This window comes from Pelecanus crispus, chromosome 6 (genome assembly GCF_030463565.1).
Source record: "Pelecanus crispus isolate bPelCri1 chromosome 6, bPelCri1.pri, whole genome shotgun sequence".
NCBI lineage: Eukaryota > Metazoa > Chordata > Aves > Pelecaniformes > Pelecanidae > Pelecanus > Pelecanus crispus.
Window position 1 is genome coordinate 2225102 of NC_134648.1, and position 116801 is coordinate 2341902.

At 62.8% G+C, this 116801-nt stretch overlaps 17 protein-coding genes across 17 annotated transcripts; 4 read left to right on the forward strand and 13 right to left on the reverse strand.

Annotated features, from left to right (window-relative positions):
• Positions 1-10016: 10016 nt before the first annotated feature.
• Positions 10017-10877, reverse strand: LRRC10B (leucine rich repeat containing 10B). The gene has a single exon (XM_075712300.1). It carries the CDS (start codon positions 10875-10877, stop codon positions 10017-10019), a length of 861 nt encoding a protein of 286 aa, XP_075568415.1.
• Positions 10878-13338: 2461 nt separating this feature from the next.
• Positions 13339-16542, reverse strand: SAXO4 (stabilizer of axonemal microtubules 4). The gene is given in 9 exon segments (XM_075712252.1): positions 13339-13493; positions 13578-13803; positions 13875-13961; positions 14071-14121; positions 14229-14320; positions 15387-15631; positions 15718-15907; positions 15910-16104; positions 16485-16542. Coding segments are annotated over 9 exon segments (1299 nt in total).
• Positions 16534-19935, reverse strand: SDHAF2 (succinate dehydrogenase complex assembly factor 2). The gene is made up of 4 exons (XM_075712315.1): positions 19915-19935; positions 18392-18615; positions 16969-17078; positions 16534-16810 (listed from the first exon to the last, which is right to left on the reverse strand). The coding sequence occupies exons 1-4, from the start codon at positions 19927-19929 to the stop codon at positions 16680-16682; spliced, it is 480 nt and encodes a 159-aa protein (XP_075568430.1). The 5' UTR covers positions 19930-19935; the 3' UTR covers positions 16534-16679.
• An 886-nt stretch (positions 19936-20821) lies between these two features.
• Positions 20822-30673, forward strand: CPSF7 (cleavage and polyadenylation specific factor 7). The gene is made up of 9 exons (XM_075712271.1): positions 20822-20909; positions 25621-25839; positions 26402-26505; positions 27532-27677; positions 29252-29660; positions 29762-29880; positions 29988-30156; positions 30317-30490; positions 30595-30673. The coding sequence occupies exons 1-8, from the start codon at positions 20856-20858 to the stop codon at positions 30483-30485; spliced, it is 1389 nt and encodes a 462-aa protein (XP_075568386.1). The 5' UTR covers positions 20822-20855; the 3' UTR covers positions 30486-30490; positions 30595-30673.
• A 2571-nt stretch (positions 30674-33244) lies between these two features.
• TMEM216 (transmembrane protein 216) lies at positions 33245-34180 on the reverse strand. Its single transcript, XM_075712257.1, has 4 exons — positions 34163-34180; positions 33925-34072; positions 33715-33807; positions 33245-33501 (listed from the first exon to the last, which is right to left on the reverse strand). Exons 1-4 carry the CDS (start codon positions 34178-34180, stop codon positions 33245-33247), a joined length of 516 nt encoding a protein of 171 aa, XP_075568372.1.
• Positions 34181-34791: 611 nt separating this feature from the next.
• Positions 34792-38397, reverse strand: TMEM138 (transmembrane protein 138). The gene is made up of 5 exons (XM_075712314.1): positions 38359-38397; positions 37028-37263; positions 36777-36948; positions 35053-35128; positions 34792-34937 (listed from the first exon to the last, which is right to left on the reverse strand). Exons 2-5 carry the CDS (start codon positions 37153-37155, stop codon positions 34825-34827), a joined length of 489 nt encoding a protein of 162 aa, XP_075568429.1. The 5' UTR covers positions 37156-37263; positions 38359-38397; the 3' UTR covers positions 34792-34824.
• A 1722-nt stretch (positions 38398-40119) lies between these two features.
• Positions 40120-41375, forward strand: CYB561A3 (cytochrome b561 family member A3). Its single transcript, XM_075712303.1, has 5 exons — positions 40120-40304; positions 40370-40578; positions 40655-40809; positions 41061-41217; positions 41352-41375. Exons 1-5 carry the CDS (start codon positions 40121-40123, stop codon positions 41373-41375), a joined length of 729 nt encoding a protein of 242 aa, XP_075568418.1. The 5' UTR covers position 40120.
• Positions 41376-42651: 1276 nt separating this feature from the next.
• On the reverse strand, positions 42652-46434 carry TKFC (triokinase and FMN cyclase). Its single transcript, XM_075712301.1, has 16 exons — positions 46248-46434; positions 46069-46179; positions 45799-45980; positions 45613-45691; positions 45362-45451; positions 45195-45229; positions 45023-45107; positions 44859-44948; positions 44629-44745; positions 44292-44411; positions 44045-44182; positions 43494-43600; positions 43287-43390; positions 43162-43195; positions 42956-43045; positions 42652-42804 (listed from the first exon to the last, which is right to left on the reverse strand). Exons 2-16 carry the CDS (start codon positions 46160-46162, stop codon positions 42652-42654), a joined length of 1518 nt encoding a protein of 505 aa, XP_075568416.1. The 5' UTR covers positions 46163-46179; positions 46248-46434.
• Positions 46435-47656: 1222 nt separating this feature from the next.
• On the forward strand, positions 47657-66432 carry DDB1 (damage specific DNA binding protein 1). The gene is made up of 27 exons (XM_075712264.1): positions 47657-47724; positions 49747-49895; positions 50016-50132; positions 51381-51602; positions 55620-55734; positions 55846-55943; positions 57323-57481; positions 57886-57969; positions 58147-58263; positions 58627-58729; positions 58895-58970; positions 59051-59159; positions 59347-59525; positions 59631-59794; positions 59890-59997; positions 60340-60547; positions 60720-60815; positions 61064-61175; positions 61767-61890; positions 62255-62419; positions 62850-62944; positions 63099-63269; positions 63977-64086; positions 64300-64469; positions 64814-64916; positions 65910-66033; positions 66201-66432. Exons 1-27 carry the CDS (start codon positions 47664-47666, stop codon positions 66282-66284), a joined length of 3423 nt encoding a protein of 1140 aa, XP_075568379.1. The 5' UTR covers positions 47657-47663; the 3' UTR covers positions 66285-66432.
• A 3556-nt stretch (positions 66433-69988) lies between these two features.
• Positions 69989-76209, forward strand: VWCE (von Willebrand factor C and EGF domains). Its single transcript, XM_075712259.1, has 20 exons — positions 69989-70098; positions 70665-70759; positions 70850-70939; positions 71196-71324; positions 71421-71537; positions 71620-71736; positions 72272-72400; positions 72497-72822; positions 72899-72992; positions 73057-73139; positions 73338-73425; positions 73578-73663; positions 73826-73943; positions 74384-74469; positions 74662-74758; positions 74926-75008; positions 75188-75278; positions 75366-75448; positions 75554-75644; positions 75815-76209. The coding sequence occupies exons 1-20, from the start codon at positions 69989-69991 to the stop codon at positions 76207-76209; spliced, it is 2508 nt and encodes an 835-aa protein (XP_075568374.1).
• Positions 76210-77371: 1162 nt separating this feature from the next.
• LOC142593739 (pepsin A-like) lies at positions 77372-80261 on the reverse strand. Its single transcript, XM_075712282.1, has 9 exons — positions 80182-80261; positions 79739-79886; positions 79039-79156; positions 78775-78893; positions 78478-78677; positions 78105-78221; positions 77862-78006; positions 77607-77699; positions 77372-77521 (listed from the first exon to the last, which is right to left on the reverse strand). The coding sequence occupies exons 1-9, from the start codon at positions 80235-80237 to the stop codon at positions 77372-77374; spliced, it is 1146 nt and encodes a 381-aa protein (XP_075568397.1). The 5' UTR covers positions 80238-80261.
• Positions 80262-83161: 2900 nt separating this feature from the next.
• LOC142593747 (pepsin A-like) lies at positions 83162-86022 on the reverse strand. The gene is given in 10 exon segments (XM_075712291.1): positions 83162-83311; positions 83397-83489; positions 83652-83796; positions 83895-84011; positions 84262-84461; positions 84559-84677; positions 84823-84901; positions 84903-84941; positions 85524-85671; positions 85967-86022. Coding segments are annotated over 10 exon segments (1146 nt in total).
• A 2923-nt stretch (positions 86023-88945) lies between these two features.
• On the reverse strand, positions 88946-91805 carry LOC142593742 (pepsin A-like). Its single transcript, XM_075712285.1, has 9 exons — positions 91750-91805; positions 91307-91454; positions 90607-90724; positions 90343-90461; positions 90046-90245; positions 89679-89795; positions 89436-89580; positions 89181-89273; positions 88946-89095 (listed from the first exon to the last, which is right to left on the reverse strand). Exons 1-9 carry the CDS (start codon positions 91803-91805, stop codon positions 88946-88948), a joined length of 1146 nt encoding a protein of 381 aa, XP_075568400.1.
• A 2922-nt stretch (positions 91806-94727) lies between these two features.
• LOC142593746 (pepsin A-like) lies at positions 94728-97608 on the reverse strand. Its single transcript, XM_075712290.1, is given in 10 exon segments — positions 94728-94877; positions 94965-95057; positions 95219-95363; positions 95462-95578; positions 95826-95962; positions 95964-96026; positions 96123-96241; positions 96388-96505; positions 97086-97233; positions 97529-97608. Coding segments are annotated over 10 exon segments (1146 nt in total). The 5' UTR covers positions 97585-97608.
• Positions 97609-100530: 2922 nt separating this feature from the next.
• Positions 100531-103414, reverse strand: LOC142593744 (pepsin A-like). The gene is made up of 9 exons (XM_075712287.1): positions 103335-103414; positions 102892-103039; positions 102192-102309; positions 101928-102046; positions 101631-101830; positions 101264-101380; positions 101021-101165; positions 100766-100858; positions 100531-100680 (listed from the first exon to the last, which is right to left on the reverse strand). Exons 1-9 carry the CDS (start codon positions 103388-103390, stop codon positions 100531-100533), a joined length of 1146 nt encoding a protein of 381 aa, XP_075568402.1. The 5' UTR covers positions 103391-103414.
• A 2922-nt stretch (positions 103415-106336) lies between these two features.
• Positions 106337-109220, reverse strand: LOC142593745 (pepsin A-like). The gene is made up of 9 exons (XM_075712289.1): positions 109141-109220; positions 108698-108845; positions 107998-108115; positions 107734-107852; positions 107437-107636; positions 107070-107186; positions 106827-106971; positions 106572-106664; positions 106337-106486 (listed from the first exon to the last, which is right to left on the reverse strand). Exons 1-9 carry the CDS (start codon positions 109194-109196, stop codon positions 106337-106339), a joined length of 1146 nt encoding a protein of 381 aa, XP_075568404.1. The 5' UTR covers positions 109197-109220.
• A 2922-nt stretch (positions 109221-112142) lies between these two features.
• LOC142593741 (pepsin A-like) lies at positions 112143-114993 on the reverse strand. The gene is made up of 9 exons (XM_075712284.1): positions 114938-114993; positions 114494-114641; positions 113794-113911; positions 113530-113648; positions 113233-113432; positions 112876-112992; positions 112633-112777; positions 112378-112470; positions 112143-112292 (listed from the first exon to the last, which is right to left on the reverse strand). Exons 1-9 carry the CDS (start codon positions 114991-114993, stop codon positions 112143-112145), a joined length of 1146 nt encoding a protein of 381 aa, XP_075568399.1.
• Between the last annotated feature and the right edge of the window lie 1808 nt (positions 114994-116801).

Below are 116801 nucleotides of genomic sequence, written 5' to 3' on the forward strand. Positions count from 1 at the left end.
CCCTGGCTGATGGCGACCGGTGCCATCTCAAGCTGGAGAAGAAGGTGGAAGCGCCGCGGGGGCCCCTCGGGCTGGCTTTCCCCAGCCAGCTCCGGTCCTGGCCGCGGTGCGCGGTGGCAAGGACTCACCCGGCACAAGCGGGGAGACAATGCCGTGTCCCCCATCCAGCGTGGCGATGTCCCTGCGCCGGGGTGAGCGTCGACCTGCCAAAAGTCTATTTATAGCAAGGCAAAAGTCGAAGTCCCTGATGGCTCCCATGTGCCGCGGCGTCAGGTAGAGCCAGAGCCCGCCCCGCGGCAGCACCGTCCCCGGCTGTGGGACTGGACGGGCCCCGGCTCCCATCCCCGCGCCGGGATTACCCACCACCTCCCGATGACAGGACCAGAGGAATTCACCCACTCTCGCTTTGATTCACGTTAAATCCATCCAGCTCTCCGCTCATTAGGGTAACGATGACAAACGAGCGCAGTAATCGCCGTTATTGCCGCTCACCGCCAAGTCGATGATCCCCAAACGCTGCGCTATAATCGAGCAAACACGTAGAATGGGATAAACCCGGCCGGGGACGGCCGCAGCGACTCGGCACCGCGGGCTGCCGGAGAGGGGCAGAGGTGCCGGCGTCCCCGGCGTTGGCACCGCCCAGAGGGTCCATCGCCGGTGCCATGGGCGCCGCTGCACCCAGAGCCCAACGCCGGCTGGCCGGCCGGACAGACAGACGGTGCCCATGATGTCTCCGCTTTGCGTTAAAGCTGCCGGGAGCGTTGCGGCGCGAGAGCGAAGCGGTGCTGCCGGCGGCAGAGCCGGAGGAGAGGAGCGTGCCCTTCACGCCCCGGCGTAGCCAGCAGCCTGCTAATCACTTTTGATTAGTCTAGTCTACCCTTGATTGGCTTAGAGTAGACTTGGCAGTGTAGGTCAATGGTTGGACTGGATGATCTTAAAGGTCTTTTCCAACCTAAACGATTCTAGGATTCTATAATTGCATAATTAGCAACGAGCCCCGCGTCAGCACGGCGATCCGCTTAGCCGGAGCGGCGGCACGGGCTCCCCGAGCTATCAGCTGCGGGCAGGGCTGGCGCACGCGGTTTTCCGCGTCGCCGTATGGAAAATCGATGGATAAAAACAGTCCGGCCCTGCGGAGAAGCCCGGGACCCGTGTCTGCAGCCGGCGGCGCGCACGGGGGGAGCGGGGAGGGAGGAGGTTGGGGGGGCGAAGGCGGCAGCGCCGGGGAGCGGGATGGGGCTGGAGGGGCCGGGAGCGGAGCCGTGGGTCCAAGGGCTGCTTGTTCCCGCAGATTTACCTGTCCTGGAAGAGCGGCCCCGGGGAGGTGAAGCACTGGAAGGACATGATCGCCCGGCCCCGGCAGGCAGTGGCACAGTGGCACCAGCTGAAGGCCTGAGCACCCCAGGACGGCGGGGCCGGGGGTCCCCCTTCCCAGCCGCCATCGCCCCTCCGAGGGGCTCCCGGCGAGGAGCCCAGGGACCGGTGGGACCCGGCGGCCCGGCTCGCGGGGACCCTGCGGTAGGATGGGGATGGAGCCTCCCCCAGCCCCCCGCCCCCCCCCCCCCCCGCCGCCGCTTTCGCCTCTCCCCGGCGCTGGGGCGTGGGGGGCAACGCAGCCGCCCAGGACCCCCGGCCGAGAAGGGTGGCAGAAGCGATGCCCCCCCCGCCCCATCCCCACCACCGGGCAGGACTTCTGCGAGTGCTTCCAGCCCCGGTCCTTGCGAGCCCCTCTGCCCGTCCCCGGTCTCACCCCGCCATTTCAGGGGGCCAGGCTGCAGGTGCAATAGGGGACCCCCCCCCCCCCCCCCTTCCCCTTTCAGCTCAATAAAACCTCGCCGAGCCGTCAGCGTCGCCCAAGCGGGGCCGCGGAGCCCCCCCATGCCCTGCCTCGTCCCCACCACCCTCCCCGAGCCCCCCGGCTGCGCTGGCGGGGGGCATCGGGGGGCATGGGGGGGGGGGGGCAGCCCCTTTCCCCGGGCCAGGCGCGGGCTCCTGGGATCGGAAGCCATGACACAGTTCGTTAGCCAAAGCGGGCTCGTTTGTGCACTGCCTTCAGCCGGGTTTGATGCTTTACCTCCATTTTGGGGCTCAGCAGGAGCGGGAGGTTGATAGACCCCATCCTGGGGCTCACACACCCCCCCTCCCCAACATGGGGACCCCCCCCATCCTGCACCCACCTCAGCTCTTCCCCCACCCCCCACCCCATTACCCCCACCCTGGGCACGTCCCCGCGGGGCTGGGCAGGGGACTGGCCTCGAGCCGCCCCGGGGGGACGCTGACCCCCAGAACATCCCCTTCCAGCCGGGCAGCCCCAGGCAACCAGGGCTGGTCCGGGACCCCCATAAGCCCTGTGGCCAGCGCTGGGGTCCCTGGGGGAAAAGGGATGGAGCAGGCACCGTTGTCCCCATCCTGGGTTGGTGGCATTGCCTGGGCCAGCCAGCCTGGCAGGAGCGGTGCCAGCAGCATCCCCACATCTCCCTGCCAGCTCCCACCGGGATGCCCGTGCCAGACCCCTGCCCGCTCCCCGGGGCCGAGGCTACGGGGACAGGGGCTCCCCAAAACGGGGACAGACCCAGCTGGGAGCCCTGTGGGGGGGGTGACGGATGGTGTCACCCAGCAGGGTGGCACCCTGTGGGTCCTCCCCGCCACCCGGCGCTGGCGGGGTCGGCGGTGGCTCACCGCGGCGGACGCGGGTCCTGGCGGGACTTTCCTCTTGCCGGCAGTGCCGGGCGGTGGAGCGGGTCCAGCGGGACCACAGGAGCACTGGGTGCCACGTCAGCCAGCCCGTCCCGGTCCTCAGCAGGTGCCACCGGTGCCTCTTGGCGTCCCGCTGCTCTGCCAGGACTGGCACCAGGCGAGGACACGGTGGCCAAGTGTCCGTGTGTCTTCGGGGGGGGGGGCTCCCGGGGTGCCCCGCCGGCCCCCATGCCGGGCAAGCGGAGCCCTTCCATGCTAGCCGGGCTGCGGGCAGTCAGCCCCCCGGCCTCACAGCTCCCTCTGGACGGAGGGACATCGGCTGAGCCCTCCCAGAGGAGGGGAGAGGTGGGTGCTGCCGCCTCCGCAGCCATCTCAGGTAGGGCACGGCCACCCACGGGCGCGGGGGGCACCCGGAGCGAGCCCAAAAGGCAACCGGGTGCCCACCAGCATGGAGCCACCCCGCCTGGCTGGGAGCGGGGGGTCCCCCATCCTCAGTCTTCCTGCTGCCGCCGTGGCACCCACCGCCCTTCCTGCACCCACGGGGACGGCGCTGACCCCCACCCCGGGCGCCAGCGGGGCCAGAGGTTGTCCCCGTTGCAGTGAGCGAGAGCGTTTCACCCCGTGGCCGTCATCCCTGCGTGTCCCAACCCGCGTACGGGCACCCGGCTCGTCTCCGCGAGCATTCATGCCGCCCCGGTGCGCGGGGACACGGGGTGCTGGAGCGGGGCGGGGGGCACCCGCTGAGCCCCCCCGAGCTGCTCCATGGGGTTTCTCCGCTGCACAGGGGGGAGCCTGCACCAGAACCCCCCAAAAAAACTCCCTGGGGTGCCCGGTTCCTTCTCCTGCCAAGCGGGACGTCCCCGCCGGGGCCGAGCTACCTGGGGACACGGTGGCAGCGGGATCGTCCCGTGGCTGCAGGCGGGAAGGGTTCGGCAGCCCCCGCAGTCCCTCTTTAAACGATTTTTTTGGACAATCTGGAGAGAAGTCATAATACTGCTACTACAGTAATAATAATGCTTTTAGGGACATTTGTATTTTTATCATATTCTCTCTTTTTTTAACATAAAAGAAGAGATTTACATGCCTGGGGAAGGGGCCGGAGCCGAAGGGCGGCAGGGCCAGGGCACCCCAAGGCCGGGCTGTGCCAAACTGGGTGCCCACCCATCGCCCCTTCGGGCACCCCGCTCCTCCGGGAGGGATTTCTTGTCTGCGGTCGGCTCCCCGGGGGCTTGTGTGTTCATTTTTAACTCTAGAGCTCTTAGCCGTTATCTTGTTCAGGTATCTCTCTTCTTCATGTGACGGTAACATCCAACTGGTGTGTAAAATACAGAAAAACAGGGGGGAAAAAAAAAAAAAAAAAAAAGACCAAAAAAAAAAAAAAGACAAAAAAATTAAGAACAACAACAAAAAAAGACCAAAAAAAAAAGACACACAAAAAAAAAAAAAAATAAAGACAAATGCCCAGACCAGCTGATGAGCGGCTGGAGCGAAGGGATGCCCGGCGCTGGCGATGCCACCCCGCTGCCGGTGGCTTTGCTGCGTGGGGGTGGCCGTGGCCGGTTGCCCCCTTTTCTAATACCAGCAGCAAAAGCCGGGGCTGGCACGGCGGGGAGGCCGGGGGGGCGAGGGCCGGGGCGCGCGGGTCGGGGCGCCTTCTTTGCAGAATCCTATTTTTGGGGAGCGGGGCCCCTCGTTTTCTGGAGGCCGCCCCTGTTCTCGGTAATAAAGGACAGTCGGTAACTGCCAGCGTGCCTCGTCTCTGGGCTCGGGGCGGGGGGCGGGGGGGACGGCTCCTGCAGCCCCCCGGCAGCCGTGCCCGCAGCGAGCGCTGGTTGGAGTGGGGACGGGGGTCACGGTGTTGCCTGTGCGTAGCTGAGCGTCCCCTCGGCACCGATCATCCCCCCCCCAGCACCGAGCATCCCCCCCCCCAGCACCAATCACCCCCCCAGCACTGAGGATCCCCCCCAGCACTGAGCAAGCTGCAGCACTGAGCACCCCCAGCACCAAACACCCCCCAGCACTGATCACCCCCCCCCAGAACTGAGCACCCCCCAGCACTGAGCATCTCCCTTCCCAGCACCGAGGATCCCCACCAGCACCAAGCATCCCCCCAGCACCTATCACCCCCCCCAGCACCAATCACTCCCCACCACCAAGCACCCCCCAGCACCAAATATCACCCCCCCCAGCACCGAGCATCTCCCCAGCACTGAGCATCTCCCTGGTACTGAGCATCTCCCCCCCCAGCACCGAACATTCCCCCTGCCAGCACCGAGCATCTCCCCAGCACCGAGCATCTCCCCGGTACAGAGCATCCCCCCCCCCCAGCACCGAGCATCTCCCTCCCCAGCTCCGAGCATCCCCCCAGCACCAAGGATCCCCCCCAGCACCGAGCACCCCCCAGCACTGAGCATCCCCCCCCAGCACTGAGCATCACCCCCAGCGCTGAGCACCCCCCAGCGCTGAGCACCCCCCAGCACTGAGCACCCCCCAGCACTGAGCACCTCCCCAGCAGCAATCACCCCCCCAGCACCAAGTGTCCCCCCCAGCAGCAATCACCCCCCCAGCTCCAAATGTCACCCCCAGCACTGAGCATCTCCCCCAGCACCAAGCATCTCCCCCCCCAGCACCAATGGCCCCCCCAGCACCGAGCATCCCCCCAGCACCAAGTGTCACCCCCAGCACCAAGCACCCCCCCAGCACCGATCCCCCCCAGCACTGAGCACCCCCCAGCACCAAATGTCACCCCCAGCACCGAGCATCTCCCCCCCAGCACCAATGACCCCCCCAGCACCGAGCACCCCCCAGCACCAAGTGTCACCCCCAGCACCAAGCACCCCCCAGCACCAAATATCACCCCCACCACCGAGCATCTCGCCCCCCAGCACCAATGACCCCCCCAGCACCTATCCTCCCCAGCACCGATCCCCCCCAGCACCAATGACCCCCCCCAGCACCGATCCCCCCCCAGCACCAAGCATCACCCCCCCAGCACCAATGACCCCCTCAGCACTGATCCCCCCCCAGCACCAATGACCCCCCCAGCACCGATCCCCCCCCAGCACTGAGCATCACCCCCCCAGCACCAATGACCCCCCCCAGCACCGATCCCCCCCCAGCACCAAGCATCACCCCCCCAGCACCAATGACCCCCTCAGCACTGATCCCCCCCCAGCACCAATGACCCCCCCAGCACCTATCCTCCCCAGCACCGATCCCCCCCAGCACCAATGACCCCCCCCAGCACCGAGCACCCCCCAGCACCAAGCATCACCCCCCCAGCACCAATGACCCCCTCAGCACTGATCCCCCCCCAGCACCAATGACCCCCCCAGCACCGATCCCCCCCCAGCACTGAGCATCACCCCCCCAGCACCAATGACCCCCCCCAGCACCGATCCCCCCCAGCACTGAGCATCACCCCCCCAGCACCAATGACCCCCCCCAGCACCAATCCCCCCCCAGCACTGAGCATCACCCCCCCAGCACCAATGACCCCCCCCAGCACCGAGCACCCCCCAGCACCAAGCATCACCCCCCCAGCACCAAGCACCCCCCAGCACTGATCCCCCCCCAGCACCAATGACCCCCCCAGCACCGAGCACCCCCCAGCACTGAGCATCACCCCCCCAGCACCAATGACCCCCCCCAGCACCGATCCCCCCCCAGCACTGAGCATCACCCCCCCAGCACCAATGACCCCCCCCAGCACCGATCCCCCCCCAGCACCAAGCATCACCCCCCCAGCACCAATGACCCCCCCAGCACTGATCCCCCCCCAGCACCAATGACCCCCCCAGCACTGATCCCCCCCCAGCACCAATGACCCCCCCAGCACCGATCCCCCCCCAGCACTGAGCATCACCCCCCCAGCACCAATGACTCCCCCCAGCACCGATCCCCCCCCAGCACTGAGCATCACCCCCCCAGCACCAATGACCCCCCCCAGCACCGATCCCCCCCGCTGCACACCCAAGGAGGGGGGAGGCTGGGACAGACCATGCTCGAGGACCCCCTGGTGAAGGGGGTACCCACCGAGGAGGCCGGGGGGGGGAACGCCCAGAAAGGTCCCTGCGAAGGGGACAAGGACAAAGAAAGGCACCTGGCCCCCACCTGCAAGGGCTGGGCCTGCTAACGAGGGCAATTAATGAGCCTTCATTAAGAGCAGCAGGTGAGGTGGCTCCAAGCCGTGGTTGTGCCCGGACGCAGCTCCGAGGAGCGGAGCGGGAGCCCGCCCAGGCTTGGGGTCCCAAACGGGGTCTTTGGGGTCCCCTCAGCCCCGGGGGGACGACGCTGTGCCAGCCCCAGCCCGCGCTGAGCCGGGCGACGCAGCCAGCGGGTTCCCCAACCCCGCGCAGAGGGGTGAGCGCCCATCCCGGCCGGGCAGGGGTGCGCTGGCGGGTTTGGGCTGGGTCCCTGGGTGGGGTGACGTGCCCGGTAGGGACCGGAAAATGGCCGGGGAGGGGGGGGCAGAGGCCAGGGACCGCGTCCTGGGCAGATGCCTGTTGGTGAAGCGGGGGGGCACGCGGCTGCCTGGGGTGCTGGCTGGCGCGGCGAAGGCTCCGGTGGCCGCGTTAAATAATTCACTGAACGCCGGTCTTGAATAAATAAAAGAAACTCCAGACGCGGCGATGGCCGGAGAGCCGTGTCCCCTGCGCCCAGGGTAGCATCCCTCCGGATTCGCCTTTCACGGGCTGAAACTGGGTGTTGGAGGTGGCCGGTGGCGAACAGAAGGGGACGAGGCTGTCCCCTGCCCGGCTCCTGCGTGCCGGCGGCAGGCAGGTCGCGACTGCTCGCACCCGTTCAGGCTCTGGTTTATGCCCAGCTGAGCCAAACCGGGAGATTTTGGCAGCAACAAACCACCAGCGGCATCGGTGCCGCGGAGCCTGGCTGCTGCTTGGGCTGTGTAACACCAGACCCCCGTTTCTTTTATCACGCTACATCTTTGAACGCCGCAAAAAGAAAATACGCTTGGCTCCGTGCGGCGATCCTGGCGCTCCTGTAGCACGGAGCCGGTCCGAGCCGCAGCGATCCCCGAGCCCCTTCCTTTGTGTCCGCAGCCAGCGGGAGCAGATGGAAATAGCAGCGTGATCCCAGCTGCGGCGAGGCCACAAACCGTTGTACGCGGGGATGGGAGAGTAGGCAGGGATATATATAGAGACAGACGTATGGATGATGCACTGTGCGCACGCCTCGCCGGGTGCTGGGGCTTGACGATGCCAGCGGCCCCGAAATACTTGCGCGTAGCAGAAACGTGTGAGGCTTCCGCTGACGGCGGCAGCTCCTGGCCCCCTCGTCTCACCGCGCCGATTGCCGCTGGTGCCGTGCCGACGTGGTACCCGGACTCCGACCCAGCTCCTTCCCCAGCCGGAGCGTGGAACCCAGGGCTGCGAAAGGCTGGGGCGGTGGGAAAAGGCTGCAGGGAGGCAGGGTCTTCCCCTTCCTCAGGTGTCGGAGCTTCTGGATCCAGCTCCTGCTGCAGGGACGGGCTGGTGGCACCCAGGGCCACCCCTCGCCCTGCGGAGCGCAGACCGGCTGGGAGGGGATCCGCACGGAGCCGGTGGCAGCGGATGGGTTGTGCCAGGCGGAAAAGGATGTCGTGCTTGTAGCTGGGGCTGAGAGTCCCGCCGGGCGATGGATAATTGCCTGCTAATTAGCAGCGCCCCGGATCGATGGCGTGATCCCTGCGGGCTGGGAGCCACCCGCTGCCATACTCAGCACCCCAGGGTGCCAACGCGGGGTGCTGGGGTGCCCCGTGGCGGGATGCTCTACTTGCTATGAGCCGCAACGGTGAAGGCTGCCTGGGTTGCAAGAGGGACCGACAGCCCCTACCTGTCCCCCCGAGGGGGAAGAGCGAGCTGAGCTCCTGCCAAGCCCCAAATTTGCCGCCCGCAAGTGGGAATGGAAACGGGGTTACCGCTGGAAACACGGGGGCTTCGCCAGCCTCCAGCCGGAGGGGCCGGCAGCGACAGGCCCAGCGCATCCCGCAGGCGAGGATGTTCGACTGCGTCTAAAATAGCCGTGCTTCCCGCTGCAGAGCGGGGAGGCGGGGGAAAAAGAAGGAAGAAAGAAAAAAAAAAAAAAAAAAACAAAAACCAGAACCAACTGGGCAGCATCCGCCCCGTGAGCGCCGGAGAGGATGTGGCAGGAGCGCTGGCTGCCCGCCAGCCACCAAACCCAAACCCCTGGCAATTACAAGCGGATGCGCGGTCTGAAACCTCCAGCAAGCCCCAGCCCTCGGAGGGAGCGTTGGGTGCCGGCGCGGCCGAGCTCCCCTGCCGCGCCGGGATGGATCGGTGGAGAGCGGGTGCACGGCTTGGAGGCAGGCGGAGGGAAACAGGACTCCCTTGAATCTTAAAAATAAGAGGAGCTGGTGGTCTTGCACCAGGATTTGTTGCCAGCGGTTCCTGAACAGCCACTTCTCCTGCTGCAGCCAGCCCCCCCCAGAAAAGCCACCCCATCACCTTTCTCTCGTGCCAGGTTTTCTTGGGTTTGTGCTTTTTATTGCTTGAGTTTGGTACAAACGGAGCTCGGGGAGGGGAAGAGGAAGGACAAGGCGGCAGCCCCTGGCTTCGGTGCCTGTTTTGGGGCAGACAGAGCCAGAGCTGGGTCTCCTCTTCCCGTACAGAGGCGAAACCCTTTCCAGGCTTGAAACGGGCAGTGTTTGTGCCCAGGTGGGTTTTCCATCAGCTTCTTCCCTAATCTGACGGCCGGGAAGAGCCTGGCGGAGAACTGTCTCCCCCCCAGCCCAATTCCAGCAGCAGGACGGGGGATCTGAGGGGTGAGAAGGGGTCTACGGGTTTGCTCTCAAACCTCCCTGCTCTTCAGGGTGACGGTGTCCGTGGGGAACGGATGCAAATGGCGTTGCTTTCTCCTGTCCCTCCCCACAAAGCCCGGAGCAAAGGACGTCTGTGGAAGTGGTAGGAAGGTCCCTGCGCTCGTGGGCAGGCATCGCGGGGATGCCTGGCTCTGAACAGCACTGTGCTGCCCGCCGGGGCCTGCCCAGCAGGCAAGGGGAGGTCCGGGGGGTCCCCTGTTACAGCAGAGGGCTGTTTCCCCCATCCAAGGCACCCTGCGGTTAGGTGGGATGCTCTAAGGTGGGCTTGTGGGTCCCGAAGGTGGCCCATGAGCCCTGCAGATCCAGGCAGAAGCTCTTTGCTGTCCCAGCTGGGAGATGCTGGTCCTTGGACCATCTCTTTTCCTTCACGTGGAGGCCATGAACTTCTTTCTTCCCCAGCCCTAGCTGGGAGACCGTGGTCCTCGGGAGCCCCGTCCCTCTGCGGCGCATCCCTGCGGGTGTCTGGCTGCGGCAGGGCGGCTCACGTTTCCCCCGGGGAGCCCGGCAGAGCTGCAAAGCTGCCCTCCCCATTTCCCAGCAGCGGGGAGCCGTCCCCAGGGGTTGCTGGTGGGGCCTCGGTGCCTTCATCGTCCTCCTCCTCCCGGTGCCGGAGGCTCTGCAGGCGCTCCTGCCGCGCCTCCATGAACTCCCGCGCCCCGTCACCCACCAGCCGGACGGCATCCCCAACGCGGGGCGGCTGCCGGACGGGGTTGCGGTCGTAGGAGAGGAGGCGCAGGGCGGAGAGGCCGGCCAGGTCGGGGAAGCGGGCAATGCGGTTGCGGTCCAGGTCGAGGACGCGGAGGTGAGCCATGCGCAGCAGGGCCGGGGGAAACTCCTCGAAGCGGTTGCCGTAGAGCCAGAGCCCGCGCAGGCCGGCCATGCGGGGCAGCCCGGCGGGCAGGCGGGCCAGGCGGTTGTCACCCAGCTGAAGGCTGCGGAGCTCGGGCAGGCGCAGGAGGGCCCGGGGGAAGCGGGCGAGGAAGTTGCCCTCCAGCCAAAGGCAGCGCAGGCTCTGCAGGCGGGCGAAGGCGGGCGGCAGCCCCTGCAGCCCGTTGCGGCCCAGGTAGAGGTGCGCCAGGCGGGGCAGGCGGCACAGGGCCTCGGGCACCTCCAGCAGCTCGTTACCGTCCAGCGCCAAGGTGCGGAGGTGCCGCAGGGCCGCCAGCTCGGCCGGCAGCTCCCGTAGCCCCGCACCGCTCAGGTAAAGCTTCCGCAGCCCCCGCTGAGCCCAGAGGGCGACCGGTAGCCGCCCGCCCCGCACCTCCAGCCGCTGCTCGCCGCCCTCCGGGCCCTGGGCCACCGCCGGCCGCGCCCCGCGCCCCGCCGAGCCGCCGCTCCCCATCCCGCCGCCGGGCCCGCGCCGCCGCCGTCGCCACGGCAACGCGCCGCAGCCAATGGGAGCGCGGGGGCGGGGCCGGGGCGCCGCGCTGCGGAGCACCCGGGTGGCCACGCCCACCGGGTGGCCACGCCCACCGGGTGGCCACGCCCACCGGGTGGCCACGCCCACCGGGTGGCCACGCCCACCTCGGCCACGCCTTCGCCGCTGCCCCTGCCTGCACGCTGCCTGCTGCCCTGCCTGCTGCGGTTTAGGTTGGATATTGGGAGAAATTTCTTCACGGAAAGAGTGGTGGAGCATTGGAAGAGGCTGCCCAGGGAGGTGGGGGAGTCCCCAGCCCTGGAGGGGTTCAAAAAACGGGCAGACGTGGCACTTTGGGCCATGGTTTAGTGGGCATGGGGGTGTTGGGCTGATGGTTGGAGTGATGATCTTGGAGATCCTTTCCAACCTTAATGATTCCTAGTTTGACTTTCATTAAAAATAATGCAGCCAGCAAGCCAGGAAACATGAAATTCTTCCTCTCCCCTTAACTGGTTTAGTGGTGGACTTGGTAGTGTTAGGTTAATGGTTGGACTGGATGATCTTAAAGGTGTTTTCCAACCTCAACGATTATAGGATTCTGCCCCTGCCTGGGGAGATTTAGATTGGATATTAGGAAAAATTTCTTCATGGAAAGGAGGGTAGCAAAGCATTGGAAGAGGCTGCCCAGAGAGGTGGTGGAGTCCCCAGCCCTGGAGGGGTTCAAAAAACGGGCAGAGGTGGCACTTTGGGCCATGGTTTAGTGGCATGGGGGTGTTGGGTTGATGGTTGGCCTGATGATCTTAGAGGTCCTTTCCAACCTTAGTGATTCCCAGTTTGACTTTCATTAAAAATAATGCAGCCAGCAAGCCAGGAAACATGAAATTATTCCTCTCCCCTTAATTGGTTTAGTGTGGACTTGGCAGTGTTCAGTTACTGGTTGGACTGGATGATCTTAAAGGTCTTTTCCAACCTCAACGATTCTAGGATTCTGCCCCTGCCTGGGGAGATTTAGATTGGATATTAGGAAAAACTTCTTCACGGAAAGGAGGGTAGCGAAGCATTGGAAGAGGCTGCCCAGGGAGGTGGGGGAGTCCCCATCGCTGGAGGGGTTCAAAAAACGGGCAGACGTGGCACTTTGGGCCATGGTTTAGTGGCATGGGGGTGTTGGGTTGATGGTTGGGCTGATGATCTTAGAGATCCTTTCCAACCTTAGTGATTCCCAGTTTGACTTTCATTAAAAATAATGCAGCCAGCAAGCCAGGAAACATGAAATTATTCCTCTCCCCTTAATTGGTTTAGTGGTGGACTTGGCAGTGTTCAGTTAATGGTTGGACTGGATGATCTTAAAGGTGTTTTCCAACCTCAATGATTCTAGGATTCTGCCCCTGCCTGGGGAGATTTAGATTGGATATTAGGAAAAATTTCTTCATGGAAAGGAGGGTAGCGAAGCATTGGAAGAGGCTGCCCAGAGAGGTGGGGGAGTCCCCATCGCTGGAGGGGTTCAAAAAACGGGCAGACGTGGCACTTTGGGCCATGGTTTAGTGGGCATGGGGGTGTTGGGTTGATGGTTGGAGTGAGGATCTTAGAGGATCTTTCCAACCTTAGTGATTCCTAGTTTTACTTTAATTAAAAAATAATGCAGCCAGCAAGCCAGGAAACATATGAAATTATGACTCTGCCCTTAACTGGTTTAGTGGTGGACTTGGCAGTGTTAGGTTACTGGTTGGACTGGATGATCTTAAAGGTGTTTTCCAACCTAAACAATTCTAGGATTCTGCCCCTGCCTGTGCTCTGCCTGCTGCCCCTGCCCGGCCAGGCTCTCCGGCAGCCTGGGGTCAGCACCTCCCCAAGCACCGTGGTGGTGAGGGGTGCCTCTGCGATCACCCACATCCCCTGGGACCCCCAGGGAGCTGCTGCCGCATGTCCCCCCAACCCCGGCACAGCCACCCCTCCCCGGTGCCCTTTTCACACCCCACGGCCAAGGAGGGCTTGGATGGAGACCCCCAGTGACCCCCACGCCATGGCTGCCCACCCTGCTGGGGCCCGCAGGATGAGCTGGGGGGCTCCTTCCTCCTCCTCCTCCTCCTCCCGCTGCCCACCCCAGCCCTGCCTGGTTTTTCCCTGCCGCAAAGCAGCTGTGTCATCCCAAAGCCAGCGTTGGAAAGCCGGGCTCGTACAGCCCTCCAGCGGCTGCCGGCCAGGCAGCACCCCCCCACCTCCCCAAAATCCTTCTGCCAGCCTTTGGGGTGCAGGCAGCCCCCAAAATGAGGACTGTGGGCAGCCACAGCCCCTCCATGGTGACTCGGGGGTGGGGGGGTGGCAGGGGTGACAATGTCCAGGAAGCCTGGTTTGGGTCTTTATTTTGCCATGTGCTCCCAGGGACTCTGGGGTGGGGGTCCCCAAAGAAGCCAGAGCTACCCGTTGGGACCCCCGGGGTGCAGCAGCTCTACCTCGGGCCACCCTGGGGGGGCCACACCGGGGGGTGACCGACAGCATCCCCCAGCCCCGTGGGGTGGCTGTTGGTGCCGAAGCCGCTGGGGTGCTGGGGCTGGATGCTCACCATGGATCTCGCCGTCCAGGTTGGACCCTGCGAACACTGGGCTGGAAAACCCAGGAGAGATGGGGTGGTGAGGCTGGAGCCCCCCTGGGCCACAAGCCCCCCACCCAGGGCCACCCCAAACTCACCCGGTGCTGCGGGGGACAGGGCCAGGTGGGGGGGCACGTACTGGCTGTTGTTTTCGGTGAACCCCAACGGCTCCTGGGTGGGTGCGTGGTCCGATGGGGACGGGGCCATGCTTGCACCCCGCTTCCTGCCAGCACCCCGCTGTCCCAGCGGGCTGACCTGGGTCGCTCGGGGTGCCTGCAGCCCTTGGGAGACGAGTGGGACGGGGTGGCCCACGGCGGGCAAGCCCTGTGTGGGGACAGCGGGTGAGGACGGGGAGGGCACATGGGGACGGGCAGTTGGGCTGGGGTCCTGCTCACCACCGTGCCCGGGGAGCCCAGAACCTCCTGGTTGAACCTGCTGCCTCTCTCAGAGCCCGCCGGCAGCACCGGGAGAGTCTCGCTGCGCTGCCGGAGGGTGGAGATGGGGTGGCTGGGACACGCGTGTCCCCTGCCTGCACCCCAGTCCTGCCAGCCGGGGGTCTCGCCTCGCCACCCCTCCCCTCGCCCCGCTTACGTGGCTGCGCACGGAGGGCAGGTTATCCATGGCGGCGATGCCGACGCCGAGCTGCGGGAGAGAAAAAGCGTCCCTTGGGGTGCAGAGGGGTTGGGGGGTGCTGGTTGGGGCCAGGGGACCCGATGTGGGCCAGGGGACCCGGTGGGGCTGGGGCTCACAGGCTGGGCTGGCAGGATGCCGTCGCTCCTCGGCGTGGTCCCGGTGAAGCCCGACTGTTCCTTGGTACTGACGGTCGTCTTCTGCAGGACGTCTGCGGGGAGCACGCGGGGCAGGGAGGGTGCCCCGCTGTCCCCAGCCCAGCCTGCGCTCGGCTCCGCAGCCGGCTGTGGCGTCACTGGGGGCCCCGGCTGTCCCCCTGCGTTTGGGAGTGTGCAGGGATGGGTGATGCAGGGCAGGGGGCCTCCAACACCCCCAAAACATCCTGGGGTCAGAGCTGGCCCCAGGACCACCGACACCCCAAAACCTCCTGGTCCCAGGACAAGTGACACCCCAAAAACCTCCCAGGGATGGGGCTGGCCCCAGGACCACTGACACCCCCAAAACCTCCCAGGGATGGAGCTGGCTCCGGGACCACTGACACCCCAAAACCTCCCGGGGATGGAGCTGGCCTCAGGACCACCAACACCCCAAAACCTCCTGGTCCCGGGACAAGTGACACCCCAAAACCTCCCAGGGATGGGGCTGGCCCTGGGACCACCAACACCCTCAAAACCTCCTGGGGTCAGAGCTGGTGCCAGGACCGCTGACACCCCAAAACCTCCCGGGGATGGAGCTGGCCCCAGGACCACTGACACCCCCCGAAACCTCCTGAGGATGGAGCTGGCCCCGGGACCACAAACACACCAAAACCTCCTGGTCCCAGGACCACTGACACCCCCAAAACCTCCTGGGAATGGAGCTCGCCCCAGGACCACCAACACCCCAAAACCTCCCAGTCCTGGGACAACTGACACCCCAAAACCTCCCAGGAATGGGGCTGGCCCTGGGACCACCAACACCCTCAAAACCTGCTGGGGTCAGAGCTGGCCCCAGGACCACCAACACCCCAAAACCTCCCGGGGATGGAGCTAGCCCCGGGATCACCAACACCCCAAAACCTCCTGGGGACAGAGCTGGCCCTGGGACCACCAACACCCCAAAACCTCCTGGTCCTGGGACCACCAACACCCCAAAACCTCCTGGAGATAGAGCTGGCCCCGGGACCATCAACACCGCAAAACCTCCTGGGGACAGAGCTGGCCCCGGGACCACTGACACCCCAAAACCTCCCAGGGATGGAGCTGGTTCTGGGACCACCAACACCCCAAAACCCATACCTGGCTGGGCAGTGCCGGTGCGGCGGCTCTCGGGGCCGTACTCCCTGGCTGCTTTGAGGGGGCCCTGGAGAAGCAGCGCGTGCTGGGGACCCACCGCCCCGGTGCGGAGGCAGGACAGGGAGTACTGCTGGTGGTACCCGCTCCCCGGCTGGTGGACGTGCCGGGGCAGGAGGCTGCGGCCATCGGGGAGCCAGAAAGGCTTGAAATGTTCAGCGGTGGTGGATGTGGCGGTGTCCTGGCAGTGGCTGCGGTGGGAGGCCAGTGTGGCTGTGACAGAGCAGCCCCAAAATTCACCTCCCTGTGTTCCCCGCCCCGCATCAGGGGTACCTACCCTGCTGCTGCGCCGCGCGGGCGGAGCAGGCAGGAGATGGCTGAGTAGTTGTTGGACACGTAGCCGGTGCCGGCGTGGTGGCCAAGGCGGGGATGGAAATGCAGCTGGCCTGGGTGACAGCGGGGAGAGGGGGCTCAGCCCCAGGAACGAGCCCCCCCCACAACCTTCGGGGAGGCTTTTGGGACCCCCTACCGTGGGCCACTGCGTAGCTCGTGGCGTAGAAGTTCATGAGATCGGCGCTTCCCCCGGCGCGTGCCTTCGCGGAGGGGGAGACAGTGGCCAGCCCCGCGACGGGTGAGCCCTGCGGCAGGGACCGCAGCTTAGCGCGGGGACAGACAAACAGACAGGCAGACGCCATGGTAGGGCTGTCCCAGAGCAGCTCCCTGCCTGCCCTGAGGGCCTGGAGGCAGGAGTGGCTGTGGAATGTCCCCACGGAAACGGACGTTGGGACAGGGATGCTGTCTCCCGGTAACCGGCGCAGTGACGCGTGGGGACCTCGGCCGCGGGGTGCCTGGGGACCACTGGCCCAGCTGGGACACCCCGCAGAGGGCACCGGGGAGCAGGATGCCCCACTCCAACCTCCTGCAGAGGTGGGTCACAGCCCCCCAAGTGTGGGGCCACCTCCCCAGGGTCCCCAGAAAAAGGGTTTCAAAGGGACAGGTAGGAGTCGGAGACAGCGGCGAGCTGGCGCGTGCCAGAGCGAGCTCAGCTTGATGTTGCCTCCCCCTGAGCGCCCGCTCCCAATGCTGCCGAAGAGCAGCACTCACAACGCAGCAGGAGGGAGGCAGCAGGAGCAGTAGGGCTAGCAGCCACGGCTTTACTCATCGTGCCCCAAGAGTCCGAGGGAGCCGCTGCCGGAGGAGGAGGAAAGCCGCGGCGAGGACACTGGCATCGGTGTTTCCACAGGTTGCCGTGCCCCTCCTCTGCTCCAGGCAGCGGGGAGGGAGAAAGCGGCCCTGCCGTCAGCGGGGTGACTCGAAAAGGTATTCCAAGTCCGGCTGCCGCAGCCTCTGCTCCCGTTTCTTGTTCTTGGCAAACTCCCTCAGCATGGCCATCACGTCGTTCTCAAACTCGGATGGCGTGGGCTTCGCTTCTGCGGTAAAAACAGAAAGAGGCAGCGAGAGAATGGCTCCGTCGTGTCCTGAAGCGCCCAGTACCACGCTCGCCCCACCAAGCCCAGCTCCCACGGCCTGGAGCGGTGACGGTGCCCGGGCGTCAGAGTGGGCAGGGTGACCGGCAGCCGCACCGTACCTGTGGCCCAGTAGTAAATGTCCCAGTCGTTGCTGGGCTCATTGATGAGCCGGTCGTAGAGGTTCAGCTGCTGCTCGCTCATGCGGTTCAGGTTCTCCTTCGCAAAGAGGCTGGAGAGAGGATGTATGAGGATGAGCGCGGGTGAGCGGAGGAAGAGCCGGGCTGGCACGCTGCTCCCGACCGCGCCTGGTGCCCAGCTCCGTACACGATGACAGAAGACAAGGAGGAGCTGGGTCCAAAGTGACCTGCCTCCTGCATTAAGCCCCAGCCTGCTCTCTGTTAACCACTACGCCAGTCCCGAAACCTGACGGGCCTTGCCTCGTTCATACACCCCAGAAGTTATATCCATCTTTCCCAAAGGATTTTGGCTCAGCCAGCAGCTAGGAGCTTCCTAGCTAGGAGAAGAGGAGGCTGAGGGGAGACCTGATCGCTCTCTGCAGCTGCCTGACAGGAGGGTGCAGTGAGGGGGGTGTTGGGCTCCTCTCCCAAGTAACCAGCGATCGGAAGAGAGGAAATGGGCTCAAGCTGTGTCAGGGGAGGTTTAGATTGGATATTAGGAAAAATTTCTTGATGGAAGGAGTGATCAAGCATTGGAAGAGGCTGCCCAGAGAGGTGGTGGAGTCCCCATCCCTGGAGGGGTTCAAAAAACAGGCAGATGTGGCACTTTGGGCCATGGTTTAGTGGGCATGGGGGTGTTGGGTTGATGGTTGGCCTGATGATCTTAGAGGAGCTTTCCAACATTAGTGATTCCTAGTTTTACTTTAATTAAAAAATAATGCAGCCAGCAAGCCAGGAAACATGAAATTATGACTCTGCCCTTGATTGGTTTAGTGGTGGACTTGGTAGTGTTAGGTTACTGGTTGGACTGGATGATCTTAAAGGTCTTTTCCAACCTAAATGATTCCATGATTCTATGATTTCTCCAGAGCTCTGACATGCCTCCTGCTGCCTCTGGCTCTGCTCTGTCCTGCCTGGCAGCAGCACTGATCAATGCATCCTACGCGAGCAAAGCTCTTGTGGTGATTTATTCAACAGCTCAGCTTTCCATCCGCCTTCTATCCTCTAAGCAACATCACATCTCCTGTGGTTTTGGATTATGGCTGTGCACTACCCCACCAAACTCTTTCCTGCCATGCTCGGGGCTCTTCCCTGTTTGTTAAAAACCTGTAACATCTTTTGGAAGCTCAACTACACAGCAGCTACGCTCACCTGGGCTGGCCTTTCTCCCTTAGCTCTCCGGGGCTGATGTTATCTCTCCTGTAAAGTACAGGCCATCCCTGCCCACCCCTGGCTAAAGGGGACAAATTGTCAGGGTGCTGTGGGGAAGGAGAGTGCAGCGCGGGTGCCCTGACAGCGGGGAGGTGGGCAAGCGGCAGAGGGTGGCTGAGAAGCCGGGAGGGAGGATAGGCACCCCATGCCTCACCTGAGCAGGATGCAGTTCTCCAGCATCCCTCTTTTCCGGCTCTCGTACAGCAGCCGGGCTCTCTTGGTCTCCAGCGGCTCATCGGGACGCTCCTGCCAGGGGGGTAAGGGGATCTCCAGCACGTCCTTCCCCGAGTCCGTCGGGGAGTCCCCGCGGTAGCCACGCTGCAGGCTCACCAGTGCCAAAATGTGCCGGCGCAGAGCCCGCCCGGGCAGGGAGCAGAGCTGTGAAAGGGACCCAGACAGCGCCGGGGATGTCAGGCCTGGCTGCTCCAGTGGGGATGGGGAGATCCCCAGCGCACACACAGCCCCCCCCAGAACCCCGCTGGCTGTGAACCCCCAGTCCCACACCACCCCCAGACCCTGCTGCCCCCCAGACCCCCATCCCAGAACCTCCCCCATGCCACCCCCATCCCACACCCCGCTATTTCCTGCTGCCCCCAATCCCCCTGTCCCACAACCCCCATGTCCTGCTGGACCCCAATGCCCTCATCCCACACCCCCTAGACCCTGCTGCCCCCCAATCCCCCCATCCCACACCCCTCCATGTCCTGTTCCCCCCCGATCCCCCCATCCTACACCCCCCCGTGTCCTGCTGCCCCCGATCCCCTCATCCCACACCCCCTCAGACCCTGCTGCCTCAATCCCCCCACCCCACACCCCCCAGACCCAGCTGCCCCCCAATCCCCCCACCCCACACCCCCCAGACCCCGCTGCTCCCCAATCCCCCCATCCCACACCCCTCCATGTCCTGCTGCCCCCCAATCTCCCCATCCCACACCCCTCCATGTCCTGCTGCCCCCCAATCTCCCCATCCCACACCCCTCCATGTCCTGCTGCCCCCCAATCTCCCCATCCCACACCCCTCCATGTCCTGCTGCCCCCCAATCTCCCCATCCCACACCCCTCCATGTCCTGCTGCCCCCCAATCCCCCCATCCCACACCCCTCCATGTCCTGCTGGCCCCCAATCCCACCATCCCACACCCCCCAGACCCCGCTGCCCCCCAATCCCCCCATCCCACACCCCTCCATGTCCTGCTGCCCCCCAATCCCCCCATCCCACACCCCGCCATGTCCTGCTGGCCCCCAATCCCACCATCCCACACCCCCTAGACCCTGCTGCCCCCCAATCTCCCCATCCCACACCCCTCCATGTCCTGCTGCCCCCCAATCCCCCCATCCCACACCCCGCCATGTCCTGCTGGCCCCCAATCCCACCATCCCACACCCCCTAGACCCTGCTGCCCCCCAATCCCTCCATCCCACACCCCCCCATGTCCTGCTGACCCCCGATCCCCCCCATCCCACACCCCCCAGACCCCGCTGCCCCCATCCCACATCCCCCAGACCCCGCTCCCCTCGCTCCCCCCCACCCCACACCCCCCTCCCAGGCCTTACTACCCCGACCCTGCAGCCCCCAGGGCCTCCCTCGGTCCCCCGCCTCTCCCAGACCCCCGGATCCCCACGGGTTCCCCTCACCCCCGGCCCCACCACCCCCAGTTATCCCCCCCCGTCCCCTCACCCTGGCCGCCGCCATCGCCCCGCGCAGCCGCTCTAGCCTCCGCCCGGGCCGCTCTGTGACAGCGGGCAGCCCGCCTCTATGGTACTGGGAGGGGAGGGCAAGCGGGGCGGGGCGGAAGGGGCGTGGCCTGAACCGGAAGGGGCGTGGCAACGGCGGCGCTGGCGGTGGCGGTGAGCGCGGTTGGCGCGCGCGCTCGGGGCCTGCTGGCGGTAACGGGCGGGGCCGGGGGGGGCCGGGCCGGGTCGGGCCGGGCCTGGGGGCGGGGGGGGGGAAACTGCGACCCCCGCCGCCCCCCTCCCCTCGACCTCTCCCCTCCCCGGGGCCCCGCCGCTCGGCAGGGGCGGGCCGAGCCGGGCCGACATGGCGGTCTCGCCTCCGGTGGAAGCGGGGGGGGGGGGGGAGTCTGGGCCGGGGGGCGGCGGCGCTGCCCCGGGGAGGAGGGGGTGTAGGGTGCCCCCCGGGGACCTCGGCGCTGAGGAGGGGCTGCCCAGAGCGGGGTCGGTGCCCGTGGGTTTGGGCTGAGGGGGGTCGGGGGGGGCTGCGGCCCCCGGGGAGGAACGGGACCGGGGCGGGGCGGGGCGGGGGGGTGAGGTTGTGGTTGCCCCCTGAGGGGGGGTTGTTGCCTCCAGGGGTGGGTCAGTTCAGGGGGAAACGGGCCCACGTTGCCCCTGGGGGTGGCCCTCAGCGAGGGGGGGGTCGAGGTGGGGCTGCGGCCCCCGGCTGGGGCTGGGCTGGGGGCCCCTCGGGGGTTGGGGGGCTGCAGGGAAGGGGGGGGGGCACAGGCACGTAGAGAGAGGTGGGGGGCACAGGGGATTTGGGGGGGACATACCCAGTGAGTCCCCAGGGCCTCGCTGACCCCCTTTCCCCCCGCTGCAGTGCACCTTTCGTCTTCCTGCTTCGCCCCGGTCCCAGCCCGGGTTCCTGCTCCCGTTTCTGGAAATATGTCCGAGGGGGTGGATCTGATCGATATCTACGCCGACGAGGAGTTCAACCAGGTGAGCGCCGCAGCTGGCTGCGGGGCTGGGGCTACAGATCGCCCTTTTTTTGGGGAGAACACCGGAACCGGCATCGGCCGACTCGTTAGTGAGGCAATGGAGCGATTAGCGTGGATGTACCCGCCAGCCGGTGCGTACGCATCGAGCGGAGGCAGAAAACGTGACCGGTGTGCCCGGGAAAGGGTGGTGCAGCGCTGGAGTGTCCCTGTGGGGATCAGAGGGCTGGGACTGTCCCTAAATCTTGGTGGCAGCCATCTCGAGCTGTGAATAAATGGTCTTTCTGTGGGCTTCACTGGAGGTTCGACACGTGGATGGCCACAAAATGTTTGGGAAGGGGGTGGCTGGGTTTGGACAGGAATATTTCCCAGGGCAGCGATGAGCGGGGATCGAAGGGGGTGGAGAAATGAGAAATCCAAACTGGAAGAGGCACTGCCAGGGAACTGCACGCTGAGGGGACGCAGAGCACTGAACCCGTGGGACCACCGAGGCTGGGAAGCTGCGGCAGGGACTCGCTGCGGTCGGGGAGGTGCCCGAGTGCCACCTCTCCCGCCCCGGGGCTGTCTGGGACTCGCAGGCAGAAATGCGAGAAATGGAAGGGTGCGTGTAGCTGTTAGAGCAGCAGATTTTAGAGAGTTCAGGGATCCGGGCGAGAGCGGCTGTGAACGCAGATGTTTAAAGATTAAAAACGACCACGGAAAGCCTGCGGAGGAGAGCTGGTCTGCGCTAGAGGGCAAGCTGCGTGAACTGGAAATAAAAGACACGGAGGAAGGAACAGCCATGAGCTGCCCGAGGGCTGAAGAGGAGCGGAGGGCGATAAACCCTTTGTTCTGAGGAGGTGGGAGGTTATCAGGTGAGAATGCGCCGTGGGTTAGACCTTCAGGGAAGAGCGGAAACGCTGCTAACTGCCTCGGAGCTGACAGACTGCGAGGTGCTTTCCAGCTGCCTGGGAAGGAGCAGGAGTTCTCCGCTGAGAGAAGCTGGAGAAGGGCAGGGTCCAAACTGGCTCTAACGTTGCCAAAATAACGGGAACCTCGCTAGAAAGGTGAGTTGGAAAGCAAACGTCTGTGCTGCCTGTAGCAGCCGGGCAGGCCTGCCCGGACACCCTCCGACTCTGAAATACCGCTTCCTGCATCCTTCCTGAAAAACTCCCAGAATAAACCCAATTCCCCGTGTATTAAACAATCTAGTACTGTGCTGGGGCCAAACGGAACTGCTCTGGCTTAGGAACGGCCTCAATTTTTATGTTTTTATGCAATTCGCTTTTAACAGAGTCGGGAAATAGGTTTACCCAGACTTGGGAGTGGAAGGGAGAGCTGGATGGCTGTGGGAATAAGGATGGAAGGCGCAGATTAAGAAAATGCGCGGAGGTCGCTGGGCCTGGAGTTCAGAAGCGCACAGAATAACCAGGAAACTTCATTTACGGCAATTACTCGGAATGCCGAAGGGAAGCAGTGAAAGTGGACGTGGTATCTACTGTCTGGAGAAGAACTGTGACATTTGCAGGTGTGAGTTGGAAAGTCTGCAACGTCTTGGAGGACACCTGATGAACAACAAACAGGTGGGAGGACTTTACAGAAGAACTCTGCTGCCACTTCACGGGCGCTATGCGGAGACGGTCCAGTGCTCCTTGTCCAGCCTGCGCCTGCAGGTAGGCTTTTCCGCAAAGGCTCAGCTCCTGTGAGGCCTGGAGCGGGAAGGGTGACAAAAGCAGTGGTTTGAGTTGACGGGGGAAAGTCTACTAAGGAGCTGAGAAGGTTTTTGGTGAGTTTGGTCTGGTCTCAGTCAAGTCTCGGGGATCTTTGGGAGTAAAGAAGTTAAGCAGCGTTTGGAGGAGGACGGAGCAAGCCTGGCTGCGCAGCGGGAAACGGCGTGGAACCATTTAACTGGCGGGTTTGGGGGACAGGACACAAAAGATCTTTCACACGGCCGAGTAGATGGAGGCTTCTTAGAGCTGGAAGTGATTATCAAGGCCACTGACTCCAGCATCTCGCTCACCTCGGGCTGCGCGGCGGTAGGAAGAAACCCAGAGTTAATCCGCGCACGATGCCGTGCGTGGGATCAAAGCGCGGTGGGAAGGTGCCGTTGCTGCCTCGTGATCCCTGTGGCACACCAGAGGTGCCAGCGTGGTCCCAAATCTAAATTACCCAACGTGGTAATTACCGCCAACGGTGCCCGGCTTTGTCCCCGTGCACCTCACGAGGCATTGCGCGCGGGTTCGGAGCGCGTTTGCCGTGTCGGGGTTTGAGTGGCAGCGAAGGTCTTGGCTGGCGGGGCGGCGGGGTGACGCAAAAAGCTTTGCTGTCGTGCGTTTCGAGCAGCAGTCCGCGAATTCAGCGCGATGGCGAGGGCAGAGAGCTGCGGAGCGGACTGTGAGCGCTTGGGCTGTGAGTACTTCTACACCGTCTTCCCGTCAGGCTGTTAGTTTTTAAAAGAGAGCGTCAAAAATGGAACGGACCCAGAGGATCCCTAAAAACTCCCAAGCTGAGGCATCCCCTAAGTAGCGTAACTGAGGGCTTCCGAGCGATTTCTCCTCTAGCCCCCTATTTTTATTCTCGACTTTCCGAAACTTTCAGGCAGAAATCTTCCAGCCTTGGGCCCTGTCCAAAGGCACTTGGTTGGGGGTAGGAGCGTAGGAGGCGGATTAAACAAACAGTTGAGCTGTTTTGAGAATGAGTACGAAAATACTGCTCCCTGTTGAAATTCTTGTAACCTTTTTATCAGCTCTGCAGCTGAAATAGCTGGATGCAAAAGTTACGACTCACTTTAGAAATGGACATTGCTGTCAAGAAGAGTGTCTGGGGGGGAAAACTGTTTGATTTTTGTATTTCCGTGACCCTTTGAAAGCCACGTGCTGAACACCCTTCCCCGTCTCTCCCCTGAGCTCACAACAGGCTGTGTTGGTCAGGGAACTGCACGCGTACATCACAGCGTAGGGGCTTTAACCACCTCGCGCCATCTCTAGCAGAAGATGTTGTCCGAACTGCCTTTGAAATCCTGGAATTAAAAATTTGGGAGCAGAACCTCTGGTTTTTGTGCTGCGCGGGACCTGTGCGTTGCTCCCGTGGGACAGATACTAACGTAGTAATTTGTAGCGTGAAACGATGCTCGGCGCACGCTGAATCCGGGTGAGCAATTAGTCTGAAGATCCGTAGTAAACACAGCGCTCGCTGTACATTCCAAATTAAATATAGCCCGGAACAGAGTGGGAATTGGAAGGCAGATCTAGGACACTTGAGTTTGCAGCTCGGAAGCTTCCTCGGCGGTTGGTTCGTGCCGTGAAAGGCTGCGCTGCCGAGGGAAGGGGAGACGGCGTGCGTGCATCTGTGCGTGCAGACGGTAGCTCCTACCCTGACGAGGGTTCCGCTGGCCCAAAAGACGAGCGAGTTTGCGGTGGCGTATCCAAGGCGAGCAGGGCTTGAGGGTGGGTGTGCAACCCCCCAGGCTGGACTTGTCCTGAAATGCGTGACCGCCAAGAAGCTCATCCGTCGAGGGCGTTTGGTTTTCTACCGCTGAACTCTTGCCCTCGCAGGCTTACAAAAGGCGAGCTTCTTCCTGGTAGCCTCCCGGAGCGGCAAGTCGCATCTTGCCCCGTTGCTCAGGGCAGCTGGCATCCTAGCAAGCCGGTCCTTTGCTCTGCAGGGGCGTGCGCTGGAGCTCAGCGGGGGAGCGGATGGAAAAGCGAAAGGCTTGTAGTTGGAAGTTGCGGGGGGAGGAAATCAAGCTGGCGCAGGTTGCCGGTGGGGTAAAGCCTCGAGGTTCTGCTTCCTGGAGTATTCCTCCCTTCAGCGCCTCCTTACGTGTTAAAAAAAAATGCCCCAGGGTTATGTCAAGTATCGCAAAGCAGAGCCTGTCGCCCCATCTTCGGGGCACCAGTAATCATTGCCGGGGAAAGGAGGGGTTGATCCCGTTGCTGTGGGGCTTTTGTTAATATTTGGCCGGTCGGAGAGCTGAGCAGCTGGTCTGGAGACGTGCAAGAGAGATTTCCACGTTGCTCAAAGAAAAGGAGCAGACACTGTGGTGGATTGCACAAGCGAGGGGTTGTCGTAAGCCTGGGGCGCGGTGTGTTTTTTGTAGGGCAGCGGAGTAGCAGGGAAGAGCAGTACGGTGCTGAGAGGGGGCTGCTGGACCAGCGGGGAAGCGCGGGGATTTATCTTTGCAAAAATGAAGCACTGAAAGAGGATGCATGCCACCGAGGGGAGGGGACAGGGCTCCGGGCAAGAGGAGCTGGCTCGTGAGAGAGAAAGGCACCGGATCCGTTTGCCCTGCCTTCATTCATGGGCAGTGATTCACCACCTTCTAACTGCGAACAGGCCCAAGACAAGCGGTTTGGGTGCTAAACCTTCGGACTCGGCTTGCGCTGCCTCAAAATTGCTCGCGCGCGCCGGCTCCCGGTGAATTGGGACGACCGGTTTGCCAAGTGTAAAGGAAGCTTCCTAACCTCCAGCGTTGTTCGTTCGCGGCGCCCGGCACGGCAGGGCACCTGCGGCGGAGTGGCACCTTGAGATAACTTTTAAGCATCTCCTGGGGTGGTTGGTGGTTGGTTTCTGCTGGCTGGTCAGTGCTGGGGGGGTCTCGGAGGACTCCAGCAGAACGGGGCAGTCCTCCAGAACCCCCTTTAGGCTCTTTACAGTCCACAGGTCCCTTTCCGAGCTGCGGTTTCACCCCCGGGGTCTCCCCTTTGCAGAGGTGCTCATGGTGTCTCCCCTTGCAGGATTCTGAGTTCAGTAATGCTGATCAGATGGACCTGTACGACGACGTGTTAGCAGCCAGCTCACAGCCCCCCGAAAGCCGCACCAGCAGCTCAGAGCCACCCCCGGAGATCCGTCAGGAGCCATCCCCTAAGCCCAACAGCAAATCTCCTGCCATCCTGTACACGTACAGCGGGCTGCGCAACAAGAGAGCCGCTGTCTACGTGGGCAGCTTCTCCTGGGTGAGTGGGATCGCTGCCTGCCTGTGCTTGCCTGCCGAGGGTGTCTCCAGACCCACCTGCGTGGGGCAGTTTTGGTCTCCTGTGGTGCGTACGCAGTTGGGGGTCCTCCAGAGAAACCCCCGAGGGGTTGCGGGGCTCTTTGCGAGGGCTGTTCCTCCTCGATCCACGCTGACCCAGTGTCCCAAGCTGGGTCGTGAGCCGGGCTTGACCTTGTGATCCTCAGAGAAAAGGGATTCGTAGCCTTGAAGGGCTTCGGATCCAGTCTGGGGCGAGTGACGAGCGGCTGTGGTGCCTCTGTCGCACTGGCTGCCGCCCCTGCCTGGCTCTGCCTTCTTGGGGACTGCGCGGACAGTTCTGGGAAGGCTCTGTCGTGTCCAGAGAGCAAAGAGACCTCTGGTAGCCATACCCGGGGCCTGTTTCAGACTCGAGGTTGATTTTTAAACTCCCCATAGGGGCTCTGAGGGTGTCCGTACTCAAGCGCGCTGCCCCTGAGCCTGGGTTAGCTGGGGGCACCGGGGCCTGCGAAAGGCTGCGTGAGCTGACACCGACCTCTTCCCCTCAGTGGACGACTGACCAGCAGCTGATCCAGACCATCCGCTCGGTTGGCGTCTACGACGTAGTGGAGCTCAAATTCGCAGAGAACCGAGCCAATGGCCAGTCAAAAGGGTGAGAGCTGACGAGGGGGACGTGGGGGAATCATAGAATCCTAGAATCGTTGAGGTTGGAAAAGACCTTTAAGATCATCCAGTCCAACCAGTAACCTAACACTACCAAGTCCACCACTAAAGCAATCAAGAGCAGAGTCATAATTTCATGTTTCCTGGCTTGCTGGCTGCATTATTTATAATGCAAGTCAAACTAGGAATCACTAAGGTTGGAAAGGCCCTCTAAGATCATCAGGCCAACCATCAACCCAACACCCCCATGCCCACTAAACCATGGCCCAAAGTGCCACCTCTGCCCATTTTTTGAACCCCTCCAGCGATGGGGACTCCCCCACCTCTCTGGGCAGCCTCTTCCAATGCTTGGCCACTCTTTCCATCAAGAAATTTCTCCTAATATCCAATCTAAACCTCCCCTGGCGCAGCTTGAGCCCATTTCCTCTCGTCCTATCACTGGTTCCTTGGGAGAAGAGCCCAACACCCCCCTCCCTGCACCCTCCTGTCAGGAGCTGCAGAGAGCGATAAGGTCTCCCCTCAGCCTCCTCTTCTCCAGGCTGAACACCCCCAGCTCCCTCAGCCACTCCCCACCAGCCCTGTGCTCCAGACCCTGCCCCAGCTCCGTTGCCCTTCTCTGGACACGCTCCAGCACCCCAATGTCCTTCTTGTACCGAGGGGCCCAAAACTGAATGGGGGAGCCAGGCCCTCACAGCCACGTCCACTGTGTCAGGGGCGGCGAGGGGGCAGCTGGTGCTTTTCCTGGCTGGCACAGGGTGACGCACAGCCTGCCTGGAGCTGGGATGGGAAAGCAGAGACTCCCAAACAGCGTGGGAAAGGGATGGGGGGGGGGGTCATATAACACCAGGCTGGGTTCAGCTGCCAGGGAAGGCAGCGGGAGGTGGTGCTGGGTGGTCTCTGCCAGCGAGGATGGATGGAACCCCGTGGGGTTTGGCAGGGGGGATTCCCGTCCCCTACCAGGGGGTGAACCGCGTGGGGCTGGCTCTTGCTGGCTGACTGCCGGGCTTTTCCGCAGGTACGCAGAGGTGGTGGTCGCCTCTGAGAACTCGGTCCACAAACTCCTGGAGCTCCTGCCCGGCAAAATCCTTAACGGCGACAAGGTGGAGGTGAGGCTGGCAACCCGGCAGAACCTGTCACAGTTCGAGGCGCAGGCTCGCAAACGTGAGTGAGGCGAAGGCACGCCGAGGGTGGGGGGGCCTCCGTGTCGTGCGGCAGCTCCGGCGGGCCCCGCAGATCCCCAGCAGAGCTGTCAGGCCGAACCCACCGAGACCCTCGGGGTGGGGGGGACGCTGCCAGGAGTCTCTGGGGTTTTTTTCCTGTTGCTGCTGAGTCTGAGTAGATCCTGACCCGAGTCTTTATGATCCCCTTTTAGGTGCTCACACACTGCGAAGATCCCTCGTAGCCTCCTCCTCCTCCTCTCCAAACTGAATGGGCTTAAGCTCTTCAGCCTATCAACATAGCTAAGACCCTCCATATCTATTAGTAGCTCTTCTCTGGATCTCCTCCAGAATTTGTCCATCCCTGCGGAGGTAAGGTGCCCAACACTGGACACAGTATTCCAGCTGGGGCCTGGCCGTGGGCTTTTTTCTACAATGGCAATAGGTGGTCCTTGCCTCACTCCGCAGCGATGTGACGCCCCAGCCCCGTGCCGGGGGGCTCTGCGGAGCCGCAGGGACTGTCTTGGCAGGAGCGTGTACGAGGAGGTCTTGGCCAGCTGCGGTCATTGTAGATCCCGTGGCTTGTTTTCACGCAAGGAAAGCCCTTCTTTCTAAGCGCCCTGGCCAAGTTGCAGCGGGGTAGCTGTGACCTTTGCACCCTCCCTTCAGCTCCAGTGCCCGCAGTGATCCGCTGCTTGGCAGCACCGTGCGCTCTTAGGCCGCGTCCCGACCTACCCTCGCGTTTCGGTGGAGCAGGACGTGTTCCCTTCTCCCACCCCTCGCCTCGCCGGGCACGGGGAGGCTGAATTTCAGCCTGTCCCCAGGGGCCTTGCCACCGGCACGGCTGAGCTTGCGTTAAACCCTTGCCGCCAGCTCGGCAGCGCCAGCGCCCGAACGGTGCTCTGCTCAGAGCGGCAATGCCCGGCGGGGAGCCGTAGTTCCCCCGAGGGGCTGGGGCAGAGGCAGCGTCCTCCGTCGTACCTCTCCTGTCTCATCCGCGAAGCCTCTTTGGACAGAGCAGGGGTTCCTGGCCATCTCTTTAGGGCAGACGGGCACCGAATTTTCCTTCCTCCAGCAGCTCCGTTGCCGTCGGCACTTGGGTTCTGTCCCCTCGTGTTCCTCCACGCTCAGGCCTTTCTCAGCCCGCGTGTGGATCGCGGGCTCTCTGGGTCGATTAACGTCTTTGCGGACTCGGCACCCGGTGACCTCTCTGCTGGGGACTTCTCACCCATTTCTTGTGGCTTTTCGCTTCTGTCCCTGTAACCTGCTTGCTCGGCGGCTTCCGCAGAGCCACGCTGGCCAAAAGCAAGCGTCCCCGGGGCGCTGCGCGGGCCACCGGGGTCTCGCTGGAGAGCTGGTTCCCTCTCGGAGGCACGTGGAAACGGAGGCTACGTTTGGCTGGCTGGATCTTTCTCTGGGCACCTTGAGCTCTTGTGAGGTCGGACCTCACGGGGCTGCGGGAGAGGATGGTCCTCGTGCTTGTCGCTGTGGGTGGGGAGGAAGAGGAGGAGGAGGAGGTCTCCGAGACCTGCAGGCCCTCCGGCCGCGACTCACGGCTCTTTCCTGTCCCGCTTGCAGGTGTGCCGCCGAGGGCCCACTCCCGGGACTCCGTAGACTCGGTGGACGGCCGTGCCACGCCGACGGAGAACGCCTTGCCGCCCGCCCGCGTGGAGAAACCCCCTTCCGTCCTGCCTTTTTTCAACCGCCCCCCCGCTGCCCTGCCCCTCATGGGGCTGCCCCCGCCGCCAATGCCGCCCCCACCGCCCCTCTCCTCCGGTTTCGGTGTCCCCCCGCCCCCGCCCGGCATCCACTATCAGCATCTCATGCCCCCGCCGCCTCGACTGCCGCCCCACCTGGCTGTGCCACCCCCGGGGGCTGTCCCCCCGGCCTTGCACCTCAACCCCGCCTTCTTCCCCCCACCCAACGCGGCCCTGGGTCCTCCACCGGACACCTACGGCAAGGCCATGGCTCCCTACAACCACAGCAGGTGAGACGGCGGGGGGGCTGCGCAGTACCAAATTGGGGTGGCGGGGTTGAGGGGGGGTGTACGCTGACCCCCCCCCCGCTCCGCGTGTGTCTCCCGTGCAGCCGGGAGCTCGGCCCGCCGCCTCCCCCTGTGAGCGAAGTGGAGTTTGAGGAGATCATGAACAGGAACCGGGCGATCTCCAGCAGCGCCATTTCCAAGGCGGTGTCCGGCGCCAGCGCAGGTAATGGTGACCCTGTCCCCGTGCGCGCGTCCCCGTCCCCCCCCCCCCGCCTCAAAGCCCCATCCTGCGGCAGATCCGCACCCCTCAGCCCCGCTCCGCTCCCCCAGGCGATTACAGCGACGCCATCGAGACCCTCCTCACGGCCATCGCCGTCATCAAGCAGTCCCGCGTCGCAAATGACGAGCGGTGCCGCGTCCTCCTCTCATCCCTCAAAGACTGTCTGCACGGCATCGAAGCCAAGTCCTACAGCACGGGCGGCAGCAGCAGCTCCTCCAGGTACCGGCGGCTCTGCGGCTCGGAGCCGCGCCGGGGGGGCTTCGTTGCACCCCATCTTGGGGCTTCGCTCGCCGACTCTGTCCCCAGCCCGGCGAGATTGTCCCCAGAGGTGACCAAAAGCGGTTTGTTTGTTTGTTTTTTTTTTTTTAAATTTCCCCAGGAAAAGACACCGATCTCGGGAGCGTTCTCCCAGCCGGTCCCGCGAAAGCAGCCGGCGACACCGGGACCTGCTCCACAGCGAGGATCGGCACGAGGACTATTTCCAGGAGCGGAACCGGGAGCACGAGCGACATCGGGACAGGGACAGAGAGAGGGACCGGCACCACTGAGACAGGTGAGCCGATGCCAGGGCGCTGCCGTGTGTGCCGCGGCGTGGGGTCTGGGCTGGAAGGGCACGCGCGGTGCTGCTCTGACCGCTCCTCTCGTCTCTCCCCGCAGGAGTTTGGCAGTTCAAGTGGTTTTTAATGGACTCGTATCTCCTCACCTCGACCAGGACTACGTGACCGAGGCTGCTCCACCCCTCCTGCCCTTTCCCCGCCACCTCCAGCTCTCTCCGGGCGCCCGAGGAAAGCCGTGCCAGCCGGCGGGACTCCCACCGACACCTCGTGGCCTTTGGGGCCTGAGCCCTTGCCTGCGCTCACCGCTACTGCTGCATCCCAGGGAGAGGCGGGGAGCCAGGGAACGCCTGGGCCACCCTGCTCCGCTCCGTGGACACTCTGACCCAAAGAGAAATGGTGCTTTTTTTTTTTTTTCTTTTTTCTTTTTTTTTGGCTCCACGGAGGGAGGTTTGTGAGCCCTTTCCGGGGGTGGCTGGAGGGGATGGACCCCTCCGCGTGCCACGCAGCGCCGGGGGCTTGGAGGCGCGCGGCTCCCGACCCCGCGCCTGGGTTCGCTGGAAGCGCTACGGGGTCTTTGGCCACGTACCATCCTCTCGCCTCCTCTGGGGACACTGCTGTCCCCAGCGCCCCGGCAGTCCCAGTGCGAGCACCCCTGTCCCATGGGACGCTGCGCTGCGCTCCTCCTTTCGCCCCTCCAACGGAGGGGAAGCGTGTCCGATCCCCTCTGCGGGCCTGGGTCCTCGCCCTCTCCGCTCCGCCTGGGAGCAGCATGCTGGGACGGGGGGCTGGAGCTGTGTGGCGGGTCCCCACCCTCTGCCCCGACGTTCCCCACCGGCTCGCCGCAGCGGCATTGCCACCGCCGTGCTCGTCTCCCAAACGGCAGCTCCGGCTGCCGAGCGCCGGCAGGACCCTGCACGGAGCCGGCCTCTCCCGCGGCGCCTTCCTTGTTTTAGAGGAAGCTGAGGAGGCAGAGAGCGGCAGGGCAGGCTGCGACCACCCCTTTGGCTGCCCTCCGTGATCGCCCGTCCCCCTCCGGGCTGCGGGTCCCGGCGCAGGTCCCTTCCGCAGGAGTGGGAGAGCCCGGGAAGGGTCGGGGGGAGCTGAGGAGACCTGGGGGTGACTTCCAGGGCGGGTGCCAGCTCCCAGGGCTGCCAGCTGGGCAATGTCGCCCTCTGAACTGTTGCTGGACAGGAGAAACCCGGCTCTGGAGGTCTTTTTAGGTTGAAATGACACACAAACAAAAAAAACCACAAAAAAAACCCCAACCCCATCTTGTAAAGTACCATGAGGTGCCAGCTTAGCGGGTGAGTGCTGGGGGGGGAGCGCTCGGTGGGAGAGTTCTGTTTTTTACTTAACGACACAAATTTTTAGTTTCTTTCCAAATAGTGGGGAAAAGTGCAGAGCAAACCCCTATTAACCACCCAGCGAGGCGCTGCCCCTCCTGCTCGCAGTGACTAGATTTGTTTGTCTTTCTGATAGGTTGGAAATTGTGTAATAAACTTGATGACGTTGTCAATCTTTTATACGGTGCTGTAGGGCTCTTCTGTCACGTTTCCTCCCTCTGACGGTCTTTTAGGTAAGGGGTGGGAGCGTTTTAGGGCCGCTGTGTGGGAGCAAAGAGCAGAGTTTGGGGATTCTTAGTGTCCCTGTGCCCGCTGTCCCTGACCCTCACCATCCAGCATGTCCAGAGAAGGGCAACGGAGCTGGTCGCTCTCTACAGCTGCCTGACAGGAGGGTGCAGGGAGCAGGGTGTTGGGCTCTTCTCCCAAGTAGTTAGAGATAGGATGAGAGGAAATGGCCTCAAGCTGCATGAGGGGAGGTTTAGATTGGATATTAGGAGAAATTTCTTCACGGAAAGAGTGGTGAAGCATTGGAAGAGGCTGCCCAGAGAGGTGGTGGAGTCCCTATCCCTGGAAGTGTTCAAAAAACGGGCAGACGTGGCGCTTCAGGCCATGGTTTAGTGGGCATGGGGGTGTTGGGTTGATGGTTGGCCTGATGATCTTAGAGGTCCTTTCCGACCTTAGTGATTCCTAGTTTTACTTTCATTAAAAAACAATCCAGCCACCAGGCCAGGAAACATGAAATTATGACTCTGCCCTTGATTGCTTTAGTGGTGGACTTGGTAGTGTTATGTCAGTGGTTGGACTGGATGATCTTAAAGGTCTTTTCCAACCTCAACAATTCTAGGATTCTAGTCTATGATCCTCGGAGATTTCCAAGGGGCTCCTGTGTCCCCCCAGGGCAGCGCTGTCGGGCAGCGGTGCGGTGCTGGAAACTCCTGAGCACTTCCCGCCCAACCCGCTGCCCCAGGGGAAGCTACGTGCCCAGGCACCAGGTAAAAATAAATATTTATTGGAAAATAGTGAATTATTCTGAGAAGGTAGTAGAAAAAAAAAAAAAATTCTCCGTACCTCGAACTGACCTGCACGTCACAAGCCCTGGGGGCCGCGTCCCGGCTGGCAGCGGGTTGGTGCTGCGCGGCAGGTTGCTCATGAGTGCTGCGGGCGAAGCGGAGAGCAGGCAGGGTGGAGACCACCCCTGCCTGCAGCTGCCTGCGGGCAGGGGCTGCCTGCGACCACCAGCGTGCGGGCTGGGCAGTGGAGCCGGCACCGTGGCCGCTGGCTCCCTGCCGCCTCGCGTACCTGCGCCGCTCCGTGCCTGGTCCTTCGGCGGGGCATGGGGTCTCAGTATGAATCCGCGCTGCAAAAAGGAAAGAGGGGGACGTGTTGGCGCCAAATCGCCCTGGCAGCTCACTGCGCCGGTTCCTGCGGCGTTACCCCGCATGGCGCAGACAGGCGCTGGTACCTGGAGAAGGAGACCAGCGCGAGGATGCCCAGCAGCAGCTCCACGGCGTAGAAGAGCAGGAGGATGGCGTTAAGGATGGCTTCCAGGCGCAGGGCGTAGGTCTGCAGCAACAGGTAATAGGTTGCCATCACGGCTGCTGGGACGGTCAGAGCCAGGCTGATGGAGAGCGGCACCTTCCGCTGGCACAGGTTGCCCTTGGACCCTGCGGGGCAGGCGGTTAGCAGGGGTGTCCCCCACCAGGGTCTGTGGGCCCCCCAAGAACTCTGCTTGGGGGGGACACATGGTAAACGGCATCGCCGTGGTCGCAGCTCTGCGCTGGCGGTTTCTGGGGGGGCTCTGGAGCCGGGTGTCACCTGGATCTCGCCCCGGGGGATCTCGCCCTGAGGGTTGCCTCCCCGCTGTCCCCAGGACTTACCGAAGAAGATACGGGTGGCCTCAGTGCCGAGGTAGAGGAAGAGCAGCACCACATCCAGCACCAGGTTGGTGAAGGGGTACGGCAGCAGCAGCACTGCGGGCACAGCCAGCGCTGCCCTCAGGGCCTGCACCCACAGCCTCCCCCCGGGACCCTCAGGGCAGGGGGCGGCTGCCCGGAGCGGGGGGGGAGGAACCGGGCTGGGGGGCTCACCCTTGTAGACGAAGACGAAGGCTTCCAGGAGGAAGTAGGTAGCGCTGTACCAGCCGTTGAGGAAAAGCAGGACCTGCAGCGGCGCCGAGGAGCGTTGGCGACCTGCGGGAGCAAGGAGGCCATGGGCGGGGGCGGCACGGACCGGCCCCTGCCCCGCTCAGCCCCGCTCCCGGCCTGGTTCAGGCCCCGCTGTCCCCCGGCCCCGCTGCCCGTGGCAGCCCCACACTCACTCCTGGGCGCCATCTTCCATCTCCATGGCAACCGCCGCCCTCGCTCCCGGGAGCGCGGGGCGGGAAGGCGCCGGGCCGCTCTCTCCGCCCCTCTCTATGGTTCGGGAGACCGGGACCTCCGGGCCGCGGGTTCGAGTCCCGGGCGCAACCCAAGGGAGCTGCGGGGACGGACGCGCGAGGACCCCCGGTTGCCCTCCAGTTCTGCCTCCGTTTTCCTACGTTGAGCCCCGAGTTCCGCGCTGCGAGGTGGAAACAGCCCCGTTCTGTGGCTGCCAGCGCAGCGCTGAGCTGGGGCAAGGCGTGGGAAAGGCTGCCGGGATGGCAGCCGCTGTCACCGGGAAGGAAGGGAAGAGCCAGGGAGAATCCAGCGGGGCACAGACACCAGGAAGCCCATGGAAAACGCAGCCAATTTATTTCTTTACTGTTTACAAAAACACTCGAGTCCCAACAGGGGATGCGGCGGCGGGATGGACCTTCCTGGGACGCACCGCCAGCCTCCCACCAACTCCCAGCATCCACCCGAGCCGTGCCGGCGGCAGGGCCAGTCTCCGGGAGGAAGAGGAAGCAGGTGGCTGAGCCGGAGCCGTCCCCAATGGGGTCTGTGAGGTGCAAAGAGACGACGGGGGCTGTCGGGGAGACGGTGGGATCACCCGGAGCGCGAGGGAAGCCATCAGCCGCGGAATTGGGCAAACTCCTTGCGCAGCCAGAGCGAGTCCTGGTAGAAGAGCGGGTCGCCCAGGTGCACGGCCGTCCTCTTGTAGAAGTAACAGTAGAGCACAGCCGCTGCGGGAGGGAGGGAGGGAGGGAGGGAGGTGAGGGTGGGCCCCCACTCTCGCCCCCACAGGCTCCCCAAAAGGGGCAGGACCCCACCAGGGACCCTGCGACCACGAGCCCTTACCCAGCCGCTGGAAAACAAAAAGTGTCTGCAGGCCTTCGGTCCACACGAAGCGGCTGGAGTCCCGCCACCGCAGATTCTGAGGCAGACAGACAGGCAGACAGGAATAACCCGTGCATTAGTTTGGGGGCAGCACCCCACGCCTCTGGCTCCCTCAGCCCAGCGTGCCGCTGGCCCAGAGGCTGCGCACGGGCCAGGGGTGACGCTGCTGGCTCGGGGAGCGGCCCCCCACCCCAAAAGTTAAGCAGCTCAGGGGATTTCGCCAGCGAGCCGGGACCTATTCTAGCTTCAGACTTCAGATCCTTGCAAATCCCCGTCAATCCCCTGCCCGGATGGCGTGGGCAGCACCGGCGTGGCTCCCTGCTCCAACACCCTGGTGCTGGGTGGCCCCCGGCCCAGCTCAAAGCATCACCCCGGCAGCAGGGTGGGGACACGGACCCTTGCCCAGAGGCTGGAGCAGGGGACAAGAGGCCGGTGGAGGAGGGTGCCCAGGAGCTGGGCAGGGCGTGCGGGCTGCTCCTTCTGGGGAAGGGGACAGGAGGGATTTTAGTCGCGGGGGGAGAAGGGGAAGACGCTGCCTGGACGGAGCCCGGACTCCCGACAGCCCTCAGTGCTGCTTGATGCCAGCGGGGAGGGGGCTGCCCCCAGGCTCTGAGCACTGGTGTTTGCTGGGGATTAATCCCAGGTAAATCGGGAGCTGCTGTCACGGACTTCAGCGGGGATTACCCCAGCATGGGCTTCTGTGCCAGCACAGAGCTGGAGCTCTGTGGGCTTCGCCTGGGAAAAGAGGATTTTCCAGCAGGTCATGGCCCTTAGGGTAGGGGCTGGGATGGGGCAGCTCCCTTCCAGCCTGATGTCTAGAGGGGGGACGTGCAGGGAATCACGGGGGGACACCAAACTGCCCATGCGACAGTAGACAGAATCCTAGAATCGTTGAGGTTGGAAAAGACCTTTAAGATCATCCAGTCCAATCAGTAACCTAACACTACCAAGTCCACCACTAAACCAGTTAAAGGGAGAGTAGCAATTTCATGTTTCCTGGCTTGCTGGCTGCATTATTTTTCAATGAAAGTAAAACTAGGAATCACTGAGGTTGGAAAGGACCTCTAAGATCATCAGGCCAACCATCAGCCCAACACCCCCATGCCCACTAAACCATGGCCCAAAGTGCCACCTCTGCCCGTTTTTTGAACCCCTCCAGGGCTGGGGACTCCCCCACCTCTCTGGGCAGCCTCTTCCAATGCTTGGCCACTCTTTCCATCAAGAAATTTTTCCCAATATCCAATCTAAACCTCCCCTGGCGCAGCTTGAGCCCATTTCCTATCGTCCTATCACTGGTTCCTTGGGAGAAGAGCCCAACACCCCCCTCCCTGCACCCTCCTGTCAGGAGCTGCAGAGAGCGATAAGGTCTCCCCTCAGCCTCCTCTTCTCCAGGCTGAACACCCCCAGCTCCCTCAGCCGCTCCCCACCAGCCCTGTGCTCCAGACCCTTCCCCAGCTCCGTTGCCCTTCTCTGGACACGCTCCAGCACCTCAATGTCCTTCTTGTACTGAGGGGCCCAAAACTGGACACAGAATTCGAGGTGCGGCCTCATGGCTTTCCTCTCGTGGGAGAGGGACTGAAGGGAGCAGGGGGCTGTGGTCAGCAAAGCAAGCAGACTGCTGCCCATGCTGCCTGCACTGCCTGCCCTCGGGAGATGCCGGCAGCCCCGAGCCCACCCCAACCTACCATAACCCAGACGTGGAAGGAGATGCTGAGCGCCAGGTAGGCTGCCGACAGCAGGATGGTCCCCTTGAACTTGTGGAAGAGGAGGTTGACCAGCCCAGCCTGGAAGACGAAGGTGTTGAAGAACATGAGGAAGATGATGATGACGTTGAAGAGAATAGCGATGTCCTGGATGCTGCGGGAGGAGAGAGACGTAGTGAGACCCTGGCCCGCCCGCCGCACCGCGCTACCCGCTATGCCCACCCGGCGCTCACATGAAGAGGACGAGCTGGACGGCGGGGGCCGTGCGGAGCAGCTCTGAGAAGGAGTTGACGAAGAGGTCATAGAAAAGGAGGAGGAACTGCAGGAACAGCACCAGGCTGTAGTTACTGGTCTGGAGCATCTTCCTTCTCCGGGGGTTGGAGCCCTCAGCCCCGGCATCCCCAGCAGCAGAGCCAGCTCATGGTGCGGAGCTGAGGGGCTCAGCGTCGCCTCTCCCTACAGCCAGGACCTGGAAGGGGAGCGGAGGATTCGTTTGGCAGGGTGAGACGCATCCCCCTGCACCTCGCAAACCTCCTCTGCTGGGAAACCCAAAGGAAGGTCAAATCAACGGCAGCTCCTGCCAGTTTCTAGCACGCCGATGCAGAGCCGTGCTCTGCCCCTGGTCTGTTGGCTGGGCTCTCACAAATAAGCCATCTCCCCTCTCTTCTCACCCCACAGCGGGCTCAGGTTCGGTCTCTCCCTCCCACCCTCCAGCCTCACAGCCACCCTGATCTGAGGAAACAGATGGGAAGAGATTCAGGGACGAGGGAGACGTGCAAGTCCCGGGGAGCGGTGTCCAGGCAGGTTATTCACACCTCTCATGCCGGACAAGCCCTAAAGCCGCCAACGGCTCCTTGGGCAGTGCTGAGCAGGCCACGCTACGGGGGCAGGTCTGGGCACGCCGTGTCCCGGCATTGCTCTCCTTCGCCCCACCCCGGGACCGTGCTTGGGGCAGGGAGAGGGACGAGGGGAGTCAGAGAGAGGACGAGGACACAGCGAGGGAGTGGGGCTGTTTGGGGACAAGCGAGGAGGCACAGCCCTTCTGCCCTTCTCCCACCGCTGACAGCCAGCCCTGGGGACAGCGGCACGGCAGCGCTGGGGAAGGAGAGACGCGACGCAGAGGGAGGTAAGGTAGTGCTCGGAGGGACTGGGGGGTGCAGAAGAACGGGGGATCCCCCGTGTCCTGGCAGGAGAGCGCTGCGCTGAGGCCTTCCTTCTCCGAAAAGGACCCACAGGGCTGGCGGGGAGGGAAGGGGGCAGCTCCCCGCACCCCCAGGTCCCATGCCACCCCCCCCCCGACCTTCTCGCAGATGTCCTCTCCGTGCCTGGCCCCCGGCTCCCCTCTTGTGTCCCCATGCGGCTTCCCCCGAGCCAAATCCCCGAGCAGGCCGCAGTGCCACCGGGGCTCCCCCCCCGCCCCCGGAGCCCGCCGTGCCCCCCTCCACCCCCGGGGCCACCTCCCCGGCTCTCGCCCCCATCCCACCCCCCGGCGCACCGGCAACCCGCGGTGCCCGGGGCTGTGGGTGCCGGTGGTCCCCGCCGCGGCCCACCCCGGGACGCTGACCTGCCGCCGCCATCTTCCGTCTCCAGGGCAACGGCGGAGCCACCGAGGCGGCGGGGAGACCGGAAGCGGAAGTGGGCGGCTGGAAGGGGCCGCGCGGGGGCCGCTCTGGCCGCCGCTCTCGCTGGTCGCCGGCCCCGGGGTGGGGTTGGGCGGGAGCCAGCACCGAGGCGAGCGGCCAGAGCGGCGCCGTCCAACATGGAGGCGCCCGGCGAGGCCGAGGGGGCGGCGGGGCTCGGCGGGCGGCGGGCGGGGCTGAGGTACGGCCCCGGGATCAGCCCCGGGCCCCGCGTCCCTGGGGCTGGGGGAGCTGTGGGGCCGGCTCCGTCTTCCCGGGGCCGGGAGGAGCCGCGGGGCCCTGTGATCGGGGTTCGGGAGAGCCGTGGGGCCGGGCCCTGTGTCCCCAGGGAAGCCGTGGGGCCGGGCACTGTGTTCCCGGTGTTGCGGGAGTCGTAGTGGCAGGCCCTGTGTCACCAGGTCTGGGGGAACCGTGGGGCCAGGCCCCACGTCTCCAGGCTTTGGGGGAGCCGTGGGGCCCAGGCTGTGGGGAAGCCGTGGGGCCAGGCCCCATGTCGCCAGGCCCAGGGGAGCCATGGGGCCAGGCCAGGGGAGCTGTGGGGCTCGGGCTTTGGGGGAGCTGTGGGGCCAGGCCCCATGTCGCCAGGCCCAGGAGAGCCATGGGGCCAGGCCCAGGGGAGCTGTGGGGCTCAGGCTTTGGGGGAGCCATGGGGCCAGGCCCGGGGGAGCCGTGGTGCCCACTCAGCGCCGTGGCGAGCGTTGCGAGGTCTCAGCACGAGTGTGTGACCAAGCTCGTGATCCCCGTGCTGTGCCAGGACCATGTCCCACCCACCTCCTCCCTCACAGTCCCGTGGGGCAGCTGATCTGGGGGACACAGGGCTGTCCCCCACCCCGGGAGGAGAAATAAATATCTATTTCTGGCGGCAGATGCAAATCGCCAGGCAAATAAGCGCAGCCCCGCTCCTGCTAGTCACCTGCTCGAGTCCCATGGGCTGAGGTAGGGCCCTGCCCAGCCCAGGCAGGGTTGTGGGGGTCTCCTGCGGGTCCCCCCTCCAACCCCGGTGGGGCGAGGGCTGGCCCAGAGCAGGCAGGAGGGAGCAGAGGTACTGAGGCTGCCATGGTCTGGGTTAGGGGGGTACAGGGTTGCCTCTTTGCACCCAGCTGGGGTGAGCCCAGTGCTGTGGGTGCAGCTGGAGGGGTACAGGGTGCTGGGTGGGGGTGGGGGGTGTGAGAGGGAGCGTAGGTGCCAGCGGGGAGGTGGAAGGGGGCTGGGGTACAGCTTTGAGGGTGCTGGGGGGACGGAGAGAGCGGGGTGTGAGAGGGAGGGATGAGATCAGTGGGTTCTTGGGGACAATATAGGGGGACTGGGGGGGGGCAGGGTTACAGGAGACACCTGGACCCCCTTTGGGGCCCTTGCTACTGGTCCCCAGGTACGGGACTGTGCTGTTCTGCCTGGGTGCAGCGTGCCGGGGCGGCGCGGTGGGGTGCTGCTTGGGGACCTGGCTCTACAGGGGCTGGTTTCACCCTACACATCCCCAGTTGGCCGGTTCCAGCCCTGGCATCCTTCCCTGGCTGGGCAGCAGCTGGTCCAGGGCTGCCCTTCCTCAGGGTGCCTGGTTCCCTTTTCGGTCTGGCTCCTCCCTGGGGGTGTCTGCACGCAGGCAAGAGCCGGCGCAAGCGGGAAACCCCGGCAGAGGCTGAGCAGGCGTCTCGCTCTCCCCCCAGGCACCGTCATCCCGTCGCGGAGATGCTGGATTTACCCTTCCTGCCCTTCTGCGTCCTCCTGGGCGGCCTGGGCTTCGTGTGCGTGGCTTTCGTGAGCGCCTGGTGCCAGCACTGGCGCGGCGGCTTCGCTTTGGACGGCAGCGCCCGGACGTTCAACTGGCACCCGGTGCTGATGGTGACGGGCATGGTGGTGCTGTACGGCGCAGGTGAGCGGGGCGTGCGGCGCGGCGCGGCCACGGCACAGCTCCTGCCTGACCTTTTCGCCCAACAGCGGCCCTGGTTTACCGCCTGCCCACTGCCTGGCGTGGCCCCAAGCTCCCCTGGAAGGTGCTGCACACTGCCCTGGCCCTGGCAGCCTTCAGCCTGGCCGTGTTGGGGCTGGCGGCCGTCTTTCGCTTCCACAACGACCACGGGACGCCCAACATGTATTCGTTGCACAGCTGGCTGGGGCTGGCCACCGTGCTGCTTTTCTCCTGCCAGGTGGGTGCTGTGCCCCGGCCCCCTGCGTCCCGACTCCCCATACCCCTCGCCCTCACCTCACCTCCCATCCCTGCAGTGGCTGGCCGGCTTCTGCGCCTTCCTGCTGCCCTGGGCTCCTGCCTGGCTCCGTGCCCTCTACAAGCCTGTCCACGTCTTCTTTGGCTCCACCATCCTCATGCTGTCCGTGGCTTCGTGCGTGTCAGGCATCAACGAGAAGCTCTTCTTCAGCCTGTGAGCATTGCGGCCGGCGTGGGGAGAGCCCGTGCAGGGAGGGAGGCTCAGGGGGGTGGTTTTGGGCTGGTTGTTGTCTCTCGGTGCTAGAAGTGGCATCGAGTGAAACTGAGCATGGGGCGACGAAGGGAAGTGAGTGGTTTCCCCCCTCAGGTGCGTGGTTAACCTGCTGCAGGGCGGGTACAGGGTTGTGTGGGCTTAGGGGAAGGCTGGGCACATCCAGGAAAGTTCTCGGCCCCTTTTCTCCCAAGGAAGAACGGGACGACGGAGTACAAGCTCCTGCCCGCCGAGGCTGTCTTTGCCAATACACTGGGGCTCCTGATCCTCCTCTTCGGGGTGCTGGTGCTGGGTGCCCTGGCCAGGCCGAGCTGGAAGCGCCCCGACGCCGACTCCCCGGACTCTTGCCAGGTACCAGCTCCTCTGCAGGGGCCCACTGGGTCGCAGGGTGACTTTGGGGAGCTGAGCTGGGGGAACCTGCCTCCCACCGCAGCCCCGGGGGGCCGGGCAGGGGGGGTTGAGGCACTGGGCTTCTCTCCCCACAGCCCCTGCTCACCGCCGAGCGCTGACGCCTGCACAGCAGCCCCATCACTCCCCTGCCTGCCCTGCCCTCGGCCTTGCCCTCACCGGCATTCCCGCTGCCTGCGCCCGACGCTCACCTGCTTGCGGGAGGAAGGGGCTCAGCTCCCTTACAGCAGAGATGGTGCTGCGGTGAGGACGTCTCTTTGCCTCTTTTGTGGCCTGGCATTGGCGTGATGCTGCCGCCTGCATCCTCGGGCCTCTGCTTGCCGGTTCCTGCTGGGTCCAGCTGGCCCCTTGCGCCTGGAACTTGGTCCGTGCCAAACTGGCTGCCCTCGAGCCCTCCCCGGACCCCGCAGTGCCATCCCTCAATGCAATGGCCGGAGCTGTCGGAGCCTCGTCGGGTCAGAAGCCGCTGGAGGAGCACCCCTGTGCCTGGCAGCGCTGCCATCCCCCGTCCCGGGACCGTGTCCGGTGCAGGGGACGCAGCTTGGGGCGGCGGGGACGCAAGAGACCCTCGCGCCGTGCCTTGCCCTTCGTCGGGCTGCCTGTACGTTCTCCCCGTACCCCGTGGGTGCGGGTGGGGGGACCAGCCGAGCAGCCTCTTGGGGCCCTTGCGGAGACGTAATAAACCGCTGGCTTCCGCAGCGTTCCTGCACCCGCATCCTTGGGGACACGAGCGGGGCCAGGAGCTTGGGTGGGAGAGCTGGGTGCCTGGGGAGCAGATCCTGGTGCTGGCCAAGCCCAGCCGTGCTGCCCGAGGGCTGTGTCCCCTCCAAGGGCTTGGTTTGTCCTTGCTGTCTCCTTCCTTCCCCTCCGCCACGGGAGCTGGAGCTCCCCTGGCAGCCTGGGCTCCCGCTGCCCGGTCCCCCTGCTCTCCCCAGGCCCTTGCCCCAGCTTGGGGCAGGCTCTTCCCCTTTCCCTGCTTCTTCTTTGTGCTTTTGCCAGAGCCACTTCCAGGCCCCGTGCCTGGGGCCATGTGAGCCCTGCAATTTCCCCTCTCAGCACCCGGTGGGGAGAGCTCGTGGCCATCCCAGAAGTTTCCTTCCTCCCCCAGCAGTCATGCTCACGCTGGAGCACAGGACTGGCTGGATCTCTGCTCCTGTCCCCCTTCGCGTGGGGACACGGCCTGGATGAACTGGGTGCATCCCCTGCCAGCCCCAATCCCCACCATCCCATCCCTCTCATGGGGATGGACGCTCTGGGCCAGTTTAGGGGGTCCACAAAGGTTTATTGGGGGGTACGTGGGGCGTGCTGCCACATCCCCTGTCACCGCCGGAGCCCTTGGGGGGCTGGCAGGGGGAGCGGCCGAGGGGTGGCTGTGCCTCAGCTCCGCAGCCCCTCCAGCAAGGCCCGCAGCACCGCTGCCACCGCCACCGCCCCCGGGTCAGGCTGCAGCAGCTGAGCCGAGCTGATGTAGCTGGCTCTGCCCGCCCCGGCTTCCATGTGCCTGGTGGCCTCTGCTGCAGCCTCCGCGCTCTGCCGGGGAAAAACAGGATGCGCTCAGGATGCGGCCGGGAAAGCCGGCACGACGCCAGGACAGCCAGCACGACCCTGGGACAGTAATTTCCACCCCAGCCCCTGCCAGCCTGGCTCTGGGTCTGCCTGCCGGGTTCCCCCAGCCCCGTACCTGCACGGCAGCGGCCAGCACCAGCAGCAGGTCGGCACCGGGGCCGCGCAGGGCGTGCAGAGCCTGTGCCGCAGCGCACAGCGAGTCCAACTGGGAGAGACGGGGAAAGGGGCTAAGAGCCAGCGCCGCGGCCAGTTCGGCAGCCCCTGTGGCTCGCGGACAGCGGGGTGGCTCTGCCCCACGTCCCCCGGGCTGCCTGCACTCACCATCGTCCTGTCCCCCGGCGCGGCTCCTCCGTACCTGCGTGGGGTGCAGGGGGTTGTTAGGGTCCTGCAGAGGGATAGGGGGGTCCCGTGGAGGGGCCAGGGGTCCCGCAGCCCGCAGCACTCACCGCTGCATGGCTTCAATGCCAGCATCCATGGCGTCAGCCCACGCTGGGAGGTCGTCGCGGTTGAGCAGAGGCCGAGCGGCTGCCGTTAGAAACAGCCCGTAAAGCTGCCGGGACACCATCCCCGTCACCGCCCGCGGTGGTGGCACAGCCAGGGTGCCACGGGGTGACAAACTGGACCCACACCCCCTCCTCTCGCCCTGCACCCACCACGCCAGAGGAGCCACCCATCTTCTCCAGCAGCAGGTCAGCCAAGGCGGAGAGGAGCTGGGCCGGGGCTGCCGGCGGGGGCTGAGCACGCACCCACTCCTGGATGGCTGCAGGGACGGAGGCGAGAACGGGCTGGGATGCTTCCCTCGGCTGACCCACGGGGCCCGGGGGACCCCCATCTCCCCTGGGGACAGGCGGGGACACCTAAGTGCCCCAGGGGCACCGGGGGATCTCTGTCCCTTGGGGACAAGCAGGGACTCCCTGCTGTGCCTTGTGGCAGCAGAGACATTTTGGGGTCACGACTCCCAGGGTGCGGGGACCCTGTCCCTCCAGGAAGGGATGGCTGGGGGGGACTTTGCATCCCAGAGAGGGGCAGCTCGGGGGCAGATCCTGCTCCCCAGCTGGAGAGAACAGCTCAAGATTCCCCCACTCCCTGACAAGGAATGTCCCAGGGAAGACCCCGCTCCTGGGAGGGGATGGCTGGCGTACCCTCTCCCCACAAGTCCCCTGCCGATGGCCCCCCCGGCGCTTCCCAGGGTGCCAGCACCCACCTCGGGCAGCCCGGGCGTGCGTGTGGCCGCAGTCCCCGTCGCCCGCCGCACGGTCCAGCTCGTTGAGCTTGTCCTGCATATCGAGCAATGTGCTGCTCACCCGCTCCAGGATCAGCTGTACCCGCGCTGCGTCAAGCCCTGCGGGGAGGAGACGTCACTCCTGCCCGTCCCTGGGGCAGACAGGGAAACTGAGGCACAGGGAGGTGACAGCTCCTGGGGGACTCGAGCTCCCCGGGGCTGCCCGTACCCGTGCTGGTCTCATGCTGCGCAGTCCGTGGTCCGTCCTTCGGTGCCGGCACCTCCTGTCTCTGGCTCGTCGCAGGTGCCGTGGCCAGGTTGGGCCAAGCCACGGCTGTAGTCTCGGCATCTGGAGCAGCAGGAGGTGAGAGAGAAGCGAGTGCCAGCTCAGCAGATCCCTGCCAGATCCTTGCCAAAATGTCCGGCAGCGCTGTCTGTGCAGGCAGCCAGACACCCAGCTCCGGGGCACCTCGGGACACCTCGCTGACCCAGTGTCCTGGCCATCCCGTCACCTGGGGACCCCCGTACCCCCATCCCTCACTGCATCCCCGCTGGTGGGCACTCACCAATCAGCCCCACGAGCTCCTCGTCCACCAGCATGAGGGTGAGGGAGACCCCAGCCATCTCCAGCGCCGTCATGAAGGAGCCCACCAAAGCCCGGGCGATACGGATGCCTCGGCTCTCTGCAGGCACGGGGCAGCGGGGAGTGTGAGTTAGGGGGGGTTTGCAGGAAAGGTCCCCAGGAACAGAAGGGCCAGAGCCAGGGAATAGCACCCCAAAACCCCCCCGCACTCACCCAGGCAGCGCACGGCTGCGCCAGCCACGATGCCCAGCTCCAGGCAGGACAGCCCGCCCAGGTTGTTCACCACCAGCACCACAGAGGCTCCTGCAGGGTAGAGAGCAGAATAAGCCCCCCACCCAGGGTGTCCGGGGGGGCCACGGAGGGCCAGGGGGGCTCACCAGGGCTCAGGGGCAGGCGGGAGGCGTTGGAGGGGTCCGTCATGTGCGCCAGCATCGTCTCCACTGCTTCGTCCGCCAGCAGCATCTGGGGGGCACAGGGGGGCTGTGAGGGCAGAGCAGGGGGGTACGGGGAAGCGGGAGGCTGGGAGGGGGACAGGGGGGTCGCGCTCACCTTCATCCTGCGCACGCCCGCCTCGCCGTGGATCCCTGCGGAGATGGGGGGGCATCACCCCACGCCGCGGGCACCTCCCGCACCGGGCGATGCCTGCTCCGTGGGGGACAGGGAGCACTCGGCCCCCACCGGGGCATTGAGGGGGGTGCAGGGGGATGGCTCCTCACCCAGCCCCAGCTCCATCTCGTCATCAGCCAGCTGGAAGGTTGGCTTGGACCCCGGGATGCTGCAGGGGGACAGGCTGAGACCCAGGGTACCTGTGTGGGGAGGGAAGATGGCGCTAAATCTGGGGGATTTGGGGCTGGTGGGGGACATGGGGGGGCTCTGATGTACCCCAAGGCTGTGAACTGCCAAGAGGAATGGGGGAAATGGGGCTGGGAGACAAGGCACAGCACCCCTGGGGGTCCCAAATGCCTACCCATGGCTTTGGCGGCCGCCGAAACCTTCTCGACGATCTCATTCAAGCTCGCCCCTGCCTCGGCCAGGGCCCCCGCCACCTGCGAAGGGCAGGAGCGCGTGAGGGACCGCCGGGCCCCGTCCCCCAAAATCTCACGTCCCCGCAGGGATGCAGTGGGGGCCCAGGCACCAGCGGCACCCTCCGCACCTTGTGTACGAGGATGGTGCCACACAGCCCGCGGCGCCCGGCTTTTTTTGGGGTGGTGAAGGCGCTGTCGTCCCCCACCACCACCATCTGCACGTCGGCTCCCTCTGCCCGCGCCCGCTCCAGCGCCAGCCCGAAATTGAGCCGGTCCCCGGTGTAGTTCTTCACGATTAGGAGGGTCCCGGCTGCAGGGGCAGGGGGACACGACGAGGCGGGGGGTGAAGCCATGGCAAGGGGTGAAGCCCGGATCCACACCCCACCGTGCCACCCTACCTGCGCCAGCCTGCGTCACCGCCCGGATGGCTGCCAGGATGCTGCCCACGGCCGGAGAGGTGAAGACGGCGCCGGCCACCACGCCGGTCAGCATGCCCTTCCCGATGTACCCTGCGGAGCGGGACACGGTGCTCAGGGCTGTGCCGGGAGCAGCCGGCCCACGGCGACGGGGGTCTCACCTGCGTGGGCGGGCTCATGGCCGGACCCCCCGCCGGAGAGCAGAGCCACCCGGCCCCGGATGGCCACCAAGTCGGCACGCAGGACTACCCGGTGTCCCTGCAGAAGCCGGAGGCCGGGGTTGCAGGCCACCAGCCCCGCCAGCGCGTCATCGGCGCAGCCCGCAACCGAGTTCACCAGCTTCTTGGGGACCTGGCGGCACAGAGGGGTGGCAGTGGCGGGGCAACGGGGACGGCACCCCGACCCCACGGGGGTTGGGGGGGAGCAGGGGGCTCACCTCCATGCGGGCGGCACGGTGGGGACGGCGGAGGATCCCGCGCAGCCTTCGGCTCCGAGTCCAAACTCTGTCGGGAGGCGGCGGGGGCCAAGGGAGGGCAAGGTCCCGTGGGGACGGCCTGGCCTGGCCCGGGGACGGCAGGAGGGGGACAGGGTGGGATATGGGGGTGCCTGATCAGAGCGGGGAGCTGGGTTCAGCCTCATCCCCCAAACAGGGACCAGCTCCTGGGGTGTGAGGGGAGGGACTGGGGTGGGACAACCCCCATAGCAGGGACCCCTTCGTGGGGGGCACAGGGGAAGGGGTGGCACTGTCCCTGGGGCAGAGGGAGACCAGGGTGGGTGCACCCCCCCAGGAGGGACCCCATCCTGGGGTAGGGGGGGACCAGGGTGGGAGGACCCCCCAGTTATCCCCTTCTGAGCTGGAGGGGGGGGACCAAGGTGAGAGCACCCCCTAAGAAGGGACCCCCTCCTGAGGGGCGGAGGGGAAGGGGTGGCACTGTCCCTGGGGCAGAGGGAGACCAGGGTGGGTGCACCCCCCCCCCAGGAGGGACCCCTTTTTGGGGTGTGGGGGGACCGGGGTGGATGCACCCCACTATCAGGTGCCTCCTCCCAGCATGGGACCTGCGTGGGTGCACCCCCTCCCCAGCGGGCATCCCCTCTCGGGAGGGGGTGGGGTGTGGGGGGGGGACCAGGGGGTGCACCCCCCCCAGCATGGACCCCTCCCAGGGTGCAGTGGAAGGAGCGGGGGGGGGGGGCTGCACCCCCAAAGCGGGGACCTCCCACCCACGGCGTGGGTGCAGGGTGGGAGAGTGCCCTCCTCAGCAGGGATCCCCCGGGGTGGGGGGGACCAGCGGGTGCACCCCTGAGTGGGGATCCCCCCCCCCATAAGCAGAGACCCCACCCATAAGCAGGGACCCCCCCCCTTCCCTACCGGCCGTCTCGTCTGCTCCTCCGGGTCCTCCCAGCGGCCCAGAGCGGCCCCGCGCCGCCACTTCCGCTGACGTCACGGCGGCGGCGGGCGGAAGGGGCGGTGGTGGCGGCGGCGGCGGAGAGGCCGCGCCAGGCCCCACTCCTGGTGCGTGCTGCGTCCTGCCCCGCTCCTGCTCCTGCCCCGGCCCTGCCGACCCCCGCCCGCCGCCGCCATGTCCTACAACTACGTCGTGACGGCGCAGAAGCCGACGGCCGTGAACGGCTGCGTCACCGGTAATGGCGGGGGGCGGCGGCGCTAGGACCCACGGCCTAACGGTCGTGGGCTGGGGGTGCTGGGGCCCTTTGGGGGGATGCTGAGGCCCTTTGGGGGGGGAGCGGGTGCTGAGGCTCTTGGTGTGAGGGGGTGCTTTGGTCCTTTGGGGGATGGGGGTGCTAAGGCCCTTGGGTGGGGGGGGGCGCTGAGGCCTTTGAGGGTGCTGAGGCCCTTGAGGGGCATGTGCTGAAGCCTTGGGGGGTGCTGGGGCCCTTTGGGGGGTTGCTGAGGCCCTTGGGTGGGGGTGATGTGCTGAGGCCTTTGGCGGGGGGTGCTGAGGCCCTTGGGGAGCGGGTGCTAAGGCCCTTTTGAGGAGGGTGATGGGTCCAGAGGCCCCTGAGGGGGATGTGCTGAAGCTTTGGGGGGTGCTGGGGCCCTTTGGGGGGTTGCTGAGGCCCTTGGGTGGGGGTGATGTGCTGAGGCCTTTGGCGGGGGGTGCTGAGGCCCTTGGGGAGCGGGTGCTAAGGCCCTTTTGAGGAGGGTGGTGGGTCCAGAGGCCCCTGAGGGGGATGTGCTGAAGCTTTGGGGGGTGCTGGGGCCCTTTGGGGGGTTGCTGAGGCCCTTGGGTGGGGGTGATGTGCTGAGGCCTTTGGCGGGGGGTGCTGAGGCCCTTGGGGAGCGGGTGCTAAGGCCCTTTTGAGGAGGGTGATGGGTCCAGAGGCCCCTGAGGGGGATGTGCTGAAGCTTTGGGGGGTGCTGGGGCCCTTTGGGGGGTTGCTGAGGCCCTTGGGTGGGGGTGATGTGCTGAGGCCTTTGGCGGGGGGTGCTGAGGCCCTTGGGGAGCGGGTGCTAAGGCCCTTTTGAGGAGGGTGGTGGGTCCAGAGGCCCCTGAGGGGGATGTGCTGAAGCTTTGGGGGGTGCTGGGGCCATTTGGGGGGTTGCTGAGGCCCTTGGGTGGGGGTGATGTGCTGAGGCACTTGGGTGGGGGTGATGTGCTGAGGCCCTTGGGGGGGGTGCTGAGGCCCTTGGGGAGCGGGTGCTGAGGCCCTTTTGTGGGGGGTGATGGGTCCAGAGGCCCTTGAGGGGGATGTGCTGAAGCCTTGGGGGGTGCTGAGGCCCTTTGGGCAGGAGGCGCTGAGGCCTTTGGTGGGGGGGTGCTGAGGCCTTGGGGGGGGGTCTGAAGCCCTTGGGGGGGTTGTGGAGCAGTGGGGGGCGAGCCAGGGGGTTCCCTGAGTTTGGCGGGGGGGAGTAATGTGAGTGCATTGTGGTGCTTTGGGGTGTGCTGAGGTGTGGAGGGGATCTGAGAGGGGGGCTGAGGGTTCCTGAGGGGGCCCTGAGGTTTGTAGGCATTTTGTGGGGTACCAGAGGTAGCTGGGGGGGGGGGCTTAAGGTTTATTGGGGTGCTGTGGGGCACTGAGGGAGCTGGGGGTGTCTTGAGTTTCTTCGGGAAGTGCTCTGGAGCATTGGGGGCACGTTGAGGGTTGTGGAGGTGGTGTGGGGTACTGGGGTTGCTCTGAGGTTGCTAGGGGTGCAGCAGGGTTTCTCTGGGGGATCTGGGCCAGGTTTGAGGTTTCTGAGAGCTCAGTGGGGTTTTGATGTGTGGGGGTGGAGTGGGGTTCCGGGGGGGGTTAGAGAGCAGCAGAGGATTGGGGTGCCGCAGGAAGAGGTGATAATGATGGCTGTCTCTGCGTTTTGCCTTACTGCGAGGTGTTTTGGGGTGTCGCAGTGTACTCTGGAGAGGGGGCGTGGTGGAAAGGGCCCCCGGGAATGAGGTTTCCTGGGGAAAGATGGAAGTCAGAGCTCAGGGGAGGCAGTTGCTGAGGGGTCCAGGTGGTGTGGGAGGAAGGTGCTGGGGTTTTGGGGTGCCACAGCTTGCGGGGGGCTGCTGCAGGGCGGCTGGTGCTTGGTCTGCAGCTGTGAGGGTGCGGACCAGACTTCCCAGGATCTGCAAAATACTGCACGTTGCTCAGTGAGAGCACCCCAGGGTGCAGCCTCGTCATTTCTTCGCAGCTCAACAGTGATCTCTTCTCTCCGTTTTCCAGGGCACTTCACCTCGGCGGAGGATTTGAACTTGCTGATCGCCAAGAATACGCGACTGGAGATCTATGTGGTGACAGCGGAGGGGCTGCGGCCCGTCAAGGAGGTGGGGATGTACGGCAAGACCGCCGTCATGGAGCTTTTCCGCCCCAAGGTGGGTGCGCTGTGGGGATGGGGGCTGCCTGCCCGCTGGGGAGGAGGGCAGGCACGGGCGCGCCGGGGCCGCTGGCTCTTGACACCCTCCTGAAGGCACGCCTCCGCTTTGCTTTCGCAGGGAGAGAGCAAGGATTTGTTGTTCATCCTGACGGCCAAGTATAACGCCTGCATCCTCGAGTACAAGCAGAACGGGGACAGCATCGATATTATAACCCGTGCCCATGGTAACGTGCAGGTGAGTGAAGCTGCAGCGCCTGGAAATGGTGAATTCCCTTCCTTAGGGATGGTTTTGCTTCGCCAGTGACGAGGGTGTGTGTAGCTGATGGGTTTCTGCCTTGTTATTTATGATTCTTTGCCTACCACCGACTCTGGTATGGTTCACCTGCTGCCACTGGTATTTCCAGAAATTTTTGCCTGCCGTGAGTCAGTCTTGGGCTCAGGGACTGGTGATGTGGCTACAACTGTGTTCTCGGGGTGGTTTGCAGAATACTAAGGTTAATTTGAGATATTCCTACTGAGAATTAGTGCTCAAAACTCAATGTAAGGTAGAATTTTCCCTGGGAAATGACTCCTCCGGTATTTCATGGCCAGTCTTTACACGCTGCGTACCAGAAGCACAGGTGCCAAAGTTACTCATGCCATCACGGCCATATAACATTCTTAGTAATTGTAGATGTTTTTCATTGTTCTGTTTTCTGTGGATTAAAATCGCACCTTCTGAGCAGGTCAGAAATCCCCATGTCTCTTTGGCTTTTTGTTAGTTATTAGCCAAATGATTTCCATCGCCTGTCAAGCCAAAATATCTTCCGTCTGTTTCCAGGCGCTGAGCTTCCGCTGACTTACTGTTGGTGGAGCTGAGCAGGGGGTTACGGGCAGGAGCTGTAAGTGCGCGTGTCCTGTCGGTTACATGTTCATGTGCTTCGGGAAAAGTGCTTAATCTTCCCGTGCCACGGTTCTGCCTCGTGTCATACGGAGACGCTGATATCAGCCCCCGCCAAGTAACGCTGAGGGGTCTGCGGAGGCCGATAACGGGGCTGGATTCCTGAAGGGTGGGTTTTGGTCATGGATATCAAAGCGCTCACTTCACAGCAGTGGAGAGCATTGTTCTTTGTCAGCAATAGAAAGCAGAGATGCAGGACAGCGATGTGGCTTTGCTGAGGTCGTTCAGTAGAGACTTGGGGTAGAAAACCAGTTGCAGGGTCCGCTCCTGGAGCGTCTCGTTCCTGGGAAAGAGAAAGTGTGTGCTATAGAGGTTCTGCCAGGCTTTTGGGTGGAAAGAACCTCCTGCTTTAGGCAGGAAATGCCTGAATTGCCTTTGGCTTGCCAGATGGCATTTTAAAGCCTGCTAGGAAGTGTGCAGGGAGCCCTTCCTCAGCCATAGGGTGGTAACTCTTGTACCTACTACTCTCAAGTCCCACGCGGGGATCTCTTTCTAATGCTAATTGCCCTTTCTCTTTCCCCTCCCCACGGATCTCTCGCTCAGGATCGCATCGGTCGTCCCTCAGAGACTGGCATAATTGGCATCATTGACCCAGAATGCCGGATGATTGGCCTGCGGCTCTATGATGGCCTCTTCAAGGTCATTCCCCTGGACCGGGAGAACAAGGAGTTAAAGGCTTTTAACATCCGCCTGGAAGAGCTCCAAGTCATCGATGTGAAGTTTCTCTATGGCTGTCAGGCTCCGACCATCTGCTTCGTCTACCAGGTACCTTGTTCTCGAGTGGTGACTCAGGTGGAGGGTGCTGGAGATTGCCGGTGCACCAGCCAAGGTCCCTAAAGGTCTTCCAAAGGGCTTGGAGCAGCAGCAGTGTCCCAGAGCCAATGGAAAGCAGCGCTTTGGGCAGAGCGAGAGACGGTTCTGGCTCCTGCAGGCTCATTGTGTCCAGTTTTGGGCCCCTCAGTACAAGAAGGACATTGAGGTGCTGGAGCGTGTCCAGAGAAGGGCAACGGAGCTGGGGAAGGGTCTGGAGCACAGGGCTGGTGGGGAGCGGCTGAGGGAGCTGGGGGTGTTCAGCCTGGAGAAGAGGAGGCTGAGGGGAGACCTCATCACTCTGCAGCTCCTGACAGGAGTGGGCAGGGAGGGGGGGGGTGTTGGGCTCTTCTCCCAAGTAACAAGTGATAGGATGAGAGGAAATGGGCTCAAGCTGTGCCAGGGGAGGTTTAGATTGGATATTAGGAAAAATTTCTTGACGGAAAGGGTAGTCAAGCATTGGAAGAGGCTGCCCAGAGAAGTGGTGAAGTCCCCATCCCTGGAGGTGTTCAAAAAATGGGCAGACGTGGCACTTTGGGCCATGGTTTAGTGGGCATGGGGGTGTTGGGTTGATGGTTGGCCTGATGATCTTAGAGGTCCTTTCCGACCTTAGTGATTCCTAGTTTGACTTTCATTATAAATAATGCAGCCAGCAAGCCAGGAAACATGAAATTGCTACTCTGCCTTAAATTGGTTTAGTGTTGGACTTGGCAGTGTTAGGTTAATGGTTGGACTGGATGATCTTAAAAGGTCTTTTCCAACCTCAATGATTCTAGGATTCTATGATTGTGTACCTGAGGAAAGTCCGTGTTCCTCTGTGCTGCTTTTTTGTCCATTTCTGGGAGAGAGGAAGCCATGCTCTCCCACAGAAGAGCTGGGCGGCTGATGCTTTGGATGGGACGGTTTAAAAACGCAGGAGCAGCACATGGGTCTTTCCAGTGGGTGCTGAGCAGGTGGCTTAGAGCCAGAGTCAGTTGTTTTCTATAGGCACTGCTGTGACACCTGAGCCTTCCCCTTAAAAAAAAAGCAGTATGTCTCGTTTGGTATTTGGGAGGCCACTCCAGGAGTCTAAAGAGAGGCCATAACCTCTCCTGTCACCTGGGTCCTCACAGAGGCAGTGTTCGTAGGCCTTTCTCCAAATGCTTATTTTGAACCAAAGAGCCTTTGCTGTGCTGACTGGGCGAGGGATTATCTTGGCTTTGTCAAATTCCGGGCTAGCCTGGGCCTAGCTGAAAGTTCCTGGGACGGTGGCACATAGGATCTGCTGTGAATTTAGTTCACCTTCGGCATAGTTCTTAGTGGCAAACTCATGCCGTAAGAACTACTAACCACGTGGCAGCAGTGACTTGATTATTTCCTATCTGGGTGCTGTTGAATGCCGCCTAACAGTTACCGAGTAAAGGCACGGGCAGAAATCACTTTGTCACCAGGTAACTTGGGGTTGGGAGGGCAGCCCAGGTCCCTCGTGTCAGGACGGTGCTCTTCCCCTGCCCTGTGGGTAGCTGGTGCTCTCCCTTGGCACCTGAACAAACGTTAGCGTGCTCGCTTCAGCCTTGGTGGGAAGTTGTCCCCGGCTGTCACGTGTCACGCTCGCCTTGCAGGCACTCGCGTGGCGATTTAACCAACGGTATGCACAAAAAAGGAAGAAAACAGGGAGGGGGTTGATTAAGAGGCTCTACCTGAAAAAGCAAAGGATTTTCAGCTATTGCTAATGCGTAGGAATTAAGCGCTGGTTTCTTACAAAAAGCACTGCCGTTCTTTTCTCCGATTTCGGGGAGAAGGGAGTCATGATCCCTTGTACGACAGAGCGGAGCCTGACCTGGGGGGCTGTGTCATGCACGCTTTCACAACGCGCAGCCATCTTGTTTCTGTATGACTGGGGAGTATACGTGGGGGACCACGTTTTTATCCCATGCAGCTGCACTGACTTTGAAACCTGGTGTCAGAAGGGAAGCTTGTAGCCAGTCTTTGCTCTAGAAATACAACTGAAGGTGGCTGGCTTGTTGTGTATTACCGGGTCTGACTCGCTGCCTGGGTGACTTCCCCAAAGCTAGGAAGCCTAAGCAGTGGCAGTGTGCTGCCCTGAAAAGCGCTGAGTGTATTCGTGAGTGTGATTAGTACCGTTGCTCTTGCGTGCTGGGGAAACTGAGGCAGAGAGGGATGGTGATTTGGACAAATTCTTACACTCGGTGTCAGGGTCTGGACAGTTTCCACTCGGGGCTCAAGAGCATCGTAAAGGAGGAACTCGGTCACCCTGTGTAGTCAGCAAGTAAAAAAGGTTCTTATCTGGAGATCTGGCATCTTTACAGCTTAAATCAGAGCAAATCTGTCAATAGTTCATTCGTTATAAACCGGTATTGTATGAATAAAGAGTAAATTGATAGCTTGCTCTGTGTCTAACACTCTTAATACAAATTTTATCCTTGCAGCAGGAGTGAGAGGCAAATTCTGTCTGACTCATTAGGCCTTACATAAAACTCTGGCTTTGTTTTGGTCCCTGGGTGTCTGACTTGCGTGTGTGTGGAGAGGGGAACGTTTCCAAGTTGCTGCTTTGATTCCTTCTCAATTTATTAATCATTATCATAGGATTTGGGCTGAATAGAATAGCAGCGTCTGAGATAATTTTTGTGTCGTTCTGAAACTGGAGGAAGATACCACAAAAAGGGGAAGTTCATAAAAATAAAAAAACCGCTCGAGAGCTGCTGTGGTGTGGAGCAAAAAGGTTCAGAAACGTCAAAAGTTTCATTAATGACTCCTCTGCCGTTTTAACAACCCCACTTCAACTTTTTCCTCCCCACGGAGCTATTTCTCCTCCTGGCTTCCCCTCCTCTGTCAGCCAGTACTGCTCTTTGCTTCCCTTGGTGCTGCACTGCTGGCTTTCGCCAGGACCTCGGGCTCCGGAGCGCCGTCAGTGAGGACGTTTGCCAAGCGGCAGAGGCTGTGAGGGGTGAGCCAGGAGGTGCCCAGCTTTCCTGCGAGTGTTTGTTTACAGAGCTGATGGCTACAGGGAGGGAAAAAAAAAAAAACAAAAAACAAACGCTTTTACTCAGGTCTGGAAAGTGGCAAGGCATAATAAATAAAAATATGAACAGCTCTTTTTAAGTAGTTCTATGAACGATGTGACTAAAGAAACCTGGCTCCCTGTGATTTAGAGCCTGGTCTTAGCTTTTGAGACATGAAATTGGTCAGGGGGTTGTGTTCAAAGCCCTCTCTGTGCTTTGGGTGCTCATACGTCTTTTCCCCACGTGGGTTCCCAAGCGCTTGTTAGCTTAGACCGATTTTCCTGTAGCGGGGTGCTGATTTGAGGGTCTCTTCTCCACCCACCGCATATTTCAGTAAAGCCTGCATGGACTCGTTGCTTCGGAGACCTCTGTGTGCGTCGGGTTTGGTTGAAATTGCCCACTGGGCTAGGAATTGCTGGAATGGCAGAGCAGTCAGGGGATTATTCGGCAAGCAGATTACGTTTCTGCAAGAAACCAGGCTGAAAGGCCTGAGGAGCATCGAGATGGGAGCTCAGCTGCTCTGGCACCTGCGCCGCTACAGCAGAGCTGAATTCCTGAATGCCTTGCTGGAGCTGGAGGCGGGTGGCGATATTGCGTGCTGCCACTCATGCCCAGATTTGTAGAGCTGTGCGTCAGATGCATACGAGTCCCAGAAACTCACTTGTATAAAAATGCAAAAATAGTTTTCAGTCTGTTTTTGGCACAGGGATTTATTCAAAGGTCGTTCAACATATGGATAAAGTTAGGGAGAACATTAGCGTGTGTATGTTCAGACACATGTGCGGTTTGGGGGAGTCTGAAGAGGACGTGGGCAGGGTGGGAAGCCTCAGCAGCTCGCTGGTGCTTGCAGGAGATGAGGCGGAGTCTCCTTGCTTCACAGGTTGCCAGTCAGCTCTGCTTTGGGAGCCTCCGTTGCTGTGCACGTGAGGCTGTCGTCAGCGTATGTCGTCATTTGTGGCTTCTCTTTCAGGACCCTCAGGGTCGCCACGTCAAGACGTACGAGGTGTCCCTGCGCGAGAAGGAGTTTAACAAAGGTCCTTGGAAACAGGAGAACGTAGAGGCTGAAGCCTCCATGGTCATCGCAGGTTGGTCCTTCTTTGTAAAAGATCTTCCCTCCCGGTTCTTTCTCAAGGCTGAATGCCTCAGTCATGCCGCACAGGTTCTCTAATAAGACATTTGTCTTCTCCCCTGCACAGTGCCAGAGCCTTTTGGAGGCGCGATCATCATTGGGCAGGAGTCTATCACCTATCACAACGGAGATAAATACCTAGCTATAGCTCCACCTATCATCAAGGTGAGTGACTGCTGAGATCTAGAAATGCATCCTGTATAGTTCCTCCGTTCCCAGGCATTTCAGAGTGCTAGTAGGGTATCGGGCTACTTGTAGTCAAGAACTTAAGCTGCTCTTGTCTCCAGGTGTAGCCTAATAGCATCACTGACTCCCAGAGCTTCGGCGAGCATGGGTGTTTCACACGACGCCTGGTCTGTGTTTTTGGGGACCGAGGGACGTATGTGATCCTTGTACCGGTGGCAGCGTCTATGCTTGCACTGTGGTGTGTGGCTCTGCTCTCCGTGGAGTGCTCCCAAATGGTGCAGTAAAGCTGAAATCTTGTTTGGGCCCCAGAGAAAGGGATTAATTAGGAGGTAGTGTGTGGTTTGGGTCCAGGCCAGAGCCTGCTTTCATTTCAGGCAGCAAAAGATATGAATGAACTCCTTAGAGACTTGAGTCCACTGGTGTATGATTGGGGCACTTGTTCAAAGGAAAAAAAAGACTTACAGAGTTTGTGACAGAAGTTGAGCTTGTGGTTTTTGTCAGAGGGACAGGCCATTTCCCGCATGTAAATGGTGCAGGAAGCACAAATGGCATGGCTGAGGTGCTGCTCGGGGCTGAAAGAGGGCTTGAGCTATGATCAAAAGGTCCTTTTAAGCTGGAAATAATGACGGGCTAGAAAAGAGCTGTAAATCTTGGGTAAAGAGATACTAATATTGTTGCCTGAATGCCTACAGGCTCTTGGACCGCTGCTGAGGCTCCGTGATGCAGAGTTGGTTATAGTGGAGCGGGCGGAGCGAGTTGCCTGCACTCTGCTGACATACAGATCTGGGCTTTGACCTGCAAGCAGAGTGCAGGCACATCTGTACTCAAGGCCAGTGGGATGTTTGCATACAATAAAGATCTGCAAGATCAGGTTTTTTAAACCAAAACCAAATATGTTGACAGGCGGCCAGGCAGCATCCACCAACAGAGCAAAACGTCTGCAGAGCTTGGGTCTGGAGATGCAGAGCTCCAAGCCTGCTGCAGGTCCCAAATAGCATCCCTGCATGTGTGGAAGGCCCAGCGTTAGGAAAACAGGCTTTCTGATGGCATATTTCTTGAGCTGTGAACAAGCTAGCGACATGTTTAGTTTAGGAACGTGAGGTGGTTCCTAGTGACTGAAAGCGAGACCGTTTGACCACAGATTCTGGTTGTGTTCGCTGGTACAGTTTATTGAAGGGCAAATCCAGCCCTCTCCCTCTTCAGCGGAGGAGTGGGGCTGTGCTGTGGTTACAGCCAGCAGCTGGTGCACTCTGGATGTGGCTGTTCCCTTCTGGCGTGTACAGAGATGGTCCTTGCTAGGTGCCCGTTTGAGGCTGTTTCACCGGGTTCCTAAAAATTCCCTCCTCCTTTGCGTGCAGCAAAGTACGATCGTGTGCCACAACCGTGTGGATCCCAATGGGTCCCGTTACTTGCTGGGGGACATGGAAGGACGCCTCTTCATGCTGCTTCTGGAGAAGGAGGAACAGATGGACGGCACTGTCACCTTGAAGGACCTGCGCGTGGAACTGCTCGGCGAGGTAGGACTCAGCCACATCGCGTGTGCTGTCCCTCTCGCTTCTCACCACAGGGCTGGGAGGTTCTGCAGGCTGGAAATGCTCTGCTGAGGGCTGAGTGGCAGCAACGGTGTCTCTTTTGGAGCCTGGGGTGGGGTGAAATTTCACAGTTGTCATGGCTCTGAACTGTCAATTGCTCGGAAATTCCCTATCTGAGCACTTGAAAGTTTACGCCATCTTCCCAGATTTTTGCCTAGTGCTTGTGCGCTGTTCCCAGGAGAAGTTTGGACTCTCTGTGGGTTTTGTAAAGGGATTAAATTCCTATCCTGTGTCCAGGGTCTCCCTGTTGGGCTGCAGCTCAGATGCAGTGTGTGGGGCAGGTCCTTTTCATGCTGGTGGTGTTTCATCTGCGTCTTCTCAATTCCCAGACGTCCATTGCAGAGTGCTTGACCTACCTGGACAATGGAGTTGTGTTTGTCGGTTCTCGGCTTGGGGATTCCCAGCTTGTGAAGGTACGTGGCAGCTGTCTTCTGGCTTAGTTGCGTGTTCAGACAGGATTTTGTATGTATTTATTTTCATCATGGCCTCGAGAGGTGTATGTGGATAAATTTTCCTTTCTTGTCTGTCCTACGCCCTTTTCACTTGCTTGGTCTTGCTTGTTGAAAGCCAATGATTGTGTCTATTCATAGCTCAACGTGGACAGCAACGAGCAGGGCTCCTACGTAGTGGCTATGGAGACCTTCACCAACCTCGGTCCCATCGTCGACATGTGTGTGGTAGACCTGGAAAGACAAGGCCAAGGGCAGGTAACGTTGATTCTGTTTTTCTTAGTGCTGGGGATGTCTGGGCCGGCCAGATGTATGCGTGGGTTCTCCATGGAGAGAAAAGTACAAACCATTCATTGGTGGATCTCAGTCTTATCCAAGTGCAGGGATGGTACTGAAGTCTTACACTGAAAAGTGGTGTGAGTGGAGAGGCTAATTCTTGGATACCCCTGTCCATGAGGAAGGGGTTGCTTTCATGCAATGGGGAAGGATCAGCTGCCAAAAAAACTTCCTCTGAGAAGTGGAGAAGATGGGTACCCCATCTTCCCCTGAACCGATCGCTACGAGGAGAAGTGGGGAAGCTTCCCAGAAGTGGTTGGTAAAGGTCATCTGCTTTTCCTTCAGCTGGTCACATGCTCGGGTGCGTTTAAAGAGGGTTCGCTGCGGATCATCCGGAACGGCATTGGGATTCATGAGCACGCCAGCATTGACTTGCCAGGGATTAAAGGTGTGTGAGCTCTTTGGTGCTGTCACATATAACCCGCAGCCTGAGGGGGCCCGCTGGGGACCCGTCCTGTGCACACACTGAGGTTGGGGTGTGGGGCAGGGGGCTTGCCACCCACCGGTTTTTGGAATATTGACTGTGAGCAAATGTGGCCTCTCTTTCTTGCAGGCTTGTGGCCCCTGAGGTCAGACTCTCATCGTGAAACGGACAACACGTTGGTGCTGTCCTTTGTTGGACAGACCAGGTAAAGTGGGGTTAATGCTGAGCCAGGCTCTCGGCCACGCGTTGGATCGTGATATAACAGGAATTTCCTTTCCTGCTCAGGGTTCTTATGTTAAATGGAGAGGAAGTAGAAGAGACGGAGCTCACAGGGTTTGTGGATGATCAGCAGACCTTCTTCTGTGGCAATGTGGCACATCAGCAACTGATCCAGGTAATGGCATTTTTAGGAGAATGTAGAGATATGTCTCTCATGGTGACCCTACAGCCCTTACTGATTGTGGGGCTAACCTAGATCTGTGCTGCTTATCAGGGGCAGGGTTTGCAGTACTTCCCTGGGCCGATGTCAGGAAGGGAGGCGGTGGTCTGGCTCTGAGCACAAGCATTCTCTCTCTCCCCAGATCACCTCTGCCTCTGTGAGACTGGTTAGTCAGGAGCCCAAAGCCCTGGTGAGTGAGTGGAAAGAGCCTAATGGAAAGAACATCAGCGTGGCTTCCTGTAACAGCAACCAGGTAGTGGTGGCTGTGGGACGAGCCCTGTACTACCTGGAGATCCGACCCCAGGAGCTCAGGCAGATCAGGTGGGTGCACGTCTCTCGTCCTGGCCCAAGGGCTCTCAGCCTCTGCTGTCTGTCTGTCTTTGGACTCAAGACTGACACCTCTGTCTGCTTCCTCATTCCTGCCAGCTGCACAGAAATGGAGCATGAAGTTGCCTGCCTGGACATCACCCCTTTGGGGGACACTAACGGCATGTCCCCACTGTGTGCAATCGGGCTCTGGACTGACATCTCTGCCCGCATCCTAAAGCTGCCTTCGTTTGAACTGCTGCACAAAGAGATGCTGGGAGGAGGTAGGGCTCTCCTGGGGCTGCTGGGTGGTGGCAGCGGCCGCTGACCTGGCTGAGGCGTGAGTGACATCAGCCTTCTCTTCTCCCGCTCCCTGCAGAAATTATCCCTCGCTCCATCCTCATGACGACCTTCGAGAGCAGCCATTACCTTCTGTGTGCCCTCGGGGACGGAGCTCTCTTCTACTTCGGGCTCAGCCTTGAGACAGGTGACTACAGGGCGTAGCCCTGAGCGGGCTGCTGGACCCGTGCCCTCTTAACTTGCTTGACATGCTTTCTTTCCTCCTTTTTTTCTTGCTTTCTTACCGTGACGGGGTCATGCTCAAGGTGGGGCTGGCTGTGGGCACTGGGAGTTGGTGGATTTCTCCAGCGGACTCTGGAGAAAGGAGATCGACGCTTATATCCGTTCCTTTGCTGCCCTGTGCTGACAGCAGGGTGCATTTACCTGCACTCATTTCTTCCCAAGGCGTTGCAGCCGCGTTGCACTCTGCCATCCTGCTCTTGCGAGCTCCGTTGCGGCAGCTCCCAACACCGGTGCTCCTTTTCCGCAGGCTTGCTGAGTGACCGGAAGAAGGTGACCCTTGGGACCCAGCCCACCGTCCTGAGGACTTTCCGCTCTCTGTCCACCACCAACGTGTTTGCCTGCTCTGACCGCCCCACCGTCATCTACAGCAGTAACCACAAGCTGGTCTTCTCCAATGTCAACCTGAAGGAGGTGAACTACATGTGTCCCCTCAATTCGGATGGGTATCCCGACAGGTGAGCCCGCACCTTGCCTTGTGCGACACGGGGTGAGGGAGGTTTTGGACTTGCAATGGGATCCTGGGACCAGTGGTTTTGAGGGGTATGGAGGAGAGGGAGGTTCTTGCTGTGCCACCCACCTTATAAGCACCGTTGCTCACGTGTTTGGTTTTCTTTTTCCCCCGTACAGCTTGGCGTTGGCCAATAACAGCACCCTGACAATCGGCACCATTGATGAGATCCAAAAGCTGCACATCCGCACGGTTCCCCTCTACGAATCGCCCAGGTGAGCTGAGCAGTGGGAGGGAACCTGGCTTGAAGGCCCGTGCCCCTGCTGCATGGGACAAGGTTGTGGGGGAGACTTTGCAGTCAACGTTCCTGCTGTGGGCTCAGCACACAGACTGAATTGGGGGCTTGTGCTGAGAGCAGCCTGGGCAAGCAAGCAGCTCTGCCTCTTGTCTCCAGAGCCTCTGTGCTCTCCTTGGAGTGGCCTGTCCTGGCGCTCCTGCCCACACAGCTCTGTTTGTCCTGCAGGAAAATCTGCTACCAAGAGGTATCGCAGTGTTTCGGCGTGCTTTCAAGTCGTATCGAGGTGCAGGATGCCAGTGGGGGCACCACTGCACTCAGACCCAGCGCCAGCACCCAGGTGAGGGGTAGAGGCTAGATCGTCCCTGAGCTCTGGGCTATGGGTATCATAGTTCCTCAGGCTAAACCGTGATGCAGATTTTCCTTCACAATCTTCTCTTCCAAAGCTCTGAGTGCAAGCTCTCCCTTTGGCAGCCTGGGAGGAGATGGGGTGGTAAGATCTCCATGGTGGTGAGAAGGGCGCTCTGTGCTGCTCTCCGGCAGCCTTGGCACGCTCACTGTTCTGTCGGATCACCTTTGGTTTTGGGTGCTGCTCCTTCAGTCTCCCGTACAGGCTTCTGTTCGGTCTCAAGTGGTCTCCTTCTCCCAGGGATGGAGGCACAAGCCTCCTTCGGGCAGTAGCTCTGGTGGAAGCCACAACACTGCATAAACTCTTCTTTTAATGCTGTTGCTCAGCAGCGCTACCTCTGCCATGCACGTCACACATCTCTGCTGGTGCAGGCAGTGTGTCCCTTTACTCAGGTCCAGGGAGTTCCTTGCTTCACCTTCTCTCCCATTCATTCCTCTGGTTCCCGGTTGCCTCAGCCTGTGTGGAGTAGCGTGAGGACATGGCGAGTAGCACAAGGATGTGACCGATATTACTGTGTCCTAGGCCCTGTCCAGCAGCGTGAGCACCAGCAAGCTGTTCTCCAGCAGCACGGCACCGCATGAGACGTCCTTTGGAGAGGAGGTGGAGGTGCACAACCTGCTCATCATAGATCAGCACACCTTCGAAGGTACCACTCCCAAATACTGGCTGTACCCTAGTCCAGTTTTCTCCTCCAGGACAAGCCCATCAGCACGTGGCTGAGACTCGTGATCTTCACAGGCTTGTTGAAGAGCTGTGATCCTGCACATTTCCTTCAGTCAAAGCATTTTTCCTGGAGGAGCGTCAGCCATAGGGCATAGGTTTCAGACGTAGTGGTTTTTTGATGGCACAAGGTGGTGGTGGGGAATAGGAGAGGGGATCTCCAGGCAACCATCTTAAACACATCTTAAGTTTTCAGCTGCTCCTAGGCAAGCTGCTCCACCTACGTGTGGAGGCGTGTCCTGCTGCGACCCACGGGACCCAGTTGTTTCTGCCTTTCCCTCTTTACACAGTGCTTCATGCTCACCAGTTTCTGCAAAATGAGTACGCCCTCAGCCTGGTCTCCTGCAAGCTTGGCAAGGATCCAAACACCTATTTCATCGTGGGCACCGCCATGGTATATCCCGAGGAGGCAGAGCCCAAACAGGGCCGCATTGTTGTCTTCCACTACTCTGACGGTAAGAGCAAGGTCTTCTCACACGGCCAAGTCCAGCTGCTTGAGGGGAGATCAGAGAGGAGCTCCTCAGGCCTGAGAGCGCTCACGTCCCAGTAGCAGGCAGAGAGGTTTTTCCTGAGGGGCCTGCAGTCAGCTGCCCACAGGCAGGATCCGTAGGTGCTGTCACTCTGCTGCAGACCATCACAGCGTGTTCCCTTTCCCCCCACCTCCCAGAGAAGCCCAAGAATCCCTCGCCAGAACTGGATTCTGGGATTTGCTTTCTGTGTGTCTGCCCCCGCTGTCATGTCGCTCCTGCGCTACTTGCCCACAGATCCTCTGAGACAGCTTCTAGAGAGAGCAACGTTGTTTAGAGCAGCTCGTCTGAACCCCCTGGACTTGCCACACTTGGGAGTGCAGGGCAAATAACCGGGCAGTGCATGGCTTTATTCCAGGGAAGCTGCAGAGCCTGGCTGAGAAGGAGGTCAAAGGGGCTGTGTATTCCATGGTGGAGTTCAACGGGAAGCTGTTAGCCAGCATCAACAGCACGGTAGGGCTCTTGCAAGACCCTGACTTGTTTTGGGAGTGTGTTTTGGAGCTGGAAGCTGCTCCACCTGTCAGCCAGGTCCCCGATCTCTGTTGGGGAGTGTGTCTTGGCTGGCCTGGGTGTCTGTGCTGGCTCAGAACCGTCTCCCTTCCTTCAGGTGCGCCTGTATGAGTGGACAGCGGAGAAGGAGCTGCGCACAGAGTGCAACCATTACAACAACATCATGGCGCTCTACCTGAAGACCAAGGGAGACTTCATCCTTGTGGGAGATCTGATGCGGTCTGTCCTCCTCCTTGCATACAAGCCCATGGAAGGAAACTTCGAGGAGGTATGGATGCTGTTAAATAGTCTTTTTCAAAGGTGTGCTGGGAGCCCGTGCTGCCTCTTCCAGTAGGTTCTGGGCAGGGGGAAACAGTGTTTAAGGTGATAGAAGAAGGAGCCTGGCTCACCCTGCCTTGCTAGCCCTTTGAAGACAAGGCTGTAGGGCTGTGCAATGAAAGCAGCGTCACCTGGACGTGCTTTTAGACAAATCCCTGTGGTTTCTGGAGGGACGGATCCCTGGGCTTCCAGGAAACTGGGCAATGAATCAGCAACCTTGAGAAGAGCGGGCTTTGGGTGCGTGACTGCTGCCTGCCAGGGGTGGGGAGCTGCCATCTGGACTGCCCGTCGTACGGTTGGAAAGGCTTAGTGCGACTGTGGCTGCATCTCTGTCAGCAAACGCAGCATAGCTGCGGGATGGACCAGGCGCTGAGACAGTCTGTGCGCTTAAACTGTTAGAATGGCTGTGGGCCACGGCTTTGGCACGGGCTGCTCTGCGTTTGCCCAGGGAGTGCCCTGGCATTGTCTGAGTGCTGCTTGGGCCAGCGCCATCTCCAGAAAGCACTTGGTGCCTTTTGCGCTCAGCTGCTTCGTCTCACAGAGAGGGACAGACTGGATCCCACCTTGCTCCTGAATGTTGGTGTTGGGTGGAATGAAGATGCTGGATCGCAGGACAGACCATCTGTGCACACTGCCTCTCCTCTTCTCCCCTTCCAGATTGCCCGGGACTTCAATCCAAACTGGATGAGTGCCGTGGAGATCCTGGACGATGACAACTTCTTGGGAGCAGAGAACGCTTTCAATTTGTTTGTGTGCCAGAAGGACAGGTGAGCTGGCCATAAGGGGGATGTAGCAATGTGTGACGGGAGGGATGGCGTGATAGGACCTCCTGCTCTCCTCCACATTACAGCTACAGAGGGCTGTGCGTCAGGCAGGAAAGCTGGGAGGAGCGTGCCCAGCTCTGAGGAGCAGTGAGGTGGGAGCAGGGGCAGCTTTTATGTCACCCCAGCACAGACTGAGCAGGGTGCTTTGGATTTCAGTGCGGCCACGACCGATGAGGAGCGCCAACACTTGCAGGAGGTGGGGCTGTCCCACCTGGGAGAGTTCGTTAATGTCTTCTGTCATGGGTCTCTGGTCATGCAGAACCTGGGCGAGACGTCCACGCCAACACAGGGCTCGGTTCTCTTTGGCACAGTCAACGGCATGATCGGTAAGGGTCAGGGTTCCTCAGCCTGAGCAGGAGGGTAACAGGTCGCCTTCCCTGCTGCTGAACCTGGGCTGGGGTTTCCTCATGTCTCCGCTCTTCTCTGTTCCCCAGTCGAGTGACGCTCTGTGCCGTACTCCCCTCAGAAACCTGCTTTTCTCTCTGGATTGCTTCCAGGAGAGGAAAGTGCTCTGGCTTTCTTTGAAACTCCTTCCTTGCCCCAGCCCTCCCAGGCACCAGCTTCCAGCACTACTCCAGTCCCGGCAGCCCGTCAATCCCTGCCTGCTGGGAGCTGCCAGGATGTCCCGGGGTGAGCCCTGAATTTTTTTTCTCTGTTTTGCCCTTTGCAGGGCTGGTGACCTCGCTGTCGGAGAGCTGGTACAACCTCCTCCTGGACATGCAGAACAGGCTGAATAAAGTCATCAAGAGCGTGGGCAAGATCGAGCACTCCTTATATCCTTTCGCAGTTCAGTCAGGAGCCTGTGCCGGTCAATGCTGGGGGCTGGCTTGTGAATCTGGCCTGAGCCAGGTGTGGGGTGTTGGAGGTTTATCGTGTCCAGAGAAGGGCAATGAAGCTGGGGAAGGGTCTAGAGAACAAATCTTATGAGGAACAGCTGAGAGAACTGGGATTGTTTAGCCTGGAAAAGAGGAGGCTGAGGGGAGACCTTATCGCTCCCTGCAGCTGCCTGACAGGAGGGGGTAGTGAGGGGGGTGTCAGTCTCTTCTCCCAAGTAGCTAGCGATAGGATGAGAGGAAATGGGCTCAAGTTGTGTCAGGGGAGGTTTAGATTGGATATTAGGAAAAATTTCTTCACGGAAAGGGTGGTGAAGCATTGGAACAGGCTGCCCAGAGGGGTGGTGGAGTCCCCATCCCTGGAGGTGTTCAAAAAATGGGCAGACGTGGCACTCTTTGACATGGTTTAGTGGGCATGGGGGTGTTGGGTTGATGGTTGGCCTGATGATCTTAGAGGTCCTTTCCAACCTTAGTGATTCCTAGTTTTACTTTCATTCAAAAATAATGCAGCCAGCAAGCCAGGAAACATGAAATTCTTCCTCTCCCCTTAACTGGTTTAGTGGTGGACTTGGCAGTGTTAGGTTACTGGTTGGACTGGATGATCTTAAAGGTCTTTTCCAACCTCAATGATTCTAGGATTCTGTCTCTGTTGGGACACTCTGGTGGGAGCGTACATCAGCTGGAGATCGTGGTAGTGTGTTTGCCGGGTGCCCAGGGCTTTGTGCTCAAAGAGAAGGTGCCTGCGGTAGAGAGGAGTCTGTCTTGCAGGGTTTAAGGATGAATCTGGCTTTGTGGTAGCCCTAAAAATGTGGCACAAATTCTGCGACCGTCCTGACGCAGTGTTGTCAGTCTGTCTGGGGCAGCTGCTGTGTGCACCCATAGTCCGGGGGCTGGTGTTAACTCCGTGTGGATTCTGCTCCTTGACGGTGGCACCTGGAGATCGTTTCACACTGAACGCAAGACGGAGCCGGCTACGGGCTTCATTGATGGTGACCTGATTGAAAGCTTCCTGGACATCAGCAGGCCCAAGATGCAGGAGGTGGTGGCAAACTTGCAGGTGAGAAGGGTTGATGTGAGCTTAGGCCCTTGAAAATTAGCAAGAGAGACCCTGCTCAGGAATCCAGGCTGCAGTAAATCAGTAAATCCTACAAAGGCGATGGTTTGGGAGTGTTCTTCAGCACCTGCTGCTGTCTCCGTGCTCCGATGCCTTTTCTCTCCTTGCAGATCGACGATGGCAGCGGCATGAAGAGGGAGGCTACCGTAGACGACCTGATAAAGATCGTGGAGGAGCTGACCCGCATCCATTAACAGGATTCGGGGTCATTCCCTAGCACCTTCCTCCACGTAGAGCAAGGGAGTCTTTTCCCCACCCGCAGCTCGGGGACCCCCGGCCGGCTGCGCTGAACACCAGCAGCGGTGGCCCTTGCCCGAGGGGACGTGGGGGAAGGAGTCTCTGAAGGGGAGCCAGCTTGCTAGGGGTTTGGGGGGGGTCAGGCAGGCACCACGTCATCGCCTGCTTGGATTCACGAATCCTGCGGACTCGGCTGCTGACCCAGGACTGGGCTTCGCTGGTCGCTCTCGTTGGGTGACCAACCGGTAGCGCTTGGCTGATGCGATGCCCTTGCCTGGATTCACTCTTCACTGTTGTCTTTTAGTATCTTTTTTTTGTTTTGTTTTTTTTTGCTCTCAGTTTCTTTTTTTGATCCTTTTTGATTCATTGTGTTTTTTGGAAGAGGAAGCAAAGCTGCCTCGAGGGCGAGGGCTGGAGGAGCCATCTAGGGCTGGTGAGACGCGCGGGTGCGGAGGGGGAGGATTTCTCCGGGGTGACGAAGCTGAGCGGGACAGCGCGCTCCTCTCTCTCCACAGGATCTGTGGCTCGCTCAGGGAGGGAAGTTCTGGGAAGCTCAATCAGTTGTTGGTTTCTGAGTTTTACCAAATAAAGTAGTCCAAGAGGAAAGGTCTGTCTCCTGGCGCTGAGCTCCTCATCGTGACTGTGGGGGTGGTACCCGCTGTGCGGAGCCATCTCCTCGGCTGGCCGCAGTGACCCCCGCTTCCCGAGCCGAGGCACTTTCTGGAGGTATTCCCCAGAATATTCAACACCACGTTGAAGCGCGGTGTTGGCGAGAACAGCGTGGGGGGCAGCAGGCTCCACGGATCGATCTGCTGGGGCGTGTGTCTGTTTTCCAGATGCATTTTTATGGCTTTTCGTTGACTTGAAGAAATTTTCGTTTCGCCTCTTGGCGCAGCCTAGCGCAAAACAGGTCGGCAGCGGCGTTGCCGAGTGCCCCTGATAGGGAGGCAGATCTTTTGCTGAATTTTTGAGAAGACCTTGACCGTGTACATCCCTTTTGGAATCTCTGCGGATTGCCTCTCCCTGGCAGCTGGCCCCGGAGCAGCGCTTCTCTGCAGCTTGTGAGCCCAGCTTGCGTGGTGGCAGAGGTGCGAGAGGAGACAGCGTAGCCACGCAGCAGCGCTCGCCACCCTCCTGGGACCCCGGGACTGCTCGTCCCTGGCAGCAGCTGGCATTAGCAGCGGAGCGGATGGGAGCCAGAGGCGCTTCTCAAACAGCCCTGGCCTTTTCCTTGTGAGCCGCGGGTCCTCTCCAGCAGTCAGACGCTCCGTGTCCCGGTGGAGCTGGGGGATCGGGGCTTGATTTTTATTTTTTCTGCTGGTGTTCTCGCTCCCTGTGACCACAAACTGAGCCTGGCTGCGTGAGTGACAGGGATGCTCTGCTTTGCCACCTTCTTTGCGGGCAGGAGGGGGGACCGGACACCCCTCTGCCACTCCTGCGGGAGGGGTTTGGGGCTCTGCGGGGTCTTCTGCCTGCACTGGCTGATGTTGGATGAGGCTGAGGGATGTGGGGTGTCAGGCTCCTCCTCCTCGAGCATCAATTAGCACTAACGATGCTCGATTCTGCCGGTAACTCGCAGCTCGAGGGGCCTGGGCTGCTTCTCCCTGAGGGTACCTCCGCCAACACACCTGCCCCCAGTGCAGCGTGCACAGGGGAGCGATTCGCTCCCCGCTGGGCAGCAGTTCCCTGCGCCTAGCGTACAGATTAATAATTATCCTCCTGATCTCCATTTGTCTATTTATGCTGTAAATTGGCTGCGGACAGAGGCTGCCCTGGGTGACTTCTACCCTCGCCTATGGGTTACTGCCAAAATGCACGTGAGGGTGGCAGAGGAATCGCCGGCTGCCCTCCTCTTCCTCCTCTTCCTCCTCCTGGGCCTCTCCATGGCTCCGTGTCCGCTCTCCCTACCTGAGCAAGGCTGGATCTCACCCGGCGTGCGAGCCTCATCCATAACCCACCGCGTTAAGATCCCGTGAGCCCCCCATGTCCCATCCTGGGCAGGTTTGCATCAGCACAGGTTTTCCCCAAATCATTCCCTCCACGCAGCAGCAAGCGGTGGACAGCGTCCTGAAAGACAGCTCGTGCCGAAAGCATCCTTGGGCTCCTGCTAACATCTCTTAGCTGTTGGGCAAGCCCCGGGTTCTTCGAGGAGGTCGCAGGGAGAAGGCTATATTTGGACATGGCTCTGCCCAGAGAGGCTGTTTAGGACTGGGGGAAGCGGACTGTGACCCTTTGCGACGAGCCTGGCCTGTGTGTTCGTGCTGGCTGCAAGCAGATGGGGATTTTATTAGCTTGGGCGTTCGGGCTCCGCAGTCCCCTGCCCAGAGCCGCTTACTTCCTTGGCCCCTCATCAAAACTGGGGAGTCCCAGCGAGCACACGAGCCTGTGGAAACCGGCACGCTTGGCTCCCAGCTGCGCTATCCTTCCCCAGGAAAACTGGGGATGCTGGTACCGACACGATGCTGGCAGCCTCCCCCCCCCCCCCGCCTTTTTTTTTTAATTTTTTTTTGGTGCAAACAGCCTCCTGTGACCGGGTTAGAAACGCTGCTTGCCGGGGCAGGGCCGGGTGTTTATCCCGTGCCGCTGGCCATGCTCCAGCCGCGTTTGTGCGGCCGCTTCCCCGGGCCGGGAGCTGGGGTCCCCCCAGGGCAGGGGTTTCCTTGCTTCCCCCCGCACCGAGCTGTGGCTGCACTGGGGGTCCTGCACCCCTACAGCCAGTGTGTGCCCCTCACCCAGCACCCTGTAATTAATTTCTAAGCGTGCTGGGGACGATGCTGTGTCCCGCCTGCGGCTGGGTTGCGCTGGGTGACCCCAGTCCTTGGGGCAGGGGTGTAGTTTTGGGGGAAATCCGCACCGCGTGGGGAGCCGGAGGCTCGCTCCCTCTCCAGCGAGGCTGCAGCTATCGACCCCATCTCCGCACCAAGCCGGGGCCAGCAGCGCCAGCCCTTTGCTCCCTGGTATAAATCATTTACCTGCCCGCGACCTTCGCTTCAGCCCCTAACCCGGGAAGGGTTGAGGGGGCTGGAGGGTGACACCCCCCCCTCCCCGTGCCTCGGAGCGGGCGGACACGGCTGTGCGGGTGTCCCGCGGCATCCCGCGCCCCTCTTCCCTGCCGGGTGCACCCCACCATCCCGGCTCCACTTTGGCCCCTTTATCTGCTGCGTGCTCCTCTTTGGTGGGTCCCTGTGCAGGGCTGGGAAGGCGGCCCAGTGCCGCCAGGAGGAGGAGGAGGAGGGGTGGGGAGAGGCCATGCCGGAGCTTTGCCAGATGTGGGAAAGGAGAGAAGGGGGGACGCTTTCGCTGCTGCTTCCCGCCGCGTCGGGGACCCCCTTCCCTGTCCTAAAGCCGCCACGCTCGTAGTCGGCGTGGAGCCGTTCGCCCCGGCCAAGCCAGCCAGCTTTGGGGCGAGCATCCCCAGGCCAACGCGTCCCCCCGTGCCGGGGTGGGTGGGTGGGTGGAGAGCCGGGTGCCGATGGTTTCCCCCCGCAGCGCTCCCCGCTCTCGCCTCCCTCCACCCCCCGCATTGTTCCCGGCCTGGCGGGCGGGAGGAGGAGCAGGGCCAAGGGCCAGCATGCGGTAGGCGCCCGTGCCGCCGAGGCAGGCAGGAAGGCAGGCAGGAAGGCAGGCGCTGGGAGCGTGCCGCCGGCTGAAGCCGCCTGTCATGTTGGTCGAGCTGCTCTTCCAGGTTGCCTGTGTGTCCCTGTTCCTCCCGGGCGGCCAGGGCAGGGTGTATCCCGGGAGGAAGAAGCCGGCCAGCTTTGCCGTGGAGAGGTAGCCGGGTTTCCCCCCCTTTTTTTCCCCTTCTCTCTCTCCCAACTACACCTGGGGACGGCGGCGTGCGGTGCCGAGCTCCAGCCATCCGCCCCTTCAGCTGCCTTCGGGGCTCCGGCCGTGCCTCCCATCCCAGCCGGAGGGGCTGGCACCCCGCGCATCCCTCCCTCTGCCCAGGGGTGGCCGGGACCAGGGGAGCGAGGGGTCCTGCTCCTCGCATCCGTGTCCGGCTCCCCATGTCCTGCTAGGGGACATTTCTCCCCTTACCGTGCGCTGGGGTGTTTGGGCTGGCTGGGGCACGGTCCTCTCCCTCTGTCCCACCTCGTTTGGGGGTCACACTGCACCCTGCTTCGCCCCATGCCTGCCTTCCCCTCGATCCATGCCGTGCTCTGCTGCTCGGGATGGGGTGGCCGTGGGCACATGGTGACCACTCCTGTGTGTCCCCCCCGTCCCCGCGTTCCCGGGGCGGAGGGCTCCCCGCCGGCTGGAGGAGCTCCCCCGGGACCTTTGCTCTCTGCCCTGAGGGCTCGGGACAGGGTGGCCTCAGCCTCTCGTCCGTCGCGCAGGCGCCGCGTGGGGCCCCACGTTTGCTTCTCGGGCTTCGGCAGCGGATGTTGTCCCGGGTGGATGCTGTCTCCGGGCAGCGGGCAGTGCACCCTGCGTGAGTACGGGCTCTTGGGGATGGGGGTGCAGGGGGGGGCGGGTGGGGGTCCCTGCCCTCCTGACGGCCGCCTGTCCCCGCTCCCCGCAGCGCTTTGCTCTTTCGGCTGCGGCAGCGGCTTGTGCATCGCCCCCAACCTCTGCTCGTGCCCGGATGGAGAGCAGGGCATCACCTGCCCAGGTACCCACCCGCTCCCGGTTGTGTGGAAAGCCGGGACCCTCGGGCTTCCCTGGCAGGGCACGTTTCTCCTTGTCACCTCTCCCTGCAGCATCCCCCGCCGTGGTCCCCGTCCCTGGCAGGGGTAGGGGTGCTCCCAGGACAGCCTGCAGACCCTGGGGGATTTGGGGAGCGGGTGCCACAGTGCAGGACTGGGGCGGGAGATTGGGTGGGTGCCGGGGTGGCGTCGGTGCCCTGTGGACCCCCGTCCGTGTTTCAGAGCCAGCGGGGACGTGCGGGGAGTACGGCTGCGACCTCTCCTGTAACCACGGCGGGTGCCAGGAGGTGGCCCGCGTCTGCCCGCTTGGCTTCTCCATGGTGGAGACGGCCAACGGCGTCCGCTGCACCGGTGAGCCAGGGCGGGGAGGGTCCGGAGGGATGGGGGGGGGGGGGGGGTCCCGGCAGCGGCGGCCCACCATCTCCAGCTCTCCCTTCTTGCCCCCAGACATCGACGAGTGCCTGAGCGCCGCCTGCGAGGGTCTCTGCGTCAACACCGAGGGCGGCTTCGTCTGCGAGTGCGGCCCCGGCATGCAGCTCTCCGCCGACCGCCACAGCTGCCAGGGTGCGGGGGGCCGGGGGCCGGGCAGGGGGCAAGCGGGGGCCAGCCGGGGCTGCTGACCCTCAGCCTCTGCCCGCCCCCCCAGATACAGACGAGTGCCTGGCCACGCCGTGCCAGCACCGCTGCAAGAACAGCATCGGCAGCTACCGCTGCTCCTGCCGGCCCGGCTACCACCTCCACGGGAACCGGCACTCCTGCGTGGGTGAGCGCCATGCGCCGGCCCCCTCTTCCAGAGAGGTGGGGGAGTCCCCAGCCCTGGAGGGGTTCAAAAAACGGGCAGACGTGGCACTTTGGGCCATGGTTTAATGGGCATGGAGGTGTTGGGTTGATGGTTGGCCTGATGATCTTAGAGGTCCTTTCCAACCTTAACGATTCCTAGTTTTTACCTTCATTCAAAAATAATGCAGCCAGCAAGCCAGGAAACATGAAATTATTCCTCTCCCCTTAACTGGTTTAGTGTGGACTTGGTAGTGTTAGGTTACTGGTTGGACTGGATGATCTTAAAGGTCTTTTCCAACCTCAACGATTCTAGGATTCCACGATTCCCTCTCTATACCACGAAGCCCAGGGGATGGAGGTGGCCATTGAGCCCATCAGCGCGGTCCTACCACCTTGTCCTCATCCTTGCGTGGGCCACGCTGGAGAGGACAGCTCGGTGCACAACGTTCCCTCCTGAGCCATTTCCCCGGCGTGTAACACCTCCTGCCCGGGCACTGACAAGTCCCTTTGTCCCCCAGATGTCAACGAATGCCGGCGGCCAGGAGAGCGCCGAGCCTGCCAGCATGCCTGCCACAACACGCCGGGCAGCTACCTCTGCTCCTGCCGCCCCGGCTACCGGCTCAGCGGCGACAGGGTCTCCTGCGAAGGTATCCGTCTCCTTCTCCGGGCCAGGGCAGGGGAGCGGAGCGGGATGCCCCCAGCTCCCTGCCTGCCCCAAGTGACGTCTGTTCCTTCCTCCCTAGGCTACCCCAAATCCATCCTGGCCCCATCGCCCATCCTGCAGTCCCTGCAGCACCCGCCCACCCTCGTCCTGCTCCCTCCCGGCTCTGGGGGACCCCTCCTGCTCCCCAGGGGCTCCCCCTCGCCCCACCTCCCCGCCGCAGCTCCTGGTACCCAAATCCCTTCCTCCTCTCCCGCCCCGGCATCCCCAGCCACCGAGCCATCCCTGCATCCCATGGGAGCCCCCGGTACCTCTGCTCCATCAGCCCCTCGCTGTTGGTACCGGGGGGCCCCCCGGGAGCCCGGCACTCGCTGGACAGAGCCGGGGTGCCGGAGCTGCGCCTGCCAGGTAAGCACCCCCTCCTCCCCACGCCTCTCCCCTCGCCGTACCAGACGTTGGGCTGAGCCGGCGTGTGCCCTCGCAGGGGGGACGAGTGCTCTGCGAGGCCGTGAGCTGCCCCGTGGCCTGCTCCCACCCGCTGCCCGCCCCGGCCGGGGGCTGCTGCCCCAGCTGCGCAGGTGAGCCCCGGCCCCCCCGGCCCCGCTGCCTGGGGCGGCCCCCCCTGACCCGCCTCCCTTGCAGGCTGCCTGCACGAGGGGGTGGCCCGGGCCGAGGGCGACGTCTTCTCCCCATCCGATTGGAACTGCACCGTCTGCGTCTGCCTGGTGAGCCCGCATCGTCCCGGGGTGCGATGGGGATGGGAGCATCCCCCTGCATCCCCGCTCAGCCCGGAGATGCGCCTCCGAGGCGATGGAGGGGGATGTACTGGGGGGGATGATGCCCCGGCACTGTCCCCGCCGTGATGGGGAAGGGGTGCGTCGCCCCTCGGCTGCCCCGTGACAGCCCTGTGCTTTCCTCCGCAGGCTGGTAATGTCTCCTGCATCTCCCCCGAATGCCCCCCAGGCTCCTGCCCCAGCTCCTCACCCGCTGACTGCTGCTCCTGCCAGCCAGGTGGGTCCCCCGAGACCCCCAGCCCCTGGAGTGTATGGGGCAGGGGGACCCCAGGGCTCTGCTGGGGATGGGGGTTCAGGGTTGGGGTTTGGCAGGAGCTGTGCTTCGCTCCCTGACCCCAGCCCCGGTCCTGCTGCCACTCTTCTTCCCAGCAAAGTGCAGTTTTCGGGGACGCACGTATGCTCACGGCGCCCGATTCAGCCTGGACGGGGACGACTGCACCACCTGCATCTGCCGGGTAGGTCCCGGGGGGTTTGGGGGTCCACAGGGATGCTCCAGAGCTTCCCCGCACCATCCTGCTGGGGGGATCCAGCCTTTGCTCGGGGCTGAGGCAGCGTGGGTGGGCACAGAGCTGGGTCTGGCTGCGGGGCCAGCGGGTGACATGTCCCCGTGTCCCCAGGGTGGTGAGGTGGAGTGCTCCTTCGCTCCTTGCCCCGTGCTGGACTGCCCGCAGCACCAGCGGCACCTGGGCCCCGGGCAGTGCTGCTTCACCTGCCGGGACCCCCCGGCCCCCGCCGGTGAGCCCACACTGGGGGGCACCTGGAGGTGGGCAGGGTGGGATGGCGGGGACAGGTTGGGGACAGTGAGGGCAGGATGCAGGGGATGTCTGGGGATGAGCAGGGCGGGATGGGGGGGACACTGGGGGATGGGGAGGGTGGGATGTGGGGAATACCTGGGCATGGGGAGGGTGGGGTGCATGGGACAGCTAGGGACAAGGAGAATGGGATGTAGGGGACACCTGGGGATGGGGAGGGCAGAGGAAATTGGGGGAGCTGCATGTGGGGGTGCACAGAGGCCGGCAGGGTATCTGGGGGGCTGCACAGCCATGGGGTTTGGAGGTGGGGAGTGGGCACAGGACGGGAACCGCACACATGTCCGGCAGTGCATGCCCACGCCTGAGCGCGCATCAGGAGGGTGACGGGCTGGGGGTGCCCGCGTCCCCACGTGTCCCCCCCAGGTTGCTTCGTGGATGACAACGGGGTGGAGTTTCCCATCGGACAGATCTGGTCTCCGGGCGATCCCTGTGAGTTATGCATCTGCCAGGTGAATGAGAACCTGCTCTGCTTCACTCCTCCTACCTGCCCCTGCCCCGGCGCACGGCTCCTGTCCCCCTCCTTCCCTCGGGATGCCGGGTCGCTCGTGGCCGTGGTCCCCAGCAGCTCCCCAGCTTCATGGGCTTTAAACCCCGCGGTTTTGGGCAGCCCAAGATCTCTGTCAAGTGCTTCTCCCCTGCAGGCAGACGGCTCAGTGAGCTGCAAGCGGACGGACTGCGTGGAGACCTGTCCCTACCCCATCCGAATCCCCGGGCAGTGCTGCCCCGACTGCTCGGCAGGTGATGGGGGTGGTGGGTGCTTGTTGGAGGGGTGCTGGCTCCACTGTGCATCCCCTGCCCGCAGGCCCAGGCAGGACCAGAGCCAGCAAGCCTGGGCTTAAGCAGAGACATCTCCCAGGGGTCCCTGAGCCATGTGGGGACCACAAGTGCCCCTCTCCTCCCCTCAGGCTGCACCTATATGGGAAGGATCTTCTACAACAACGAGACCTTCCCCTCCGTCCTGGACCCCTGCCTCAGCTGCATCTGCCTGGTGAGGGCTGCGCCGGGGACCACGAGATGGTTTTGGCTACTGCCCCATGGGCTGAGCCCCAGTTTTTTCCTCCATTGCAGGAAAAAGCTCCCGGGCGTTTTGGGGCTGCCCCCTTTTCCCCAGCTCACCCCGGTGCGTGCTAACGCCCGGCCCTCGCGCATCTCTCCCGTCTCTCGCAGCTGGGCTCGGTGGCCTGTTCGCCCGTGGACTGTGCCATCTTCTGCACCTACCCCTTCCACCCCGAGGGCGAGTGCTGCCCCGTCTGTAAGGGTAGGAGCCGCGGGGGGAGCAGGGGGTCCCGTCCCCCCGCCCGGTGAGCCCCCCGCCATGTGCTGAGCGCTGCCTCGCTCCCTGCAGACTGCAACTACCAGGGTAGGAAGGTGGTGAACGGCCAGACCTTCACCCCCGAGGGACAGCCCTGCACCCGCTGCACCTGCCAGGTGAGATGGGTGCCCGTGCCCGCACCCGCGGGGTGCCGTGCCGGTGGCAGAGGAGACCGGGGATCATGGGGATGGCTCACCCCCACCTTGGCCCCTCGCTGCCAGCTCGGGGAGGTGAGCTGCGAGAAGAGGCTGTGTCCCCGCTCCTGCGCAGAGCCCGCCGCGCTGCCCGCTGCCTGCTGCCCGCCCTGCCAAGGTAAAGGGATGCCCGGGTTCTGGGGTGCTGGCACCAGGGTCTGGCTTGGGACCCCCGCCTCTGCAGGACACGGCCGTGCTGCGGCACCCCGGGGTGGTTGGGTGCCCCCCGCGCAGGCTGGGGGGTCCTGGGGGAGAGGCGGGGGCTAACCAAAATCATTTCTCCGTTAGCCACAGACGTCCGGCTCCCGCTGCAGAGCAGCGACCCATCCCCGTCCCTCTCCCCAACCCACGAGGACTCGCCCACTGGCACCCCGCACCCCAGCCCCCCCGCACCAACCCAGCCCCCCCGGAACCGCCTGGCCCAGCTCCTGCTCCCCAACACAGCCCCCCTCGGCCCCGCTCCGGGGAGTGCGAGGGCTGGGGAGCCCCCTCCCACCACGCTGAGCCCCCCCGGGCACCCATCGACAGCTGCTCTGCCCCCTGACACCCCCTCTGAGGCCGCAGCCCCCCCAGCTCCCACAGGCAGCTCCAGCTCCGAGGCTCAGGGACCCCCCAGGGACGCGGACCCCTCTGCCGTGCCACCGGCCAGTGGGGACAGCCCCGGCACGCACGTGGCTCCCTAGGGCCCAGGTGCCACGCGTGCCTGGCTTGGCGTGAGCAGGAGGAGGATGGAGAGGAGGGGAGGATGAAGAAGAAGAAGAGGAGGAGGGGGTCTGCAGGACCAGCAGGCCTGGCCCACCAGGCCCCCGGGGTGGTGGGTGGCTGGGGAGGGGGTGCCAAGCCGACAGGGTGGGCAAGAGCATCCCCGCTCCCACGGGTGCATCCCCGCTCCCACGGGTGCACAGGCACTGCCTCTCTTTTGGGCAGAGGCTGCACGGTCCCCGTCTGCCCCGGGGTGCTGGGGTCCCCCAGCCCCTCACCGCCCCACAAAGGCAGGACCGTAGGGCAGGATCAGCCCCCCCATGCCTCCACGGCTCTCTGGGCGCAGGGTGCGGGGCTGGGAGATGCTGCCGGCTGGGCTGGGGTGCCCCGTGCCAGCCCCCAGCACCCCTGGGGTGGGTGCTGCCCCCGGCACCTGGCATGGGGAGGGGGCGAGCTGCCCTCCCTGCCACCAATAAAGTCACCCTGGTATTTATGCCCCGTCCCCCAGCTCCTGCTTGCACCCGCTGGCATGGTGAACCCAGCCGTGGGGCTTCCCCTTGGCAGGGTTTGGGGTGGGTGGCCCCCCCGGGATGAAGAGGGCAGTGCAGGAGGTGTTCATCACCCCCGAGCGGGGTTTGGGGATGGGAAGGATGTGCCCTGCGCCCGTGGCAGGAGCGTGGCTGGGGACATCATTGGGACCAGCCGGGGCCTCTGCAGGCTCACCCGGAGGGAGCGGAGTTCAGCAGGGGGAGAGGGGTTTTTGGGGGCTGGTGCCACATTTCGGCAGCTCCTGCTGGTGCCTTTCCAGGGACGTCATGTGAAAAAAGTGCCCGGTCCCGCCCCCGTCCCTTATGGTCCCACACACCTTCCCCAGCCCACCTGGCCACCGACAGCCCCAGCACCCACACACACCTCATGGCGTGCCCCGTGGGCACCCAAAGCACTGGCCCTGGGCCACCCGCCTTTACTCCGGGCCCTTCCCAGACAGACACGGCACAGGGATGCTGCTTGACGGCTTTATTGTGCTCGGTGGCAGGAGGGGACGGCAGCGCTGGCCAAGGCTCAGCCCTGACACCCACCAGGCCAGGGACGCCGGGGCAGCGGGGCGCGCTGCCTGTCCCCGGCCCCGGCACGCAGGCGCGCTCAGGACAGCCGCGACAGCCCCACCATGTTGTTGGCCCTGTCGAAGATCACGTAGTACTCGCGGATGAAGACGTCCCCCAGGATCCAGAGCTCGCCCGCCTCCGTGGGGACGTTCATGCCTTGGAAGCCGAGCATGCAGGAGCCGGCCATCTGCAACAAGGACACGGTGCATGGTGCTCACCAGCTGCCGCACACCCCCGACACCCCCCGCTCCCCTCCCGGGCGCCATGCTCACCTCTATCACGTAGGCGCGGGGCGGCACGGCGAAGGCATTGCCGTGGATGTTGAAGATGACGTCGGGCAGGCTGCTGATGGCGCTGCAGCTGATCTGGGGAGGGGACACGGTGGCGGCTGGGGCTCAGCGGCCACCCCAAGAGGGACCACGTGCCCCACGCAGCCATGGCGACCCGTGCGCCAGGGAGCAGCCCCGGGCTCCAGCCGGCCACCCCCAAAGGTGCCCAAAGCCCCGCGCGCTCCCCTGCGGCCTCACCTGCCCGTTGGAGCCGACACTGACGCCGAGGGCACCCAGGATGGCGTTGAGGGCTCCGTTGGGCACGGCCAGCAGCGAGGTGCCCGTGTCCACGATGGCCTGGCAGCCATTGGAGCAGGCCACGGGCTCCCCACCGATGGAGACGCTGGGGACAGGGGAATGGGATGAGCCTCCCGGGCACAGGACGAGGGCTGGCACCCCCTAAAACACCGTCTGGGGGCAAGGGGAGCCTGCAGGGCCTACCTGTCCATGGTGATCTGCCAGTAGGTTTCGGCAGAGAGGGGGATCCAGTGGATGCCGTTGGTGGTGTAGGCATTGTCGACGGCACCAAAGAGGACAAAGCTGCCTTTCTGCTCGTCCCTGCAAGGGGGAAGCCCTCAGCTGCGGGTCCCACACCACCACCACCACTACCACCACCCCCCCCACTGCCACTGCCACTGCCACTGCCATCGCCCAGGGGGGCTTTGCTGCCATCCTCCACCACCGGTGACGCTGACGGCAGCGCTGAGCCACGTCCCCCAGCAGACAACGGGCAATGGTGCCACAGCCAGCCCCGGTGGCAGGGAAAGGGCAGAAAATCCTCGGCAAGGGCTGGGCGGCTCTGGCCAGGCCTTACTTGCTCAGGTAGACGGAGAAGAGGTCCTTGGCCACGAGGCCTTCCGACATCATGTTGTCAAAGACAGGGGTGGCTCCGGAGGAGGCGATGCTGGGGAAAGCCAGCCCCAGGATGCCATCAAAGAGGCAGTAGTAGAAGAAATTGCCAGGCTCGGTCTCAGCCAGCCCAAAGATCTGGTCGATGACCTTGATGTCTGCGACCTGGTCGGGGAGATGTGGAGAGGGGCTCGGTTTGGGCGGGCGGTGTCCCATTGTGCCCGCTCCCCTGGCACGAGGGGGCCGCTGCGCCACGCCTTACTTTGACGTTGTCGTAGCCCAGGACGCCGGTCATGCTGCCAGTGCCGTAGGCGATGTAGAGGCTCTCGTTGGTGCCGACGAAGGTGGAGGATTCCGCCGGGTTGAAGCGGCGGTGGTCCCCTGCGGGGAGGATAGGGAGACGCTCACGGTGCGTCCTGTCCTCGGGGACCAAGGATGAGCCTCCAGTGCCTCCCCCATGGCCCGACCTCCCTTGGCAGAGACAGGGCAGAGCCCTCCTCGGCTCCCAGCCCCCCCAGACACCTACTGCAGCCCGGGCTGGAGCAGTACACCGAGGGCACCCACAGGTTGGAGGAGCCGGTGTCAAAGATCACGGTGAACTTCTGGGGTGGGGTACCGATGGAGATGGTGCCGAAGTACGAATTCTGTCAAAGCGGGACGGGGAAGGGATCAGCGGGGTGGGTAAGGGGCTAGCAGGACGAATAAGTGGCTAGTGGGATGGGCAAGGGCTTAGAGGAATGGGTAAAGGCTAGGAGGAATAGGTAAGGGGCTAGTGGCTCAGGTAAGGAGGTAGGTGGCCGGGTAAGGGTCTAGGTGGTGTCGCAAGGGGCTAGTGGGATGGGTAAGGGGCTAGTGGGTCACGTAAGAGGTTAGAGGAATGGGTAAGGGTGTAGTTGGTGCGGTAACGGGCTAGCAGGATGGGTAAGAGGCTGGTGAGTCAGGTAAGGGGTTAGGGGGAGGTGTAAGGGGCTAGAGGGTCAGGTAAGGGGCTAGCGGGATGGGTAAGGGTTTAGAGGAATGGGTAAGGGTCTAGTGAGGCAGGTAAAGGGCTAGCAGGCTGGGTAAGGGGTTAGAGGAAAGGGTCAAGGTCTAGTGGGTCAGGTAAGGGGTTAGGGGGATGGCTAAGGGTCTAGCTGGTGACGTAAAGGGCTAGCAGGTTGGCTAAAAGGCCAGTGGCCCCGTGGGCTGCGCAGCCGCTGCCAGCCCCTCTGCCCCGCCATGCTCACGTCCAGGAAGTTGGTCATGGGCTCCGCGGACTGCTGCTTGGGGAAGTACTTGTCGGCCAGGTTGTAGGGGTGCTTCTTCAGGTAGTCCTCCAGCAAGCCATGCTCCTGCAGGGACTGCCGCAGGGTCTTGGCCCTCCTCAGAGGGACCCTGGGGTGCAGGGGAGAGGGGAGCCCATCCGTCAAAGTGCCTCGGGGGGCGGCGGGTACCCCCGCCACGTGCTCGCCCTGCGCCTCCTCCCACAGACCCTCCTGTGGGACCCGCGGGCTGTCCTCGCTGCGGGGACCCTCGGCCATGCCCATGCTTGGGGGGTTGCAGCTCCTTCCCCCATCCCTGCTGCGTGCCGGGTGCCAGGCAGCCGCCCCGCTCGCCTCCCCCAGCATGGCTGCTGGGGGTCCTCGGGAACGCGCTGCCTCCCAGGGAACCCCCACACCCCGCTGCTCACCTGGACACCAGGCACTGGGACAGGGCCACCAAGCCCAGGAGCAGGAGCAACTTCATGCTGGCTGCTGACACACGGCCACCCAGGCAAAGAGACGCGCCGAGAGTGCCACCGGCCCCACACCGCCTCCTTATATCCCAACCACGCTTGTTTGGACAGCGGCCCCGATAACAAAGGCAAACGGCTCCGGGGGGACTTATCGCAATGACCTTAAGGCAGACGCGGGCAATGCCAAGGTGAGGGCTTTCCATCTTCGCTGGCCTCCAATGCTGCGGCGCAGGGATGCTTGCAGCAGGCTGGGGCTGGCACAGAAGCACCAGGGACAGGCACTGGGGGACGGGGGAGCTGGGCAGGGGGACATGGGGCTCCCTGCGGCCATTTCTGGGCATTTCCCCATGCTCCATCCAAATGCCTGGGCATTACGCGAGCCAACAACACCGCTGCGGCTCAGGAACCGCGGCGTAAATCAGGTGCCATTAGAGAAAAGCACTTATTTTCCAGTTGGCTCTAGCTGGCCGGGACACCCACTGCCACCACAGGGGACGACATTTTCCCCAGCCCCGGGGCACCTGTGCTACGAAGGCTCCTGGGGCTCCTCAGGACCTTTAAGATCATCCAGTCCAGATTTCCCTCTCCTTATTTCCTCCGGCCCTCGGATCAACTCCATCGCCCTCCCCTGCACCTCCTCGAGCAGGTCCACGTCTTTCTTATGCTGTACCTTAGGATCCTAGAATCGTTGAGGTTGGAAAAGACCTTTAAGATCATCCAGTCCAACCGTTAACCTAACACTACCAAGTCCACCACTAAACCAGTTAAGGGGAGAGTCATCATTTCAGGTTTCCTGGCTTGCTGGCTGCAGTAATTCTGAACGAAAGTCAAACTAATTAAGGTTGGAAAGATCCTCTAAGATCCTCACTCCAACCATCAACACAACACCACCACACCCACTAAACCATGTCCCAAAGTGCCACCTCTGCCCGCTTCTTGAACACCTCCAGGGATGGCGACTCCACCACCTCTCTGGGCAGCCTCTTCCAATGCTTCACCACTCTTCCCATCAAGACATTTTTCCTAATGTCCAGTCTACACCTCCCCTGACGCAGCTGGAGGCCATTTCCTCTCGTGCTATCGCTAACTACTTGGGAGAAGAGCCCAACCCCAAGGCTGGAGGCTTCAGACGCCTCCCTCTGTCCCAGGGCTGCCTGCGGAACTGGGCCCAGCTGGGAGGTGAAAGCGGGAGCAGGCGGGGGAAAGAGCAGCTCGGGATGCCGCTGCTTGGACCATGCCAAGGTCGCCCACGCTGGGCTGCGTCAGAGGCGCCCGGCGCTGGACCGGCCGTCCCAGCCTCCATCACAGCCCCACGGGCGTGACATGTGCCTGCTGGCACGGTCACCTTGTCCCGCGCTCGGGGGAAAACAAAGCCAGACCTTGCGCCAACGAGCTGGCACCAGCCTGACCACAGGCACCGTACGGCCTGAAGATGCCTTTCCTCCCTCGGCACCGCGTTCAACCCACCTCTGAAGACTGAAACCATTGAGGAGAGCTGCTAAAGTGCACCGGCACAATCAAATGAAGAAGAACCTGCCAGGAGCTGACGGGCCATGTTGGGAGACAAGGGATGAAGCATCGAATTCTCCCTGAGCGAAAGGGAAGATGGCAGGTGTTTGGTTTGGGGGTTGGGGTGTGGAAGGGACAAAGTCTTGGCTGAGCCCCAAAATGGAAAGTCCGGACGTGGCAGGAGGCCACAGCCTGGAAACCCCGCATGGAGCCTTGGCAGCGTCTTCCCCACTGGCCTCGTGAGCCACTCTGTGCCTGCAGGTAGCTGTAAGCTACAAAGAAAATCAGCGCTTGCACAACAGCATCTACTTGACGCTTCGCTCCCTCGCTCCCGCAGCCCCGCGCGAGGCAGCAGCGCCTTTCGATGAATACGAGCTCAGATAAGGAGCAGCCCTAGCAGAGGGGCTGCTTGGCCACAAACACGTCCTTGCTGCGCTACGCGTGGAAAACATTGATTTGCAGAAGGTGATGGGAGCAGCGCGCTCCAGGACGCGTCCCTCGTCGGGGAAGCTGCTGCAGCCAGCTGCGCGGGGACTGCTCCGATGGGCTGTGGGCTTGCATTGCTTCCCCCAACAGCCCGGGTGTCTGCACGCAGGGAAGGGGCTGTTCCTGCTGGGCAAAGCCTCGTCCTCCGCAGCACACGGGGGGTTCCACTGCTCCACGGGGACGGCTGGCACAGGGGGCTCAGGGTGATTTTGCTGGGTCACGGCAGCTATTTGGAACAGCTGCTGCAAATGGCGCTTGTATAGAAGGGAGATTCACAGCTGGGCTTGCCGGTTTGCCTGCCTCTTGCTTGCTTGCCCCGGGCCGGGAGCCCTGTGCAAGCTTCCTTGGGCCTTGGTGCTGGTGGAAGGCAGAGGCTGTAGCCCTGCACAGCGCGGCCCCTCAGCGGCACTGCTTTTGGGGGGCACTTGGGAGAGCTGTCAAAGCTCACACCTTGCCATGCAATCGCCCTCCAAGCACGGAGAGCCGGCCCTTCCTCCGTGGAGGCTGCTCAGGAGCTGCTGGGCTCGGCGTGTGTTCCACGCCGGGGCAGGTCATGCCCTGGGAGGGCCACGGCAGCCGGCGTGGGCTGCGGGAGGTGGCGGCTGGAGCTCCACAAGGCCGGTAGCCGTGCTCCCATCCCCGTCCCTTATGGCCCCACACACCTTCCCCAGCCCACCTGGCCACCGACAGCCCCAGCACCCACACACACCTCATGGCGTGCCCCGTGGGCACCCAAAGCACTGGCCCTGGGCCACCCGCCTTTACTCCGGGCCCTTCCCAGACAGACACGGCACAGGGATGCTGCTTGACGGCTTTATTGTGCTCGGTGGCAGGAGGGGACGGCAGCGCTGGCCAAGGCTCAGCCCTGACACCCACCAGGCCAGGGACGCCGGGGCAGCGGGGCGCGCTGCCTGTCCCCGGCCCCGGCACGCAGGCGCGCTCAGGACAGCCGCGACAGCCCCACCATGTTGTTGGCCCTGTCGAAGATCACGTAGTACTCGCGGATGAAGACGTCCCCCAGGATCCAGAGCTCGCCCGCCTCCGTCGGGGCGTTCATGCCTTGGAAGCCGAGCATGCAGGAGCCATCCATCTGCAACAAGGACACGGTGCATGGTGCTCACCAGCTGCCGCACACCCCCGACACCCCCCGCTCCCCTCCCGGGCGCCATGCTCACCTCTATCACGTAGGCGCGGGGCGGCACGGCGAAGGCATTGCCGTGGATGTTGAAGACGACGTCGGGCAGGCTGCTGATGGCGCTGCAGCTGATCTGGGGAGGGGACACGGTGGCGGCTGGGGCTCAGCGGCCACCCCAAGAGGGACCACGTGCCCCACGCAGCCATGGCGACCCGTGCGCCAGGGAGCAGCCCCGGGCTCCAGCCGGCCACCCCCAAAGGTGCCCAAAGCCCCGCGCGCTCCCCTGCGGCCTCACCTGCCCGTTGGAGCCGACGCTGACGCCGAGGGCACCCAGGATGGCGTTGAGGGCTCCGTTGGGCACGGCCAGCAGCGAGGTGCCCGTGTCCACGATGGCCTGGCAGCCATTGGAGCAGGCCACGGGCTCCCCACCGATGGAGACGCTGGGGACAGGGGAATGGGATGAGCCTCCCGGGCACAGGACGAGGGCTGGCACCCCCTAAAACACCGTCTGGGGGCAAGGGGAGCCTGCAGGGCCTACCTGTCCATGGTGATCTGCCAGTAGGTTTCGGCAGAGAGGGGGATCCAGTGGATGCCGTTGGTGGTGTAGGCATTGTCGACGGCACCAAAGAGGACAAAGCTGCCTTTCTGCTCGTCCCTGCAAGGGGGGAGCCCTCAGCTGCGGGTCCCACACCACCACCACCACTACCACCACCCCCCCCACTGCCACTGCCACTGCCATCGCCCAGGGGGGCTTTGCTGCCATCCTCCACCACCGGTGACGCTGACGGCAGCGCTGAGCCACGTCCCCCAGCAGACAACGGGCAATGGTGCCACAGCCAGCCCCGGTGGCAGGGAAAGGGCAGAAAATCCTCGGCAAGGGCTGGGCGGCTCCGGTCAGGCCTTACTTGCTCAGGTAGACGGAGAAGAGGTCCTTGGCCACGAGGCCTTCCGACATCATGTTGTCAAAGACAGGGGTGGCTCCGGAGGAGGCGATGCTGGGGAAAGCCAGCCCCAGGATGCCATCAAAGAGGCAGTAGTAGAAGAAATTGCCAGGCTCGGTCTCAGCCAGCCCAAAGATCTGGTCGATGACCTTGATGTCTGCGACCTGGTCGGGGAGATGTGGAGAGGGGCTTGGTTTGGGCGGGCGGTGTCCCATTGTCCCCGCTCCCCTGGCACGAGGGGGCCGCTGCGCCACGCCTTACTTTGACGTTGTCGTAGCCCAGGACGCCCGTCATGCTGCCAGTGCCGTAGGCGATGTAGAGGCTCTCGTTGGTGCCGACGAAGGTGGAGGATTCCGCCGGGTTGAAGCGGCGGTGGTCCCCTGCGGGGAGGATAGGGAGACGCTCACGGTGCGTCCTGTCCTCGGGGACCAAGGATGAGCCTCCAGTGCCTCCCCCATGGCCCGACCTCCCTTGGCAGAGACAGGGCAGAGCCCTCCTCGGCTCCCAGCCCCCCCAGACACCTACTGCAGCCCGGGCTGGAGCAGTACACCGAGGGCACCCACAGGTTGGAGGAGCCGGTGTCAAAGATCACGGTGAACTCCTGGGGTGGGGGTACCGATGGAGATGGTGCCGAAGTACGAATTCTGTCAAAGCGGGACGGGGAAGGGATCAGCGGGGTGGGTAAGGGGCTAGCAGGACGAGTAAGTGGCTAGTGGGATGGGCAAGGGCTTAGAGGAATGGGTAAGGGCTAGGAGGAATGGGTAAGGGGCTAGTGGCTCAGGTAAGGGGTTAGGTGGCCGGGTAAGGGTCTAGGTGGTGTCGCAAGGGGCTAGTGGGATGGGTAAGGGGCTAGTGGGTCACGTAAGAGGTTAGAGGAATGGGTAAGGGTGTAGTTGGTGCGGTAACGGGCTAGCAGGATGGGTAAGAGGCTGGTGAGTCAGGTAAGGGGTTAGGGGGAGGTGTAAGGGGCTAGAGGGTCAGGTAAGGGGCTAGCGGGATGGGTAAGGGGTTAGAGGAATGGGTAAGGGTCTAGTGAGGCAGGTAAAGGGCTAGCAGGCTGGGTAAGGGGTTAGAGGAAAGGGTCAAGGTCTAGTGGGTCAGGTAAGGGGTTAGGGGGATGGCTAAGGGTCTAGCTGGTGACGTAAAGGGCTAGCAGGTTGGCTAAAAGGCCAGTGGCCCCGTGGGCTGCGCAGCCGCTGCCAGCCCCTCTGCCCCGCCATGCTCACGTCCAGGAAGTTGGTCATGGGCTCCGCGGACTGCTGCTTGGGGAAGTACTTGTCGGCCAGGTTGTAGGGGTGCTTCTTCAGGTAGTCCTCCAGCAAGCCATGCTCCTGCAGGGACTGCCGCAGGGTCTTGGCCCTCCTCAGAGGGACCCTGGGGTGCAGGGGAGAGGGGAGCCCATCCGTCAAAGTGCCTCGGGGGGCGGCGGGTACCCCCACCACGTGCTCGCCCTGCGCCTCCTCCCACAGACCCTCCTGTGGGACCCGCGGGCTGTCCTCGCTGCGGGGACCCTCGGCCATGCCCATGCTTGGGGGGTTGCAGCTCCTTCCCCCATCCCTGCTGCGTGCCGGGTGCCAGGCAGCCGCCCCGCTCGCCTCCCCCAGCGTGGCTGCTGGGGGTCCTCGGGAACGCGCTGCCTCCCAGGGAACCCCCACACCCCGCTGCTCACCTGGACACCAGGCACTGGGACAGGGCCACCAAGCCCAGGAGCAGGAACAACTTCATGCTGGCTGCTGACACACGGCCACCCAGGCAAAGAGACGCGCCGAGAGTGCCACCGGCCCCACACCGCCTCCTTATATCCCAACCACGCTTGTTTGGACAGCGGCCCCGATAACAAAGGCAAACGGCTCCGGGGGGACTTATCGCAATGACCTTAAGGCAGACGCGGGCAATGCCAAGGTGAGGGCTTTCCATCTTCGCTGGCCTCCAATGCCGCGGCGCAGGGATGCTTGCAGCAGGCTGGGGCTGGCACAGAAGCACCAGGGACAGGCACTGGGGGACGGGGAAGCTGGGCAGGGGGACATGGGGCTCCCTGCGGCCATTTCTGGGCATTTCCCCACGCTCCATCCAAATGCCTGGGCATTACGCGAGCCAACAACACCGCTGCGGCTGAGGAACCGCGGAGTAAATCAGGTGCCATTACATAAAAGCCATTATTTTCCAGTTGGTTCTAGCTGGCCAGGACACCCACTGCCACCACAGGGGACGACATTTTCCCCAGCCCCGGGGCACCTGTGCTACGAAGGCTCCTGGGGCTCCTCAGGACCTTTAAGATCATCCAGTCCAGATTTCCCTCTCCTTATTTCCTCCAGCCCTCGGATCAACTCCATCGCCCTCCCCTGCACCTCCTCGAGCAGGTCCACGTCTTTCTTATGCTGTACCTTAGGATCCTAGAATCGTTGAGGTTGGAAAAGACCTTTAAGATCATCCAGTCCAACCGTTAACCTAACACTACCAAGTCCACCACTAAACCAGTTAAGGGGAGAGTCATCATTTCAGGTTTCCTGGCTTGCTGGCTGCAGTAATTCTGAACGAAAGTCAAACTAATTAAGGTTGGAAAGATCCTCTAAGATCCTCACTCCAACCATCAACACAACACCACCACACCCACTAAACCATGTCCCAAAGTGCCACCTCTGCCCGCTTCTTGAACCCCTCCACGGATGGCGACTCCACCACCTCTCTGGGCAGCCTCTTCCAATGCTTCACCACTCTTCCCATCAAGACATTTTTCCTAATGTCCAGTCTACACCTCCCCTGACGCAGCTGGAGGCCATTTCCTCTCGTGCTATCGCTAACTACTTGGGAGAAGAGCCCAACCCCAAGGCTGGAGGCTTCAGACGCCTCCCTCTGTCCCAGGGCTGCCTGCGGAACTGGGCCCAGCTGGGAGGTGAAAGCGGGAGCAGCGGGGGAAAGAGCAGCTCGGGATGCCGCTGCTTGGACCATGCCAAGGTCGCCCACGCTGGGCTGCGTCAGAGGCGCCCGGCGCTGGACCGGCCGTCCCAGCCTCCATCACAGCCCCACGGGCGTGACATGTGCCTGCTGGCACGGTCACCTTGTCCCGCGCTCGGGGGAAAACAAAGCCAGACCTTGCGCCAACGAGCTGGCACCAGCCTGACCACAGGCACCGTACGGCCTGAAGATGCCTTTCCTCCCTCGGCACCGCGTTCAACCCACCTCTGAAGACTGAAACCATTGAGGAGAGCTGCTAAAGTGCACCGGCACAATCAAATGAAGAAGAACCTGCCAGGAGCTGACGGGCCATGTTGGGAGACAAGGGATGAAGCATCGAATTCTCCCTGAGCGAAAGGGAAGATGGCAGGTGTTTGGTTTGGGGGTTGGGGTGTGGAAGGGACAAAGTCTTGGCTGAGCCCCAAAATGGAAAGTCCGGACGTGGCAGGAGGCCACAGCCTGGAAACCCCGCATGGAGCCTTGGCAGCGTCTTCCCCACTGGCCTCGTGAGCCACTCTGTGCCTGCAGGTAGCTGTAAGCTACAAAGAAAATCAGCGCTTGCACAACAGCATCTACTTGACGCTTCGCTCCCTCGCTCCCGCGGCCCCGCGCGAGGCAGCAGCGCCTTTCGATGAATACGAGCTCAGATAAGGAGCAGCCCTAGCAGAGGGGCTGCTTGGCCACAAACACGTCCTTGCTGCGCTACGCGTGGAAAACATTGATTTGCAGAAGGTGATGGGAGCAGCGCGCTCCAGGACGCGTCCCTCGTCGGGGAAGCTGCTGCAGCCAGCTGCGCGGGGACTGCTCCGATGGGCTGTGGGCTTGCATTGCTTCCCCCAACAGCCCGGGTGTCTGCACGCAGGGAAGGGGCTGTTCCTGCTGGGCAAAGCCTCGTCCTCCGCAGCACACGGGGGGTTCCACTGCTCCACGGGGACGGCTGGCACAGGGGGCTCAGGGTGATTTTGCTGGGTCACGGCAGCTATTTGGAACAGCTGCTGCAAATGGCGCTTGTATAGAAGGGAGATTCACAGCTGGGCTTGCCGGTTTGCCTGCCTCTTGCTTGCTTGCCCCGGGCCGGGAGCCCTGTGCAAGCTTCCTTGGGCCTTGGTGCTGGTGGAAGGCAGAGGCTGTAGCCCTGCACAGCGCGGCCCCTCAGCGGCACTGCTTTTGGGGGGCACTTGGGAGAGCTGTCAAAGCTCACACCTTGCCATGCAATCGCCCTCCAAGCACGGAGAGCCGGCCCTTCCTCCGTGGAGGCTGCTCAGGAGCTGCTGGGCTCGGCGTGTGTTCCACGCCGGGGCAGGTCATGCCCTGGGAGGGCCACGGCAGCCGGCGTGGGCTGCGGGAGGTGGCGGCTGGAGCTCCACAAGGCCGGTAGCCGTGCTCCCATCCCCGTCCCTTATGGCCCCACACACCTTCCCCAGCCCACCTGGCCACCGACAGCCCCAGCACCCACACACACCTCATGGCGTGCCCCGTGGGCACCCAAAGCACTGGCCCTGGGCCACCCGCCTTTACTCCGGGCCCTTCCCAGACAGACACGGCACAGGGATGCTGCTTGATGGCTTTATTGTGCTCGGTGGCAGGAGGGGACGGCAGCGCTGGCCAAGGCTCAGCCCTGACACCCACCAGGCCAGGGACGCCGGGGCAGCGGGGCGCGCTGCCTGTCCCCGGCCCCGGCACGCAGGCGCGCTCAGGACAGCCGCGACAGCCCCACCATGTTGTTGGCCCTGTCGAAGATCACGTAGTACTCGCGGATGAAGACGTCCCCCAGGATCCAGAGCTCGCCCGCCTCCGTCGGGGCGTTCATGCCTTGGAAGCCGAGCATGCAGGAGCCATCCATCTGCAACAAGGACACGGTGCATGGTGCTCACCAGCTGCCACACACCCCCGACACCCCCCGCTCCCCTCCCGGGCGCCATGCTCACCTCTATCACGTAGGCGCGGGGCGGCACGGCGAAGGCATTGCCGTGGATGTTGAAGACGACGTCGGGCAGGCTGCTGATGGCGCTGCAGCTGATCTGGGGAGGGGACACGGTGGCGGCTGGGGCTCAGCGGCCACCCCAAGAGGGACCACGTGCCCCACGCAGCCATGGCGACCCGTGCGCCAGGGAGCAGCCCCGGGCTCCAGCCGGCCACCCCCAAAGGTGCCCAAAGCCCCGCGCGCTCCCCTGCGGCCTCACCTGCCCGTTGGAGCCAACGCTGACGCCGAGGGCACCCAGGATGGCGTTGAGGGCTCCGTTGGGCACGGCCAGCAGCGAGGTGCCCGTGTCCACGATGGCCTGGCAGCCATTGGAGCAGGCCACGGGCTCCCCACCGATGGAGACGCTGGGGACAGGGGAATGGGATGAGCCTCCCGGGCACAGGACGAGGGCTGGCACCCCCTAAAACACCGTCTGGGGGCAAGGGGAGCCTGCAGGGCCTACCTGTCCATGGTGATCTGCCAGTAGGTTTCGGCAGAGAGGGGGATCCAGTGGATGCCGTTGGTGGTGTAGGCATTGTCGACGGCACCGAAGAGGACAAAGCTGCCTTTCTGCTCGTCCCTGCAAGGGGGAAGCCCTCAGCTGCGGGTCCCACACCACCACCACCACTACCACCACCCCCCCCACTGCCACTGCCACTGCCATCGCCCAGGGGGGCTTTGCTGCCATCCTCCACCACCGGTGACGCTGACGGCAGCGCTGAGCCACGTCCCCCAGCAGACAACGGGCAATGGTGCCACAGCCAGCCCCGGTGGCAGGGAAAGGGCAGAAAATCCTCGGCAAGGGCTGGGCGGCTCTGGCCAGGCCTTACTTGCTCAGGTAGACGGAGAAGAGGTCCTTGGCCACGAGGCCTTCCGACATCATGTTGTCAAAGACAGGGGTGGCTCCGGAGGAGGCGATGCTGGGGAAAGCCAGCCCCAGGATGCCATCAAAGAGGCAGTAGTAGAAGAAATTGCCAGGCTCGGTCTCAGCCAGCCCAAAGATCTGGTCGATGACCTTGATGTCTGCGACCTGGTCGGGGAGATGTGGAGAGGGGCTCGGTTTGGGCGGGCGGTGTCCCATTGTGCCCGCTCCCCTGGCACGAGGGGGCCGCTGCGCCACGCCTTACTTTGACGTTGTCGTAGCCCAGGACGCCGGTCATGCTGCCAGTGCCGTAGGCGATGTAGAGGCTCTCGTTGGTGCCGACGAAGGTGGAGGATTCCGCCGGGTTGAAGCGGCGGTGGTCCCCTGCGGGGAGGATAGGGAGACACTCACGGTGCGTCCTGTCCTCGGGGACCAAGGATGAGCCTCCAGTGCCTCCCCCATGGCCCAACCTCCCTTGGCAGAGACAGGGCAGAGCCCTCCTCGGCTCCCAGCCCCCCCAGACACCTACTGCAGCCCGGGCTGGAGCAGTACACCGAGGGCACCCACAGGTTGGAGGAGCCGGTGTCAAAGATCACGGTGAACTCCTGGGGTGGGGTACCGATGGAGATGGTGCCGAAGTACGAATTCTGTCAAAGCGGGACGGGGAAGGGATCAGCGGGGTGGGTAAGGGGCTAGCAGGACGAGTAAGTGGCTAGTGGGATGGGCAAGGGCTTAGAGGAATGGGTAAGGGCTAGGAGGAATGGGTAAGGGGCTAGTGGCTCAGGTAAGGGGTTAGGTGGCCGGGTAAGGGTCTAGGTGGTGTCGCAAGGGGCTAGTGGGATGGGTAAGGGGCTAGTGGGTCACGTAAGAGGTTAGAGGAATGGGTAAGGGTGTAGTTGGTGCGGTAACGGGCTAGCAGGATGGGTAAGAGGCTGGTGAGTCAGGTAAGGGGTTAGGGGGAGGTGTAAGGGGCTAGAGGGTCAGGTAAGGGGCTAGCGGGATGGGTAAGGGGTTAGAGGAATGGGTAAGGGTCTAGTGAGGCAGGTAAAGGGCTAGCAGGCTGGGTAAGGGGTTAGAGGAAAGGGTCAAGGTCTAGTGGGTCAGGTAAGGGGTTAGGGGGATGGCTAAGGGTCTAGCTGGTGACGTAAAGGGCTAGCAGGTTGGCTAAAAGGCCAGTGGCCCCGTGGGCTGCGCAGCCGCTGCCAGCCCCTCTGCCCCGCCATGCTCACGTCCAGGAAGTTGGTCATGGGCTCCGCGGACTGCTGCTTGGGGAAGTACTTGTCGGCCAGGTTGTAGGGGTGCTTCTTCAGGTAGTCCTCCAGCAAGCCATGCTCCTGCAGGGACTGCCGCAGGGTCTTGGCCCTCCTCAGAGGGACCCTGGGGTGCAGGGGAGAGGGGAGCCCATCCGTCAAAGTGCCTCGGGGGGCGGCGGGTACCCCCACCACGTGCTCGCCCTGCGCCTCCTCCCACAGACCCTCCTGTGGGACCCGCGGGCTGTCCTCGCTGCGGGGACCCTCGGCCATGCCCATGCTTGGGGGGTTGCAGCTCCTTCCCCCATCCCTGCTGCGTGCCGGGTGCCAGGCAGCCGCCCCGCTCGCCTCCCCCAGCGTGGCTGCTGGGGGTCCTCGGGAACGCGCTGCCTCCCAGGGAACCCCCACACCCCGCTGCTCACCTGGACACCAGGCACTGGGACAGGGCCACCAAGCCCAGGAGCAGGAACAACTTCATGCTGGCTGCTGACACACGGCCACCCAGGCAAAGAGACGCGCCGAGAGTGCCACCGGCCCCACACCGCCTCCTTATATCCCAACCACGCTTGTTTGGACAGCGGCCCCGATAACAAAGGCAAACGGCTCCGGGGGGACTTATCGCAATGACCTTAAGGCAGACGCGGGCAATGCCAAGGTGAGGGCTTTCCATCTTCGCTGGCCTCCAATGCCGCGGCGCAGGGATGCTTGCAGCAGGCTGGGGCTGGCACAGAAGCACCAGGGACAGGCACTGGGGGACGGGGAAGCTGGGCAGGGGGACATGGGGCTCCCTGCGGCCATTTCTGGGCATTTCCCCACGCTCCATCCAAATGCCTGGGCATTACGCGAGCCAACAACACCGCTGCGGCTGAGGAACCGCGGAGTAAATCAGGTGCCATTACATAAAAGCCATTATTTTCCAGTTGGTTCTAGCTGGCCAGGACACCCACTGCCACCACAGGGGACGACATTTTCCCCAGCCCCGGGGCACCTGTGCTACGAAGGCTCCTGGGGCTCCTCAGGACCTTTAAGATCATCCAGTCCAGATTTCCCTCTCCTTATTTCCTCCAGCCCTCGGATCAACTCCATCGCCCTCCCCTGCACCTCCTCGAGCAGGTCCACGTCTTTCTTATGCTGTACCTTAGGATCCTAGAATCGTTGAGGTTGGAAAAGACCTTTAAGATCATCCAGTCCAACCGTTAACCTAACACTACCAAGTCCACCACTAAACCAGTTAAGGGGAGAGTCATCATTTCAGGTTTCCTGGCTTGCTGGCTGCAGTAATTCTGAACGAAAGTCAAACTAATTAAGGTTGGAAAGATCCTCTAAGATCCTCACTCCAACCATCAACACAACACCACCACACCCACTAAACCATGTCCCAAAGTGCCACCTCTGCCCGCTTCTTGAACCCCTCCACGGATGGCGACTCCACCACCTCTCTGGGCAGCCTCTTCCAATGCTTCACCACTCTTCCCATCAAGACATTTTTCCTAATGTCCAGTCTACACCTCCCCTGACGCAGCTGGAGGCCATTTCCTCTCGTGCTATCGCTAACTACTTGGGAGAAGAGCCCAACCCCAAGGCTGGAGGCTTCAGACGCCTCCCTCTGTCCCAGGGCTGCCTGCGGAACTGGGCCCAGCTGGGAGGTGAAAGCGGGAGCAGCGGGGGAAAGAGCAGCTCGGGATGCCGCTGCTTGGACCATGCCAAGGTCGCCCACGCTGGGCTGCGTCAGAGGCGCCCGGCGCTGGACCGGCCGTCCCAGCCTCCATCACAGCCCCACGGGCGTGACATGTGCCTGCTGGCACGGTCACCTTGTCCCGCGCTCGGGGGAAAACAAAGCCAGACCTTGCGCCAACGAGCTGGCACCAGCCTGACCACAGGCACCGTACGGCCTGAAGATGCCTTTCCTCCCTCGGCACCGCGTTCAACCCACCTCTGAAGACTGAAACCATTGAGGAGAGCTGCTAAAGTGCACCGGCACAATCAAATGAAGAAGAACCTGCCAGGAGCTGACGGGCCATGTTGGGAGACAAGGGATGAAGCATCGAATTCTCCCTGAGCGAAAGGGAAGATGGCAGGTGTTTGGTTTGGGGGTTGGGGTGTGGAAGGGACAAAGTCTTGGCTGAGCCCCAAAATGGAAAGTCCGGACGTGGCAGGAGGCCACAGCCTGGAAACCCCGCATGGAGCCTTGGCAGCGTCTTCCCCACTGGCCTCGTGAGCCACTCTGTGCCTGCAGGTAGCTGTAAGCTACAAAGAAAATCAGCGCTTGCACAACAGCATCTACTTGACGCTTCGCTCCCTCGCTCCCGCGGCCCCGCGCGAGGCAGCAGCGCCTTTCGATGAATACGAGCTCAGATAAGGAGCAGCCCTAGCAGAGGGGCTGCTTGGCCACAAACACGTCCTTGCTGCGCTACGCGTGGAAAACATTGATTTGCAGAAGGTGATGGGAGCAGCGCGCTCCAGGACGCGTCCCTCGTCGGGGAAGCTGCTGCAGCCAGCTGCGCGGGGACTGCTCCGATGGGCTGTGGGCTTGCATTGCTTCCCCCAACAGCCCGGGTGTCTGCACGCAGGGAAGGGGCTGTTCCTGCTGGGCAAAGCCTCGTCCTCCGCAGCACACGGGGGGTTCCACTGCTCCACGGGGACGGCTGGCACAGGGGGCTCAGGGTGATTTTGCTGGGTCACGGCAGCTATTTGGAACAGCTGCTGCAAATGGCGCTTGTATAGACAGGGAGATTCACAGCTGGGCTTTGCCGGTTTGCCTGCCTCTTGCTTGCTTGCCCCGGGCCGGGAGCCTGTGCAAGCTTCCTTGGGCCTTGGTGCTGGTGGAAGGCAGAGGCTGTAGCCCTGCACAGCGCGGCCCCTCAGCGGCACTGCTTTTGGGGGGCACTTGGGAGAGCTGTCAAAGCTCACACCTTGCCATGCAATCGCCCTCCAAGCACGGAGAGCCGGCCCTTCCTCCGTGGAGGCTGCTCAGGAGCTGCTGGGCTCGGCGTGTGTTCCACGCCGGGCAGGTCATGCCCTGGGAGGGCCACGGCAGCCGGCGTGGGCTGCGGGAGGTGGCGGCTGGAGCTCCACAAGGCCGGTAGCCGTGCTCCCATCCCCGTCCCTTATGGCCCCACACACCTTCCCCAGCCCACCTGGCCACCGACAGCCCAGCACCCACACACACCTCATGGCGTGCCCCGTGGGCACCCAAAGCACTGGCCCTGGGCCACCCGCCTTTACTCCGGGCCCTTCCCAGACAGACACGGCACAGGGATGCTGCTTGATGGCTTTATTGTGCTCGGTGGCAGGAGGGGACGGCAGCGCTGGCCAAGGCTCAGCCCTGACACCCACCAGGCCAGGGACGCCGGGGCAGCGGGGCGCGCTGCCTGTCCCCGGCCCCGGCACGCAGGCGCGCTCAGGACAGCCGCGACAGCCCCACCATGTTGTTGGCCCTGTCGAAGATCACGTAGTACTCGCGGATGAAGACGTCCCCCAGGATCCAGAGCTCGCCCGCCTCCGTCGGGGCGTTCATGCCTTGGAAGCCGAGCATGCAGGAGCCATCCATCTGCAACAAGGGACACGGTGCATGGTGCTCACCAGCTGCCACACACCCCCGACACCCCCCGCTCCCCTCCCGGGGCGCCATGCTCACCTCTATCACGTAGGCGCGGGGCGGCACGGCGAAGGCATTGCCGTGGATGTTGAAGACGACGTCGGGCAGGCTGCTGATGGCGCTGCAGCTGATCTGGGGAGGGACACGGTGCGGCTGGGGGCTCAGCGGCCACCCCAAGAGGGACCACGTGCCCCACGCAGCCATGGCGACCCGTGCGCCAGGGAGCAGCCCCGGGCTCCAGCCGGCCACCCCCAAAGGTGCCCAAAGCCCCGCGCGCTCCCCTGCGGCCTCACCTGCCCGTTGGAGCCAACGCTGACGCCGAGGGCACCCAGGATGGCGTTGAGGGCTCCGTTGGGCACGGCCAGCAGCGAGGTGCCCGTGTCCACGATGGCCTGGCAGCCATTGGAGCAGGCCACGGGCTCCCCACCGATGGAGACGCTGGGGACAGGGGAATGGGATGAGCCTCCCGGGCACAGGACGAGGGCTGGCACCCCCTAAAACACCGTCTGGGGGCAAGGGGAGCCTGCAGGGCCTACCTGTCCATGGTGATCTGCCAGTAGGTTTCGGCAGAGAGGGGGATCCAGTGGATGCCGTTGGTGGTGTAGGCATTGTCGACGGCACCGAAGAGGACAAAGCTGCCTTTCTGCTCGTCCCTGCAAGGGGGAAGCCCTCAGCTGCGGGTCCCACACCACCACCACCACTACCACCACCCCCCCCACTGCCACTGCCACTGCCATCGCCCAGGGGGCTTGCTGCCATCCTCCACCACCGGTGACGCTGACGGCAGCGCTGAGCCACGTCCCCCAGCAGACAACGGGCAATGGTGCCACAGCCAGCCCCGGTGGCAGGAAAGGGCAGAAAATCCTCGGCAAGGGCTGGGCGGCTCTGGCCAGGCCTTACTTGCTCAGGTAGACGGAGAAGAGGTCCTTGGCCACGAGGCCTTCCGACATCATGTTGTCAAAGACAGGGGTGGCTCCGGAGGAGGCGATGCTGGGGAAAGCCAGCCCCAGGATGCCATCAAAGAGGCAGTAGTAGAAAGAAATTGCCAGGCTCGGTCTCAGCCAGCCCAAAGATCTGGTCGATGACCTTGATGTCTGCGACCTGGTCGGGAGATGTGGAGAGGGGCTCGGTTTGGGCGGGCGGTGTCCCATTGTGCCCGCTCCCCTGGCACGAGGGGGCCGCTGCGCCACGCCTTACTTTGACGTTGTCGTAGCCCAGGACGCCGGTCATGCTGCCAGTGCCGTAGGCGATGTAGAGGCTCTCGTTGGTGCCGACGAAGGTGGAGGATTCCGCCGGGTTGAAGCGGCGGTGGTCCCCTGCGGGGAGGAATAGGGAGACACTCACGGTGCGTCCTGTCCTCGGGGACCAAGGATGAGCCTCCAGTGCCTCCCCCATGGCCCAACCTCCCTTGGCAGAGACAGGGCAGAGCCCTCCTCGGCTCCCAGCCCCCCCAGACACCTACTGCAGCCCGGGCTGGAGCAGTACACCGAGGGCACCCACAGGTTGGAGGAGCCGGTGTCAAAGATCACGGTGAACTCCTGGGGTGGGGTACCGATGGAGATGGTGCCGAAGTACGAATTCTGTCAAAGCGGGACGGGGAAGGGATCAGCGGGGTGGGTAAGGGGCTAGCAGGACGAGTAAGTGGCTAGTGGGATGGGCAAGGGCTTAGAGGAATGGGTAAGGGCTAGGAGGAATGGGTAAGGGGCTAGTGGCTCAGGTAAGGGGTTAGGTGGCCGGGTAAGGGTCTAGGTGGTGTCGCAAGGGGCTAGTGGGATGGGTAAGGGGCTAGTGGGTCACGTAAGAGGTTAGAGGAATGGGTAAGGGTGTAGTTGGTGCGGTAACGGGCTAGCAGGATGGGTAAGAGGCTGGTGAGTCAGGTAAGGGGTTAGGGGGAGGTGTAAGGGGCTAGAGGGTCATAAGGGGCTAGCGGGATGGGTAAGGGGCTAGAGGAATGGGTAAGGGTCTAGTGAGTCAGGTAAAGGGCTAGCAGGCTGGGTAAGGGGTTAGAGGAAAGGGTCAAGGTCTAGTGGGTCAGGTAAGGGGTTAGGGGGATGGCTAAGGGTCTAGCTGGTGACGTAAAGGGCTAGCAGGTTGGCTAAAAGGCCAGTGGCCCCGTGGGCTGCGCAGCCGCTGCCAGCCCCTCTGCCCCGCCATGCTCACGTCCAGGAAGTTGGTCATGGGCTCCGCGGACTGCTGCTTGGGGAAGTACTTGTCGGCCAGGTTGTAGGGGTGCTTCTTCAGGTAGTCCTCCAGCAAGCCATGCTCCTGCAGGGACTGCCGCAGGGTCTTGGCCCTCCTCAGAGGGACCCTGGGGTGCAGGGGAGAGGGGAGCCCATCCGTCAAAGTGCCTCGGGGGGTGGCGGGTACCCCCGCCACGTGCTCGCCCTGCGCCTCCTCCCACAGACCCTCCTGTGGGACCCGCGGGCTGTCCTCGCTGCGGGGACCCTCGGCCATGCCCATGCTTGGGGGGTTGCAGCTCCTTCCCCCATCCCTGCTGCGTGCCGGGTGCCAGGCAGCCGCCCCGCTCGCCTCCCCCAGCGTGGCTGCTGGGGGTCCTCGGGAACGCACTGCCTCCCAGGGAACCCCCACACCCCGCTGCTCACCTGGACACCAGGCACTGGGACAGGGCCACCAAGCCCAGGAGCAGGAGCAACTTCATGCTGGCTGCTGACACACGGCCACCCAGGCAAAGAGACGCGCCGAGAGTGCCACCGGCCCCACACCGCCTCCTTATATCCCAACCACGCTTGTTTGGACAGCGGCCCCGATAACAAAGGCAAACGGCTCCGGGGGGACTTATCGCAATGACCTTAAGGCAGACACGGGCAATGCCAAGGTGAGGGCTTTCCATCTTCGCTGGCCTCCAATGCTGCGGCGCAGGGATGCTTGCAGCAGGCTGGGGCTGGCACAGAAGCACCCTCCAGTTACTCTGCATCCCCTATGGACAGGCACTGGGGGATGGGGGAGCTGGGCAAGGGGACATGGGGCTCCCTGCGGCCATTTCTGGGCATTTCCCCACGCTCCATCCAAATGCCTGGGCATTACGCGAGCCAACAACACCGCTGCGGCTGAGGAACCACGGCGTAAATCAGGTGCCATTACATAAAAGCACTTATTTTCCAGTTGGCTCTAGCTGGCCAGGACACCCACTGCCACCACAGGGGATGACATTTTCCCCAGCCCCGGGGCACCTGTGCTACGAAGGCTCCTGGGGCTCCTCAGGACCTTTAAGATCATCCAGTCCAGATTTCCCTCTCCTCATTTCCTCCAGCCCTCGGATCAACTCCATCGCCCTCCCCTGCACCTCCTCGAGCAGGTCCACGTCTTTCTTATGCTGTACCTTAGAATCCTAGAATCGTTGAGGTTGGAAAAGACCTTTAAGATCATCCAGTCCAACCGTTAACCTAACACTACCAACTCCACCACTAAACCAGTTAAGGGGAGAGTCATCATTTCAGGTTTCCTGGCTTGCTGGCTGCATTATTTTTGAATGAAAGTCAAACTAATTAAGGTTGGAAAGATCCTCTAAGATCCTCAGGCCAACCATCAACACAACACCACCACACCCACTAAACCATGGCCCAAAGTGCCACCTCTGCCCGCTTCTTGAACCCCTCCACGGATGGCGACTCCACCACCTCTCTGGGCAGCCTCTTCCAATGCTTCACCACTCTTCCCATCAAGACATTTTTCCTAATGTCCAGTCTACACCTCCCCTGACGCAGCTGGAGGCCATTTCCTCTCGTGCTATCGCTAACTACTTGGGAGAAGAGCCCAACCCCAAGGCTGGAGGCTTCAGACGCCTCCCTCTGTCCCAGGGCTGCCTGCGGAACTGGGCCCAGCTGGGAGGTGAAAGCGGGAGCAGGCGGGGGAAAGAGCAGCTCGGGATGCCGCTGCTTGGACCATGCCAAGGTCGCCCACGCTGGGCTGCGTCAGAGGCGCCCGGCGCTGGACCGGCCGTCCCAGCCTCCATCACAGCCCCACGGGCGTGACATGTGCCTGCTGGCACGGTCACCTTGTCCCGCGCTCGGGGGAAAACAAAGCCAGACCTTGCGCCAACGAGCTGGCACCAGCCTGACCACAGGCACCGTACGGCCTGAAGATGCCTTTCCTCCCTCGGCACCGCGTTCAACCCACCTCTGAAGACTGAAACCATTGAGGAGAGCTGCTAAAGTGCACCGGCACAATCAAATGAAGAAGAACCTGCCAGGAGCTGACGGGCCATGTTGGGAGACAAGGGATGAAGCATCGAATTCTCCCTGAGCGAAAGGGAAGATGGCAGGTGTTTGGTTTGGGGGTTGGGGTGTGGAAGGGACAAAGTCTTGGCTGAGCCCCAAAATGGAAAGTCCGGACGTGGCAGGAGGCCACAGCCTGGAAACCCCGCATGGAGCCTTGGCAGCGTCTTCCCCACTGGCCTCGTGAGCCACTCTGTGCCTGCAGGTAGCTGTAAGCTACAAAGAAAATCAGCGCTTGCACAACAGCATCTACTTGACGCTTCGCTCCCTCGCTCCCGCGGCCCCGCGCGAGGCAGCAGCGCCTTTCGATGAATACGAGCTCAGATAAGGAGCAGCCCTAGCAGAGGGGCTGCTTGGCCACAAACACGTCCTTGCTGCGCTACGCGTGGAAAACATTGATTTGCAGAAGGTGATGGGAGCAGCGCGCTCCAGGACGCGTCCCTCGTCGGGGAAGCTGCTGCAGCCAGCTGCGCGGGGACTGCTCCGATGGGCTGTGGGCTTGCATTGCTTCCCCCAACAGCCCGGGTGTCTGCACGCAGGGAAGGGGCTGTTCCTGCTGGGCAAAGCCTCGTCCTCCGCAGCACACGGGGGGTTCCACTGCTCCACGGGGACGGCTGGCACAGGGGGCTCAGGGTGATTTTGCTGGGTCACGGCAGCTATTTGGAACAGCTGCTGCAAATGGCGCTTGTATAGAAGGGAGATTCACAGCTGGGCTTGCCGGTTTGCCTGCCTCTTGCTTGCTTGCCCCAGGCCGGGAGCCCTGTGCAAGCTTCCTTGGGCCTTGGTGCTGGTGGAAGGCAGAGGCTGTAGCCCTGCACAGCGCGGCCCCTCAGCGGCACTGCTTTTGGGGGGCACTTGGGAGAGCTGTCAAAGCTCACACCTTGCCATGCAATCGCCCTCCAAGCACGGAGAGCCGGCCCTTCCTCCGTGGAGGCTGCTCAGGAGCTGCTGGGCTCGGCGTGTGTTCCACGCCGGGGCAGGTCATGCCCTGGGAGGGCCACGGCAGCCGGCGTGGGCTGCGGGAGGTGGCGGCTGGAGCTCCACAAGGCCGGTAGCCGTGCTCCCATCCCCGTCCCTTATGGTCCCACACACCTTCCCCAGCCCACCTGGCCACCGACAGCCCCAGCACCCACACACACCTCATGGCGTGCCCCGTGGGCACCCAAAGCACTGGCCCTGGGCCACCCGCCTTTACTCCGGGCCCTTCCCAGACAGACACGGCACAGGGATGCTGCTTGACGGCTTTATTGTGCTCGGTGGCAGGAGGGGACGGCAGCGCTGGCCAAGGCTCAGCCCTGACACCCACCAGGCCAGGGACGCCGGGGCAGCGGGGCGCGCTGCCTGTCCCCGGCCCCGGCACGCAGGCGCGCTCAGGACAGCCGCGACAGCCCCACCATGTTGTTGGCCCTGTCGAAGATCACGTAGTACTCGCGGATGAAGACGTCCCCCAGGATCCAGAGCTCGCCCGCCTCCGTCGGGACGTTCATGCCTTGGAAGCCGAGCATGCAGGAGCCGGCCATCTGCAACAAGGACACGGTGCATGGTGCTCACCAGCTGCCGCACACCCCCGACACCCCCCGCTCCCCTCCCGGGCGCCATGCTCACCTCTATCACGTAGGCGCGGGGCGGCACGGCGAAGGCGTTGCCGTGGATGTTGAAGACGACGTCGGGCAGGCTGCTGATGGCGCTGCAGCTGATCTGGGGAGGGGACACGGTGGCGGCTGGGGCTCAGCGGCCACCCCAAGAGGGACCACGTGCCCCACGCAGCCATGGCGACCCGTGCGCCAGGGAGCAGCCCCGGGCTCCAGCCGGCCACCCCCAAAGGTGCCCAAAGCCCCGCGCGCTCCCCTGCGGCCTCACCTGCCCGTTGGAGCCGACGCTGACGCCGAGGGCACCCAGGATGGCGTTGAGGGCTCCGTTGGGCACGGCCAGCAGCGAGGTGCCCGTGTCCACGATGGCCTGGCAGCCATTGGAGCAGGCCACGGGCTCCCCACCGATGGAGACGCTGGGGACAGGGGAATGGGATGAGCCTCCCGGGCACAGGACGAGGGCTGGCACCCCCTAAAACACCATCTGGGGGCAAGGGGAGCCTGCAGGGCCTACCTGTCCATGGTGATCTGCCAGTAGGTTTCGGCAGAGAGGGGGATCCAGTGGATGCCGTTGGTGGTGTAGGCATTGTCGACGGCACCAAAGAGGACAAAGCTGCCTTTCTGCTCGTCCCTGCAAGGGGGGAGCCCTCAGCTGCGGGTCCCACACCACCACCACCACTACCACCACCACCCCCACTGCCACTGCCACTGCCATCACCCAGGGGGGCTTTGCTGCCATCCTCCACCACCGGTGAAACTGATGGCAGCGCTGAGCCACGTCCCCCAGCAGACAACGGGCAATGGTGCCACAGCCAGCCCCGGTGGCAGGGAAAGGGCAGAAAATCCTCGGCAAGGGCTGGGCGGCTCTGGCCAGGCCTTACTTGCTCAGGTAGACGGAGAAGAGGTCCTTGGCCACGAGGCCTTCCGACATCATGTTGTCAAAGACAGGGGTGGCTCCGGAGGAGGCGATGCTGGGGAAAGCCAGCCCCAGGATGCCATCAAAGAGGCAGTAGTAGAAGAAATTGCCAGGCTCGGTCTCAGCCAGCCCAAAGATCTGGTCGATGACCTTGATGTCTGCGACCTGGTCGGGGAGATGTGGAGAGGGGCTTGGTTTGGGCGGGCGGTGTCCCATTGTGCCCGCTCCCCTGGCACGAGGGGGCCGCTGCGCCACGCCTTACTTTGACGTTGTCGTAGCCCAGGACGCCGGTCATGCTGCCAGTGCCGTAGGCGATGTAGAGGCTCTCGTTGGTGCCGACGAAGGTGGAGGATTCCGCCGGGTTGAAGCGGCGGTGGTCCCCTGCGGGGAGGATAGGGAGACGCTCACGGTGCGTCCTGTCCTCGGGGACCAAGGATGAGCCTCCAGTGCCTCCCCCATGGCCCGACCTCCCTTGGCAGAGACAGGGCAGAGCCCTCCTCGGCTCCCAGCCCCCCCAGACACCTACTGCAGCCCGGGCTGGAGCAGTACACCGAGGGCACCCACAGGTTGGAGGAGCCGGTGTCAAAGATCACGGTGAACTCCTGGGGTGGGGTACCGATGGAGATGGTGCCGAAGTACGAATTCTGTCAAAGCGGGACAGGGAAGGGATCAGCGGGGTGGGTAAGGGGCTAGCAGGACGAGTAAGTGGCTAGTGGGATGGGCAAGGGCTTAGAGGAATGGGTAAGGGCTAGGAGGAATGGGTAAGGGGCTAGTGGGTCACGTAAGAGGTTAGAGGAATGGGTACGGGTCTAGGTGGTGTCGCAAGGGGCTAGTGGGATGGGTAAGGGGCTAGCGGGTCACGTAAGAGGTTAGAGGAATGGGTAAGGGTGTAGTTGGTGCGGTAACGGGCTAGCAGGATGGGTAAGAGGCTGGTGAGTGAGGTAAGGGGTTAGAGGGAGGTGTAAGGGGCTAGAGGGTCAGGTAAGGGGCTAGCGGGATGGGTAAGGGGCTAGAGGAATGGGTAAGGGTCTAGTGAGGCAGGTAAAGGGCTAGCAGGCTGGGTAAGGGGTTAGAGGAAAGGGTCAAGGTCTAGTGGGTCAGGTAAGGGGTTAGGGGGATGGCTAAGGGTCTAGCTGGTGACGTAAAGGGCTAGCAGGTTGGCTAAAAGGCCAGTGGCCCCGTGGGCTGCGCAGCCGCTGCCAGCCCCTCTGCCCCGCCATGCTCACGTCCAGGAAGTTGGTCATGGGCTCCGCGGACTGCTGCTTGGGGAAGTACTTGTCGGCCAGGTTGTAGGGGTGCTTCTTCAGGTAGTCCTCCAGCAAGCCATGCTCCTGCAGGGACTGCCGCAGGGTCTTGGCCCTCCTCAGAGGGACCCTGGGGTGCAGGGGAGAGGGGAGCCCATCCGTCAAAGTGCCTCGGGGGGCGGCGGGTACCCCCGCCACGTGCTCGCCCTGCGCCTCCTCCCACAGACCCTCCTGTGGGACCCGCGGGCTGTCCTCGCTGCGGGGACCCTCGGCCATGCCCATGCTTGGGGGGTTGCAGCTCCTCCCCCCATCCCTGCTGCGTGCCGGGTGCCAGGCAGCCGCCCCGCTCGCCTCCCCCAGCGTGGCTGCTGGGGGTCCTCGGGAACGCGCTGCCTCCCAGGGAACCCCCACACCCCGCTGCTCACCTGGACACCAGGCACTGGGACAGGGCCACCAAGCCCAGGAGCAGGAGCAACTTCATGCTGGCTGCTGACACACGGCCACCCAGGCAAAGAGACGCGCCGAGAGTGCCACCGGCCCCACACCGCCTCCTTATATCCCAACCACGCTTGTTTGGACAGCGGCCCCGATAACAAAGGCAAACGGCTCCGGGGGGACTTATCGCAATGACCTTAAGGCAGACGCGGGCAATGCCAAGGTGAGGGCTTTCCATCTTCGCTGGCCTCCAATGCTGCAGCACAGGGATGCTTGCAGCAGGCTGGGGCTGGCACAGAAGCACCCTCCAGTTACTCTGCGTCCCCTATGGACAGGCACTGGGGGACGGGGAAGCTGGGCAGGGGGACATGGGGCTCCCTGCGGCCATTTCTGGGCATTTCCCCACGCTCCATCCAAATGCCTGGGCATTACGCGAGCCAACAACACCGCTGCGGCTGAGGAACCACGGCGTAAATCAGGTGCCATTACATAAAAGCCATTATTTTCCAGTTGGTTCTAGCTGGCCGGGACACCCACTGCCACCACAGGGGACGACATTTTCCCCAGCCCCGGGGCACCTGTGCTACGAAGGCTCCTGGGGCTCCTCAGGACCTTTAAGATCATCCAGTCCAGATTTCCCTCTCCTTATTTCCTCCAGCCCTCGGATCAACTCCATCGCCCTCCCCTGCACCTCCTCGAGCAGGTCCACGTCTTTCTTATGCTGTACCTTAGGATCCTAGAATCGTTGAGGTTGGAAAAGACCTTTAAGATCATCCAGTCCAACTGTTAACCTAACACTACCAACTCCACCACTAAACCAGTTAAGGGGAGAGTCATCATTTCAGGTTTCCTGGCTTGCTGGCTGCATTATTTTTGAATGAAAGTCAAACTAATTAAGGTTGGAAAGATCCTCTAAGATCCTCAGGCCAACCATCAACACAACACCACCACACCCACTAAACCATGGCCCAAAGTGCCACCTCTGCCCGCTTCTTGAACCCCTCCACGGATGGCGACTCCACCACCTCTCTGGGCAGCCTCTTCCAATGCTTCACCACTCTTCCCATCAAGACATTTTTCCTAATGTCCAGTCTACACCTCCCCTGACGCAGCTGGAGGCCATTTCCTCTCGTGCTATCGCTAACTACTTGGGAGAAGAGCCCAACCCCAAGGCTGGAGGCTTCAGATGCCTCCCTCTGTCCCAGGGCTGCCTGCGGAACTGGGCCCAGCTGGGAGGTGAAAGCGGGAGCAGGCGGGGGAAAGAGCAGCTCGGGATGCCGCTGCTTGGACCATGCCAAGGTCGCCCACGCTGGGCTGCGTCAGAGGCGCCCGGCGCTGGACCGGCCGTCCCAGCCTCCATCACAGCCCCACGGGCGTGACATGTGCCTGCTGGCACGGTCACCTTGTCCCGCGCTCGGGGGAAAACAAAGCCAGACCTTGCGCCAACGAGCTGGCACCAGCCTGACCACAGGCACCGTACGGCCTGAAGATGCCTTTCCTCCCTCGGCACCACGTTCAACCCACCTCTGAAGACTGAAACCATTGAGGAGAGCTGCTAAAGTGCACCGGCACAATCAAATGAAGAAGAACCTGCCAGGAGCTGACGGGCCATGTTGGGAGACAAGGGATGAAGCATCGAATTCTCCCTGAGCGAAAGGGAAGATGGCAGGTGTTTGGTTTGGGGGTTGGGGTGTGGAAGGGACAAAGTCTTGGCTGAGCCCCAAAATGGAAAGTCCGGACGTGGCAGGAGGCCACAGCCTGGAAACCCCGCATGGAGCCTTGGCAGCGTCTTCCCCACTGGCCTCGTGAGCCACTCTGTGCCTGCAGGTAGCTGTAAGCTACAAAGAAAATCAGCGCTTGCACAACAGCATCTACTTGACGCTTCGCTCCCTCGCTCCCGCGGCCCCGCGCGAGGCAGCAGCGCCTTTCGATGAATACGAGCTCAGATAAGGAGCAGCCCTAGCAGAGGGGCTGCTTGGCCACAAACACGTCCTTGCTGCGCTACGCGTGGAAAACATTGATTTGCAGAAGGTGATGGGAGCAGCGCGCTCCAGGACGCGTCCCTCGTCGGGGAAGCTGCTGCAGCCAGCTGCGCGGGGACTGCTCCGATGGGCTGTGGGCTTGCATTGCTTCCCCCAACAGCCCGGGTGTCTGCACGCAGGGAAGGGGCTGTTCCTGCTGGGCAAAGCCTCGTCCTCCGCAGCACACGGGGGGTTCCACTGCTCCACGGGGACGGCTGGCACAGGGGGCTCAGGGTGATTTTGCTGGGTCACGGCAGCTATTTGGAACAGCTGCTGCAAATGGCGCTTGTATAGAAGGGAGATTCACAGCTGGGCTTGCCGGTTTGCCTGCCTCTTGCTTGCTTGCCCCAGGCCGGGAGCCCTGTGCAAGCTTCCTTGGGCCTTGGTGCTGGTGGAAGGCAGAGGCTGTAGCCCTGCACAGCGCGGCCCCTCAGCGGCACTGCTTTTGGGGGGCACTTGGGAGAGCTGTCAAAGCTCACACCTTGCCATGCAATCGCCCTCCAAGCACGGAGAGCCGGCCCTTCCTCCGTGGAGGCTGCTCAGGAGCTGCTGGGCTCGGCGTGTGTTCCACGCCGGGGCAGGTCATGCCCTGGGAGGGCCACGGCAGCCGGCGTGGGCTGCGGGAGGTGGCGGCTGGAGCTCCACAAGGCCGGTAGCCGTGCTCCCATCCCCGTCCCTTATGGTCCCACACACCTTCCCCAGCCCACCTGGCCACCGACAGCCCCAGCACCCACACACACCTCATGGCGTGCCCCGTGGGCACCCAAAGCACTGGCCCTGGGCCACCCGCCTTTACTCCGGGCCCTTCCCAGACAGACACGGCACAGGGATGCTGCTTGACGGCTTTATTGTGCTCGGTGGCAGGAGGGGACGGCAGCGCTGGCCAAGGCTCAGCCCTGACACCCACCAGGCAAGGGACGCCGGGGCAGCGGGGCGCGCTGCCTGTCCCCGGCCCCGGCACGCAGGCGCGCTCAGGACAGCCGCGACAGCCCCACCATGTTGTTGGCCCTGTCGAAGATCACGTAGTACTCGCGGATGAAGACGTCCCCCAGGATCCAGAGCTCGCCCGCCTCCGTCGGGACGTTCATGCCTTGGAAGCCGAGCATGCAGGAGCCGGCCATCTGCAACAAGGACACGGTGCATGGTGCTCACCAGCTGCCGCACACCCCCGACACCCCCCGCTCCCCTCCCGGGCGCCATGCTCACCTCTATCACGTAGGCGCGGGGCGGCACGGCGAAGGCGTTGCCGTGGATGTTGAAGACGACGTCGGGCAGGCTGCTGATGGCGCTGCAGCTGATCTGGGGAGGGGACACGGTGGCGGCTGGGGCTCAGCGGCCACCCCAAGAGGGACCACGTGCCCCACGCAGCCATGGCGACCCGTGCGCCAGGGAGCAGCCCCGGGCTCCAGCCGGCCACCCCCAAAGGTGCCCAAAGCCCCGCGCGCTCCCCTGCGGCCTCACCTGCCCGTTGGAGCCGACGCTGACGCCGAGGGCACCCAGGATGGCGTTGAGGGCTCCGTTGGGCACGGCCAGCAGCGAGGTGCCCGTGTCCACGATGGCCTGGCAGCCATTGGAGCAGGCCACGGGCTCCCCACCGATGGAGACGCTGGGGACAGGGGAATGGGATGAGCCTCCCGGGCACAGGACGAGGGCTGGCACCCCCTAAAACACCATCTGGGGGCAAGGGGAGCCTGCAGGGCCTACCTGTCCATGGTGATCTGCCAGTAGGTTTCGGCAGAGAGGGGGATCCAGTGGATGCCGTTGGTGGTGTAGGCATTGTCGACGGCACCAAAGAGGACAAAGCTGCCTTTCTGCTCGTCCCTGCAAGGGGGGAGCCCTCAGCTGCGGGTCCCACACCACCACCACCACTACCACCACCACCCCCACTGCCACTGCCACTGCCATCACCCAGGGGGGCTTTGCTGCCATCCTCCACCACCGGTGAAACTGATGGCAGCGCTGAGCCACGTCCCCCAGCAGACAACGGGCAATGGTGCCACAGCCAGCCCCGGTGGCAGGGAAAGGGCAGAAAATCCTCGGCAAGGGCTGGGCGGCTCTGGCCAGGCCTTACTTGCTCAGGTAGACGGAGAAGAGGTCCTTGGCCACGAGGCCTTCCGACATCATGTTGTCAAAGACAGGGGTGGCTCCGGAGGAGGCGATGCTGGGGAAAGCCAGCCCCAGGATGCCATCAAAGAGGCAGTAGTAGAAGAAATTGCCAGGCTCGGTCTCAGCCAGCCCAAAGATCTGGTCGATGACCTTGATGTCTGCGACCTGGTCGGGGAGATGTGGAGAGGGGCTTGGTTTGGGCGGGCGGTGTCCCATTGTGCCCGCTCCCCTGGCACGAGGGGGCCGCTGCGCCACGCCTTACTTTGACGTTGTCGTAGCCCAGGACGCCGGTCATGCTGCCAGTGCCATAGGCGATGTAGAGGCTCTCGTTGGTGCCGACGAAGGTGGAGGATTCCGCCGGGTTGAAGCGGCGGTGGTCCCCTGCGGGGAGGATAGGGAGACGCTCACGGTGCGTCCTGTCCTCGGGGACCAAGGATGAGCCTCCAGTGCCTCCCCCATGGCCCGACCTCCCTTGGCAGAGACAGGGCAGAGCCCTCCTCGGCTCCCAGCCCCCCCAGACACCTACTGCAGCCCGGGCTGGAGCAGTACACCGAGGGCACCCACAGGTTGGAGGAGCCGGTGTCAAAGATCACGGTGAACTCCTGGGGTGGGGTACCGATGGAGATGGTGCCGAAGTACGAATTCTGTCAAAGCGGGACAGGGAAGGGATCAGCGGGGTGGGTAAGGGGCTAGCAGGACGAGTAAGTGGCTAGTGGGATGGGCAAGGGCTTAGAGGAATGGGTAAGGGCTAGGAGGAATGGGTAAGGGGCTAGTGGGTCACGTAAGAGGTTAGAGGAATGGGTACGGGTCTAGGTGGTGTCGCAAGGGGCTAGTGGGATGGGTAAGGGGCTAGCGGGTCACGTAAGAGGTTAGAGGAATGGGTAAGGGTGTAGTTGGTGCGGTAACGGGCTAGCAGGATGGGTAAGAGGCTGGTGAGTGAGGTAAGGGGTTAGAGGGAGGTGTAAGGGGCTAGAGGGTCAGGTAAGGGGCTAGCGGGATGGGTAAGGGGCTAGAGGAATGGGTAAGGGTCTAGTGAGGCAGGTAAAGGGCTAGCAGGCTGGGTAAGGGGTTAGAGGAAAGGGTCAAGGTCTAGTGGGTCAGGTAAGGGGTTAGGGGGATGGCTAAGGGTCTAGCTGGTGACGTAAAGGGCTAGCAGGTTGGCTAAAAGGCCAGTGGCCCCGTGGGCTGCGCAGCCGCTGCCAGCCCCTCTGCCCCGCCATGCTCACGTCCAGGAAGTTGGTCATGGGCTCCGCGGACTGCTGCTTGGGGAAGTACTTGTCGGCCAGGTTGTAGGGGTGCTTCTTCAGGTAGTCCTCCAGCAAGCCATGCTCCTGCAGGGACTGCCGCAGGGTCTTGGCCCTCCTCAGAGGGACCCTGGGGTGCAGGGGAGAGGGGAGCCCATCCGTCAAAGTGCCTCGGGGGGCGGCGGGTACCCCCGCCACGTGCTCGCCCTGCGCCTCCTCCCACAGACCCTCCTGTGGGACCCGCGGGCTGTCCTCGCTGCGGGGACCCTCGGCCATGCCCATGCTTGGGGGGTTGCAGCTCCTCCCCCCATCCCTGCTGCGTGCCGGGTGCCAGGCAGCCGCCCCGCTCGCCTCCCCCAGCGTGGCTGCTGGGGGTCCTCGGGAACGCGCTGCCTCCCAGGGAACCCCCACACCCCGCTGCTCACCTGGACACCAGGCACTGGGACAGGGCCACCAAGCCCAGGAGCAGGAGCAACTTCATGCTGGCTGCTGACACACGGCCACCCAGGCAAAGAGACGCGCCGAGAGTGCCACCGGCCCCACACCGCCTCCTTATATCCCAACCACGCTTGTTTGGACAGCGGCCCCGATAACAAAGGCAAACGGCTCCGGGGGGACTTATCGCAATGACCTTAAGGCAGACGCGGGCAATGCCAAGGTGAGGGCTTTCCATCTTCGCTGGCCTCCAATGCTGCAGCACAGGGATGCTTGCAGCAGGCTGGGGCTGGCACAGAAGCACCCTCCAGTTACTCTGCGTCCCCTATGGACAGGCACTGGGGGACGGGGAAGCTGGGCAGGGGGACATGGGGCTCCCTGCGGCCATTTCTGGGCATTTCCCCACGCTCCATCCAAATGCCTGGGCATTACGCGAGCCAACAACACCGCTGCGGCTGAGGAACCACGGCGTAAATCAGGTGCCATTACATAAAAGCCATTATTTTCCAGTTGGTTCTAGCTGGCCGGGACACCCACTGCCACCACAGGGGACGACATTTTCCCCAGCCCCGGGGCACCTGTGCTACGAAGGCTCCTGGGGCTCCTCAGGACCTTTAAGATCATCCAGTCCAGATTTCCCTCTCCTTATTTCCTCCAGCCCTCGGATCAACTCCATCGCCCTCCCCTGCACCTCCTCGAGCAGGTCCACGTCTTTCTTATGCTGTACCTTAGGATCCTAGAATCGTTGAGGTTGGAAAAGACCTTTAAGATCATCCAGTCCAACTGTTAACCTAACACTACCAACTCCACCACTAAACCAGTTAAGGGGAGAGTCATCATTTCAGGTTTCCTGGCTTGCTGGCTGCATTATTTTTGAATGAAAGTCAAACTAATTAAGGTTGGAAAGATCCTCTAAGATCCTCAGGCCAACCATCAACACAACACCACCACACCCACTAAACCATGGCCCAAAGTGCCACCTCTGCCCGCTTCTTGAACCCCTCCACGGATGGCGACTCCACCACCTCTCTGGGCAGCCTCTTCCAATGCTTCACCACTCTTCCCATCAAGACATTTTTCCTAATGTCCAGTCTACACCTCCCCTGACGCAGCTGGAGGCCATTTCCTCTCGTGCTATCGCTAACTACTTGGGAGAAGAGCCCAACCCCAAGGCTGGAGGCTTCAGACGCCTCCCTCTGTCCCAGGGCTGCCTGCGGAACTGGGCCCAGCTGGGAGGTGAAAGCGGGAGCAGGCGGGGGAAAGAGCAGCTCGGGATGCCGCTGCTTGGACCATGCCAAGGTCGCCCACGCTGGGCTGCGTCAGAGGCGCCCGGCGCTGGACCGGCCGTCCCAGCCTCCATCACAGCCCCACGGGCGTGACATGTGCCTGCTGGCACGGTCACCTTGTCCCGCGCTCGGGGGAAAACAAAGCCAGACCTTGCGCCAACGAGCTGGCACCAGCCTGACCACAGGCACCGTACGGCCTGAAGATGCCTTTCCTCCCTCGGCACCACGTTCAACCCACCTCTGAAGACTGAAACCATTGAGGAGAGCTGCTAAAGTGCACCGGCACAATCAAATGAAGAAGAACCTGCCAGGAGCTGACGGGCCATGTTGGGAGACAAGGGATGAAGCATCGAATTCTCCCTGAGCGAAAGGGAAGATGGCAGGTGTTTGGTTTGGGGGTTGGGGTGTGGAAGGGACAAAGTCTTGGCTGAGCCCCAAAATGGAAAGTCCGGACGTGGCAGGAGGCCACAGCCTGGAAACCCCGCATGGAGCCTTGGCAGCGTCTTCCCCACTGGCCTCGTGAGCCACTCTGTGCCTGCAGGTAGCTGTAAGCTACAAAGAAAATCAGCGCTTGCACAACAGCATCTACTTGACGCTTCGCTCCCTCGCTCCCGCGGCCCCGCGCGAGGCAGCAGCGCCTTTCGATGAATACGAGCTCAGATAAGGAGCAGCCCTAGCAGAGGGGCTGCTTGGCCACAAACACGTCCTTGCTGCGCTACGCGTGGAAAACATTGATTTGCAGAAGGTGATGGGAGCAGCGCGCTCCAGGACGCGTCCCTCGTCGGGGAAGCTGCTGCAGCCAGCTGCGCGGGGACTGCTCCGATGGGCTGTGGGCTTGCATTGCTTCCCCCAACAGCCCGGGTGTCTGCACGCAGGGAAGGGGCTGTTCCTGCTGGGCAAAGCCTCGTCCTCCGCAGCACACGGGGGGTTTCACTGCTCCACGGGGACGGCTGGCACAGGGGGCTCAGGGTGATTTTGCTGGGTCACGGCAGCTATTTGGAACAGCTGCTGCAAATGGCGCTTGTATAGAAGGGAGATTCACAGCTGGGCTTGCCGGTTTGCCTGCCTCTTGCTTGCTTGCCCCGGGCCGGGAGCCCTGTGCAAGCTTCCTTGGGCCTTGGTGCTGGCGGAAGGCAGAGGCTGTAGCCCTGCACAGCGCGGCCCCTCAGCGGCACTGCTTTTGGGGGGCACTTGGGAGAGCTGTCAAAGCTCACACCTTGCCATGCAATCGCCCTCCAAGCACGGAGAGCCGGCCCTTCCTCCGTGGAGGCTGCTCAGGAGCTGCTGGGCTCGGCGTGTGTTCCACGCCGGGGCAGGTCATGCCCTGGGAGGGCCACGGCAGCCGGCGTGGGCTGCGGGAGGTGGCGGCTGGAGCTCCACAAGGCCGGTAGCCATGCTCCCATCCCCGTCCCTTATGGTCCCACACACCTTCCCCAGCCCACCTGGCCACCGACAGCCCCAGCACCCACACACACCTCATGGCGTGCCCCATGGGCACCCAAAGCACTGGCCCTGGGCCACCCGCCTTTACTCCGGGCCCTTCCCAGACAGACACGGCACAGGGATGCTGCTTGACGGCTTTATTGTGCTCGGTGGCAGGAGGGGACGGCAGCGCTGGCCAAGGCTCAGCCCTGACACCCACCAGGCCAGGGACGCCGGGGCAGCGGGGCGCGCTGCCTGTCCCCGGCCCCGGCACGCAGGCGCGCTCAGGACAGCCGCGACAGCCCCACCATGTTGTTGGCCCTGTCGAAGATCACGTAGTACTCGCGGATGAAGACGTCCCCCAGGATCCAGAGCTCGCCCGCCTCCGTCGGGGCGTTCATGCCTTGGAAGCCGAGCATGCAGGAGCCATCCATCTGCAACAAGGACACGGTGCATGGTGCTCACCAGCTGCCGCACACCCCCGACACCCCCCGCTCCCCTCCCGGGCGCCATGCTCACCTCTATCACGTAGGCGCGGGGCGGCACGGCGAAGGCATTGCCGTGGATGTTGAAGACGACGTCGGGCAGGCTGCTGATGGCGCTGCAGCTGATCTGGGGAGGGGACACGGTGGTGGCTGGGGCTCAGCGGCCACCCCAAGAGGGACCACGTGCCCCACGCAGCCATGGCGACCCGTGCGCCAGGGAGCAGCCCCGGGCTCCAGCCGGCCACCCCCAAAGGTGCCCAAAGCCCCGCGCGCTCCCCTGCGGCCTCACCTGCCCGTTGGAGCCAACGCTGACGCCGAGGGCACCCAGGATGGCTTTGAGGGCTCCGTTGGGCACGGCCAGCAGTGAGGTGCCCGTGTCCACGATGGCCTGGCAGCCTTTGGAGCAGGCCACGGGCTCCCCACCGATGGAGACGCTGGGGACAGGGGAATGGGATGAGCCTCCCGGGCACAGGACGAGGGCTGGCACCCCCTAAAACACCGTCTGGGGGCAAGGGGAGCCTGCAGGGCCTACCTGTCCATGGTGATCTGCCAGTAGGTTTCGGCAGAGAGGGGGATCCAGTGGATGCCGTTGGTGGTGTAGGCATGGTCGATGGCACCAAAGAGAACAAAGCTGCCTTTCTGCTCGTCCCTGCAAGGGGGGAGCCCTCAGCTGCGGGTCCCACACCACCACCACCACTACCACCACCACCCCCACTGCCACTGCCACTGCCATCACCCAGGGGGGCTTTGCTGCCATCCTCCACCACCGGTGATGCTGACGGCAGCGCTGAGCCACGTCCCCCAGCAGACAACGGGCAATGGTGCCACAGCCAGCCCCGGTGGCAGGGAAATCCTCGGCAAGGGCTGGGCGGCTCCGGCCAGGCCTTACTTGCTCAGGTAGACGGAGAAGAGGTCCTTGGCCACGAGGCCTTCCGACATCATGTTGTCAAAGACAGGGGTGGCTCCGGAGGAGGCGATGCTGGGGAAAGCCAGCCCCAGGATGCCATCAAAGAGGCAGTAGGAGAAGAAATTGCCAGGCTCGATCTCAGCCAGCCCAAAGATCTGGTCGATGACCTTGATGTCTGCGACCTGGTCGGGGAGATGTGGAGAGGGGCTTGGTTTGGGCAGGCGGTGCCCCAGTGTCCCCGCTCCCCTGGCACGAGGGGGCCGCTGCGCCACGCCTTACTTTGACGTTGTCGTAGCCCAGGACGCCGATCATGCTGCCAGTGCCGTAGGCGATGTAGAGGCTCTCGTTGGTGCCGACGAAGGTGGAGGAGTCCGCTGGATTGAAGCGGCGGTGGTCCTCTGCGGGGAGGATAGGGAGACGCTCACGGTGCGTCCTGTCCTCGGGGACCAAGGATGAGCCTCCAGTGCCTCCCCCATGGCCCGACCTCCCTTGGCAGAGACAGGGCAGAGCCCTCCTCGGCTTCCAGCCCCCCCAGACACCTACTGCAGCCCGGGCTGGAGCAGTACACCGAGGGCACCCACAGGTTGGAGGAGCCGGTGTCAAAGATCACGGTGAACTTCTGGGGTGGGGTACCGATGGAGATGGTGCCGAAGTACGAATTCTGTCAAAGCGGGACAGGGAAGGGATCAGCGGGGTGGGTAAGGGGCTAGCAGGACGAATAAGTGGCTAGTGGGATGGGCAAGGGCTTCGAGGAATGGGTAAGGGCTAGGAGGAATGGGTAAGGGGCTAGTGGCTCAGGTAAGGAGGTAGGTGGCCGGGTAAGGGTCTAGGTGGTGTCGCAAGGGGCTAGTGGGATGGTTAAGGGGCTAGTGGGTCACGTAAGAGGTTAGAGGAATGGGTAAGGGTGTAGTTGGTGCGGTAACGGGCTAGCAGGATGGGTAAGAGGCTGGTGAGTGAGGTAAGGGGTTAGGGGGAGGTGTAAGGGGCTAGAGGGTCAGGTAAGGGGCTAGCGGGATGGGTAAGGGGTTAGAGGAATGGGTAAGGGTCTAGTGAGGCAGGTAAAGGGCTAGCAGGCTGGGTAAGGGGTTAGAGGAAAGGGTCAAGGTCTAGTGGGTCAGGTAAGGGGTTAGGGGGATGGCTAAGGGTCTAGCTGGTGACGTAAAGGGCTAGCAGGTTGGATAAAAGGCCAGTGGCCCTGTGGGCTGCGCAGCCGCTGCCAGCCCCTCTGCCCCGCCATGCTCACGTCCAGGAAGTTGATCATGGGCTCCGCGGAGTGCTGCTTGGGGAAGTACTTGTCGGCCAGGTTGTAGGGGTGCTTCTTCAGGTAGTCCTCCAGCAAGCCATGCTCCTGCAGGGACTGCCGCAGGGTCTTGGCCCTCCTCAGAGGGACCCTGGGGTGCAGGGGAGAGGGGAGCCCATCCGTCAAAGTGCCTCGGGGGGGTGGCGGGTACCCCCGCCACGTGCTCGCCCTGCGCCTCCTCCCACAGACCCTCCTGTGGGACCCGCGGGCTGTCCTCGCTGCGGGGACCCTCGGCCATGCCCATGCTTGGGGGGTTGCAGCTCCTTCCCCCATCCCTGCTGCGTGCCGGGTGCCAGGCAGCCGCCCCGCTCGCCTCCCCCAGCGTGGCTGCTGGGGGTCCTCGGGAACGCACTGCCTCCCAGGGAACCCCCACACCCCGCTGCTCACCTGGACACCAGGCACTGGGACAGGGCCACCAAGCCCAGGAGCAGGAACAACTTCATGCTGGCTGCTGACACACGGCCACCCAGGCAAAGAGACGCGCCGAGAGTGCCACCGGCCCCACACCGCCTCCTTATATCCCAACCACGCTTGTTTGGACAGCGGCCCCGATAACAAAGGCAAACGGCTCCGGGGGGACTTATCGCAATGACCTTAAGGCAGACGCGGGCAATGCCAAGGTGAGGGCTTTCCATCTTCGCTGGCCTCCAATGCCGCGGCGCAGGGATGCTTGCAGCAGGCTGGGGCTGGCACAGAAGCACCAGGGACAGGCACTGGGGGACGGGGGAGCTGGGCAAGGGGGACATGGGGCTCCCTGCGGCCATTTCTCGGCATTTACCCATGCTCCATCCAAATGCCTGGGCATTACGCGAGCCAACAACACCGCTGCGGCTCAGGAACCGCGGCGTAAATCAGGTGCCATTACATAAAAGCCATTATTTTCCAGTTGGTTCTAGCTGGCCGGGACACCCACTGCCACCACAGGGGACGACATTTTCCCCAGCCCCGGGGCACCTGTGCTACGAAGGCTCCTGGGGCTCCTCAGGACCTTTAAGATCATCCAGTCCAGATTTCTCTCTCCTTATTTCCTCCAGCCCTCGGATCAACTCCATCGCCCTCCCCTGCACCTCCTCGAGCAGGTCCACGTCTTTCTTATGCTGTACCTTAGGATCCTAGAATCGTTGAGGTTGGAAAAGACCTTTAAGATCATCCAGTCCAACCGTTAACCTAACACTACCAACTCCACCACTAAACCAGTTAAGGGGAGAGTCATCATTTCAGGTTTCCTGGCTTGCTGGCTGCAGTAATTCTGAACGAAAGTCAAACTAATTAAGGTTGGAAAGATCCTCTAAGATCCTCAGGCCAACCATCAACACAACACCACCACACCCACTAAACCATGGCCCAAAGTGCCACCTCTGCCCGCTTCTTGAACCCCTCCACGGATGGCGACTCCACCACCTCTCTGGGCAGCCTCTTCCAATGCTTCACCACTCTTCCCATCAAGACATTTTTCCTAATGTCCAGTCTACACCTCCCCTGACGCAGCTGGAGGCCATTTCCTCTCGTGCTATCGCTAACTACTTGGGAGAAGAGCCCAACCCCAAGGCTGGAGGCTTCAGACGCCTCCCTCTGTCCCAGGGCTGCCTGCGGAACTGGGCCCAGCTGGGAGGTGAAAGCGGGAGCAGGCGGGGGAAAGAGCAGCTCGGGATGCCGCTGCTTGGACCATGCCAAGGTCGCCCACGCTGGGCTGCGTCAGAGGCGCCCGGCGCTGGACCGGCCGTCCCAGCCTCCATCACAGCCCCACGGGCGTGACATGTGCCTGCTGGCACGGTCACCTTGTCCCGCGCTCGGGGGAAAACAAAGCCAGACCTTGCGCCAACGAGCTGGCACCAGCCTGACCACAGGCACCGTACGGCCTGAAGATGCCTTTCCTCCCTCGGCACCGCGTTCAACCCACCTCTGAAGACTGAAACCATTGAGGAGAGCTGCTAAAGTGCACCGGCACAATCAAATGAAGAAGAACCTGCCAGGAGCTGACGGGCCATGTTGGGAGACAAGGGATGAAGCATCGAATTCTCCCTGAGCGAAAGGGAAGATGGCAGGTGTTTGGTTTGGGGGTTGGGGTGTGGAAGGGACAAAGTCTTGGCTGAGCCCCAAAATGGAAAGTCCGGACGTGGCAGGAGGCCACAGCCTGGAAACCCCGCATGGAGCCTTGGCAGCGTCTTCCCCACTGGCCTCGTGAGCCACTCTGTGCCTGCAGGTAGCTGTAAGCTACAAAGAAAATCAGCGCTTGCACAACAGCATCTAC

What these genes read in the sequence shown, in the direction of transcription:
- DDB1 (XM_075712264.1), top strand. Translation starts at nt 47,664, where the DNA reads ATGTCCTACAACTACGTCGTGACGGCGCAGAAGCCGACGGCCGTGAAC. An exon ending in TAGCCAGCATCAACAGCACG is followed by an intron (nt 62,945 to 63,098) that starts GTAGGGCTCTTG and finishes CCCTTCCTTCAG; the next exon opens with GTGCGCCTGTATGAGTGGAC. An exon ending in AGGTGGTGGCAAACTTGCAG is followed by an intron (nt 66,034 to 66,200) that starts GTGAGAAGGGTT and finishes CTCTCCTTGCAG; the next exon opens with ATCGACGATGGCAGCGGCAT.
- TMEM216 (XM_075712257.1), bottom strand. An exon ending in CTTCGTCTTCGTCTACAAGG is followed by an intron (nt 33,808 to 33,924) that starts GTGAGCCCCCCA and finishes CTGTGCCCGCAG; the next exon opens with TGCTGCTGCTGCCGTACCCC. An exon ending in GGCCACCCGTATCTTCTTCG is followed by an intron (nt 33,502 to 33,714) that starts GTAAGTCCTGGG and finishes CCTGCCCCGCAG; the next exon opens with GGTCCAAGGGCAACCTGTGC.
- VWCE (XM_075712259.1), top strand. Translation starts at nt 69,989, where the DNA reads ATGTTGGTCGAGCTGCTCTTCCAGGTTGCCTGTGTGTCCCTGTTCCTC. An exon ending in CTGCTGCCCCAGCTGCGCAG is followed by an intron (nt 72,993 to 73,056) that starts GTGAGCCCCGGC and finishes CCTCCCTTGCAG; the next exon opens with GCTGCCTGCACGAGGGGGTG. An exon ending in GCCTCAGCTGCATCTGCCTG is followed by an intron (nt 75,009 to 75,187) that starts GTGAGGGCTGCG and finishes CGTCTCTCGCAG; the next exon opens with CTGGGCTCGGTGGCCTGTTC.
- LOC142593742 (XM_075712285.1), bottom strand. Translation starts at nt 91,805, where the DNA reads ATGAAGTTGTTCCTGCTCCTGGGCTTGGTGGCCCTGTCCCAGTGCCTG. An exon ending in TCCCAGTGCCTGGTGTCCAG is followed by an intron (nt 91,455 to 91,749) that starts GTGAGCAGCGGG and finishes CCTGCACCCCAG; the next exon opens with GGTCCCTCTGAGGAGGGCCA. An exon ending in GCGTTGGCTCCAACGGGCAG is followed by an intron (nt 89,274 to 89,435) that starts GTGAGGCCGCAG and finishes TCCCCTCCCCAG; the next exon opens with ATCAGCTGCAGCGCCATCAG.
- LRRC10B (XM_075712300.1), bottom strand. Translation starts at nt 10,877, where the DNA reads ATGGGGAGCGGCGGCTCGGCGGGGCGCGGGGCGCGGCCGGCGGTGGCC.
- LOC142593741 (XM_075712284.1), bottom strand. Translation starts at nt 114,993, where the DNA reads ATGAAGTTGTTCCTGCTCCTGGGCTTGGTGGCCCTGTCCCAGTGCCTG. An exon ending in CCATGATCAACTTCCTGGAC is followed by an intron (nt 113,912 to 114,493) that starts GTGAGCATGGCG and finishes CCGCTTTGACAG; the next exon opens with AATTCGTACTTCGGCACCAT. An exon ending in TGGGCTACGACAACGTCAAA is followed by an intron (nt 113,433 to 113,529) that starts GTAAGGCGTGGC and finishes CTCCCCGACCAG; the next exon opens with GTCGCAGACATCAAGGTCAT.
- CPSF7 (XM_075712271.1), top strand. Translation starts at nt 20,856, where the DNA reads ATGTCCGAGGGGGTGGATCTGATCGATATCTACGCCGACGAGGAGTTC. An exon ending in CGAGGCGCAGGCTCGCAAAC is followed by an intron (nt 27,678 to 29,251) that starts GTGAGTGAGGCG and finishes TCCCGCTTGCAG; the next exon opens with GTGTGCCGCCGAGGGCCCAC. An exon ending in GCTCCCTACAACCACAGCAG is followed by an intron (nt 29,661 to 29,761) that starts GTGAGACGGCGG and finishes TCTCCCGTGCAG; the next exon opens with CCGGGAGCTCGGCCCGCCGC.
- TKFC (XM_075712301.1), bottom strand. Translation starts at nt 46,162, where the DNA reads ATGCTGACCGGCGTGGTGGCCGGCGCCGTCTTCACCTCTCCGGCCGTG. An exon ending in CGAGATGGAGCTGGGGCTGG is followed by an intron (nt 45,230 to 45,361) that starts GTGAGGAGCCAT and finishes CCATCTCCGCAG; the next exon opens with GGATCCACGGCGAGGCGGGC. An exon ending in GGCATTGAAGCCATGCAGCG is followed by an intron (nt 43,196 to 43,286) that starts GTGAGTGCTGCG and finishes CACCCCACGCAG; the next exon opens with GTACGGAGGAGCCGCGCCGG.
- LOC142593739 (XM_075712282.1), bottom strand. Translation starts at nt 80,237, where the DNA reads ATGAAGTTGCTCCTGCTCCTGGGCTTGGTGGCCCTGTCCCAGTGCCTG. An exon ending in CTGCTCCAGCCCGGGCTGCA is followed by an intron (nt 78,894 to 79,038) that starts GTAGGTGTCTGG and finishes TCCTCCCCGCAG; the next exon opens with GGGACCACCGCCGCTTCAAC. An exon ending in TGGCAGATCACCATGGACAG is followed by an intron (nt 78,007 to 78,104) that starts GTAGGCCCTGCA and finishes CCCTGTCCCCAG; the next exon opens with CGTCTCCATCGGTGGGGAGC.
- LOC142593745 (XM_075712289.1), bottom strand. Translation starts at nt 109,196, where the DNA reads ATGAAGTTGCTCCTGCTCCTGGGCTTGGTGGCCCTGTCCCAGTGCCTG. An exon ending in TTCTCCGTCTACCTGAGCAA is followed by an intron (nt 107,187 to 107,436) that starts GTAAGGCCTGGC and finishes CCCCCCTTGCAG; the next exon opens with GGACGAGCAGAAAGGCAGCT. An exon ending in TGGCAGATCACCATGGACAG is followed by an intron (nt 106,972 to 107,069) that starts GTAGGCCCTGCA and finishes CCCTGTCCCCAG; the next exon opens with CGTCTCCATCGGTGGGGAGC.
- SDHAF2 (XM_075712315.1), bottom strand. An exon ending in GAGAACTGCATCCTGCTCAG is followed by an intron (nt 17,079 to 18,391) that starts GTGAGGCATGGG and finishes TCCTCTCTCCAG; the next exon opens with CCTCTTTGCGAAGGAGAACC. An exon ending in CATTTACTACTGGGCCACAG is followed by an intron (nt 16,811 to 16,968) that starts GTACGGTGCGGC and finishes TTTTTACCGCAG; the next exon opens with AAGCGAAGCCCACGCCATCC.
- LOC142593744 (XM_075712287.1), bottom strand. Translation starts at nt 103,390, where the DNA reads ATGAAGTTGCTCCTGCTCCTGGGCTTGGTGGCCCTGTCCCAGTGCCTG. An exon ending in CCATGACCAACTTCCTGGAC is followed by an intron (nt 102,310 to 102,891) that starts GTGAGCATGGCG and finishes CCGCTTTGACAG; the next exon opens with AATTCGTACTTCGGCACCAT. An exon ending in TGGGCTACGACAACGTCAAA is followed by an intron (nt 101,831 to 101,927) that starts GTAAGGCGTGGC and finishes CTCCCCGACCAG; the next exon opens with GTCGCAGACATCAAGGTCAT.
- TMEM138 (XM_075712314.1), bottom strand. Translation starts at nt 37,155, where the DNA reads ATGCTCCAGACCAGTAACTACAGCCTGGTGCTGTTCCTGCAGTTCCTC. An exon ending in GTCCAGCTCGTCCTCTTCAT is followed by an intron (nt 36,949 to 37,027) that starts GTGAGCGCCGGG and finishes CTCCTCCCGCAG; the next exon opens with CATCCAGGACATCGCTATTC. An exon ending in TTTTGTTTTCCAGCGGCTGG is followed by an intron (nt 34,938 to 35,052) that starts GTAAGGGCTCGT and finishes TCCCTCCCGCAG; the next exon opens with CGGCTGTGCTCTACTGTTAC.
- CYB561A3 (XM_075712303.1), top strand. Translation starts at nt 40,121, where the DNA reads ATGCTGGATTTACCCTTCCTGCCCTTCTGCGTCCTCCTGGGCGGCCTG. An exon ending in TGCTGCTTTTCTCCTGCCAG is followed by an intron (nt 40,579 to 40,654) that starts GTGGGTGCTGTG and finishes CCATCCCTGCAG; the next exon opens with TGGCTGGCCGGCTTCTGCGC. An exon ending in GAGAAGCTCTTCTTCAGCCT is followed by an intron (nt 40,810 to 41,060) that starts GTGAGCATTGCG and finishes TTTTCTCCCAAG; the next exon opens with GAAGAACGGGACGACGGAGT.